The sequence below is a fragment of the Staurois parvus genome, unplaced genomic scaffold, assembly GCF_062004578.1.
Source record: "Staurois parvus isolate SC_StPar_1 unplaced genomic scaffold, SC_StPar_1.0 ptg000218l, whole genome shotgun sequence".
NCBI lineage: Eukaryota > Metazoa > Chordata > Amphibia > Anura > Ranidae > Staurois > Staurois parvus.
Window position 1 is genome coordinate 8,699,313 of NW_028318014.1, and position 144,179 is coordinate 8,843,491.

Below are 144,179 nucleotides of genomic sequence, written 5' to 3' on the forward strand. Positions count from 1 at the left end.
CCAGAGTGATATCATTAGAACCGACATCCCCAAGTGAAACAAAGTAAGGGAAAGGGACAACAGCCAACTAGTTTTGTCCATATCCTTATGGACTTTCTCAAGGCAATGCATCAGGGACATGTTTGGTATCTACACTCACCAGCCACTTTATTAGGTACACCTGTTCAATTGCTTGGTAACACAAATTGCTAATCAGCCAATCACATGGCAGCAACTCAATGCATTTAGGCATCTAAACATGGTGAAGACGACTTGCTGAAGTTCAAACCGATCATCAAAATGGGGAAGAAAGGGGATTTAAGTGACTTTGAATGTGGCACGATTGTTGGTGCCAAACTGGCTGGTCTGAGTATTTAAAAAATACCGATCTACTGGGACTTTCATGCACAACCATCTCTAGGGTTTACAGAGAATGATCCGAAAAAGAGAAACTATCCAGTGAGCAAAAGTTGTGTGGACGAAAATGCCTTGTTGATGTCTGAGGTCAAAGGAGAATGGGCAAAGGAGAATGGGCAGACTGGTTCCAGATGATGGAAAGGCAACAGTAACTCATATCAATATGGACCAAAATCTCTGAGGAATATTTCCTTTAACACCTTTTTGAATCTATGCGACGAAGAATTAAGGCAGTTCCAAAGGCAAAGGGGGGTCGTTCCTGGTACTAGGAAGGTGTACCTAATAAAGTGGCCTGTGGAACCTCACCTTTTATATTTTACCAAGTAATATATTGAATTTTTTGTGCCTCAAAACTCTAATTTTAGTATATTTTGTACTGAAATCTTGGTCTTGATAAACCATTGCACTAATATCATGTCACAAAAAAAAAAACTACCACAATTTTATTCTCCAGGGTCCAGTGGGCATAGCTTACTGTAGGGGAGAATTATTCCCCTTTCGATGCAACATTGCAAAGCACACAAGAAAAATAAATAGTTTGTGTAAACTGTTAGCATGGCATTAAGATAAGATCAGATCAGGTTGTAGAAGGCACAAATTAGTATTTGTTGTAGGTATGTGAAAGATAATACATATATCATTTATCAACATGCATATATGGTATTAAAACATTTATAAAGAAAGGATGTAGATTATGTATTGTTCAGACCAATATATTTTATTGTAGTATATCTCCTCTATTGGTTTGGGGGCTATACTGGAGCAATACTGTTGAGATCATTATATTCGCAGAAACACATTTCTATATCCCCTACGCTCTTGAGATGTCACTAATATCTAAACAGTGCTAACAGGTAGGAAATCTTTATGAACTAGGTATGACTTCTCCAGTATTAATGACTGAAAGAATGACAGATAACTTAACTCTGAACGAATCCAAAAAGGATTTATCAAGGAGGAAAAAAGAGGGGGAACCACTTCCAGATCGTTTTTCCAAAGGCAGTGTAATGCTATGTGCACAAGCCTGCATCAGACGTCTTTCCAGTTCTTTCCACACAGCACCATCTCGTTTGCATCTGTGTGCGGACCAATGCGGGTTTGCCATTGATATGTTTTGGGCGATGCCCCTCCCGGAGATGTCTTGGGCAGTCTCTCTCACTTCTTTTTCCTTGCACTGCACTATCATCTATGCCAAGAGAGGCCTGTGAATGCTCTTTATTGCATCATGAGAGTCAACATTTTTTAAACTTTTGGTGGTTTACGTGTACTTTTCCTGCCCCCACATTGGGGCCATATGTCATGCCTCTTTGAGCACCTCTGAGGAAGACACGACGCTCAGTCTCGAAACGCCTCAGCTGCAATATTTGCATAACCGAGCTTTTAGTATTAACATTAAGTTACATATCTACTGATAGTTACCACCATAATTTTTGTATTTCTATTTGTCCTGTCAAAAATTGTATAACATAAAATTTTGAGTGTCATGTCTTAACTGTTGATTCATTAGTTCATTTATAAACCTGTGCTTTCAAAGTCCCACCCAGCAGAGGACCTTTTACCTTCTTGTCTAACAAGTACAGAAGGTTGACGCATTCCGGCTTACCAAGCCTTAGTCATAACCTATACAGTAACATGAAACATAGAAAATGTATGTATATATATATATATATATATATATATATATATATATATACATATATATAGTGGCAGGGACAAGATTCCGCCCGTCAACTGGCCAATTAAGCAAGTAATGATGGAAAATGCCAACAGCTGAAATGCACAGACCATGTCCAAACCACCATTGTAAACAAAAACTTAAACAAATCCATACATATTAATACACTAAAAAAATTCTATATATGTCACAATATAGGTGCTCTGCCAGCCCCAATTATTAATTTCTTCCTTTTCTGCTGCGCAGCCATTGAGGGAGCCCAGCTGCGGCAGGACCCGCGTGATTAAACTCTGCCTGAGACCCCAGCCAGAGGGGAAACAGCACGCCAGCCCTGCCTTAGACCCCAGCCAAGGGGGAGACCACACGCTAGCCCTGCCTGAGACCCCAGCCAAGGGGGAGACCGCAAGCTAGCCCTGCCTGAGACCCCAGCCAGAGGGGAGACTGCACGCCATTCCTGCCTGAGACCCCAGCCAGAGGGGAGACCAAACGCTAGCCCTGCCTGAGACCCCAGCCAGAGGGGAGACCGCACGCCAGCCCTGCCTGAGACCCCAGCCAAGGGGAAGACCGCACGCTGGCCCTGCCTGAGACCCTAGCCAGAGGGGAGACTCCGGTAGGTACCCGTGTCATCTTATCTTGTCCCCTGGGAGACCAGGCACCCTGTTGGATCCGTGAGTACATGCTTCCTCTGTTTTGCCTGAACTGTTCTTGAACTGTTCCTCTGCCTCACTGTTGGATTACAAAATGTCTGCAGAGACCTTAACTTGCCCTTGGGACTGGACTACAAGTGTTTTGGCCCTCTCCTTACTATTCCCCTCCTGGCGAGGTCACCCTCCCTGCAATCCCTCCATTGAGTGACTGTCATTTTGTCTCAATAAAGCTTTGTGTGTTTGCCATCCGCTTTGTGTGTTCTGTCCTGCCTACCCTCCATCACATACTGGTAATATATAACACACACAGGGCAAAAAAGAGAGAGGAAAAGAAAGAGGTTATCTTAAGGTATAAACAAAATATGTAGATCTACAAAATGTCAGAGAAAACTCTAATGCAGATGTAGATCCAAGTCCCATCTCCCATTTAATCCCTGAGGGGATCTACTCTGTAATTTAAAAATCCACCAAGCCTCTCTATTAAGAATTTTCCTCTGCCTGTAGCCCCCTCTAGATGAATGAGACACCCTCCCTATACTCCTGAACCTGAAATCTGAAAGATCACCTCCGTGACAATCCCTAAAATAACGGGATACTTTCAAAATTTCTTTAGCATTAGGATTAGAGATGAGCGAATCGAACCAGGCGAAGTGGAATTCGTTTCGAATTTCAGGAAAAATTCGATTCGCGTCGAATCCGAATATTTGCATACTTCGGGTGCGCGAATCGGATTTTTCCCGATCAGCCGGCAAAAGTGTCCCTGCAGAGAGCTCCGCTATTTCTGACAGTTCTCTGACAGTTCCTTCACATGTACAGCGGTTGAAACATTGTATCTATTTGTTTCCATTTCGGATACAGATGTTTTTATTCGGAAATAAATAGATACAATGTTTCAACCGCTGTCAACCGCTGGAACTGTCAGAGAACTGTCAGAAATAGCGGAGATCTCTGCAGATACACTTTTTGCTGTACTGGAATACTTCTTCTTTTCATTCTTCTTTTCATTCTTCTCATTCTTCTTTTCATTCTTCTTCTCATTCTTCTTTTCATTCTTCTTCTTCTTTTCATTCTTCTTTTCATTCTTCTCATTCTTCTTTTCTTCTTCATGAAAAGAAGAATGAGAAGAAGAATGAAAAGAAGAATGAAAAGAAGAATGAGAAGAATGAAAAGAAGAATGAGAAGAATGAAAAGAAGAATGAGAAGAAGAATGAGAAGAATGAAAAGAAGAATGAGAAGAATGAAAAGAAGAATGAAAAGAAGAAGAAGAAGAATGAAAAGAAGAAGAAGAATGAAAAGAAGAATGAAAAGAAGAAGAAGAATCTTTTCATTCTTCTCATTCTTCTTTTCATTCTTCTTTTCATTCTTCTTCTTCTTCTTTTCATTCTTCTTCTTCTTTTCATTCTTCTTTTCATTCTTCTTCTTCTTCTTTTCATTCTTCTCATTCTTCTTTTCATTCTTCTTTTCATTCTTCTTATTCTTTTCATTCTTCTTTTCATTCTTCTTCTTTTCATTCTTCTTCTTCTTCTTCTTTTCATTCTTTTTTTCATTCTTCTCATTCTTCTTTTCATTCTTCTCATTCTTCTTTTCATTCTTCTCCTTTTCATTCTTCTTCTCATTCTTCTTTTCATTCTTCTCCTTTTCATTCTTCTTTTCATTCTTCTCATTCTTCTTTTCTTCTTCATGAAAAGAAGAATGAGAAGAAGAATGAAAAGAAGAATGAAAAGAAGAAGAAGAAGAATGAAAAGAAGAATGAAAAAAAGAATGAGAAGAATGAAAAGAAGAATGAGAATGAAAAGAAGAACGAGAAGAAGAATGAAAAGAAGAATGAGAAGAAGAATGAGAAGAAGAATGAGAAGAATGAAAAGAAGAATGAAAATAAGAAGAAGAAGAATGAAAAGAAGAAGAAGAATGAAAAGAAGAATGAAAAGAAGAAGAAGAAGAATCTTTTCATTCTTCTCATTCTTCTTTTCATTCTTCTTTTCATTCTTCTTCTTCTTTTCATTCTTCTTCTTCTTCTTTTCATTCTTCTTTTCATTCTTCTTCTTCTTCTTTTCATTCTTCTTTTCATTCTTCTTCTTCTTTTCATTCTTCTTCTTCTTCTTTTCATTCTTCTTTTCATTCTTCTTCTTCTTTTCATTCTTCTTCTTCTTTTCATTCTTCTTTTCATTCTTCTCATTCTTCTTTTCATTCTTATTCTCATTCTTCTTTTCATTCTTCTTCTTCTTCTTTTCATTCTTCTTTTCATTCTTCTCATTCTTCTTTTCTTCTTCATGAAAAGAAGAATGAGAAGAAGAATGAAAAGAAGAATGAAAAGAAGAAGAAGAATGAGAAGAAGAATGAAAAGAAGAATGAGAAGAATGAAAAGAAGAATGAAAAGAAGAAGAAGAATGAAAAGAAGAATGAGAAGAAGAATGAAAAGAAGAATGAGAAGAAGAATGAGAAGAATGAAAAGAAGAATGAGAATAATGAAAAGAAGAATGAAAAGAAGAAGAAGAATGAAAAGAAGAAGAAGAATGAATGAAAAGAAGAATGAAAAGAAGAAGAATGAAAAGAAAAATGAGAAGAAGAATGAAAAGAAGAATAAAAAGAAGAATTAGAAGAATGAAAAAAAGATTGAAAAGAAGAAGAATGAAAAGAAGAATGAGAAGAAGAATGAAAAGAAGAATGAGAAGAAGAATGAGAAGAATGAAAAGAAGAATGAGAAGAATGAAAAGAAGAATGAAAAGAAGAATGAAAAGAAGAAGAAGAAGAATGAAAAGAAGAAGAGAATGAAAAGAAGAATGAAAAGAAGAAGAAGAAGAATCTTTTCATTCTTCTCATTCTTCTTTTCATTCTTCTTCTTCTTCTTTTCATTCTTCTTCTTTTCATTCTTCTTTTCATCCTACTTCTTCTTCTTCATCCTCATCCTCATCCTCTTCTTCTTCTGAGGATGAGGATGAGGATGAAGAAGAAGTAGGATGAAAATAAGAAGAATTCCAAGCCGGCAAAAAGTGTATCTGCAGAGCTCCTCTATTCTGCAGATACACTTAGAGGAGCTCTGCAGATACACTTTTTGCCGGTTTGGAATTCTTCTTATTTTCATCCTACTTCTTCTTCTTCTTCTTCTTCATCCTCATCCTCATCCTCTTCTTCTTCTTCTGAGGATGAGGATGAGGATGAAGAAGAAGAAGAAGAAGAAGTAGGATGAAAATAAGAAGAATTCCAAGCCGGCAAAAAGTGTATCTGCAGAGCTCCTCTAAGTGTATCTGCAGAATAGAGGAGCTCTGCAGATACACTTTTTGCCGGCTTGGAATTCTTCTTATTTTCATCCTACTTCTTCTTCTTCCTCTTCCTCCTCATCCTCATCCTCTTCTTCTTCTTCTTCTGAGGATGAGGATGAAGAAGAAGAAGAAGAAGAAGAAGTAGGATGAAAATAAGAAGAATTACAAGCCGGCAAAAAGTGTATCTGCAGAGCTCCGCTAAGTGTATCTGCAGAGCTCCGCTAAGTGTATCTGCAGAGCTCAGCGGTTGAAACATTGTATCTATTTGTTTCCATTTATGGAAACAAATAGATACAATGTTTCAACCGCTGTATGGAGTGAATGTCAGAGAACTGTCAGAAATAGGCTATTTCTGACAGTTCTCTGACATTCACTCCATACAGCGGTTGAGGAGTGAATGTCAGAGAACTGTCAGAAATAGGCTATTTCTGACAGTTCTCTGACATTCACTCCATACAGCGGTTGAAACATTGTATCTATTTGTTTCCATAAATGGAAACAAATAGATACAATGTTTCAACCGCTGAGCTCTGCAGATACACTTAGCGGAGCTCTGCAGATACACTTTTTGCCGGCTTGGAATTCTTCTTATTTTCATCCTACTTCTTCTTCTTCTTCATCCTCATCCTCTTCTTCTTCTGAGGATGAGGATGAGGATGAAGAAGAAGAAGAAGTAGGATGAAAATAAGAAGAATTCCAAGCCGGCAAAAAGTGTATCTGCAGAGCTCCTCTAAGTGTATCTGCAGAATAGAGGAGCTCTGCAGATACACTTTTTGCCGGCTTGGAATTCTTCTTATTTTCATCCTACTTCTTCTTCTTCTTCCTCTTCATCCTCATCCTCATCCTCTTCTTCTTCTTCTGAGGATGAGGATGAGGATTAAGAAGAAGAAGAAGAAGAAGTAGGATGAAAATAAGAAGAATTCCAAGCCGGCAAAAAGTGTATCTGCAGAGCTCCGCTAAGTGTATCTGCAGAGCTCCGCTAAGTGTATCTGCAGAGCTCAGCGGTTGAAACATTGTATCTATTTGTTTCCATTTATGGAAACAAATAGATACAATGTTTCAACCGCTGTATGGAGTGAATGTCAGAGAACTGTCAGAAATAGGCTATTTCTGACAGTTCTCTGACATTCACTCCATACAGCGGTTGAAACATTGTATCTATTTGTTTCCATAAATGGAAACAAATAGATACAATGGCGGAGCTCCGCTATTTCTGACAGTTCTCTGACATTCACTCCATACAGCGGTTGAAACATTGTATCTATTTGTTTCCATTTATGGAAACAAATAGATACAATGTTTCAACCGCTGTATGGAGTGAATGTCAGAGAACTGTCAGAAATAGGCTATTTCTGACAGTTCTCTGACATTCAATACTCCATACAGCGGTTGAGGAGTGAATGTCAGAGAACTGTCAGAAATAGCCTATTTCTGACAGTTCTCTGACATTCACTCCATACAGCGGTTGAAACATTGTATCTATTTGTTTCCATAAGTGGAAACAAATAGATACAATGGCGGAGCTCCGCTATTTCTGACAGTTCTCTGACATTCACTCCATACAGCGGTTGAAACATTGTATCTATTTGTTTCCATTTATGGAAACAAATAGATACAATGTTTCAACCGCTGTATGGAGTGAATGTCAGAGAACTGTCAGAAATAGCGGAGCTCTGCAGATACACTTAGCGGAGCTCTGCAGATACACTTTTTGCCGGCTTGGAATTCTTCTTATTTTCATCCTACTTCTTCTTCTTCTTCTTCATCCTCATCCTCTTCTTCTTCTTCTGAGGATGAGGATGAGGATGAAGAAGAAGAAGAAGTAGGATGAAAATAAGAAGAATTCCAAGCCGGCAAAAAGTGTATCTGCAGAGCTCCTCTAAGTGTATCTGCAGAATAGAGGAGCTCTGCAGATACACTTTTTGCCGGCTTGGAATTCTTCTTATTTTCATCCTACTTCTTCTTCTTCTTCTTCTTCCTCTTCATCCTCATCCTCATCCTCTTCTTCTTCTTCTTCTGAGGATGAGGATGAAGAAGAAGAAGTAGGATGAAAATAAGAAGAATTCCAAGCCGGCAAAAAGTGTATCTGCAGAGCTCCGCTAAGTGTATCTGCAGAGCTCCGCTAAGTGTATCTGCAGAGCTCCGCTAAGTGTATCTGCAGAGCTCCGCTAAGAAATAGCGGAGCTCTGCAGATACACTTTTTGCCGGCTTGGAATTCTCCTTCTTCTCATCCTTCTTCTTCTTCTCATCCTTCTCCTTCTTCTCATCCTTCTTCTTCTTCTCATCCTTCTTCTTCTTCTCATCCTTCTCCTTCTTCTCATCCTTCTTCTTCTTCTCATCCTTCTCCTTCTTCTCATCCTTCTTCTTCTTCTCATCCTTCTCCTTCTTCTCATCCTTCTCCTTCTTCTCATCCTTCTCCTTCTTCTCATCCTTCTTCTTCTTCTCATCCTTCTTCTTCTTCTCATCCTTCTCCTTCTTCTCATCCTTCTTCTTCTTCTCATCCTTCTTCTTCTCATCCTTCTCCTTCTTCTCATCCTTCTTCTCATCCTTCTCCTTCTTCTCATCCTTCTTCTCATCCTTCTCCTTCTTCTCATCTTTCTCCTTCTTCTCATCCTTCTCCTTCTTCTCATCCTTCTCCTTCTTCTCATCCTTCTCCTTCTTCTCATCCTTCTCCTTCTCCTTCTTCTCATCCTTCTCCTTCTCCTTCTTCTCATCCTTCTCCTTCTCCTTCTTCTCATCCTTCTCCTTCTTCTCATCCTTCTCCTTCTCCTTCTCCTTCTTCTCATCCTTCTCCTTCTTCTCATCCTTCTCCTTCTTCTCATCCTTCTCTTTCTTCTCATCCTTCTTCTTCTCCTTCTTCTCATCCTTCTCCTTCTCCTTCCTCATCTCCAAGGGCATTTAAATTAAAGGTACAGTGTTCTGCACTAATTTAAAGGCTCTCTGAAGCCTAGAAACCCTTTTTATAAGTTAAATTCGTAGCGAATAAATTTGCATCGAATCGAATTTCTTCCTCAAATTCGGCGAATCAGCCGAATCGAATTTTTGAATAATTCGCTCATCTCTAATTAGGATTATTATTGTCACAGAAGTGCTCCCGAATTCTAGTTCATAGAAAACGTGTGGTACAACCCACATATTGAAAGTACAGGTGATTAAATAGATCACAAAACTCGTACCACAGTTTATATATTAATGTATGGGAAACTCTTCCCAGATGACAAGGAAGAGAAGGATTTCCCTGTTATACCTAAATTTCAATATTTACAAGTTTTTTTTTTGCAAGGATAATTGCCTGTACAGGATGGCCAGGTTGGCTGATGCCTCTTAGAGGAATATAGAAAAAGACTAGGTGACAGATAAGTATCTAAAGTACTTTCTATTCCTTAATCTGGCACTGCTCAAGCCTCGTTGTATGACATGCCTGTGATGCCATGCCATGCCCCTATCAGATAAACATGATATGATGTTACTACACTCTCTCTTAAAGCTTGCTCTGTAGAACAGTCATGCCTGGCTTGAATAAATTCACCATAGGAAATGGCATTGATGGTGTGGGATGGATGACAGCTGGTAGCATACAATGTAGTATTACCTGAGCACGGCTTTCTGTATGGATGGTAACAATACCTGGAATCGGATCCCCACATAAGGTAACATCCAAAAAGTCTATGCTCGTATTTCTCGCTTGCATAGACAATGTAAATTCAAATGATTCATATTGAATCTACAAATTCATTCAATCCAAAAATATTACCATCCCACACCATCAACAGATCGTTTCTGTAGTGACCATATCATATAACATGGGAAGCAAACTGGTTTTCCATGGAGAGGAGAAACAACTCCTCCCACCATCCCATGTAAAGGTTCGCCATGGAGGGAGAGAATCTGGCTCCCATTGATGCACCACAGCGCTTGACATAGAAACTGCCATCAAACAAGAAGTAATTGTGTGAGTAGGAATTCTACACTCAACACAATATACTCTTGAAGCTCAGTGGAATATGAGGTATGCCGTTGAAGATGATATTTGTCAGCCTATAGTCCTGCGCCATGGGGAATTGAGGACTAAAGAGCCTTCACATCCAAAGAAGCCCATAGATATGTGGATGACCATTTGATTAGTTGATATTTAGATAAAACTGCATAAGTACCCTGAATATAACCTGGAAATCTAAGGACTAATGGCTGAAGGTGTCTGTTTACCCACTCCCCCAATATTTCCATAAGGGTACCAATCCCAACTACAATCAGATGGCCCTGTATGGGAACATCCGATTTGTGGATCTTGGGAAGGTGGTGAAAAACCGGTATCACCGGAATGTCTACATACAGGTATTCAGCTATTTTGGGAGACAACACTCTCATAACTTTTCCTATCTGGAGGTGTTTAATAGGAGCAGATTTAAACCTAGGATTACTAGGTAAGGGGCGAGAAGTTGCGGTATCATTAAATTGTCAGATTGCTTCCAATTTGTATAATTTCTCAGTCAATACCACAACAGCTCCCCCTTTGTCAGTCAAAACATACCAAATATTTAGATTTTTTTACATTTTTGTAAAGCTAACATTTCATCTTTGGAAATGTTATTAACTCGTGAGGTGGAACAACTGTGTTTTAACTCAATTAATTCCTTCTCTATAACAGCCTGAAAGGTGTTCACAGCTGAGCTCCTGGCCTGTATCGGATAGAAGGATTTATCACCCCAATATAATGACCTCTGGGTAATCCCACTGCAGCCAGTATGAGACTTCAAATAAAGATGTTCTAGGGTAAGCTGTGCACACAAATCAGAAAAATGCAAAGGTAGGAGTAGAAAAGGCACTGGAAGTTGACAAAGATAATTGTGTATCACTTAGAATCCCTGCCATTAACGGGGTCTCCGCTGATCCATCTTCAACTTTCTCAAAATATTTCCATAAGAGTAAATTTCGAATAAACCTGTTGGTTCAAAATGATAGGTGGCTGCAAACAAAAGACTCAAGAGACAAAAGTGATAGCTCATGATCTGTTAAAGTAATATCCATTAGATTAACAACTGAAACTTTATCTGGGGTACAGAAATCTACTTCTTCTTTCTCTGGGGATACCGATGCTCTCTTCTTCCTTTTCTTGTATGTTCTTATTTCTTGATTGATTTCTTTCTCTTTGGAAGCTGGTAATAGGAAGGGGGAGTAGTGTTTTTTGTGTCTCCATTATATTGAGAAAAACATCTGCAGATGGAGTGCGAGAGGTAGATGATTTTGGAATGACCGTAACACCTGTGTCTGTTCCATCTGATGTCTCCGAAAGAGAATCCAATGCTTCCGGGGAACTAAAATGTACCCTCTTAACAACTTTTTTAGAATTGTTTTTCCTTTTAAGAATGGAACGAGGTTTATGATTTCGATCCACCTCTCTCCTGCTCCACTCATACACAGTATTACTCTGATAATCATCCACATCTCGTAAATACTTAGACCTCTTGTTCTGAGTGATCTGTGGTTCCAGCTCCTCAATTGTTTGGGACAATTTATTTTGTAAGTTCGTTTGTATGGTCAAATGAGCAAATCCCTAAAAAGCTTCTTTATATTATAACAAAGTGGAAGCAACTGGGAACAACAGCAACTCAGTCATGAAGTTGCAGGCCATGTAAAATGGCAGAGTGGGGTCAGCGCATGCTGAAGCGCACAGTGAGCAGAACCCGCTAACTGTCTGCAGAGTATTGACTCTAAAGACATCCAAACTGTGTGTGGCCTTCAGTTTAGCACAACAACAGTGCGTAAAGAGCTTCATGGAATGGGTTTCCATGGTAGAGCAGCTGCATCCAAGTCTTACATCACTAAGTGCAATGGAAAGCATTGGATGCAGTGGTGTAAAGCACACCACCACTGGACTCTAGAACAGTGGAGACGTGTTCTCTGGAGTGACGAATCACGGTCCTCTGTCTGGCAATTTGATAGACGTGTCTGGGTTTGGCAGTTGCCAGGAAAACAGTGCTTGCCTGATTGCATTGTGCCAAATGTAAAGTTTGATGGAGGGGGCATTATGGTGTGGGGTTGTTTTTCAGGGGTTGGGCTTGGTCCCTTAGTTCCAGTTAAGGGAAATCTTAAGGCGTCAGCATACCAAGATATTTTGGACAATTTAATGCTCCCAACTTTGTGGGAGCAGCTTGGGGATGGCCCCTTCCTGTTCCAGTCCCAGTGTTGAGTCCTGACCTCAACCCGATAGAACACCTATGGGATGATGTGGAGCGGAGTCTGTGAGGCAGGCCTTCTCGTCTGACATCAGTACCTGATCTCACAAATGCACTTAGACACACTCCTAAACCTTGTGGACAGCCTTCCCAGAAGAGTTGAAGCTGTCAAGGGTGGGCCAACTCAATATTCAATCCTACGGACTAAAATTGGGATGCCATTAAAGTTTATGTGCATGTAAAGGCAGGCGTCCGAATACTTTTGGCAAGTATACAGTGGATGTAAAGTCTACACACCCCTGTTAAAATGTCAGGTTTCTGTGATGTAAAAAAATGAGACAAAGATAAATCATTTCAGAACTTTTTCCACCTTTAATTTAACCTATAAACTGTATAATTCAGTTGAATAACAAACTGAAATCTTTTCGGTGGAGGGGAGTAAAAATAAAAAACTAAAATAGTATGGTTGCACAGTGTGCACACCCTTAAACTAATACTTTTGATTTTATTACAGCACTCAGTCTTTTTGGGTATGAGTCTACCAGCAAGGCACATCTTGACTTGGCAATATTTGCCCATTCTTCCTTGCAAAAACGTTCCAAACCTGTAAGATTGCGTGGGCATCTCCTGTGCACAGCCCTCTTAAGATCACCCCACATATTTTTGATCAGATTCAGGTCTGGGCTCTGGCTGGGCCATTCCAAAACTTTAAATTTCTTCTGGTGAAGCCATTCCTTTGTTGATTTGGATGTATGCATTGGGTCGTTGTCATGCTGGAAAATGAAGTTCCTCTTCATGTTCAGCTTTTTAGCAGAAGCCTGAAGGTTTTGTGCCAATATTGACTGGTATTTGTTAATAATTCCCTCTTCCTTGACTAAGGACTCAGTTCCAGCTGAAGAAAAACAGCCCCAAATCATGATGCTGCCACCACTGTGATTCACTGCGGGTATGGTGTTCTCCCCACCTAGCCTCCCTCCCACTATAACCCCATCTACTCTCCCCTCCTCTGACCTCGCAACCACCCTGCCCCCCACCGCACCCAACATTCCGCACACTATAACCTCCCCAACACTCTGCTCCTTTAGCCTTGCTACCACTGAGGGGGTCACTAAGGTCTTCTCAGAAGCCCACCTCACCACTTGCCCCCAGGACCCTGTCCCCACACAACTCCTCCGGTCACCCTCCTCCTCCATCCTATGCTTCCTCACCCACATCTTCAATCTCTCCCTCTCAACTGGTGCATTCACCTCCCCCCTAAAGCACGCGCACATCACCCCATACTCAAAAAACCCTCCCTGGACCCCACCGACCTGAAAAACCTTAGACCCATCTCCCTGCTGCCATTCACATCCAAGCTCCTTGAGCGCTTAGTCTACAATCGCCTAAGCTCCCACCTCACTGACAACAACCTCCTCGATCCACTACAGTTTGGCTTCCGTCCTCTACACTCCACCGAAACCACCCTACTCAAAATCACTAATGACCTGCTAACCGCCAAAGCTAATGGCCACTACTTAGTCCTCCTACTCCTCGACCTTTCCGCGGCCTTCGACACAGTTGACCACCCCCTCCTCCTTAATAAACTACACTCCCTTGGCATCAGAGACTCCACTCTCTCCTGGCTCTCCTCCTATCTATCCCAACGCTCCTTCAGTGTTACCAATAACGCTGCCACCTCCCCCTCTCTCCCCCTCTCTGTTGGGGTCCCCCAAGGCTCTGTCCTCGGGCCCCTTCTCTTCTCCATCTACACCTCCTCCCTTGGCAAACTGATACACTCCCAGGGCTTCAACTATCACCTCTACGCCGATGACACGAAAATTTACCTCTCCACCCCTCACCTCACCCCTTCAGTCTCCGCCCGTATCACCCACCTACTGAACGACATATCACACTGGATGTCGCTCCATTTCCTCAAATTGAACATTTCCAAAACCGAGCTCCTAATTTTCCCCCCAGCCCGCGCCCCCCCATCCTCTCCATCACGACCAACAAGGCCACCATCAGTCCCACCCTGCAAGCCAAAGTCCTAGGTGTCACTCTAGAGTCAAACCTGTCCTTCCAACCCCATGTCCAATCACTGGCAAACTCATGCAGGCTCCACCTCCGCAACATCTCCAAGATATGTACGTTCCTAACCCCAGACACTACTAAACAACTCGTTGACTCCCTTATTATCTCATGCCTGGACTACTGCAACTCCCTTCTCACCGCTCTACCCCAACACAGGCTATCCCCGCTTCAGTCTTTCCTGAACTCAGCGGCCAGACTCATCCACCTTACCAACTGCTCCGCTTCTACCACCCCCCTCTGTCATTCCCTCCACTGGCTTCTGATTGCCCAACGTATAAAATTCAAACTACTAACATTGACATACAAAGCCATTTATAACGCTGGTCCAAACTACCTCACCGACCTGATACCCAAATACCACCCAACCCGTACTCTTCGCTCCTCACAAGACCTCCTACTTTCTAGCTCCCTGGTCTCCTCCTCCCACACCCGACTGCAGGACTTCTCCAGGGCTTCCCCCATCCTCTGGAACTAACTACCCCAATCCATCAGACTGTCACCCACCCTCCTCACCTTTAGGCGCACCCTGAAAACCCATCTCTTCAGGAAAGCCTACCGCACCCTCACCTAACAGCTGATCTCCTCCACTCCTCCTACCACTCCATCCCCCACAGCCACTTCCTCCTGTACCACTATCCCCTCCCTCCTAGATTGTAAGCTCAAAAGAGCAGGGCCCTTGAACCCCTCGTGTATTTTTTTGTTACTGTATTGTCTCATGTTCTGTCCCCCACTATAATGTACAGCGCTGAGCAAACCTTTTGGTGCTATATAAATACATTTTGAGCCAGACATATCTCTTGGAAATATGGCCAAAAAGTTCATCCTTGGTTCCATCAGACCATAACACATTTTCCCACATGCTTTTGGGAGACTTTGGATGTGTTTTTTCTCCACTTGATAATGACTGTCTTCACTGTGTTCCATGGTATATCTAATGCCTTGGAAATTCTTTTGTACCCTTCTCCTGACTGGTACCTTTTAACAATGAGATCCCAATGATGCTTTGGAAACTCTCTGCGGACCATGGCTTTTACTGTAGGATGCGACTAAGAAAATGTCAGGAAAGACCTACTAGAACAGCTGAACTTTATTTGAGATTATTCAGACGCACTTTAAATGATGGCAGGTATGCACTGACTCCTATTTAACATGATTTTGAATGTGATTGCTTAATTCTAAACACAGCTACATCCCCCAGTTACAAGAGGGTGTGCACACTTATGCAACCACATTATTTTAGTTTTTTATGTTTACTCCCCCCCTCCCCCCAAAGGATTTCAGTTTATTTTTCAATTGAGTTGTACAGTTTATACGTCACATTAAATGTGGAAAAAGTTCTGAAATTATTTATCTTTGTCTAATTTTTTTACATCACAGAAACCTGACATTTTAACAGGTGTGTGTAGACGTTTTATATCCACTGTAATATATATTTCTAGTCTTGTTGCTAGCTAGTAGTAGTTAGCCACATTCAACTGGACCATTTCATGCCTTTTCAAAGCCATGTTCCAATGATTATCAGAAAAATTATGATAAAAAAGAATACAGTGACCTGAATGTCTATAATTTGAGAATGTAAGGGTGAAACAAATCCTGTGCTAGGCCTAGGCACCTGCATCTGGTGAGCACAATATGAGTGGAGCAATAAAAAAATTGGGAGCATTCTGTATATATTGTATACCTATATCCAAAATGTACAGTGTATTAGTTTTGGTTAGAATTAGAGATGAGCGAATTATTCAAAAATTCGATTCGGCTGATTCGCCGAATTTGAGGAAGAAATTCGATTCGATGCGAATTTATTCGCTACGAATTCAACTTATAAAAAGGGTTTCTAGGCTTCAGAGAGCCTTTAAATTAGTGCAGAACACTGTACCTTTAATTTAATTGCCCTTGGAGATGAGGAAGGAGAAGGAGAAGGAGAAGGATGAGAAGAAGGAGAAGGAGAAGGATGAGAAGAAGGAGAAGGATGAGAAGAAGGAGAAGGATGAGAAGAAGGAGAAGGATGAGAAGAAGGAGAAGGAGAAGGATGAGAAGAAGGAGAAGGATGAAAAGAAGGAGAAGGATGAGAAGAAGGAGAAGGATGAGAAGAAGGAGAAGGAGAAGGATGAGAAGAAGGAGAAGGATGAGAAGAAGGAGAAGGATGAGAAGAAGGAGAAGGATGAGAAGAAGGATGAGAAGAAGGAGAAGGATGAAAAGAAGGAGAAGGATGAGAAGAAGAAGGATGAGAAGAAGAAGGATGAGAAGAAGGAGAAGGATGAGAAGAAGAAGAAGGATGAGAAGAAGAAGAAGGATGAGAAGAAGGAGAAGGATGAGAAGAAGAAGAAGGATGAGAAGAAGGAGAAGGATGAGAAGAAGAAGAAGGATGAGAAGAAGAAGAAGGGTGAGAAGAAGGAGAAGGATGAGAAGAAGAAGAAGGATGAGAAGAAGAAGAAGGATGAGAAGAAGGAGAATTCCAATCCGGCAAAAAGTGTATCTGCAGAGCTCCGCTATTTCTTAGCGGAGCTCTGCAGATACACTTAGTGGAGCTCTGCAGATACACTTTTTGCCGGCTTGGAATTCTTCTTATTTTCATCCTACTTCTTCTTCTTCTTCTTCTTCTTCTTCATCCTCATCCTCATCCTCTTCTTCTTCTGAGGATGAGGATGAGGATGAAGAAGAAGAAGAAGAAGTAGGATGAAAATAAGAAGAATTCCAAACCGGCAAAAAGTGTATCTGCAGAGCTCCGCTAAGTGTATCTGCAGAGCTCCTCTATTTCTGACAGTTCTCTGACATTCACATTTACAGCGGTTGAAACATTGTATCTATTTGTTTCCATAAATGGAAACAAATAGATACAATGTTTCAACCGCTGAGCTCTGCAGATACACTTAGCGGAGCTCTGCAGATACACTTAGCGGAGCTCTGCAGATACACTTTTTGCCGGCTTGGAATTCTTCTTATTTTCATCCTACTTCTTCTTCTACATCCTCATCCTCATCCTCAGAAGAAGAAGAAGAGGATGAGGATGAAGAGGAAGAAGAAGAAGAAGAAGTAGGATGAAAATAAGAAGAATTCCAAGCCGGCAAAAAGTGTATCTGCAGAGCTCCTCTATTCTGCAGATACACTTAGAGGAGCTCTGCAGATACACTTTTTGCCGGCTTGGAATTCTTCTTATTTTCATCCTACTTCTTCTTCTTCTTCTTCTTCTTCTTCATCCTCATCCTCAGAAGAAGAAGAAGAGGATGAGGATGAGGATGAAGAGGAAGAAGAAGAAGAAGTAGGATGAAAATAAGAAGAATTCCAAGCCGGCAAAAAGTGTATCTGCAGAGCTCCTCTATTCTGCAGATACACTTAGCGGAGCTCTGCAGATACACTTTTTGCCGGCTTGGAATTCTTCTTATTTTCATCCTACTTCTTCTTCTTCTTCTTCTTCTTCTTCTTCATCCTCATCCTCAGAAGAAGAAGAAGAGGATGAGGATGAGGATGAAGAAGAAGAAGAAGAAGAAGGATGAAAATAAGAAGAATTCCAAGCCGGCAAAAAGTGTATCTGCAGAGCTCCTCTATTTCTGACAGTTCTCTGACATTCACATTTACAGCGGTTGAAACATTGTATCTATTTGTTTCCATAAATGGAAACAAATAGATACAATGTTTCAACCGCTGAGCTCTGCAGATACACTTAGCGGAGCTCTGCAGATACACTTTTTGCCGGCTTGGAATTCTTCTTATTTTCATCCTACTTCTTCTTCTTCATCCTCATCCTCATCCTCATCCTCAGAAGAAGAAGAAGAGGATGAGGATGAAGAGGAAGAAGAAGAAGAAGAAGAAGTAGGATGAAAATAAGAAGAATTCCAAGCCGGCAAAAAGTGTATCTGCAGAGCTCCTCTATTCTGCAGATACACTTAGAGGAGCTCTGCAGATACACTTTTTGCCGGCTTGGAATTCTTCTTATTTTCATCCTACTTCTTCTTCTTCTTCTTCTTCTTCTTCTTCATCCTCATCCTCATCCTCAGAAGAAGAAGAAGAAGAGGATGAGGATGAAGAGGAAGAAGAAGAAGAAGTAGGATGAAAATAAGAAGAATTCCAAGCCGGCAAAAAGTGTATCTGCAGAGCTCCTCTATTCTGCAGATACACTTAGCGGAGCTCTGCAGATACACTTTTTGCCGGCTTGGAATTCTTCTTATTTTCATACTACTTCTTCTTCTTCTTCTTCTTCTTCTTCATCCTCATCCTCAGAAGAAGAAGAAGAGGATGAGGATGAGGATGAAGAAGAAAAAGAAGAAGAAGAAGGATGAAAATAAGAAGAATTCCAAGCCGGCAAAAAGTGTATCTGCAGAGCTCCTCTATTTCTGACAGTTCTATGTCAGAGAACTGTCAGAAATAGAGGAGCTCTGCAGATACACTTTTTGCCGGCTTGGAATTCTTCTTATTTTCATCCTACTTCTGCTTCTTCATCCTCATCCTCATCCTCTTCTTCTTCTTCTGAGGATGAGGATGAGGATGATGAAGAAGAAGAAGAAGTAGGATGAAAATAAGAAGAATTCCAAACCGGCAAAAAGTGTATCTGCAGAGCTCCGCTAAGTGTATCTGCAGAGCTCCTCTATTTCTGACAGTTCTCTGACATTCACATTTACAGCGGTTGAAACACTGTATCTATTTGTTTCCATAAATGGAAACAAATAGATACAATGTTTCAACCGCTGAGCTCTGCAGATACACTTAGCGGAGCTCTGCAGATACACTTAGCGGAGCTCTGCAGATACACTTTTTGCCGGCTTGGAATTCTTCTTATTTTCATCCTACTTCTTCTTCTTCTTCTTCATCCTCATCCTCATCCTCAGAAGAAGAAGAATGAAAAGAAGAAGAAGAATGAAAAGAAGAAGAAGAATGAAAAGAAGAAGAAGAAGAATGAAAAGAAGAATGAGAAGAATGAAAAGATTCTTCTTCTTCTTCTTTTCATTCTTCTTCTTCTTCTTTTTTTCATTCCTCTTCTTCTTCTTTTCATTCTTCTTTTCATTCTTCTTTTCATTCTTCTCATTCTTCTTCTCATTCTTCTTTTCATTCTTCTTCTCATTCTTCTTTTCATTCTTCTTCTTCTTTTCATTCTTCTTTTCATTCTTCTCATTCTTCTTTTCATTCTTCTTTTCATTCTTCTTCTCATTCTTCTTTTCATTCTTCTTCTTTTCATTCTTCTTCTTCTTCTTTTTATTCTTCTTTTCATTCTTCTCATTCTTCTTTTCATTCTTCTCATTCTTCTTCTCATTCTTCTTTTCATTCTTCTTCTCATTCTTCTTTTCATTCTTCTTCTTCTTTTCATTCTTCTTTTCATTCTTCTCATTCTTCTTCTCATTCTTCTTTTCATTCTTCTTCTTCTTTTCATTCTTCTTTTCATTCTTCTCATTCTTCTTTTCATTCTTCTTTTCATTCTTCTTCTCATTCTTCTTTTCATGAAGAAGAAAAGAAGAATGAGAAGAATGAAAAGAAGAGTGAAAAGAAGAAGAAGAAGAATGAAAAGAAGAATGAGAAGAAGAATGAAAAGAAGAATGAAAAGAAGAATGAGAAGAATGAAAAGAAGAATGAGAAGAATGAAAAGAAGAATGAAAAGAAGAAGAAGAAGAATGAAAAGAAGAATGAGAAGAATGAAAAGAAGAAGAAGAAGAATGAAAAGAAGAATGAAAAGAAGAAGAAGAATGAAAAGAAGAATGAAAAGAAGAAGAAGAATGAAAAGAAGAAGAAGAAGAATGAAAAGAAGAATGAAAAGAAGTATGAGAAGAATGAAAAGATTCTTCTTCTTCTTCTTTTCATTCTTCTTTTCATTCTTCTTCTTCTTTTCATTCTTCTTCTTTTCATTCTTCTTTTCATTCTTCTCATTCTTCTTCTCATTCTTCTTTTCATTCTTCTTCTCATTCTTCTTTTCATTCTTCTTCTTCTTTTCATTCTTCTTTTCATTCTTCTCATTCTTCTTTTCATTCTTCTTTTCATTCTTCTTCTCAATCTTCTTTTCATGAAGAAGAAAAGAAGAATGAGAAGAATGAAAAGAAGAAGAAGAATGAAAAGAAGAATGAGAAGAAGAATGAAAAGAAGAATGAAAAGAAGAATGAGAAGAATGAAAAGAAGAATGAAAAGAAGAAGTATTCCAGTACAGCAAAAAGTGTATCTGCAGAGAGCTCCGCTATTTCTGACAGTTCTCTGACAGTTCCTTCACATTTACAGCGGTTGAAACATTGTATCTATTTATTTCCGAATAAAAACATCTGTATCCTAAATGGAAACAAATAGATACAATGTTTCAACCGCTGTACATGTGAAGGAACTGTCAGAGAACTGTCAGAAATAGCGGAGCTCTCTGCAGTGACACTTTTGCCGGCTGATCGGGAAAAATCTGATTCGCGCACCCGAAGTACAGTTGCAGGAAAAAGTATGTGAACCCCTTGGGATTACGTGGAGTTTTGCATGAATTGGGCATAAAATGTGCTCTGAACGTCATCTAAGTCACAACAATAGAAGAACACAGTCTTCTGAACATAATACTACACAAACATTAGATGTTGCCATGGTTTAAGTGCACATAACATGTAAACATTCACAGTGCAGGGAGGAAAAAGTATGTGAGGCCCTAGCTTAATGACTTCTCCCAGAGCTAATTGGAGCCAGGAGTGAGCCAACCTTGACTCCAATCAGTGTGATGATATTGGATGTGTTGCTGACAGCTGTCCTGCCCTTAAAAAACACACACCTGTTTTGGGTTTACTGGTTTCAAGAAGCACTGTCTGATGTGAACCATGCCTCGCAGAAAAGAGCTCTCAGAAGACCTACGATCAAGAATTGTTGACTTGCATGAAGCTGGAAAGGGTTACAAAAGTATCTCCAAAAGCCTTGATGTTCATGTGTCCACGGTAAGACAGACTGTCTACAAATGGAGAAAGTTTAGCACTGTTGCTACTCTCCCTTGGCGTGGTCGTCCTGTAAAAATGACTGCAAGAGCACAGCGCAGAATGCTGCATGAGGTAAAGAAGAATCCCAGAGTGTCAGCTAAAGACCTACAGAAATCTCTGGCACATGCTAACATTTTTGTTGACACATCTACAATAAGGAAAACATTAAACAAGAATGGAGTACATGGGAGGACACCATGGAGGAAGCCATTGCTGTCCAAAAAGAATATTGCAGCACGTTTGAAGTTTGCAAAAGAGCACCTGGATGTTCCACAGCACTACTGGCAAAATATACTGTGGACAGATGAAACCAAGATTGAGTTGTTTGGGAAGAACACACAACACTATGTGTGGAGAAAAAAAGGCACAGCACACCAACATCAAAACCTCATCCCCACTGTAAAACATGGCAGAGGAAACATCATGGTTTGGGGCTGCTTTGCTGCCTCAGGGCCTGGACGGATTGTTGTCATTGATGGGAAAATGAATTCCAGAGTTTATCAAGACATTTTGCAGGAAAACGTACGACCATCTGTCTGCCAACTGAAGCTCCGCAGAGGATGGGTGATGCAACAAGACAATGACCCAAAGCATACAAGTAATTCAACAAAACAATGGCTGCAACAGCACAGAATACGCCTTCTGGAGTGGCCTAGTCAGAGTCCTGACCTCAACCCGATTGAAATGCTGTGGCATGACCTTAAGAGAGCGATTCACACCAGACATCCCAAGAATATTGCTACACTGAAACAGTTTTGTGAAGAGGAGTGGTCCAGAATTACTCCAGATTGTTGTGCAGGTCTGATCTGCAACTACAGGAAACGTTTGGTTGAGGTTATTGCTGCCAAAGGAGGGTCAACCAGTTATTAAGTCCAAAGGTTCACATACTTTTTCCTCCCTGCAATGTGAATGTTTACATGTTATGTGCAATTAAACCATGGCAACATCTAATGTTTGTGTAGTATTATGTTCAGCAGACTGTGTTCTTCTATTGTTGTGACTTAGATGACGTTCAGAGCACATTTTATGCCCAATTCATGCAAAACTCCACGTAATCCCAAGGGGTTCACATACTTTTTCTTGCAACTGTATGCAAATATTCGGATTCGACGCGAATCGAATTTTTCCTGAAATTCGAAACGAATTCCACTTCGCCTGGTTCGATTCGCTCATCTCTAGTTAGAATAATGAAGGGTTAGATCCTGATGACCACTGGCACCATGACAGAAAGTGAAAGTGGAACTTCACTCTCTCAATCACATTGACTATTTTGAATCCTTATGCTGCTGGTATTAGTGAATAGAGAGGGAATCATATCATATTTACCTGTATTAAACTATTTATTTTTTATTTATTTCCTAGTTTTCATGCCTAAACAAATGATGTCATACATCCCAGGAGTCTTCAAGAGGGGAGGAGGGGTTTTCTCAGCCAAGCACACCTTCCTGCCTGTATGCTTGAGCTAAGGGTAGATGGATTCCAGGAAGTAAATGCTACATGAATCATCTGTCCTTACTCAAGATAGCCATGGCCAGGAATCACTTTTTCTAAGTGATTTCTCAGCAAAATAAAGCATGGAGACATGGACGGGTGATTTACTTTGAATATGAAAAATATATTAACCACTTTAGTATCGTGCTATAGCCCAAAGACTGCTACAGCATGGCTCTCTTGTTCTAGGAGGGCATCCGTGGACATCCTCCCAGAATGCGCCTTCCGTGCATCCCCTGGGGCATGAATAGGACACGCTCTGTAACCACTGTGTCCTTTGGACACAACTGATCATAGATTATGGTAAAGGCACAATGATACTGGCACTTTACCATGTGAACAGGTGTGTCCAATCACAGCTGATCACATGTAAACAGACTTGCGAGTTATCGGCAGTCTTTTCCTCCCACGTGTCTGTGTGAAGAAAAGAACAGCCAATACCCAGGCTGTCAGTACTTTGTTTACATTGATAATCAGGGCACTGATCATCAATGCCCTAATTATCAGTGCCTATCACTGCAGCTTATAAGTGCTCATCAGCATATCAGTGTCAACCAGTGTCACCTATCAGTGCCCATCAGTGTCACCTATCAGTGCCCATCAGTGCAGCCTATCAGTTCCCAACAGTGCAGCCTCACCAGTGCCCATCAGTGTAGCTTACCAGTGTCATACGTGCCCATCAGTGCCGCATTACAGTGCCCATCAGTGCAGCTTCATCAGCGCACATCAGTGAAGAAAAAAAAATACTTATTTGCAAAATGTTATATCAGAAACAAAGAAAAATGTTTTTTTTTTCAAAAAATCATGTTTTCATTTGTTTAGGAAAAAATAAACAACAAATAATTTGTTTAGGAAAAAATAAACAAATAAAAATGCTGTTTTTTTATCTTTCGATGCACATGATTGGGTAATCTTTGCAAAGTGAACATTCAACACATTCACTAAGCTACAGGGAAAATTACCTTGAAAAGTGCATCTCCTAGATTGTAAGCTCTAACGAGCAGGGCCCTCTGTTTCCTCTTGTACCAAATTGTATTGTAACTGTACCAAATTGTACCTCTGGTACCAAATTGTATTGCAATGTCTACCTTCATTTTGTAAAGCGCTGTGCAAACTGTTGGCGCTATACAAATCCTGTATAATAATAACTTCACTTACAAAGTAAATAACCTATTTGCCTTTAGGAATTTAGGAGTTTCATCCTAATTCTGTTCTCCTGATACAGGATGGTAAGCATTTTCATCCCAAAACTGGAAGTGTGTTGGTGGCAGGATCACTGGGTGAAAATAAAAAAAAAGCCTTAAAAAAGAAAACTAATGCAGCCACCACATCTAAGGACTGGAAATCTGCAATATATTCACATTTGTGGGGGGTTTAGATACACTTTAGGGTTTGTGGATAATGCAATTTATTTTGTCCATGAGCTCTGTATTTAGTTTTATTCTGAAATCAAAGAAAATAAAATATTGAAAGCTGGTTTCTTATTTGGCTGGCACTGTACATAGATTCTGTTTAAACTGTTACCAAATAACTTGTTTTTCACAAAAATAATAAGTGGGGTTTTTAACAAGTAGCTTTGCAGACTTGTGTCTACAGACCAAAACAGCTATAAGCTTTAAAAGGCACTGAAACCCCTTTACCTACTGTAATTAGAGCTAGCTGTAAAACAGAAGGCACAGTAAGGTTATGGCGCATAAAAACAACAGTAAATTAATTCTATTTACTTAAGACAAAAACAATCAAAAGGGCATTTGTGTTTATTACGTCTGCATTTTAGATCCTTGTGTTTTCTTTACAAGTTGTTTAATGAAGCTGAGGCAAACTTAAAGCAGCTATATGTCTTTGGAATGGATGGAGAATAAAAAGTGACATATAACGATCTCCTGCTGTGCAGACTTTGCTAGAATGAAAATAAAGTGCATCTTCTGTGAAAACTTAAAAATACAAAATCAACATTAAAGAGGTTCAGTCTTGTCTCGTATGACACATAGTATACCTATAGTATATTCAATGTCTGTCTATATTTATATGGATATTTGTTTCCATAGCACCACTTGAGCTCCGCCCCATAGCAGAAATACTGCTACAGGGCGGCAGCTGTGTGCAAAATCACGTATATATAGGTGATTTTGCATCTCCGGGTAGGGGGCGTGCGCTCCCTACCCGTGCTGTCATTAGCAGCCATTTATTTATTTCAGGTACTTATACAGTGCTGTCAATTTACACATATATATTGTACATTCACATCAGTCCCTAACCCTCAAGGGGCATACAATCTAAGGTCCCTAACTCACATTCATTTACAAGGGCCAGTTTAGACAGGACCCAATTAATCTACCAGCATGACTTTGGAATGTTGGAGGAAAGCCACAGAGGCACAGGGAGAACATGGAAACTCCAGGCAGGAGGTGCCGTGGCTGGGATTCAAACCAACGACCCTAGCACTGCCAGGTTTGGCCACTGTGCAATCATGGCTGTCAGTCACCAGGTTCTGGCCATTGATTAATCGCTGGCGCCCAGTGATTGCTGTGGATCATCGACGGGGGGGGGGGGAATGTTAGTAAACAAAACAGTTCTCCTTCCTGTCAGCTCTTGCAGACTGCTTTGAATGATTGTGCAAAGCAGTGTGCTTACAGTGAAGCACACAGACACAGCCCCATAGTAAATCAGACCCAGCACACAGTTAACCCTTTGATCACCCCATATGTTAACCCCTTCCTGCCCAGTACCATTAGTATAGTGTCAGTGCTTTTTATTAGCACTGATCACTATATTGGTGTCACTGGGGATGTCAGTGACACCAAGTCAGTTCCTCCCAATGTCAGAAAGCCCTCCACAGTCCTGCAGTCCCTCTATTATTATTATTATTATTATACAGTATTTATAAAGCTCCAACAGTTTGCTCAGCACTGTACATTACAATGGGAGACAGAACAGGTGACAGTACAATAACAATACAATGCGATACACGAGGGGTTCGAGGGCCCTGCTCCTTGGAGCTTACAATCTAGGAGGGAGGGGATAGTGGTACAGGAGGAAATAGCTGTGGAGGATGGAGTGATAGGAAGAGTGGAGGAGGTCGGGAATTACCAGGGGGTGGGATAGGCTTCCCTGAAGAGGTGGGTTTTTAGGGTGCACCTAAAGGAGAGGAGAGTAGGTGATAGTCTGATGGATTGGGGTAGGGAGTTCCAGAGGATGGGTGACGCCCTGGAGAAGTCCTGGAGGCGGGCATGGGAGGAGGAACTCTACAAGGAGTGACTCTATAAGTCACTGATTGCCGCCATTACTAGTAAAAATAATTAAAAAGAAAAGCCCAGTATATATACCGTCATTTGCAAACGCTATAACTTTCATGTAAACTAATTAATTTACATGTACTTGGATTTGTTATAGCAAAGACATGTGGCAGAATACATTTTTGGCCTAAATTTATGACGAAATTAGATTTTTTTTATTTTTTTTACTGGACATGTTTAATAGCAAAAAGTCAAAAAGATTGTTTTTTTTCTCAAAATTGTCAGGTTGTTTTTATAGCGCAAAAAATAAAAAACGCACAGGCAATTAAATACCACCAAAAGCAATCTCTTTTCATGGGAAAATGCATGACCGCGCAATTGTCACTTAAAGTAACGCAGCGCTGAAACGCAAAAAATGGCCTGGTCAGGAAGGGGGGTAAATCCTCAGGAGGGCAAGTGGTTAAAGCAGCGTTGCAACCTCTGAAATAAATATATGGCTATCTTTGCTAGCCAGAAAGTAGCCACAATTAGTATGCCTTTCCATTTAGTAAACTTACTCCTGTTATTTAGTGCCTGACTGTGGCTGAGCATGAAATCTCAACAGAAATTTAATTTATTAGTTTTACAGCTAAGTGTGTATGAGAACACTGTTATGTAAATATCTTTCTTTTATCTTTTTTTGCTTTTAACAGCGCCAGTGGCAGTGGAAAATCAATATTCCGAAATTTGGCTGCAGAGCAGGACCACTTTTTTCTGTGTGGAAGCAGTAGTCTCTGTGCAGCAGTCCAATATGTCCCCAGATGAGTCATAAGTACATCTCTGCATAGAGTAGGGAGTGTGAGCTTTGCTGATTGCAGAGTTTTATGTCTAACTCAGGAGGGGAGGTGTTGGATCACTGCAGGGAGACCGCTGTTCCAAAGTGCATATAGTAAGCAGTCGCTGTTCCCTTAGCAAATCAGCTCCAATGTATAATTTCAGCAGTGGCAAATCTCTTAAATGGATTAGTAGGTGGTTTAAATCACACAAACAAAGCAACCTTCATATGTTGTGCTCTCTTTAGCTGACCAATAGTGCTCTGGGTTTCCTTGGTAATGAACTAAATGTTTATTTGCAAAAAAAAAAGATTTTATAAACAAGGTATAATAAAAAACCCACTGGTTCCAAAACCTATAAAAAAAACAAACATACAAAAAGAAAAACAAAATAAAACCCAGCTTTAACATCCATATCAGACCCTCATCAAGGATAAGTGCCTGCAATAGATGAAAGGGGGTCTCTCTGAACATTTGCATACAAGCAGAAGAAAAGCAACTGAAGCTGTCAGTTCCTGGCATTTTTAATGTTACCCTTAAAGTAGGGGTGTCAAACTCCATTTCATCAAAAGGGCCAGTTGTATCTATAAGACTAGATGTCCAGAGCACTCCACCCCCCACTACATCAGATGTCAAGAATCCCACACCCTGCCTAACATCACTGTGCACCCCCTTTGGGGGCAGAGCTGGACAGAAGAAATTGTAGGGTCTGGAGGAGAACCAGAGGAGGAATGGAATCAGTTACCAGAGTCTGCTGAATGCTGAGACCAGGGGAGGCAGAGATGAGGGGGTGCTGTAGCTGCACTGCAACAGTTCTCCTTTAATTCCCCAAAATATTCCAGCACGTGTTTAGTGTATTCTTGAAAAAGAGTAAGGCTCTGTTCACATCACTGCGACTCCAAGGTCTTGCAACTTGTTTGTGACTTTGCCTGCAATTTTCCTGTGACTTGCTTGTGAGTTTTTTTATTTTTACATTACCATCTATGGCACTCAAGTCACACCAAAGTTGCAGAAAAGCAGTGGAAGAACCCTTTTTTGTTTCTGCGACTTAAGTTGCATTGATTAAGACGGCACCCAATGAAATGAATTTTTTTGACTTGTCATGTAACTTTTTGTGTCACAATTTGCATGATAGCAGTGCTAAAGGCTCACCAGAATATATTGACCTCATACAAAATTTGATCATATAATGTTTTCCCCAAAGGGTTAATTATACACCTCTCCTTCCAGGTCAGAATAAACTCTATATCAAGTTCCCACTTCAGTTCCTCTTCGCCTATCTCAGTCTTTGGCTCAAACTCTACATTAAAAAGAGAAAAACGCCTCCACACTGCAGTATCTCTCAGAAACATCAACTCTAAAAATCCTTTATAGTATCACACTAAAATTTCATCATTAAACAATCACCATATAGTAAAACCCTATACACTATTATACTGTATACACCATTACAATAAAAAACTCACCCTTTACTCAATGTAAAGAGCATTCCTTATAAGCCAATCTGCATTTGTATAAGAACCTTATCGCTCTCTGCTCCAGATCTCGTCTGTTTTCCAATATGCTCTATATGGTATTAAAACAGAAAAACTCTCATTGGTTTAGTAAATCATATATTCCAAAGTTATATATTTGGAATTTACTCACATAATATTGTATATTATAAATCCTCAAATCACATAATATACTGAGGCTCACCAAATATACTGTAAATGACATGCTTAATGAATAAATGAGTCAGTAGAAGCCTTCCACGTCAAAATATGCAATCTCTTTACGTAAACCACAAACGGTGCACAAAAGGGAGAATCACCAGAAAAGATTGACCCCTTTTTTCCAAAAGTGAGTTAAATATCTTAGATTGTACGCCCCTTGAGGGTTAGGGACTGATGTGAATGTACAATATATATGTAAAGCGCTGCGTAAATTGATGGCGCTATATAAGTACCTGAAATAAATAAATAAAGAGCTTTCTATAAATTAATCCTCAGATCCCTCCTATTTCACCAGTACAGGATAGGAATAGGAACCTTTCAAATATTCCTTTCTTGATTCACAGTCCAGTTCAGCTCAAATTAAAAAATAAAGTAACTCCATAGTGTAAGCCAATACAAACAAAACACTTTACTAAGTTAATACTATTAACATAATATTTAAAAACATTTACCCTTAAAACTACTAAATTAATTCATCACATCTGGGTGCGCTTGCCGGATGACGTCATCCCCAGTTGATGTATTTTGTCATGTGACTTACTCAATATCTTGATGATCTTGGCTCTCTTCTTCCTGAAGCTCCAGTCTGTGGGTGGTCCCTCGTTGTCATCATGTGAATTATAGGGTTGAGAGCCCTGCTTAGAGAGGAGGCTGCAGGGGGCTAGTTGTACCCCAGGAGTGCGGAATAGATTTATATGGCTAATTGAAATGATTATATCTACTGTGGTGGACAGCTAAAGAGGAACACTTAGAAGGTTCCTTTGATAAAGTCAGAAAAAAAATTAAGATGCCCATTGTCCTGTATCTTGAAAACATTAGTACAGGTCAGAATTTTCCTCCATACATCTGCTATATCTGGCACATCAGTTTGAGTTTTAGATTTTAAACTGCATAGTATATGCTTTCAAGTTTTGAAGTTATCACACTATCGAGTTTATTCTTTGTCATATTCTGATGGTTACTGTAGAGACTGAGAAGCTCTTTGGCTGATCTGGGGCAAGTTTGATTTGAGGAGACTTTTTGGATCCAAAGTGCTAGCTGCCTATTTTTAATTAGAGAGTCATGGCATTTTGGTGAGTGTCTAAATTTTGGTGGAAGCATCTCGAGCATTAAGTGAACACTGGCATGAAGATTCTGTTGAATAAGAAGATATTTCTTTGGACTTACAGTTTTTATATTTTTACACTACACTGGGTGTTATTGTTAATGTTTTCTTGAAGGATCTGACTGACATCTTATAATGTGATTCACATGGTGGAACTGAAAGTGAAGATGGCTTCACAATTATAAATAGATGGCAACAAACACAGACCCCTGCACTATCTGAAGTTATTAACAGAGTACACTCACATTGCTCCTATGAGTACTACTTTGCAGTATGCAATCGAAGAGTACCATTCTTTAGAAAAGAATAGGAGCCTTGGTTGTCAATATACAATCTTAAGAATATGCCAAATTGAGTGAACTGTAACTTAGGTGTATTTGCCATGGTTTACCTTGCTGAACATTCTCAATATGCTTTTTTGTTTACTTTGTATCTTCTTTTATTTCCTTTCCTGAAGTGTTTTGTGTATCAGGTCAGAGGGCCTGTCTGCTTTATGGGTTTGAATAAGAATGATAATTAAAGAATGCATAACAACAATTTATATTATACTACAACTTCAATGCAATTTATTGAGATTTGTGCTAGACTACTTGATTTTCCAGTACCGATGCGCTAGGCTCTCTAGGTCTACAGTATTGAACTCATGTACTCTTTCTTTCTTAAATTGTTTATTTACTTGTTATTTGTTATTGATCCTTAAAACTAATAAAAACTATTTGAAAGAAAGTGAAGATGGCTGCTTACCAGAGATTATTGGCTTTCAAACGAATGAAAAGCCAGGAACGCTTTAGGGAATAAACCCCAAATAAATCCGCACTGAATGATAAAACAGTTCTCTGACTCCTGGCTCCACTCCAACAGAATCACAAGTAGCAAGGGTTTGTTCCTCTCCAATGCCTCCTCTCTCTGCATGACTTGCTAGAAATTGATGAAGGTGACACTTCAGCCTCCTGGCAGATTGTCCACCTTCCTTCCTTGGTGCTAGAAGGGATGTGGACAATCTACCTGGAGGCTGAGGTGTCAGCTTCTTCAATTCCTAGTGAGTCAGGAGAGAGAGGAGGCATTGGAGAGGAACAAACCCTTGCTACTTGTGATTCTGTTGGAGTGAAGCCGAGAGTCAGAGGGTTGTTTCACCATCTATTACAGATTCATTTGGGGTTTATTCCCTAAAGCACTCTTGGCTTTTCATTCATTTGAAAGCCAATAATCTCTGGTGAGCAGTTATCTTCATTTTCATTTCCACTAGACTCCTGGGGTGTCTTCCTGTTTTTGTCCCCCCTCTCTGGAGTTTGCCTTTCTGGATTTGTGATCATGGGAAGCATTTCTTGCACATTTGTGGATTCTTTTTTTTCTTTTTATAACACTTATGTATGAACTTTTTCTTGGAAAGGACTGATTCTTTTTATGTGTGTTTTGCAATGCATTATTATTTATATTTTGCAATTTATTATTATTCATTTTTGTTGTGATAAGTTCTGCACTTTGTGTGAAATATTTGTAGAGTGTTTATATCTGTTGACCTGTACCAACACTTCTTTTTTCTTACATTTTTTCTATTCCTTTTCACTTTTTATTTATTTACCTTTAAATCTAGCCTGGGTTTTCACATGTTTCTATAGATTCACATGGTGCACTATATTTATATTTTTGCATATATTTATATTTGTGAGACTTGATTTTTACTAAACAGCACTGCTTATTGATTTAGTGATTACTAAATTGATTGTTATAATTTGTGTGTGGGATTTATTGCAGCAGCAGTGTAGTTTTTACATGTCCCCATTCTCATAACATATTTAAAAATTGCTATTTAAAAATTGCAAATTACTTAGGAATAATCCTAGGTAGTTCCCTTTGTTTAAGAGGAAACTTGGCAGCTGCATTTGCATTAATTATCTTGTCTGTACAGTGCTGGCAGCTCTTCATTATCAATTGCAACTGGATTTGAACATTGTCTGTCTTAACAAAGGAATAAAGGTGTAGCTGTTGTCTTTGTGCATTGTATGTTAATGGAGACAGGTTTGGGACAAGCTCACTCTAACTTTTCTCAAAAAACCTTGCAGGCATCCATGACAAGTCCTCATGAAAAACATCTAAAAGGTAACAAATATTTTTAAAAAAATGAGGCATGATGTGTGAATGGGAACATATAACAAATATAAAGAACCTAGACTGCACCCCAGAGTGCAACGGCACACTGGTTGAAAGAATCTTCTATAGAGAGTCACTTGATTGACAGCTCTGAATTGACTGGGGCTTCTGACTTCACATCTATGTTATTGTTGTCCAGAAACAGTTTCAGGGTATTTGGATTCCTACACATGTAAATAACATGCATAAAATAAAATAGGTGCACATACAATCTTATGGGAGAATTGTTACCTAAATGAATAGTCTAGCAGCAGCATTTCCTAATTGTTAAAGAGTCACTTCAACAACTACTAAAATAATATATCAGCCACCTAGGGATTACATTGTTTTCAATGACACAACCAATTATAAGACTAGCCATTCAGTTGATCCCTCCATCCATACTGAATTACCCCTGTTGGCTATTGTATTCAGGCAGCTGCAGCACCTTTGGCTGCCTGAATATCTGTATACAGTGACATCTCATAAGATGCATTTCCTGTTGCGCCAACATTTTTCCACCCAACTCAGTCAATTTTTAAATCAACTTTTGTTGAGGCAGGTTGTGCTGACAGGGCTACCCATGGCTCTTATTTTTGCCTCTTCAACAGGAATCAGTCACAGCTCAAACTGTCTGTGGCTAGCTTAAAGGCTGGCCATACACTATACAATTTTCTGTTCAATTTCTGCCCAATTTCCTTTAGCTATACCTTCAACTACTGTATGTAGTGTAAGGGCCTGCTTAATTGGATACAATTGAAGGTGTTGTATGGCTGGCCATACATTCTACAAATTTCTCAAGAATTTTGCTTTAGATTTACCAAAAACCATATAAAATGAGGTCAAACCTAAACAACACTTTCAATTGTATCCAATTAGGCAGGCCCTTGCACTACTTAGTTGAAATTGTGAGAAAATAGTAAGAAAATTGTATAGTGTATGTCCAGCCTTTGACTTAGACTGTGAGAAAGAGCAAAGTAAAGCACAACCATATCAAAGCATTGCAAAGCAGAAAGAGCCTGTGAATGTTATTAACAAATATATGCTCCCTTAAGTGCACATTATGGCAAGGTACGTACTTGGTTTTAAAACAATGAACACACATTGATTTTTTTTCACATAAATCTGATCATTTTGACACGCTAATATAAAAACGTGAAAATGCTATAAATTCCCTTTAAATTAATCAGAGCTATCGCTCCAACTTTGCATGGTTGCAGTGCCGTCTTGTAACATATGCAGATAATACATAATTTTATTTTTTCTAATTAAATACATTGCAGTTGAAATTCAAAATTAAACAGAGCATATTAAATACCATTTTTAGCTTTTGTCTAGAAAAAGTGTACCAGGCCATGACCCAGCAGCACTCTGCTTTCTGACAAGGTCAAAGACAGCAGTTTGTCAAAACTGAAGTTAATCTGTCATGATGAATTACAATTTTGATTCAGCTATACATGAAATGCTACCTGAAAGGAAAAATAGTACAGCTGGTTTGTTTCAATACAATCTGTTGTTTCTACTGTGTATTTATCTGCTTCAGTAGATGAATGGTAAACCACATGCAATATACATTCAGCCTTTTGCAGCTGTGCTTTATTGATCAATTAGCAGACATGGACAGAGCTAGCTTAGCCTAGGTTCCCTCCTATGCAGTTTGCGTTTGATCCGTTTCTGCAGTGCTTTTTGTGGTGCGATTTGCATTTTTGCACATGTGTTTTTGCCACTTTTTGATGCGTTTTGCAGTTTTTTAAATTTATAATTTTTTTTTTGTTGCTAGGCAGATTAAAATGCAAAATGCATAAAAAAATGCATAAAAAACACAGCAAACACGCACTACATGCTTTTCTGCAGTGCCTCCATTGAAGTCTATAGAACCAAAAATGCAACTTTTTGCATTTAAACGCTTTCCAAAAAATGCACCGGGTGAAAACGCAGAGATGTGAACATGTCTCATAGGAAATTGTGTTAAATGGACTGTAGTGTAGTGAACCTAGACTTACAGTTATTCAAAGATCTAGGCCACTTTGGTGATAATTTTCCTATAGGCAGTCTTTGTGACTCAGCAGTTAGCAACACTTTCTGTAAAATAAAAAAAAATAAAACTATTGTGAAATAAATAAATCTTAGTTTTATGTTTAGTTTCTTACAAAAAGTAAAGTGTATCTAAAGTCAAAACTTTTTTCTTTTTAGGTGGAGTAAATAATGGCAAAAACCCCTGTCATGTTCCATTGGGATTTCCCTTCAAATCCTCTCCTGTAGACCCAAAAGGAAGTAAAAGGAAATCTTTTGAAAGTGAGGGAAAGCCCATCTTAGCTTAGGTTTACCCTAGTGCTGCTGCATAATCATACATTTTTCAGTGCATGTTTATGTTTTTACACTTTTTTTAATGCATTTTCATGCTTCATGTGTAGAGGAAACTGGACTGGTAGTTAACTACAAAACCCTTAAAAAATGCTCCAAAAATGCATAAAAAAAACACGTGTGTGTGTTTTTCATGTGCTCCTTTTGATGTTTATGGGGCCAAAAATGGACTATACTACAGCAAAAGAAGAACCTGTACCAGTTTATTACCCTTGCAGGAACTCCTTGGTAAATTGGGTTCTCTTTTCTTCTCCCTCGACTCTGAGAACAACCTCAGCCACAATGACACACCAGGTTAAGCAAATGGATATTGCACTGCTACTGGGAGCACACATGTAGATACCCTGCAAACAACTAAAGTCCAGTATCAAAAAGCAAACATCACACTAGTTAGTGGTAAATTAACCCAATATATTGTCTCAGGCTGCAGTAAATAGCGGTGTGAGCAGAAATTAGTAAGTAAATATAAGTACCTATATAAGTACCTGAAATAAATAAATAAATAAGTAAAGGATAAGGCCAATCAGACAGGCTCAATTAGGTTCAATAGACAATATGTTCAATAGGCAATAGGCAATAGTAGCATATGCAACTAAATTATAGTAAACCTGGTAATCCACAAAATCAGCAACAAGTAGTGGCATTAAAAAACAGTAGCAGCAATAATAATCAATACTGTGATAATGCCTTTGTAAACAGTAAGCTATGACCACTGTACAGTGCACCCAAAAAAGAATGGCAGCAATGAAATTTAAACAATCGTCAAAGTTCTTGTGTAGCAGCTATATAACTGAGCAGTCTTTAGCCCTAGTTCTTCATTCGGCTAATGTTGGGGCCCAGTGTTTATAGTGGTGCATATAAGTATCATCCCATTAAAGACTGCAATCAGTAAATAATACTGATAGTTAGATAGCTAGTCCCTATGTGATCATTCTCTGCTAGCAGCAACAGGTTAAAGGCAGCAGAGTCCTCTCTCAAGTCCCAGTGATACAGCAACAGGGGTCTCACTGTTCAGATGTCAGCTTGCTTCTGGATCTGCCTGGAGTAACTCTGATCCTCAGCACACAGCCACCGGTTAAAGGCAGGTTGATGTGCACACAGGAGCAGTGATATGCACAACTCAGTCTCTTCCAGCAAAGAGAAAGTTCTTTGGTATTCAGCCTTAGAAAATACAACTCTCTCTCCCCTAATACCCAACTCACATTGAGAATTGTAGTCCAATGGTCAATTACCTGCCATGGTAAAGTTTATTTCCTGAACTTCATCTTCCATGATTCAGTGCTGCCAGCCATCAAATATCTTGAGGTCCTTCTGCTTGCTGCTCCCTCTGGTGAATTGTCCATTGGGAGCACAGAGAGCACTGTAGCACAGTGTCCTAAATCGTTCTCTGTCTCTAGCCAAGCACCTGGCTACACAGGTGGTTAAGGTCACCAGGGCAAACAGAAAGGGTGAATCTCTCCAGTAGGGATACAGACAGCAATACAATCTGACAGAGATTCTAACCCACTATATTTTACCCAACACTAAAACAAATGTTTTTGCTTTAGATACACTTTAATATAATTAATCAAGATGCAATCAGTCACCATTTTGAAACCTTGCTGTATTTGGCACTGAATTTCACTTTGTGGAGATAACATCAACAGACAGCTTAGACAAATTAGAATATCTGTCAGGTTTTTATTGCTGTCTGTATCCCCCTATTATGGAGATTCACCCTCTCTATATATTTTTCTGTTTGCTGTTCTCTTCAAAAGTGAAAGTAAAATAAAATCCCAAATTTTGAGTTGTCCCCAGAACAGTAATGAAAGAGAAATTTTCCATTTTCCATAGTGGGGACACTAGTTTTGGTGAACCCGGTGACAACCTTGGATTCCTTTACCTTGGAGGGATTTCCTCTAACTTCCTGTATTAGCTATGGGACAGGAAGTGAAGGGAAATCTCCCCAATGACCATAATGTTAAAGCTGAATTCTAGACAGATATGAAAGACACAAGCATTAGGTGTTACTTAACTGCTACAGCAAAAGATCTGGTCTTCTGACCTGTCAGATAGAGCTGTGCTGTATGGCAGAGCTGTGCTTCAAGCAATTGCAATATACAGTATGCATTTCATCTGTGTATTCTATCTGTCTGCCTAGAGTTCAGCAATCACTACACGTTTCAGGTTTCCGAGGTTGGTTAGTCATTTGCCACTTGAAGTTGCCTTGCACCTTGAAAAGCTTGTAATGATTTTTGTAATAATTCCATAATAATTTACTACTATTAGCATGACCATAGCCCTTTTTTGTTATTTTGGGTTGTAAAGCTTCTTTTGTTTCTCTCTACAGCTACAGATTATATTCAGAAACAAAATATTTAACCTTGGGTCCTATCATGTTTCATAATAGTCATTTTTAATAGAGTGAGTATTCTCTTCCAATGATCCTTCAAAAGCTCAAACAGCTGACAAGAAAGAAAAGTAAAAGAGCCCTATTACCACTTAAGGCCTGGAAGGTTTTACCATCTTCATGACCAGGACGTTTTTTGCTATTCGGCACTGCGTTACTTTAACTGGTAATTGTGAGGTCATGCAACACTGTACCCAAATGAAATTTCTGTAATTGTTTTTCACACAAATAGAGGTTTGTTTTGGTGGTATTTGATCACCACTGGGTTTTTTATTTTTTATTATAGAATTGAAAAACCGAAAATTTTGAAAATAAAAGGCAATATGTTTTACTTTCTGATATAAAACATATCAAATAACAAATAAAAAAATCTAATTTCTTCATACATTTAGGCCAAAATGTATTCTGCTACATGTACATGATAAAAACAAAATCCTAATAAGTGTATATTAATTGGTTTGCATGAAATTTATACCATGTACAAACGATGGTATATATACTGGAATTTTTTTGGTTACAGTTGCAAGAAAAAGTATGTGAACCCCTTGGGATTACCTGGAGTTTTGCATGAATTGGGCATAAAATGTGCTCTGAACGTCATCTAAGTCACAACAATAGAAGAACACAGTCTGCTGAACATAATTCTACACAAACATTAGATGTTGCCATGGTTTAATTGTACATAACATGTAAACATTCACAGTGCAGGGAGGAAAAAGTATGTGAGGCCCTAGCTTAATGACTTCTCCCAGAGCTAATTGGAGCCAGGAGTGAGCCAACCTTGACTCCAATCAGTGTGGTGATATTGGATGTGTTGCTGACAGCTGTCCTGCCCTTATAAAACACACACCTGTTTTGGGTTTACTGGTTTCAAGAAGCACTGTCTGATGTGAACCATGCCTCGCAGAAAAGAGCTCTCAGAAGACCTACGATCAAGAATTGTTGACTTGCATGAAGCTGGAAATGGTTACAAAAGTATCTCCAAAAGCCCTGATGTTCATGTGTCCACGGTAAGACAGACTGTCTACAAATGGAGAAAGTTTAGCACTGTAGCTACTCTCCCTAGGCGTGGTCGTCCTGTAAAAATGACTGCAAGAGCACAGCGCAAAATGCTGCATGAGGTAAAGAAGAATCCCAGAGTGTCAGCTAAAGACCTACAGAAATCTCTGGCACATGCTAACATTTTTGTTGACACATCTACAATAAGGAAAACATTAAACAAGAATGGAGTACATGGGAGGACACCACAGAGGAAGCCATTGCTGTCCAAAAAGAATATTGCAGCACGTTTGAAGTTTGCAAAAGAGCACCTGGATGTTCCACAGCACTACTGGCAAAATATACTGTGGACAGATGAAACCAAGATTGAGTTGTTTGGGAAGAACACACAACACTATGTGTGGAGAAAAAAAGGCACAGCACACCAACATCAAAACCTCATCCCCACTGTAAAACATGGCAGAGGAAACATCATGGTTTGGGGCTGCTTTGCTGCCTCAGGGCCTGGACGGATTGTTGTCATTGATGGGAAAATGAATTCCAGAGTTTATCAAGACATTTTGCAGGAAAACGTACGACCATCTGTCCGCCAACTGAAGCTCCGCAGAGGATGGGTGATGCAACAGGACAATGACCCAAAGCATACAAGTAATTCAACAAAACAATGGCTGCAACAGCACAGAATACGCCTTCTGGAGTGGCCCAGTCAGAGTCCTGACCTTAACCCGATTGAAATGCTGTGGCATGACCTTAAGAGATCGATTCACACCAGACATCCCAAGAATATTGCTACACTGAAACAGTTTTGTGAAGAGGAGTGGTCCAAAATGACTCCAGATCGTTGTGCAGGTCTGATCTGCAGCTACAGGAAACGTTTGGTTTAGGTTATTGATGCCGTAGGAGGGTCAACCAGTTATTAAGTCCAAAGGTTCACATACTTCTTCCTCCCTGCACTGTGAATGTTTACATGTTATGTGCAATTAAACCATGGCAACATCTAATGTTTGTGTAGTATTATGTTCAGCAGACTGTGTTCTTCTATTGTGACTTAGATGACGTTCAGAGCACATTTTATGCCCAATTCATGCAAAACTCCACGTAATCCCAAGGGGCTCACATACTTTTTCTTGCAACTGTAATAAAATACAGAACAGGACACAGGAGTATATTCTTAGACAATGGGTTATATAGCGCTACCTTCAGATAATTGGATACTGACAAAAACTTTGCTGGGAAGTAACCCCAGTGTGTCCATATAACCTTGTTCACTCTGTGAGACTCCAGTTTTTTAGCAAGCAATAAGGAGCTCACAGAGAAAGAGGAGCAGGACTTATATCCTGGACTGTACTCCAAAATATGATATATAAATTAAAATTCCTATTACCTTAATTGTACACTACAAGACACAGCAGTTGATTCTTAGAACATGGGATGTCTCCAAGCAAGAACTCGAAGACTGACCAACACAAAAGGCAAAATTTGCAGCAACAAGTCAACAGAATGAGTAAGATGAGTCAAAAGACCCTAAAGCATAAGCATGGCGCAGGAGATGCTCGAACAACCAACTGTCAAAAAGGATTAAAAAATATGAACACAGAGCAGGCAATGGCCCTGTGACCCTCGAGAATGATTGTAATGGAACCGGTACACGACCACTCTTGGGTATATTCCGTTATACCGCAGCTTCCCCTGTCCGAACACCATCCACGGACCACACCCTTGAAATCCCTCAGGAAATTAGACCCAGCTCTTCTTAAAACAGGAAGCCAACTCTTTATTTTACCCCAAAACACAGGATATATACAGAGGGCAGGGAAACACAACCAGGAACAGAAAACGCATCATCAACCCGCCCCATCAGTGGGGAGGGCTACAGTGAATACATCATCAGCCACTCCCATCAGTGGGAAGAGCTACAGGGAACCACCCCAACCAACCCAAGACACAGAACAATGGGATGAAGCACATGGCAAACAAACAATGGACAGACATGTGGCCGAGAACAAAGGAATAGCCACATGGCAGTAGACAATGGGCAAGCACATGGCGGAGAACAAAGGAATACACACTATACACAAGACTGGGACATTCACACCCTGTACCCCTTAACAGGCACAGGGTCACTTAAACATAATGGGGAGAACATGAATTGACACAGAGGTCCCCCCACCCCCAAAAGTCACTCCCGTCCCAATGATCAATACTAGATACTTTAAACAAGAGAAACCCTATCTCCAGGGGTAGTAGGTTCAGGTAGGGTAAGAGGGACTAAGGAGTTAGGGTAGAAGCCCTAACCACCCAGTCTGGGTAGGAAGGGAAGATTTCCCTAAAGGAAACGAAAACGAGAAACAGAAGAGGGGTTAGTTGGCAAGGTAATACATGACAGTTGTGACCCTATCCATAAGACGTATGCCAAGTGTTTGACATGTTCTCAAGGCAGGACAGAGGGAGGGAAAATGACATTCCCACAAAAGGAGATAAAAATAGCACCAAAGAAGCAAGGATTGGCTTCTAGGAAAGATAATTTCTTTGTAGTGTAAGAAAAGGAAGGGGCCCCCAGGTAGAATGTAGGGGGAGCCAAAACAAAAGTATTGCTGATACAGTAAACAAAGAGGAGAATGTTCAATTATTACAAAAGTGCCTTAATACCAGAGAACAGCTCTTTATGGAGAATAGCACCTTAGGAGGGCCCCAGAGCAGCACAGAAAGTTGCAAGAGTGACAAAAAAGAGCGAGATCTTGCAAAACGGAATGCACAAGGAGTACAGAGCCAAAGTGTTATGAACAGGATATACAACCTCTAGTCAAGACCTACCAGATAGCAAGGACTAAAGAGACAAATAAAAGAGAGATAAGTGGGAAAGAGATAAATACCCCTTCTGGATGTAAGCTGCAAGGAGGTGTAAGAAAAGACAGTTTGCCTTCTAAAGCAGCAAGTAAGACTACTTAGCAGCAAGTAAGAATAAGTAGCAAAAAAACAGGTGAGAAGGGACAAAAATAGTGCTTCTTTGTGTACTTCTCTGAAGGACAAAATTAAACAAAATGTCAGGATGTCTTTGTCTAATGAGGGCTTTTTTAACGGTGGGATGCTAGGGATCTATTTTACTGCTTTTCTTTAGAAATAGTACTGTCCATCATACTTTTTTATTCGCGCCAATCCAAATTTTCAGGACAAGCTTTCATGGTGTACCCCCTTCTTCAAACAGTACCTATACACAAAGCTATATTAGAATGTTAATAAGAAAATCTCTGAGGCAAAAAATTTTAAAAGAAGTTTACACTGCAATGGTAATTAAACTTGGATAGTTAGTGAGATAACACAGGGAGAGAGTTATGGACTGGGAGGGGGAAAAAGTCACTGAAGTGATACCAGTCATAAAAACTGTTGGCTAGTGATTTAGAAAACTGAGGTCCACATTTAGTCCATTAACTTTTGTGTCAAAAAGAATTATCACTCTTAGTTCAGCAGAACTAAGTAGAGCAGAAGTAGATGGATTTATTCAGTGACTAGAATGTGATTCTTCAAGCAATGGGGTTGATTTACAAAAACTGGAGAGTGCAAAGTGTGGTGCAGGTGTGCTTGGTAGCCAATCAGCTTCTAACTTAAGATTGTCCAATTAAGTTTTGACTTAAAAAGAAAAACAGAAGCTGTACACCTGCATTAAATTTTGCATTCTGCAGTTTTAGTAATTCAACCACAAATATTCCACAGTGGTCAGCATGTGATAGGAAGCTGTACTGGGCACTTCAGGTTGTGGCAGCAAAAGATAATCAAATGATGGAGAGGTAGAAAAGTTTTTTCAGGTGTTAGTACCTAGGAATTCAAAAAGTGCTGACTGTCTCTGCAGTACATCAGACATACTGTAGTGGCAGAAAATTCTGCTTTAGTTGTGAGTGTGTGATGAAGCCTGAATTAGGGGTCTGGAGTGGTATCAGTGTAAACCTTGCTTGTGATCACTGCTATCAGCCTGAGAGGTAATTGGAGGTTACCTTAGGACTTGCAGCTGTTATTTATCCCATGTGCTTCTGAGCTCCTATAATCTATGACTTCTAAGTAAGAAATGTCCCCAGGGTATTCATGGAATGGATCTGGCCTGAGGGGATTGAACATGAACAGTATGAAGAAATCACAATCAGATCTCCAAGATGTCATAACACTGCCCCAAACTACCTCACCGACCTGATATCCAAATACCACCCAACCCGTACTCTTCACTCCTCACAAGACCTCCTACTTTCTAGCTCCCTGGTCTCCTCCTCCCAGGCCCGACTACAGGACTTCTCCAGGACTTCCCTCATCCTCTGGAACTCACTACCCCAATCCATCAGACTGTCACCTACCCTCCTCAGCTTTAGGCGCACCCTAAAAACCCATCTCTTCAGGGAAGCCTACCCCACCCTCACCTAACAGCTGACCTCCTTCACTCCTCCTACCACTTCATCCCCCCACAGCCACTTCCTTCTGTACCACTATCCCCTAACTCCTAGATTGTAAGCTCGAAAGAGCAGGGCCCTCGAACCCCTTGTGTATTGTTTTGTTACTGTATTGTATCATGTATTGTCCCCCACTATATTGTACAGCGCTGAGCAAACTTTTTGGCACTATATAAATAATGTATAATAATAATATAATAATAATGTCGAACATAAGGAAACCCGATTAAAAGTAGAAAAAAAGGTTCATCACCTAAGGACACTAGCAAAAACTGAAGGGGAGCGGGTGGGGTTGTTTAGATACATTGGGGAAGGGGTTCGCAGCAAAGCTACACTATATTGCCAAAAGTATTAGGACACCCCTCCAAATAACTGAATTCAGGTGTTCCAATCACCTCCATCGCCACAGGTGTATAAAATCAAGCACCTAGGCATGCAGACTGCTTCTACATACATTTGTGAAACAATGAATTGCTCTCAGGAGCTCAGTGAATTCAAGCGTGGTACCATGATAGGTTGCCACCTGTGCAATAAGTCCATCCATGAAATTTCCTTACTACTAAATGAACTGTTAGTGGTATTATAACAAAGTGGAAGCAACTGGGAACAACAGAAACTCAGCCACGAAGTGGTATGCCATGTAAAATGATAGAGCGGGGTCATTCCATCCTGAAGGACAGTGCGCAGAGTCAATAGCTAAAGACCTCCAAACTTCATGTGGCCTTCAGATTAGCACAACAACAGTGTGTAGGGAGCTTCATGGCCAAACAGCTGCATCCAAGCCTTATATCACCAAAGCAATGGATCCAGTGGTGTAAAGTACGCCGCCACCGGACTCTAAAGCAGTGTAGACGTGTTCTCTGGAGTGACGAATCTTGCTTTTCTGTCTGGCAATCCGATAAATGTGTCTGGGTTTGGTGGTTGCCAGGTGAACAGTACTTGCCTGGCTGCATTGTTCCAAGTGTAAAGTTTGGTGGAGGGGGATTATGATGTGGAGTTGTTTTTCAGGGGTTGGGCTTGGCCCCTTATTTCCAGTGAAGGGAACTCTTACGGCATCAGCATACCAAGACATTTTGGACAATTTCATGCTCCCAACTTTGTGAGAACAGATTGGGGATGGCCCCTTCCTGTTCCAACATGAATAAGCACCAGTACACAAAGCAAGGTCCATAAAGACATGGATGAGTGAGTTTGGGGTGCTGGAACTTGACAGGCCTGCACAGAGTTCTAACCTCAACCCAATAGAACACCTTTGGTATGAATTAGAGAAGAGACTGCGAGCCAGGCCTTCTCCTCCGACAGCAGTGCCTGACCTCACAAATGCATATCTGGAAGAATGGTCAAACATTCCCATAGACACACTCCTAAACCTTGTGGACAGCCTTCCCAGAAGAGTTGAAGCTGTTATAGTCTAAGACTGGGATGCCATTAAAGTTCATGTGCGTGTAAAGGCAGGCGTCTCCATACTTTTGGCAATATAGTGTATTTCCCTTTAGTCCTGGTGACCGAAAATAGAATAGGAGAAGAGAAGGGGAGGCAAGTACAAGCAGCTGATGCAGATGGTTTTAAACTGAACCTTGATTTGCCCTGCACGGAGAAAGCACAAGGACACTTTAGCACGTAGACTATTGTGCCTATATTTTATTTCTTAATAGCAAAAAAAATAATTTTTAGTTTAACTTGTGGATCAAAATTACAATAATTTTTAAAATTTTGATTGTTCATAGAATGTCACATAATGTGTAGATAAATCAGTCAGTTGGTTTGTTTATTGATGAGTGACACCGGTAGTTTTGATATTAAAGACATGCGGAAATGTATAAATGTATGTGGAATAACTGCATTAACTCATGTGAACTCTTCTAAGGAGCTAACTGATCATCTGACAAGAAAACTCAAGAGACAAGCATATCACCCTCTGAAATATTCTTTTGACTTATTATTTGCTTTCACCAACTGAAAACAAGATATTTCTTTATATGTAATGGAAACCCTAAATTATCTGTGAAGCTGTCCTTTTTCTGAGTGGGAGCTTCTACCTCATTCCATCATACTTTCACTTCACTTTAATAACAGTAAGCAAAGCATCAATCAATCACAGTGTCCCATAAAGCATGATACATTATATTCGTGCAGAGAAAATGTTTTGTTCATTGTTAAAGAAAATATGTGTGCATATGTCAATGTATATATTCATACATTTACAAGAGAGATGATAGTTGATGGACGTTATGACTAGACGAAAGTGTAAAAGATCAGTATTTCAGAAGAAGCTGTTCTGTTGAGTTATGAAGATGGCTTGTTATAATTCATGTCCGTGATGTCACAGGTAAAAGTGTTTCTGGACTTGTACAACGTGCTTTTTTATTTAAACTGTCAAGAGCGTCATACAGTCAAAATGTCACTCTCATAGATTATAATGTCAGAGTTCCTAGGCTAGAATTATTTCCTAGTATTTTACGGCAATTCATCTATTATTCCGTACATTTATCATGAGATGATGAAGCCTTCAGAGAAAATACATTTTTCAGCAGTTTAATTTAATAATACAATGCCAATAGGGTGGCAGACTTCATGTGTCTCTGTCAAAGAGATTGCCCTGTTCCAACTTATGGCTCAGGCACTCCCATTTTATCCTTTATTACACACAGGGTGAAGTATCATAATAGCTTGGGGTCTGAATATGTTATTTTGATAAACTAGTTGGTAAATGCAATGTTGTACATCATTTATGTAGTTAGTATGTAGCCTAGGCATCACACCAGTAGAATTTGAAAGATGCACAACTAGCAATACATTAAAAGGAACATATATTTCAGCTGTTGAAAATTTCCATGACCTATTTTGTATATTCAGATTTTTTACAAAGAATTTTGCTTATAGTTGCAAGCTTTCAAAAAGAATTTCAAAGGGCACCTTTCTGTTGAATCAGCGGAGTTAAAGTGTAACTGCACTTTGTGTGCACTATTATTTGTGTAACTCCTCCATACCTCCCCCTAGTATTTTACTCACCTGTTTACAATCCGCCAAGATCTCAGCTGTGCAGCCCTCTTTGGCACCACACAACCACCTGTCAGAATTTCTGTTGGAAGGTCTATGTTTGGAGAACTCTCTATTTTATCCAATGTAGAATGAGTATTCTGAGTATAGTTCCACACATAATAAGGGCAGAGGGGTGACCCAACTGTGCTTGCACTAAAGATAGAGTAAACATGTAACATACTAATTTCCATGAATTATCGACTTCTGAATACTCAACAAAGTTCTTCCTGCATCTTCACACCCATTTGGTTGCTAGTAAGTACTCTGACGGAGCCCCTCCCCCCTCCTGATACAGTGCTGTCTTAGATTTATTTTATTATAGTGTGCTCTGGTTTTCTCCCACACTCCAAAGACATGCTGGTAGGTTAATTGGATCCTGTCTAAACTGGCTCTAGTATGTGTATGCCCCTTAAAGGTTAGGGACTGATGAGAATGTACAATATATTTGTAAAGCACTGCGTAAATAGACAGCGCTATATAGGTACCTGAAATAAATAAATTATACGTACTTATATAGCGCCATCAATTTACGCAGCGCTTTACGTATACATTTGCATCAGTCCCTAACCCTCAAGGAGCGTACCATCTCTCTCTCTCTCTCCCTCTCTTTTTCTCTCTCTCTCCCCCTCTTTTCTCTTTTTATCTCTCTCTCTCACTCATTAAGGCACTCAAACTGTGCTTATAGTTTCTAATTGATGAACATATCCCCGACAGTAGAGCTGCATTGGTAGATGCATCAGATTAACAGAACAAATAATCAGCCAAATGATCTGACAGGGAGCAACTGTAATTTGTTTCCTAAACAGGTGAAAAGTTAGAAACAATATTGCGAAACAGAATATGGATGGCAAAAAACATGCATACACTGCAGGATAATGAAAAACTGATTCAGGATGGCAAGGAATACGCATAAATATGGACTCTTTATGGCAAGGTCAATCAGAAGAATGTGGCTGCATAGCATATTCTCTATAGGGCTTTGCAACTTCAGTAAAACACTGCTACAGTGCTGTAAAAAAGTATTTGCCCCATTCCTGACTTTTTTTACAAAAAGTTTTATTATTTTGCATATTTGTAACACTTAAATGATTCAGATCATTAAACAAATTTTAATATTACACAAAAATAACCAGAGTAAATGCAAAATGCAGTTTTTAAATGATTGCATTTATTAAGAGGAAAAAGCTGTCTGAACCTGCCTGGCCCTGTGAAAAAGCAACTGCCCCTGAAAAGTAATAACTGGTTGTGCTACCCTTGGTGGTAACAACTGCAGTCAAGCATTTGTGATAGCTGTCAATGAGTCTTTCACATTGCTGTGGAAGTATTTTGGCCAACCCTTCTTTGCAGATTCTTTTAATTAAGCCACATTGCAGGGTTTTTAAGCATGAACAGGCTGTTTAAGGTAATGCCACAGCATCTCAATTGAATTCAAGTCCAGACTTTGACAAGGCCATTCCAAAGCCTTAATTTTATTTTTTTAAGCCATTTAGAGCTGGACTTGCTGTTATGTGTTGAATCATTGTCCTGCTACATAACCCAAGTGTGCTTGAGCTTGAGGTCACAAAACTAATGGCTGGACATTCTCCTTCAGGGTTTTTTGGTAGAGAGCAGAATTCATGATTCCATCAATTATGGCAAGTCATCCAGATCCTGCAGCTGCAAGGTAGCACCAGACCCTCACACTACCATCGCCCTGTTTGACTGTTGGTATCATGGTCTTTTTAAGAAATGTTGTGCTAGTTTTACGCCAGATGTAACAGAATGGAATGTCTTCCAAAAAGTTCAACTTGTGTCTTGATAGTCCATAGAATATTTGGTCAAAAGTCTTGGGGGTAATCAAGATGTGCTTGTTGTTCTCTTGGAGTAATTTTGGTAGGCTTGCCACTCATGGGAAGATTCACCACTGTTCCAAGTTTTCTCCATTTGTGGATAATGGCTCTCACCATGGTTCGCTGGAGTCTCAAAGCCTTAGAAATGGCTTAGTAATGCTTTCCAGACTCATACACGTCAGTTACTTTGTTTCTGATCTGTTCTTAAATTTCTTTAGATCACGGCATGATGTGTTGCTTTTTGAAATCTTTTGGCGTGCTTCAATCTGTCACACAGTTTCTATTAAAGTAATTTCTTGATTCAACAGGTCTTGCATTAATCAGGCTATAGGTATGGCAAGTGAAATTTAATTCAGCTTTCCAAAAAATCTAGTTAATCACACTTCATGATTTAGCAAGGGGGGTGGGGGGGGGACAAATACTTTTTCACATAGGGCCAAGCAGGTTTGGACAGCTGTTTTTTTTCCTTAATAAATTAAATAATCACTTATAAACTATATTTTGTATTTACTCAGGTTATCTTTGTGTAATTTGTAAACTTTGTTGGATGATCTTCATTTATGTGTGCCAAATAAGCAAAAAAAAAAAAAGCAGTAAGGGGGCAAATACTTTTTCACAGCACTGTATGGTAATAAGCGGGAGTGGCTCCCAACAGCTGTGTATCATGAAGAAGCTGGGTGTTATTAGGTCCTGATGCAACTGCCCACACATTGGTTCCCGAGTGTGAAGGGTGAGCAGGAGAATTAAGTGTAATGCAACATTGTTCAGTTTTTAGGATCTCAACTTTGTAAAGTTACTAACAAAATACAGGAAATGTAAGTAAACCCGTGATTTCACCTCTCCAGGTCCATGTAACAGGCACCACTAGGTGCCAGTTTGCATGCTTACTTTAATTTCATAGTATTTTGATATCCCCAACACCATGAGGGGAAGGAAGAGGTAGGCCAATATAAATTAGAAATTGTGATCAAAATGTGTATAATATACCCTCCAGGATTGTGAATATGCAGTCTGAGTGATGGTAATGCAAGAAGGCAACTGGATGTGAATGCATTATGAAACTCAGGTGATATTTAAAAGGTAAAGTGAGCCCAAATTGTTGCTTCTAAAGAAGTACAAAGTAAAATTAACAAACCTTCCTTTTTATATGTGTACTGCACATCAGTTCCCAATGGTTAGGCAATCTTGTTTCAAGCCTTAAAACACTGCTGTTTCTTGGCTATGTAAAGGCAATTTGTAAAAGTGGTAGGGCTTTATCAACTTTTCCAGTTAGTGGAGATTCTCATTTTGTCTTCAAAAGCTGGGCATTAAATATATCCTTTTTAAAATGTGGTTAAAATATTTTAATATTTTAGAAAGTAAGTAAAGCCATAGAACAAGGTAGTCTGGAAAAAGAATTATTGGAAATATTATTTTACTGACATGAACAGTAACACAAATCCTTTGGCAGGCAAAACTACTCTCATTTACAGTACAGTATGTGATTCATCTGTGTATTTAGCTGTTTATATGAAGGTTCATCTTTCTATAATTTTACTCTGCCTAGCTAACATTTGATTAAAAAACAAATATTTCTGAGACTAAAAACTTCATCACATTGGAGTCACCCAGAATGCTATGGAAATGTCTATATTTGAGCCTATGGACACTGAATATGTTAATATCTCTCAACAGTTAAAGTGGAAATAAACCCTCCTATCCTTTTCAGACAAAGAAGCTGCCATCTCAAGAAAAGGTGTCAGCATTCATGGCATGTCAGGAAGGTAACTGTTTTTTGAAACAGTTAAATTGATGGCTTTACTTCTGCTTTAAAAAAAGGGAATCAAAAGTTTAACTCTTAGTATAACCCTTTCATGAAATTGAAATGCATTAAAGTAATAAAAAGGCAAAACGTTTTTCTGGTCAATAAACACTAAGATTTGCGAGGTATCAGATTGTCTGTTGTACTTCTACTGGATAAGTTATACCAAAATAAGCAGAAATGTTTAAAATGCATGTAAGCCATAATAATAATCTTCTATATTTGCTCCCTTATATTTTGTTAAATATACCATTGAAAGTACCTGTTGATGCTACCAGAGTCCTATCAGCTTCCTGTGCTCCCTGCCTGTGACACACTTTTATCAGTTATATTGTTTGCAGCTCTCTCTCTCTGGGCCACAGTACATATCTCTATGTTTTAGAAAAGAGAAGGTGGAGATGTTCTGTAGTACTAAATACTTCCTATCCTAGGATGACAATTCTGCTCCTCAATAGATACAGTAGAGTGAGTGTGCATTGTTACTCTAGAACAGGAGAAAATAAAGAAAAAAAAATGGGAATTCAATTCTTACAGTTTACATATACTTTGTTTATTCAAACATAGCTGAAGAAAAATCAATTTGCCATATATTGCATAGTTATTTTCTGGATACCATTGGTTTATGCAAATGTTGCTGATAAAAAATCCCCTAACTTCAAAATGGAAAAATAACTTAGATATAATTGCCCTTGTACTTTAATTTGAAGCACATGATTAAATTATATTATCATCTACTATTACTGTAGGTCACTCACTCTCCTGTCCTGTCACACAGTGTGTTATTTATTACCAATGATTCATGTTTCTTTATGGTGATTGTCAATGACAAATGAACATATGTGACCTTTAGGAAAGCTCTTTGTTTACTTATACACAATCTATAAAGCTGTTAGCACAACACATTGTACACTGTACTATTTATGTCTAGCTGGAAAGGAAACAGGAATGTAAAGTAATTTTCCTATTTGTTGCTATGTCCTTGATACTTTATATGAGAAAGAGGGCACATTGTGATTCAACAGCCCATGGATATAATAACACGTTAGCTTGTAAATAATGCCATCAAATATATGTATACCATTATTTGTTTATTTTATTTGTTTTGTTAGTTTTGGGGAGAATATGAAATTATTAGAGCCCCTGCTAGGTTTTTACTGCTCTCTGTCCCTGCTGAGATGATCCACCCTCTCTGTTTGCCCTGGTGACCACTTATGGTGTGACAGTAAATTTTGGAAAATCCAAAATTACACAGTTGTCACCAGAACAAAAGCTGATGGTAAATCATCCAATGGAGACACCTGTTTCAGTATCAAATATCTAAGAGGGGATTTCATTATACTTTTCATTGTGCATTTGGTATAGGAAGTGAAGGGAAATATTCCCTACAAAACACTGACATCATAATAAAAATAAACTTACATGGGGGCTTAACAATTTCCTAATCTAAAACAAAAACAAATATGGGATAATGTTAAGTGGAGGCAAACAGCTTAACAAAGGGTTGATATAGAGGAAGGATGCTAGTCGGTAAAAAGGCTTTTTCAAATAGTTTTGTCTTTGACATTGGTAACAGGCCTGAATTGATCTGTGGAAGTAGCAGTGACAACAGATCTAAAAGCTACAACAAAGTTTAGTCTAACAAGCAAAAAAACAACCCCCCCCCCCCACAAAAACAAAAACAAAAAAAAACCTGAACGCCTTCAACTTTGTACAGACTGACCAGTGGCATGACAGTTTAATAATATAGTTTGTGAGCAACTTTTTTATTCACTACCACAGTGCCACACTTCAATATAAATGTGAGTACAAAAAAAAACACTTCAAAAGAACAACCACGCATTTATCAAACACCCTCACATCATTATATCCCCAGTTTTACTGCAAATATTCCAAATATAAAGTTCAGGAATGTGTTTGGTAGACATTGGCTAGTCAGGACAGTAAGGGAGCACTTTCCTCTTTTTCCTCAAGGTGGATATCAGCTGCTTTGTCAGTTGCTGCTGTTATACCCCTTTCCTTCTTACAAGCATACATTTCAGCTATTTCTTAGCAGTATGGCTTTTTTTTTTCTCTTGTTCACCTATTACGACATACCTCCTATTCTCTGGCAACTGGCTGTGAAGAGTCAGTAGAAATTTCAAGATGCTATCCTCAGGACCTGGCCACAGACCTCCATAGATCTCTGGTGAGGAGGAGTATTGGTGTGCTGACAGTGAGAAGGGTTTGGTCCTGGCGGTGAGGAGGGATGATGGTGCTGTCAGTGAGTAGTGGAAGGAAATTTGGGGTGAAGTCAAGGGAGATGTTTTAACCCTCCCAGATAAAAGGGTAAAATTGGAGAATCTACTGCCACCTTGCCAAAAGGAGACCAAAGTACAACACTTTAAGAAGGTAGTGCAAAGTGTTTGCTGCATTTCTTGATAGTGTAAAAAAATATTAAGGTAATACTGTAAATACAACAGTCCCCTAAAAATGGGAAAAGGAGCAGAGTTCAAGTCCCCATTGCACCATATAGGGTGTGGATCACTGTACCCAAAGCATAGGACAGTAAATTAATTTTAGGGAAGGAACCCTAATGAAAGAAGGTAACTTGCTTGAACCAAATAGTTTGACTAATGTAACATTAAAGAACCATGAAATAGTATAAACATTGTGAAAAATTCACCATAAAAAAATATTATGCCATCACCATTAAACCTTTGACAACGTTGTCAATTTAAAACCAAGTAGACTGGACTAAGGGTCTCTTGAAAGTGATGTATAACCATTAGAAGTCCTATGTCTTAGACTTCATAAACCTTTGCTCAATCCTGAACATATAGAGTTTAACAACGTATTCGTCAGAAAGGAGCAAAATAACAATACATAGGGGTTGATTTATTAAAGGCAAATAGACTGTGCACTTTGCAAAGTGCAGTTGCACTCTGCAAGAGCAGATTCTCCAGAGTTTAGTAAATGAGCAGAAACTCTGCTGACCTCCATCATCCAATCATGTACAAGTAAAAGTGTTTTTTTTTTTAATTTTCTTTGCACATGATTGGGTATTCATTACAAAGTGAATCTTTATCTCATTTACAAAGCTCTGGAGCAATTGCACTTGCAGAGTGCAACACAGTTTATTTGCCTTTAGTAAATCAACCCCATAGTGCTGAGGGTGGCAACTACCTTGTAACATTGAAATGGACTGAATCTAATTGGTGCAAAAAGACAAATATAATGTATCAAAACAACAACGATAATACAAAGGACAAGTTTAAAAATGGTAGGAGCAGGATTGAGAGCTGAGTAGATGCAATTAGCAGATTATTGCAGGCAAATTGAAAAGCATCAAGGCAGCACAGGTAGGACCGCAGTCAATTTTACTCAAATGCAACACAGTGGATAGCTTTTGGGTTTTAAACAAACACCATGTATGTCTCTTGAAATGAAAATAAGGCAGCTCTAAGAGCTGTGGAGTATACCGATCTTAGCAGTGTAGACCCAAGCTGACTAATGGAGAGACCTTTAGAGGTAGTTATCACATAGAAAACACCCTGGCTGCAGACAAAGCAGGTTTCATCAAAGCAATAACAGTAAACATGTATTATATCACAAAAAATGCAGACATATTGTACAGTTGATATACAGTATTTAAGAAGTTTTATTAGGCTGCAATTTCAGAGGGAGAGACGAGAACAGAAATAAAAATTAGAATGTATTATTTCACAAACAACAGCCAGACAGCAAAAAATATTGTGAAGTTGATTCACAGTATATAAGCAGCTTTATTAGGTTGCAATTTAAGAAGGAAAGACAAGGCAGGACTTATCAAGCAATACCAAAAAGCATGTATTATATCATAGAACATTGCCAGATATATTGTACAGTCAATACACAGTATTAAAGAAACTTTATTAGGCTGCATTTGCATATATGAAAGAAGCGATTTCCCTAATCATTTCTAGATAAAATGTCTTAATCGTTTGATTTCAATCTATAGCAAATCTAATAAATAAATGTATTAATTAACCAAGTTGTGGGGTATGGCATGGGGTTGATGTGGAACAAAACTGAAGAAGGTTTTCAAATTTCCAGACTTTTGTTTTCATTTTCAGCATTTATTCTTCTTAATGTCTTCGAGTCTTAATGTCTTGTCAGTTAAGCAGTGGAGGGGTTAAGGGGGCACCATTTTTGGTCTGTTATTATGGCATCAATTTTCCAAATCCAGCCCTGCTTCTATCACTGCTTATTCCCTGGTAATGAGGAAAACATTGTCAGCATTTCCGAGTTATTATGACAAGTTTTGTCCTTCCCAAATGTTAGCTCCTTTTTTGTAACAAAGGCCACACAAAGTTCCAGAGGGTTGATGGATGCCTCAGCAGAGGCATCACTAGGTGTGAACCGAAGAGTGATGTAGCCAAGACCTGACACTGGACACCCACACATGCAGGTCCATCATGAGAAATTATGAGGTCCTGTACAGCCTTTGGCCCTTGCCAATTCAGCCTACCTTAGAAGGTCACCTTATACAGCATACCTCTCAGGATCACTAACCCCATGACAAAAGATTGCACAAAAATGTAGAAAAAAACTTCAGGAAAAAATCTGCAAAATATATTGACCTCACCCCAGCATATTACAATTCCTTTGGAGAGGTCCTGGGAATGATGAGGATCAGTGAGATTTGCTGATTATGACTTAACTGAATTTCAGAAGGCAGCCATAAACAGATCATTATTTCTGGCCTTAAAGCTTGCTTTACAAGCTACAACATGGAAAATCTGACCCTAGACAGGCAATTTGAGCAGAAGTGGGAAATATTGTGAGTATATTTACTAACTATGCAAAATTGTTGTCCTTTTATTCAGTTTGCGTTTTATGATGGTTGGAGTCCAGATGGTGGGAAGTGGACACTTGTGATAATTAGTAAGAACGAAATGTCCAGGCTGTATGTAAGGGCAAGCAAAAAAATCAACACTTAAACGACAAGTGTGGGATTGCTTTTTTTTTTCCCAATTACGCTTACCTAGGTGGATGCAGCATCAGATCTGCCCGCTGGCTCTAAGTGTGAAAACTCAGTGGTCACACGACCGCTGATCGCTGAGTTCTCACAGCTGCTGTGAGCAGAGAGTGGTGACTGTTGCTGAGAGGCTGAGCCAGGTGCCGCTCCAGACTCTGGGGTGGATCCCAGCTTTAAAGTTGGGATCTTTTCACAGCCTGGACCGCTGAGTGATGTCAGCTAAAAAAGGGTCACAAGAGTGCAGGACAAACTGCACTCCTGTGATCTTTGGCTGTACTTCTCCTTTAACATTCAGTTTTGGTTGGATAAAAAGAAAATGAATTACCCAAAGGTATCAAGGTATATGGTGTACATGATTATCTTTATGAAATGTAATGTAGACTTAAACCATTACTGTAAGACATTTGGCTAGCTAAAGCACTGTTTATCTTACATAATTTTTTTTCCATAAAACCCAGTTTTTTGGCTTTTTTATCCCTTCTTCTAATTCTGTACTGCTGATTTCCTCTGCCTTTTTTCAGTCATATCCCATTTAGAAATATTTGCTGCTATGTTGGCTGCACATAATTACTCTTGACCAGCTTCCTGATGCTGAAAACAGTTGACCACACCTGTACAATGTGTATCAGCAACACCACTTCTAATCTTAACTAGAGGTGCATGAGCACAATTGGAAGACATTTGTCACCCTTTATAGGGAAGTGCCTGAACAAAAAAAAAAATAACAGCAGTGTCACATGCATTATTTTAAGGAAGCTGTAAGTTTTAAAATATTGAAAACAACTTTTAAAATTACATTACAATGAAATTACAGTATTCCTTAGGAATAAATAAATATGTTGGCCTATCCAAAACTTGGAGATGACAAAATGTTTAAGTGATACTAAAGTCTTGTTTTTTTTTTAATAAAAATGTACAATTTATAACAATAACATGTCATACTTATCTGCTCTGTGCAGTGGTTTTGCACAGAGCAGCCCAGATCCTCTTCTTCTTGGGTCCCCCGCCAGTGCTCCTGACCCCTCCCGCATGCGCGCTCCCGAGTTGTGTCCATTCACACACACAGAGCCATGCTCAGCCCCGCCCCCTTCTCCTGATTTGCTCACTGACTGTGATTGACAGCAGCAGGAGACAATGGCTCCCGCTGCTGCCTCAGCCAATCAAGAGCGAGAGTCCCCGGAGAACCGAGGCTCTCGTGGACATTGCTGGATTAATATGGGCCTTAGGTAAATGTTAGGAGGGACTACAACACACAGAAGGTTTTTTACCTTCATGCATACAATGCATGTAAGTAAAAAACCTTGAGCCTTTACAACCACTTCAAGTATGCAAAATCCACATGCTTTATACAATATTTCTCCCTCTAGTATACTTTTTTGAGCTTCACATGCTTAAGAACCACATTCTTAATTTTTAATTTAACATATTATTGGAGTTAAATTTTACAACCAAGTATTTTACTTACTAAATAATTTTATAGGTATCAGCCCAGCAGCAACAACATATATTATTTTATGTGCAAAATGTCAGAATGCATTCCAAATGATTAGCAAGAAGCCACTTGCATATATGAAACACTATAAATAGTGCCAGGAAACTTAAATCAGCTTTATTATATTATATAAGTTATATACTTTAAAAGCTTTGTGCAGTATATAGAGTTATGGTTAGACAGAATCAGCTGCCGAAATGTTGTCTTCCATTCTGTAGACAAAAAAAGATGAATAGTGCATGTTGTTTAATTAGTTTAGTGTTTTAACTTCAGCATGGAATAGATTTATTGCCACTAGAAGTAAGTAAGGTCAGGAATAACCACATGTGACTTTTCAAATATATAAGCAAGGGAACATAAACCTGTGCTATAACAGCAAAAAAGGCATTAACATGAGCCACATGTGGGAATAGAGAGATATACACTTTAAAACAGCACTAGTTTTTAAAAATTGGCTCTGGGATTACGAGGAGCCGATGCCTTTTTTCTTTGATGTGATTTCATTGTGTGCGGCATTATCTTGTAATTTATAATCCTGGTAAAAGCCAGAAACAGGAGACATAAACACTCTCACATTGTATTTTCCCTATCCCAAAGTAGATCTCTCTACTGCCTCCGGTTTTAGACTTTCTCAAGCTTTTTATAATAATTTATGAATGAATGCCCTTGATGGATGGTGTGCAATAACATTGTAACTTCAAATATTTTCTCTCCTATTTTTTCTGTCCCAAGTGAAAAGTAAATATACAAGATATTTTGTATACACAGACGTGTGTTTCGTGCACAAAAGTAATCTTTAATTGCTTACAAAAATGGCTTATTTCTAAAATAGCAGATTATATTTTAAACATAAAACCAGGTTATTACAGTTATCTCAGTAAAAGTTTTATTTTTTTTTTTTCATTTTTATAGAATTAATTTTTTATAGCAATAGTCATTGAGACATTCTTAAAGGCACAAAACATCTAATTGTATACATACTGCACATGTACCCTTTAACTAACTTGGTGGCAGAGCTACATTGAAAATTGAACCTAAGGCCTTCTGGAAAGCAGATGACTACAATTATAAAAGATCACTGAAAGAAGACTGTTGGCCTTTATGTGTAGGGATCGATTTTCTAGTTTACTGATACTTCCATCTTTAGAGTCAGAAGGGCCGCCTTAGTAAAGGAGTAGCATAATCATTTTGAAAAGTGAATTTTCATTTAGCTAAGGGAGTAAGGTGAAAATAAGTGAAATTTCACTAGAATACCTAATCATCTTAGATTGTAAGCTCCAAGGAGCAGGGCCCTCCTAACCCTCTTGTACTGAACTGTGTTGTTGCTGTATTGTCTCCCTTTATTTTGTAAAGCGTTGAGCAAACTGTTGGCGCTATATAAATCCTGTATAATAATAATAATAAAGTGCAAAAAAAATTATTAAAGAGACCTTTCACCTACCTTTCACTAAAATACTAATTACATGCCCTTGAACCTCCAGTACAGCCAAATTTATTTTAGGGAGTTTTCCCTCACTCTCTATTTGTTGAGTATCAGACAGTATAAGAGGTGAAAGGAAAATCCATTAATGGGGACTCAGGCAACATTTAACATCTATGAGAAGTTCTAAACCTTATCCATTATGTAAAACAAAAAAAAAAAGGTTTACCTGGACAAGCTCTTTATTAGTGCCAAAATACTAAATCAAAGTGGAAGATAAGGCTAATAATTATCCTTAAACTAGCTGCCTCCTACCTATCCAGTATATTTTGTAGAAAAGAATGGCAGTGTAAATACCTTTTTTAAATCCGGTCTGGACCAGTCACATGATTCAGCAGCTCCCGCTCCCCGGTTTCAGGGGTGAATTGGTATCCCCTCTATCTACTTCCACAGTTTCTGCTGTAACACATAGTAGAAAAACTCTCTGGAGATATTCTTTGAATGAGTTGGAGTGAATAATGTTCAAAAACCTTGGTTGGAGTAGGGAATATGTGACAGGCGTGTGCCAGGTCACAAGACAACATGGCAATTGATGAATGAAATTTTGCCAGTGTAAAGAGTATTTGGGATGTTTGTTTTGAGCAAAAACCCAGCTTGCCAGTTTTCTCCATGTTTAGTAAAACCTAGTTAGTGTCATGGAATTCAGAATCTTTTCAGAGTATTAAGTGGGTGCAACTTCCAAGCTTGGGTCAATGTTTTAGTGATGACCAGCATCCATTAATTTAGCAGCTCCCTCCGGAGGAGTCCTAGTAGCTGCAATCGAGCAGAGTATGTGTGCACAGGGCTTGAGAAGTATGTGTAAAGATAGGCAGAGGCCCTAACCCTGAGAACCAGAGCAGAGCCTATCAGGAGGCTGAAAGAAGCATTTTGAATTATTTGGTAGAATTGGAAGAGAAATGCTAAAAAACCCTGCAAGGGTAACCAGTTTTGTATCGAAACTGAACTTTCTTTGAATATAGCAGGTAAATATGTCCTAAAAAAGACAGTTTGTATATATAATTTTTTTTTTTACACATTATAACGTCAAAAGTATTGGGATGCCTACCTTTACACATACATGAACTTGGCATCCCAGTCTTAGTTCATAGGGTTCAATATTGAGTTGGCCCACCCTTTGCAGCTATTGCAGCTTCTGGGAATGCTGTCCACAAGGTTTAGGAGTGTGTCTATGGGAATGTTTGACCATTCTTCCAGAAGCTCATTTGTGAGGTCAGGCACTGATGTCAGCCAAAATGGCCTGGCTCCCAATCTCCGCTCGAATTCATACCAAAGGTGTTCGGGTTGAGGTCAGGACTCTGTCCAGGCCAGTTCAGTTCCTCCACCCCAAACTCACTCATTCATGTCTTTATGGACCTTGCTTTGTGTACTGGTGTGAAGTCATGTTGGAACAGGAAGGGGCCATCCCCAAACTTTTCCCACAGATTCGGGAGCATGAAATCGTCTAAAATGTCTTGGTGTGCTGATGCCCTAAAAGTTCCCTTCACTAGAACTAGGGGGCCAAGCCCAACCCCTGAAAAACAACCCCACATCATAATCTCCCTCCACCAAACTTTACACTTGGCACAATGCAGTCAGGCAAGTACCGTTCTCCTGGCAACTGCGATACCCAGACACGTCCATTGGATTGCCAGACAGAGAAGCGTGATTTGACACTCCAGAGAACACGTCTCCACTGCTCTAGAGTGCAGTGGCAGTGTGCTTTACACCACTGCACTGCACTGTTGTTTCGCTAATATGAAGGCCGCACGAAGTTTGAGGTCTTTAGCTATTGACTCTACAGACAGTTGACGACTTCTGCACACTGTGCGTTTCAGCATGTGCTGACCCTGCTTTGTCATTTTACGTGGCTACCACTTCATGGCTGAGTTTCTGATTTTCCTAGTTGCTTCCACTTTGTTATAATACCACTAACAGTTGAGCGTGGAATATTTAGTAGCAAGGAAATTTCACGGATGGACTTATTGCACAGGTGGCAACCTATCACAGAACCACTCTTGAATCCAGTGAGTTCCTGAGAGCAACCCATTCTTTCACAAATGTTTGTAGAAGCAGCCTGCATGCCTAGGTGCTTGATTTTATACACCTGTGGCCATGGAGGTGATTGGAACACCTGAATCCAATGATTTGAAGGAGTGTCCCAATACTTTTGGCAATATAGTGTAAATATATATATATATATATATATAGTATATTACTGTGCAAACATTTTAGGCATGTGTGAAAAAATGCTGTATATTAAGAATGCTTTGTGTGTGTGTGCATTTACAGTAAAAAGAATGCTGGCAACCTTGCAGGTCACGGCTCATGCGCAGATTTTTTATTGGTAAAACGATCAGCCGATTTGCCCATCATTGCCGGGAAAATTAGCTGATCTTCCAAATCGGCTGCAAATTTTCCAACATGACCGATAAAAAAACTGCAAAAAACCCGAAAAATGGTCGACCAATTAACCCACTAACAGTGCAAAAATTTTTTGACCCGTCTATGGCTAGCATTACTTGCATTTTCATGCGCATATTTAAACTCATATTCTGTTTAGCTGCTTTTTTCTGTGAGTTTTCTAACTATTTCCTGTGTCATCATTTCCTTTTCATAAAAAATACACTAAAATCCTTATTAGCGAACACAAACACAACATAGCAAAATGCCTGCTTAAGCTAAAACTGAATTGATTTAAGAAATAAAGCTCTGTATGTGAATGAGGTCTTGGGGCTCATTCACATGGGTGCTGTTGCCTGAACATTGTGAATGAGATTATTTTTTATGTGGCTGGAGCTGTGTGCAGGCAGCGCCTGCTATGCTGTGGGGACTTAGCAACTGTATGAACAGTCGTAGGTTCTAATATGACAGGCGTGTATGCCCCAAACACAGACTGTTTGAATTCAGGGCACACCCGCACTTGGACACCTGTCAAATTAAAACCTGCAGCGGTGTTCATACAGCTGCTGCATCCTTAGAGAGTAACAGGCAACTCCAACCACATAAACAAACCACTCATTTACACGGTATGTGCCAGAGAATCCAAGTGAATGAGCCCTTCACTTTTTATTATTTTTATTTTGAATTATTTTGAATTTTTTCACAATGTTTGTGGGGTGGGGGCAATAGATGGTGTCAGTGTTTTTTTTTTTTATTATTTAGTTTAATTGCTTTTACAATTGTATTCTTTAGTAACAAAATAATCACGTATGTACGCCATGATGTCAGCCAGGCAGTGGCACAAGCGCATTGGCGCCAATGATGTCTGCACCTTGCCGGTGATTGAGATCAGATGCAGGCAAGGTGGGGGAGATATTTAAGGGTCCTGTCAGCCGCACTTGCTGTGATTGCGGCACATGCTCTTTGTGGAAATCTGAGATCATTGATGCCCTTATTGGTAAGACCTTAATGAGTGAATACTATTGGGAAGTTTAATACTGCTTTAAGGCCTCATTTCTATCAAATTTTAAATCCTGCCTCTTTTCTTTTTCCATTCATGCAGTGGGTGGATTTATTGTCCCTCTAATGTTCTGAGGCAGAGGAAGGGTAACGCTTCTTTTAAGAAAAAATGGTGTTTATACATCAACTAACCAATCCAGGGTTGGATAAGGTGTGCGGGATTATCGTTTTCATCCCTTAAAAGGTAATCTATGAACAAAGGGCCTGGTTTGGTCCATTTTCATTAATATATACAGTACAGATATTACTTACATGAATTATAATTAGAATATTACCTATGTTTGCAGGAAGAAATTTGGGATAACTTGTCCCCCCTATTGCCAGTAATATCGCCCCAGTCTGGTCCCCTGCATTGCTACGGAAGCTTTTAAAACATGATAAAGTGTGCAATGTGATCCCCTGGACTCTTAGGTATGGCACCCTATAAAGAAATCATTATGATACTAAATACGTGTTTAACATTTATTTATTGTTGTATATGACACTTGATATACTGTGTGATGTTTTCTGCTTATACTTTTGTTTAAAAGTGACATCAAGTGAAGTGCTCATTAAACTCCTGAAGAAGCCAGATTAAAGTGAAACATCTTGAGCAGAAGCTACTGTAAAAATGCTCAGAGTCATCTCAATTGAGTGATGATTTTATTATCAATACCATATCTTTGGTGTTTGTTTTTATATGTTGTCATTCCATAAAATTGTTATATTGTTTATAACATTGTGGTATTGGATTATATGTTGGCACCGTTAAAAATCCCTTTTTCTTGTTAATATTTGTAATAATTGTATTTTTTACTTTCTTTTTTTCACAATGCTTTTGTGGGGAGGAAAGGTGTAGTGGATGGTGTCAATGGGGCAGTGGATGTTGTCAGTAATTTTTATTTTATTTAAAAAAAATTTTTACAATTTTATTTTTTTACTGCCCTGTTGGGGGCCTTTGGTGACATATCAGGGGTCTAAACAGACCCTTAAAATCTCGCTTTTGTGGCAGAGAAAGGGACTGAAGAAACATTCCTCAGTCCCTTTCTCTGTAGCCTCAGCTGCACTGCAAATGAATGAGCAGGAGGCTTTATACAGAGGCTCCTGTTCATTCATAAACTCAAACATAGAAAACACACTTTTAGGCATGTTTAATAATAATCCTGTAAATTCAGAATGCTTTCAGAAATAGAAGTGTTAATAGTTTATTTTTACAGTTTTTAAATTTAAAAAAAATGTGTTTACTGTGCTTCAGTTATGAATGAATGAAGTCAGTGATGGGTACAGATCACTGATGCTGTTTATTCAGAAGTTACATAATTTATAGAGAAATTTTATATTTACCGACCCCTCCCCTGCTCTCCATCCTGACACATGCCCGCAGTAGCCAATCTGATTAACAGTTGGAGGTGATTGGTGCGGCAGTTACAAGCACCATCTCACTATATGGCTTTCTTTGAAAGCAGCTGAAAGTCTCAGAAGGGAGACTTTCATCTGCTTCATGAAGAGCCATACATGGAGATTGGTGTTTTTAATTTGCACCCCCCCCCACGCACTGATTGCCCCTGGCTGTCAGCTTCCTCCCCTTCGGGTGTTTTGGCACAGCTCACCTGCGGAGCAGAGTGGAATTCTGCAGCAATGTTGCAGATTTCACCAGCTGTATGCACCACAATTGATAGCTGTAGGGAAGTGTGAACAGGGCACATAGGAAAGTATTTTTTTCTGTGTGCCCTTGCAGAGAGCTGCCTTTCTCTTATACAGAAAAACACAGCTCTCTGCTATAGTGTAAACTGGCCCTTAGTGATATTGAATGTATGTTTGTGGTTGTTGTCCTGTTGCAGAATAAATTTGGGGCCAATCAAACACTTCCCTGATGGTATGGCATGATGGATAAATATTCACCTGTATTTCTCAGCACTGAGGATGCCGTTGATCCTGAGCAAATTTCTAACTCCATTTGGAGAAATACAGCCCAAAACCTGCAAGGAACCTCCACCATGCTTCACCATTGCCTGAAAAATGTATTATTGTATACAGCTCCCCAGACCTTCAGCGATCAAGCTGCCTCCTGCTACAGCCAAATATTTCAAATTTTAGCTCATTAGTCCAGAGCACCTTCTGCCATTTTTCTGCACCTCAGTTCCTATGTTTTTGTACATAGTTGAGTCTCTTAGCCTTGTTTCCACATCAGAGGAATAGCTTTTTGGCTGTAATTCTTCCATAAAGACCATTACTGGCCAGACTTCTCCAGACAGTGGATGGGCGTACCTGGGTCCCACTGGTTTTCACCAGTTCTGTGCTGATGGCATTGCTGGACATCTTCCAATGTCAAAGGGAAAACAGCATGATGTGTCTTTCATCTGCTGTACTAAATTTTCTTGGCCAACCACTGCATCTGTGGTCCTCGACATTGCCCGTTTCCTTGTGCTTCTTCAAAGAGCTTGAACAGCACATCTTGAAACCTTAGTCCTCTTTAAAATCTTTGCCTGGGAGAGACCTTGCTGATGCAGTATACCTACCTTGTTTCTTGTTGCTGTGCTCAGTCTCGCCATGGTGTAGGACCTGTGACATGAAACTGTGTTCCACAACCACACCTTAGTAGCAGAGTTTGGTTGTTTCTCACCCAGATTTAAGCCTCCTACACAGCTGTTTCTGTTTCAGTTAACGACTGTATTTCAACCTACAAATGAAATTGAGGATCATTAGCACCTGCTTGGTATAGTTGGTTAATCATACACCTGACTCTAATCTTACAACATCCCTGACATTGTGCAAGTGTACAAAGTATGCAAGTATGAAAATTGATGCTGGTTTAAAGCCAAAGAGTAATCACATCAAATATCGATTTGATTCAGATTTTCTTCTGTTCCCTCGTTTTGTATTTTGTAAAGGGCTAAATATAAACATAAAGTATAAATTTTGAAAGCATTCTTACTTTACAGCATTTCTTCATACCTGCCTATAACTTTTGCACAGTACTGTATATAGACTGTATATATGCATCTTGATAGTTTGGACTGCTGTACTAATTAGGGACAACTCCTTGGGTGTACATAGCAATTAGATACCAAGTTTGCACATTCTTTCTTTGCAGCAAGATTTTAGGTGCATCATGGGTTTTTTTTTGTGTATACAGTATAAGGGAGCAATTAAGCCATTAATAATATTAACAATAGCTTCCCCACTCTTTCAGAGAGTTAAGAAATTATGGGTCCCAGCTTATCATCATTAAAAGTGGACCTGGACTGGGCCCCATCTTCACTGCCATTTCCCCACATCCTTACAGTATAACCATGATGGAGGCTCTCAGTCTAGAATGCCACACCCTCAAAACGTCTGTTTCTTTGTCAGCATTCTTCCCACAGTCGAAGATACAAAATTAGTTAGCTCTTGTGAAAAAAATACTTAGGGAGGCGGCTAGCAAACTTGAAGGTTGGTAGACAAACCTCGACAATAATATACTCTAAATAGCAAAATGTCCAAATGTTAAAGTAGTAATAATATCAGTACAAAATGTTTATCACAGTCAAAAAGTATCTACTACCACATCCAATCGGAGATCAATCTTCCAGTATGTGACCTCACCATACCCTACAGTGAATTTCAAATTCTCAAAAATATAGGCTGCAAAATATGCAGCATAAACAGCTAGATTCATCAACTGCAGCACATTCTGCTTGGCATCCCTATCGTATCCAGAAAGGGCACTTCTCCTCACTTCCAAGCAGCCAAGGGAAATAGCAGACCGGCAGAGGCACTTTACAAAATAAAGCTCACCCCAAGAGCAAATGGAATAACCTCTTAGTGTAGTAGATTTATTCAGATAAAAACAATTTGTTGCAAACTCACTTAGAAAGCCGTTGCTTGGTATTGGAGATAGCGACATGACGTCAGTGCTCAAGACTCAATATTCTGCATTTCATACATTTGGTTAGGACAGATCACTGCTTTTCTATTTTGCTAATGTAGATGATTATTATATCACATTTTATATTACTTTAGTTAATATTTGTTTTTTGGCACTACACATTTCTTTATGTTTACCCTTCCTACATCTACTGACTGAAAAGACAGCTTACATAGAGGAGAGAAGGGGAAACTATTGAATAGGACCCAACTTTTTTTTAGTTTTTTGTTCCCACCTACTAAGCTGTGTCTTGATTGCCATGGAGGAATGGCCACACCAAGAAAAAAGGTTCAAATCCCTACAAATGATGATGAAAGTGATAACTGGGGGAACAGAAAGGATTGTATTAGTTATGTAGTTAGATGGTCATTTTAGAAGCAATTTGGGGGTAGTTGAGTTATTTTTAATAAAAATAATTATTAGTAAACTATAAATCATATCTATCATCTTAGGACAATCAGTATCACATACTAAAGCACTGCAAAAAAAGCAATGCGTATTTAAAGATGATTGATGTGTTATTTACAAGCACCTTTTTCTGATGCTTTTCTTTATTACCTTTCCTCTAATTGTAATTGAAGGCTACAGTGAAGGCTGTGTGAAAATGTATTTATAAGGCATCTATAAATAGCATGTTATCATGTCTGGATTGTAAAGAATATTTGCATCATTGTACTTTTTGTAGTAATCTCATTGGCTTTTCTTTAATGCTCAAATAATGAAATATTACATACCGTATGATAATCAGTACATAAGAATTACATTTTATTTATTTTGATTGCATTGCATGATAACAGTTTATTACCATAACACTAAATGAGATCAAGAAGAAAAGTATTTTTTTCACCTATTATACTCTATCAGCATTTCACATTCTGTATAGTAAATGCCAGCTTGCTTGCAATAGAAATACTGACACAAAAAAAATCAAATAGCTGAAATCATGCAATACCTCCTGAGCATAAGTGTGGTTTACCAGGGTTAGTTCACATATGTCTCCTTGTAGAGCCACTTCCAGAGAAGTAGCAGGCTTAGCTGCCCTCTAACTACTAGGGACGTCCAATATCAACTGCAAAAGCCCAAACAAAAAGGAGGTGCACCAGCCTAGTGTATTATCCTCGGGGTTTTTTATTTTCGTAAAAAAAGAAAAACATACTCACAAACAATGAATGTGTACAGAATATCAAGCCACCACCTCATGGCACAGTGAATAGTAGAACCCAAAGTGATCTAACACCAGGATGGCACTGCCCTGGATCCAGAAGCAGCTTACACGTTTTGAGGGGAAGTAGGACCTATCCCTCAGACTTAAATACACTACTCACAAAGTCATGTGGACCACAGAGTCCTCCCATCGGGTAGCTGTAACAAGGTCATAAGGCCACACCTAAGTATAGCCAACCATGGTAAAATTATGGGTCCTTATAACTGCAATTAGCACTTGTGGAACCACAAAAAAAAAAAAAAAGATAAATCATAATATTTTAATAAAAAAGATCCTCGGTATAGTAATTTCAGATGGTGGCCCACTTGTACCCCAAAATACTGGCCACAGGGTGATAGATGAAAATCCAAAATGGTGCAAAGAACACCAACAGTATGCACGTGGAAAACATGCCACTGCTGAACCCTGGAAGTATTGGGCTAGACTTGTGCTCCAGCTGTCACTTCCATTGCATTCCAGTTCAGTACATCTTCTCTTGTACCCCATTTTCATGGACACCATTCTTTAGCTATCCTGGGGTTCTGGTATTAGGATTTCCCCACTTCAACATTATATATCGCTTTCAATTTGAACAAAAAATCTTCTCATTAATCTTTTATATTTGGTTTGTTTTTTGTTTACAACAACCGACTGGGAACAGTAATAACATTATTATCATAGACAGGCATTTTATATTTATATATTTTTAATAATTTCAATCATTTTTATAATGAATATCTATAAGCACATAATACCGATTTTGGCACTTTTGTTCTATAAAGCCGCTATAGCACTAGCCCCTCAGTGTCACAGTTATGGAGAGAAGGATCCTAGTACAAATATTCTCAGTCCAGCATCCTCAGAACTTTACTAACTGTTGTAGGCTCATGCAGCAATGCTTAGCCTACACACCCTCCCAAGTGTCACATAACTTAGGAAATGGGACGTGTAAGGAAACCCTCCTGAACCCTCTGTGTTATTTCTCTGTGTAGTTGTGCCATCAAGGTTGTCTACTTTACATGACCTGCATTCTAACAAGTATGTTAAAAACTGTGGGGATGTAAAGTTGGCAAAGTTGCCCCATTTGGATCTTGGACTGTAGTCCTGGCTTAGACTGCTTCATTCTATTAGGGCCCCATTCACATTAGGGGAATTGCATTCAATACTGCCCATGAGTCGAAATCATGACAAAGTGTGCAACACATGTTTGGGTGTCATTATTCCTAAAGTAATCTTATATTGGAAGATGTGAAAAGTGTGTCCCAATAAACAGTGTACTTTAGGAACACCCGGATTACACCATGCCCACCAATCAATACTGCAACCTGGCACACTTTGAATGGTACATTTTGTTTAGCATACAGAATTCTATCTTATATTTGAAAGGGCTCGTTGGTTGCCAGTTACCCGTGCTCCCTGAGTTCACTCTAATATAATAATAATATAATACAATAATAGTGTAGGCAATGTATTTCAAATCTTATAGTACTCTGTAGAAAAAATATAGAATGCTAATTTTATAAATGTGTAATTTTTATATTTTCAATTGGCTCTAATCTTTTACATACATGACTGTTAATAACAACACTTTTACATGAAAATGTATATCTTCCGTTAGGCCATAAAGACAAAGACTTACTTATTAACCATGTAATACATGATTTTGCATTTTCAGGAAGGGGGCGCATGTGAGCTGCCCTACCCGTGCTGTCATTGGCTGCAGAAGATGTCAATCACCAGGTCCTAGCCAGTGATTCATGGCTAGGACTTGGTGATCAGCAGAGAAGCTGACAGGGGAGAGATCTGTGTGTAAACAACACAGATCTCTCTCCTGTCAGCAGCACGTCCCTTAGTAATACACAACAGAGTAAGCACAAAGCAGCACACAGTTAACACTTTGATCGCCCCAGATGTCAACCCCTTTCTGCCCAGTGTCATCTCCTAGATTGTAAGCTCCAAGGAGCAGGGCCCTCCTATCCCTCTTGTATTGAACTGTATTGTTGCTGTATTGTCTCCCGTTATATTGTAAAGCGCTAAGCAAACTGTTGGCGCTTTATAAATCCTGTATAATAATAATAATAATAGTATAGTGCCAATGCTTTTTATTAGCACTGATCACTGTGTTAGTGTAACTGAAGATGTCAGTAGCAGTTAGTTCCCACCCAGTGTCAATTAGTGTCAGAATGCCTGCCGAAATTCAAAGAGGGATTGTTAAAAGGTATTTCACGATATCACTTAAATGCACTAAGCAACTCATTCACTCCCTTATTATATCACGCCTTGACTACTGTAACTCCCTCCTCACTGGCGTTCCTCCCCTCAGGCTATCCCCACTCCAGTCCATCATGAATGCTGCTGCCAGACTCATCCACCTTACTAACCGCTCTGTCTCTGCCACCGCTCTCTGCCAATCCCTCCACTAGCTTTCAATTGCCCAGCGGATAAAATTCAAAACACTAACACTGACGTATAAAGCCGTTCATAACACTTCCCCTAATTACATCACCGATCTTGTCTCTAAATACCACCCAAACCGTACTCTCCGCTCCTCACAAGACCTCCTACTCTCTAGCTCTCTTGTCTCCCCCTCCCATGCTCATCTCCAAGACTTCTCCAGGGCGTCACCTATCCTCTGGAACTCCCTACCCCAAGCTATCAGGCTATTGCCTACTCTGCTCACTTTTAGGCGCACTCTGAAAACTCATGTCTTCAGGGAAGCCTACCCCGACCCCAGCTAATACTGGAATCCCCTACTCCTCCTACCACTCCATCCCCCACAGCTAATTACCTCTTGTACCACTATCTGGATTGTAAGCTCCAAGGAGCAGGGCCCTCTAATCCCTCTTGTATTGAACTGTATTGTTACTGTACTGTCTCCCTACATAATGTAAAGGGCTGAGCAAACTCTCGGCGCTATATAAGTCCTGTATAATAATAATATTAATAATAAATCCAAAAGACCAGTTCCAGAACAATAAGATGATTGTACAAGGTTAGAGCCAATTGTTCCAGAGGTCCCACACATACAGAGAGCAGTATACGGCGTGCCACAGGAGGAGCACACATGCAGGAACTTATTAAATATTAGTATACATAGTCACTGAACTTTGCACTACAATATTAAATAATCCTAAACATGTCCTTTCCGTCACTTACCTCATACTGTAGCATTTTTCATCTTTTCAGTCCTACGTGTTGCTGTGGTAATCATTTGTCGTGGTACAGCTGAAGAGCCCTGCTCCTGATAGGGAGCATTATAACATACATTGTCTATCCCTGTTGAAGGTTATTTGTTACAAGAACACTGGTTGTGTAATCTGTACAAAAATCTACTCAACCTTTCACACCAACCTTGAGCTTTAGATTGTTTATGATGCCCTAGCAGAGACATGAATTTAACCCACTGGCTAGTCCCCTTCCGTTTAACTCTGATTAATGAGTCAAACTCTGAGGCATAAAAAAGTCTTTAAAGAAAAGCTTGACCTTTTAGTGCTCCCTGGCAGTGAACCAATCAGCATTCTTGTAATCCAAACACAGATGCCTGGAGCTAAACAAATCTTGTAGTTGTGAGCAAGAATTTAGTATGCTGTCAGACTACACAGATGACAACTGGCACAGAAAATGCCTTGGAAAACAACATAAAGGAAATATTCAAGAAACTTCACTTAAAGTACGGTAACAGAAAGCCCTGAACGAATGAGCATAGCCATTGCATAACTTTTAATGTATTTACATGTCTTTATTCAGGATGTATATTTTTTCCTAGGTCTCTCTTCCAGTGTGCTGGAGGTCTCCCTGATCTCTTTTGCTGGGTGGACTCCAGTATCTTCCGAAAGCAAGGAAGCAGAATAAGATATGTAGCTCAAGATATAAAGCTACAACGTAAACCATGGAGCTATCCAAATGAAGGTAAAACATACAGACATTGATATCAACAAACATTTCCAAGAGCATACAAGAGTAGATAAATAATAATAAACAAAGTTTGTTTCTACTGGAAATCATCTCTCCAAGCCTAATTATATACCCAATCATAACCCAAATCAAACAAATGGTAAACCTGTTGGAGTTTGGTAATAAATGGATAAATATGTAGGGCGTACTTTAATTTACCTTTCTGAGGTACGGAATGCATTTGTTCACAAGGTGAGCATAGGAGTCACTACTTTTGCAGATTGCTGGATTCATCTTAAAAAGGACCTTTCCACCACCCCCTTTATAGAAACAAGCAAGGATAACACTTAAAACCTTAATAAGTATGCTTATGTAACTCCATGCTGCCTCTGCTTCTCCTTTAGTCCTTTTTAAGGAGCCTGTCTGCTGCCTGTGCCCCCACTCCTGCACCATTATTTTGAAAATTTCCTCCTGGGTTCAGCTCATGATATATGCGTACTGTACATGCACAAGATGGAGTGCATTCTATTACATTCATCTGTTAAAAAGAAGCCTTTCCTCAAGATCTCATGATTAAATGTACTTGCATGGCAAACGTGCGAGGTAAACAACATGACATTGTGGTCCATCTCTTGCATGCGCAGTATGACAATATTGCAGATATTCATGTTGATGTGAATTTTAGTAAAAGTGGGGAGATGGCTACTTTAAGTATTTCTTCTGTTGAGATTGACAGTGCTATGGCTTCCTCCCGAATGTTGTGCAGGTCTGACCCAAAGCTACCGACAGCGCTTGGTTGAAGTCATGACTGCCAAAGGAAGTTTGACTGGCTATTATCTCCAAAGGTTCACTTACCTTTTCTTCCAGCACTGTGAATGTTTAATAGGTGTGTTCAATAAAGACACAAAAATAGAATTGTTTGTGTCCCGCAATAGAAATTGCAACTGCACTTTGAACCGAGGTTCCTGTGCGGGCTGTGGTTTCCAAAGAAGTGCATGGACTTCTTCCCTGCATGTCCATTCAAATGAATGGCCTCTCGTTCCGCACAAAACGTGACCCGCACGGCCGCATATATGTTAACCAGGGCTAAATGAGCAAATGAGTGTAGGCTCAGGAAGTGGCTACCTTTGCTCTCCTTTGTTACTTCATCACTTTCACCATTATTATTATTATTATACAGGATTTATATAGCACCAACAGTTTGCACAGCGCTTTACAAAATGAAGGTAGAAATTACAGTTACAATACAATTTGGTGCAAGAGGAAACAGAGGGCCCTGCTCGTTACCATTACAAGGATAATAATACTATTGATTCAATAGGATTACAGTAACATTGGATAGATTATACAGACTGAGCACTGAGGGTTCCTTGCTCCCTATGTGGAAAAAGTGGTCTCTCTTCTGAGGTCCCTTGTAAAGACAACCAAGTAGTTCTGTAATTAGAAAAGCTCATGCATCCTGCTGGTTGGAGAAATATACCACTTACTTAAAGCGGAACTAACCCCATTAATTTAACAGTTTAAAATAACATCTAAATTCCTGACAAGTGCCTGAAATGTAACTGTCACATTGGTTGTGCTCTCAACCAAACTGTCAAACCGTCAAATGGCTGAATTCATAACTAATCACATGTGCAGAATCATGGCAGTTGAATTTCAAATAGAGGCTAAGATGGTATCCTCCTTGGCTGAAAAGGATAGGAGTGTTTTTTGCTGCTTTAATAAGAGGTATATCAGATATCTACAGAGAGAACTTTTTTTCTCAGAGAGCATAGTTCCTTCTCTACAACAACCTGGCCGGGGACAGGCTTTTCTTCCCAGGATGTGTCTGGTAGGATGTGTCTGGTGTCTATAGAAAACAAACTGTAAGATTTTCCACACATTTCACACATTTTGTTTCAATGAACCTGGAATGTACACAGCTCAAAAAAATTAAAGAACACTTTGAAAACACATCAGATCTCAATGGGGAAAAATATAATTCTGGATTTCTATACTGACATAGACTGGGTAATGTGTTAGGAATGTAAGGATGCCCTATCGTTTGATGGAAATTAAAATGATCAACCTACAGAGGACTGAATTCAAAGACACACTAGAAATCAAAGTGAAAAAATGATGCAGCAGGCTAGTCCATTTTGCTGAACACGCTGCTGGTGATGAAGACGGTGAGCAGTGGGAAGGTGAGAGACAGTTTTGTATCATCCATGGGTGCAGGGTGTTCACTGCACACACCCAGTACCCATGGATGACATATATCAGGACTCAGGGATGATCAGTGCAGCAGTGGAACAGTGACAAGCACCGATCTCCCTGTACGGCTTTCAATGAAGCAGCTGAAAGCCGTGGAAGGGAGGGGAGGAGATGTGGCTTTCAGCTGCTTCATTGAAAGCCATACAGGGAGATTGGTGCTTGTCACTGGCCCCGCCGCCTCACAGATCATCTCTGACTGTGCAACGGATTTCCCTTCTGGGCCCCCCCATGTGCTTCTCAGGCTTCCCCTGCAAGTCTCTGATGCCCCGTCTTCTCTGACGGTGCCCAGCCCCTCCCCTATCCTCCACAACTATGGCTGAACAGAGGAGAGAGCCCGAATCTGCTCTGCCTCCATTGTCCTTGCCCACACTCCAGTCTATGCAGCTTTTGAGAAGAGGATGTGAGGGGAAATTGTGTCCAAATCACCCAGCAGCTCTGTGATGCTTCTAAATGTGCCAGAAAGCCTGGAACCATCCATGTCCTTCCTTCCTTTCTTCCTTCATCCATCCATTCCCTCCCTCCCTCCCTTTTCTTACTTCCCTTCCTCCATCCCCTCCCTTTCTTCTTTCCTCCCTCAGCTCCTTTCCTTCCTTCCCTTCCTTCCCTCCTTCCTTCCCTTCTTCCTTCCTTCCTCCCTTTCCTCTCCTTCCTTCCTCCATCCATTCCTTCCCTTCCTCCCTCTTTTTTTCCTTTCTTTCTTTCCTTCCTTTCTTTCTTTCTTTCTTTTTCTTTCTTTCTTTCTTTCTTTCTTTCTTTCTTTCTTTCTTTCTTTCTTTCTTTCTTTCTTTCTTTCTTTCTTTCTTTCTTTCTTTCTTTCTGTCTTTCTTTCTTTCCTTCCTTCCTTCCTTCCTTCCTTCCCTCCCTCCTTCCCTCCTTCCCCTTCCTACCTTCATTCCTTCCTCCATCCATTCCCTCCCTCCCTCCCTCCCTCCCTCACCCCCTTCCTTCCCTCCCCTTCCTTCATTTCTTCCTCCATCCATTCCCTCCCTCCCTTTTCCTCCTTCCTCCCTCCCCTCCTTCCTTCCTTCCCCTTCCTTCATTCATTCCTCCATACATTTCCTTCCTTCCTTCCTTCTCTCCCTCCCTTTTATTCCTTCCCTTCCTTCCTCCATCCCCTCCCTTCATTCTTTCCTCCCTCCGCTCCTTTCATTTCCTTCCTTCCTTCCTTCCTTCCTTCCTTCCTTCCTTCCTTCCTATCCTCCCCTTCCTTCATTCCTTGCTTCCTCCCTCCTTTTCCTTCCTTCCTTCCTCTATCCATTCCCTCCCTCCCTCCCTCCCTTTTCTTTCTTCCTTCTTCTCTCCCTCCTTCCTTCCCTCCCCTTCCTTCATTCCGTCCTCCATCCATTTCCTTCCTTCCTTTCTCCATTCCCTGCATCCCTCCCTTTTTTTTCTTCCCTTCCTTCCTCCATCCCCTCCTTTCATTCTGTCCTCCATCCCCTCCTTTAATTTCCCTCCTTCCTGCCCTCCCCTTCCTTCCTTATTCCCTCCCTCCCTCCCCTTCCTTCTTTCCTTCTTCCCGCCCTCCCCTTCCTTCGTTCCTTCCTTTCGCCATGAATTCCCTCCCCTCCTTCCCTCCCCTTCCTTCATTCCTTCCTCCATCCATTTCCTTCCTTCCTTCCTTCCTTCCTTCCTTCCTTCCTTCCTTCCTTCCTTCCTCCATTCCCTTCATTTGTTTCCTTCCCTTCCTTCCTCCATTACCTCCCTTCATTCTTTCCTTCCTCCCCTCCTTTCATTTCCTTCCATCCTTCCTTCCTTCCCTCCCTCCCCTTCCTTCATCCATCCATTCCCTCCCTCCATTTCCTTCCTTCCTTCCTTCCTTCCTTCCTTCCTTCCTTCTCTCCCTCCCTCCCTTCCCTTCCTTCATTCCTTCCTTCCTTCCTTCCTTCCTTCCTCCATCCATTCCCTCCCTCCCTCCCTCCCTCCCTTTTCTTCCTTCTTTCCTTCCTCCCCTCCTTCCTTCCTTCCCTTCCTCCATCCATTCCCTCCCTCCCTCCCTCCCTCCCTTCCTCCTGATATAAGTGGGTACAGGTTCTGTTTATTCATCCAAATCTAATGACAGCCCAACATATACTATTGCTCCCTGTTCACTCCCTACTGACACTGTCCACTGCCCCCACAAAATGATTTTGAAAAAAATAATACAATAATAAATTGTAAAAAAATTATTAAAAATTAAATATTAAAAATAAATAATTTATGACATCCACACCATTGCTCTACTGACACCATCGATTGGCCACCCAAAATCATTTTGCAAAAAATGATAAAAATAATAAAAGATTAAATTGCAAAAAAAATCATAAAATTGTAAAAAAAATAAAAAAAATAAAAATAAAGACCTATTGACACCATCCACTGCCCTACTGACACCATCCTGTACATACCACCCACTGCCATACACTCCACACTCCTCTCCCTGTACATACTACCTACTGTCATACACTCCACACTGTACATTCCCTATTTAATGTTACCACATTTTGCACTATGTAAGTCATCTCAGACACTATTTAACCACACCCCTTTTAAGAGTTTGAGAGTTTTGGTGTGATCAGTCTGCCAGGGATGAAGCGGTCGGGGTCTGATGCTTCTTGTGGTTAAAGGTGCTAGCGGGTCTAGAGCGGTTGACAGCGAGTTGTTATAGGCAGTTGTGGCCAGTTCGGGGCAGGACAGGGGAAGGATGCTGTCATAAAGTTGATCAGCTGTAGAGTGGAAGGGGGCAGGGTTCAGGTTGCGGAGGTTTCGGCTGGTAATAGTTTGAAATTTGGAGGGGTAGGTGTGTGAGGACAAGGAGACAGAAAAGGTAATAAGGTTGTGGTCAGAGAGAGGGAAGGGGGTGTTTGTGAGGTTGTGGGGAGTGCAGAGATGGGAGAAGACAAAGTCCAGGATGTTCCCGTCGGAGTGGGTGGTGGATTGTATGTACTGTGCGAGTGCAAAAGAGGAGGTTAAGTGGAGGAGTTGGGATGTAGCCGGGTTATTGATGTTGACAGGGATGTTGAAGTCTCCAAGGATGATGGTGGGTAGCTCGGAAGAGAGAAAGAAGGGTAGCCAGGTGGAGAAATCATCAAGGAAGCGGGATACGGGTCCAGGAGGCCGGTAAATTACAGCAATCCTCAGGGGGGTTGGAGAGAATAGTCAGATGCAGTGGGCCTCAAAGGAGGAGAAGGATAGAGAGGGGGGGTTTGGGAGGACTCAGAAGGTGCTCAGCGATGACAGGAGCAAACCAACCCCACCACCTTTTCGATCTAGCCTGTAGAGGTCTGTGCCTCTCTCCATGGATATGCCTCCCCAGACCATCACTGACCCACCACCAAAACAGTCAAGCTGAACGATGTTACAGGCAGCATAACATTCTCCACGGCTTCTCCAGACCCGTTTACGTCTGTCACATGTGCTCAGGATGAACCTGCTCTCATCTGTGAAACACACAGGGCACCAGTGGCAGACCTGCCAATTCTGGTGTTCAATAGCAAATGCCAATCAAGCTCTATGGTGCCAGGCAGTGAGCACAGGGCCCAATAGAGGACATCGGGCCCTCAGGCCACCCTCATGAAGTCTGTTTCTGATTGTTTAGTCAGAGACACTCACACCAGTGGCCTGCTGGAGGTCATTTTATATAGATCTGGCAGTGCTCATCCTGTTTCTCCTTGCACAAAGTGTTAAGGACCTTCTATGGCCCTGTCCAGCTCTCCTAGAGTAACATCCTGTCTCCTGGAATCTCCTCCATGCTCTTAAGTCTGTGCTGGGAGACACAGCAAACCTTCTGGCAATGGCACGTATTGATGTGCCATCCTAGAGGAGTTGGACTGCCTGTGCAACCTCTGTAGGGTCCAGGTATCGCCTCATGCTACCAGTAGTAACACTGAACCTAGCCAAATGCAAATCTACTGAAAAACAGTCAGAAAAGATGAGCAGGGAAAAAAATGTTAGTGGCCTCCACCTGTAAAACCATTCCTGTTTTGGGGTCATCTCATTGTCGCCCATCTAGTACACCTGTTGTTAATTTCATTAACACCACAGCAGCTTAAACTGATTAACAACCCCCTCTGCTACTTAACTGACCAGATCAATATCCCAGGAGTTTAATTGACTTGATGCTATACTCTGATTAAAAAGCGTTCCTTTAATTTTTTTGTGCAGTGTATTTAGAAAATTGTTCGATTCCCCCATCAGCACAGTCAGTGTTGATGGGGGAATGACGCCTGTGAAGTTATTGTGTTTTATGGGCAGGGAAGGTTTGGGATCAAAGAGGGGGGAGCCATCCCTGCCAGGAGAACATAGTGACTATTGCTAGCTGCTATAACCGATGGTGGCAAAAATCGCATGAAAAATCCGACTGGCTGGTTGAACACTCTTAACACCCAAATATATGCAAATGTAACCTATTTTGTGGAGTCCAGTGTAGTGTGGAATGCAGAGACCTGTACAAAGTGAAAAAAAACAAGCAATCAACCAACAAATAACCCAACAAAGAAGGAACACTGTAGGCCAAATTTGTGACCACTAGGTGAAACTTAGTAACAATTGAGGGTTTTATGTAATACCAGCACTAAAATGAATTGTCTGCTGATCTACATAAACACATCTCTATTCATTTGAAACATATGTTTAAATAATAAGTTTGTGATTTTATATAGTCAGTCAATACAGGGTGAGACATTGTTCAGTGCTATACCTTATGACAATTAATGTTCATATATTTGTTTCCCAGAAGGGGGATTTGTTATGAAGGAGAAAACATTCCATGCTTAACAGATAGGAATTAAACTTATGAGTCTATAATTACAGGTTAGCCTCTGAAAATAAAATCCCATATAACACTGAAATGAGAGCTGGAAAGCTAACCTATTAGCATAGTCACAAATCTCTTTTATGGATTTTTACCAGTGGTAAGCCTGTGCTAAGTCTCTGAAAATAAAATACCTTACAAAATCTCTAAATTGTAGGTATGTGAAATTAGCTGATTTCCATAACCACAAATCTGTTTTACTCAGTTTACTACTTATCAGTTTCAAAGTGACACAGTAGAAATCTACTGTAGAGACTTTTTAGCAAGGAGAATATTGTAATTACTTTAAAACACACATATACACATAAACAAATATTGAGTTTTTTTCTGTTTGTTGGGTTTCTTTTTAGTGTTCTTTGGTTCCTCCCACAATCAAAGGGGATTATTTATCAATGTTTTCATCCAAGACTCACATACTGTGAGCATTTTACATTTTACCCAAGATTTACACAATTTTCATTTGGAGAAATATGTAAATCATGAGTGAACACATTGATAGATAGCACCCTTATCCTATCCTTATCATATCCTTAGTTGTAGGGTAACTGTCCTCCATTCAATTTTTTATCATTTGTATGCATCTGTAAAATCGTGATATGGACATTAGACTGTAAAGCCTGGTACACACATTCAGAATTTTTTTGTTCGACCAAGAGTGCTGAATGAAAAAAAAATTCAGAGAGATCGCTATACTAACCAAGCGATGTTAGTACAGCGATCTTTCCCACTGTGCCTTTGTGTTCTTAGTAGGGGATTCCTCCTTCACAAGACCACACTAATCAGTGCTTGCAGCCAATTGGCAGTGAGTGCTGATTGGATGCTGTTTTTCCAGCATGTCCCTTCGACAAAAGCCAATCCTTAGACTGCCTTCTGCCAGGACAGCTGTACACAGTCCGAAACGGGCTGATAGTCAGTGTGTTCCCAGCTTAAGGCATTATTTAAATTTGTACAATGAAAAAACTGCTAAGATTATTATGTCTCTGAAGGTTCTCAGGTCATGGCTGAACTTGTAGTCATCAGTTACATTCAACTGGACTTCTGGAATGTTGAAGACATTTTGACGCTTATCCAAGTCCTTGCTTTATTTCCAAGTGTTCATAACAACTATAAATGCTAGGGTATGTTCTGACACTCCTTGGAGCTGAAGAAGCTGCTTGGATAAGCGTGGAAACACCTTCAATGTTACAGAACATGTCCGATTCAATGTGAGGGGTGTGTGGCACCCCACCTGTCACTTGTTAAAGCAATACAGCAGCTACTTAGCCACTAGGATTGCTTTTACCTTACAGAGGATCTCCTGCTGAAAAAAACAAAGATACCAAGATGATACCTGTAGTTGCAGGCATCATGCCATTATCTCTACTTCTTGTCCAGGATGGCATATTACATCCTATTGGAAGTAGTTAAATAGCTTCTTCCCTCTTAAAAGAAGCTACCATATTTTAAACTCTGTTACATTCTTGTCTGGGTGTGGCAATGAGTTTTACAGATGAGGTGCCAATTGTGTGTGTATGTGTGTGTGTGTAAAAGGTTAGAATGGGATCTGATATCCTCTATAAGCTTTTTATTGCTTTATTACAGCTTAACAGATTCCCCCTACCCTTTCAGTCCCAGTGACATGGTTGCATAGGGATAGGAAGTAATATGGGATCTCTCCTATGGATACAGAAACAGTGAATAAAAAATAGTAAAGAGGGAAAGTATTTTTTTGTTATTGCAGTCTGTGTTTCCATTCCCTGATGATACTATAATTCCGTCAATTTCTTCTCCTAGCGCTATGAGACAGAAATAAGGGAAAAGAACAATAATGGGAAAACAGCAATACAAATCTGTCAAAAGTTCTAATCACTCCCTAATCTTTTAAAAAATATAAAGTTTTAGATAGAGTTGGACTTTAAAATGCTGGAATGAGTTTTGTGTTCTCTCATGAACTTAGAAGTTTTCCATATTTAGGCTGTTTTCTTCTTAGTATTGCAACACAGGAATTGCCTTTATGCCTCTTCTTATTGTTATGCAGTGTTATTAACTGAAAACAGTATACTATCTATGCATCTCTCATGTAACTAATGTTAATTCGACAGTTGTTGCCTTCTGGAAGATTTACCCCCCTTCATGACCAATTAAATTTTTGCCATATGGTGCTGTGCTACTTTAATTGACAATTGCACGGTCATGCAATACTGTACACAAATTTATTTTTTTTCCACAAAAATATAGCTTTCTTTTGGTGGTATTTGATTACCACTGTTTTTTTTATTTTTTTGTGCTATAAATGAAAAAAAAAGAATATAAATTAAATAAAAACAAAAACATTTTTTTTTACTTTTTTCTATAAAACATATCCAATACAAAATAAGTTAGCAGTAAGATGCAGCAATCAGCAACTGGACTGTGGTAATGCGGTGGCAATCTGATGCTAACTGAAATTGGGTGGGAACTGACTAACTGAAAATTCCAGTGACACTAATACAGTGATCAGTGCTAATAAAAAGCACTGACGCTGTACTAATGACACTGGACAGGAAGGGGTTAACAACTTGGTGCTGTTTTACTTACTGTGTACTGTGTACTGCATGCTGTTTTACTAAGGGATATGCTGTTTTTTATTCCCTGCTTTGCAGGGAGATAATAACCAGCACCCCCCACTGACAGGAGAGAGAACTGTGTTGTTTACATAAACAGAACTCTCTCCTGTCACTTGCTCCTCCGATTGCCGGGTCCCAGGCCATGAATTTCTGGACAGAACCCAATGATTGGCATGTAAGGGAGTGAATGACAGTGTGGCCAGGTGGTCAGGCACGCACAAGCCCCCTACCCGGAAAGCAGAATCACGTATATATACATGATTCTGAGTAGCTGTCCTGCACTGTAGCAATAAAGCTACAGTGCACAGTCGTAAAGTAGTTAAAGTAGATCTAAAGTCTGCATTGTGGTGGGTGGTGGTTTATCATAATATCCAAGTATGCACAATATATTCGGATATTATGGCACACTTACCACTTAAAGAGCCCTTCAGTGATGCAGTGTTTGAAGTCCCCCTTGTTGCTCCATTGTTGCTGAAATCTTCTCCTTTGGTGTTCAATGTCTTCAGTCATCTTGATTTGCCAGGCTGGATTGACATAATTTAGGTGACATTCACACTGAGCTGAGTAATTTCAGGTGTTTTTTCAAGAATTTTTTTCAGGTGTTTTGGAGCATTTTGTTGAGCAGATTTGCAAATATTATAAACATTTTTTCAGGTGTTTTTCATTCAAGTTTTTTTGCTGTGGCCTATAGAAACCTGTGTAGATGTGTCCTAGGCACATACAACAGGAAAACCAGAATCAAGCGCATGGCTACTGTTCACAGAAGTACTGTACCTTTCTCCATGATCTGGGGAGTAGTGTAGCTGTTTCACCGGGGCAGCATGTTATGTCCCTCTTCCTCCCAGACCCTGGTGGTTCTTGCCCAGCTCTTATAATGGGGATCCCTGAGATGATAGATGCAGAGATCGCCATAAATGAGGGCAATGAATGTCTCAGCTTCCAGAAGCAGACTCTCCTCCATTTTGATTACAGGATATGTGCTCATAAGGTGTGGAGTAATGCTAGAAAAGGTGAACTGTTGTTTGAACTGAAAGTGCCTGAATAAACATTTGAAAAACAACTCAAAAAAGCTAATTTCTTGCTGTTCAGGCATTTTCCATTTAAGTCTATGGGGACAACAATGCTTAAATCTGCCTGAAAAGTCGAGCATATACTTTTTTGAGCATTTTGCTAAAGGTGACATAACTCTCAAATGTGAACAGGGGCTATTGAAATGAATGGGATTTTCCTTGTTGAGCATTGAGTTAAAAAACGCTAAAGTGTGAACTTCATCCCAACATGCAAGGCATGCAAGAATGCACACTGAGCAGTGCATCATGACTTGCCCACTCCAGCCATCCAGAGCAGTGTGCCAGAGCTGACAGGGAGGAGAACTGTTAGTAAACAAAACAGTCCTCCTCCCCATTGGAGATCTTGGGAAATCACTGGGCGTCAGCGAGTAACTACTGCCCGGGACCCGGTGCTTGACAGCCGCGGCAGCTAATGGTGGCATGGGTACGGTGCGCGCCCTCTACCCGGAAATGCTAAATCATGTATATGTAAGTGATTTTGCGCACACGTGCTGCCCTGTAGCAGTGTTTCTGCTATAGGGCAGACGGGAAGCGGTTAATAGATCATACATCTGGTGTATCATTAAGGATTATATAATTTGTGGAATTATTTTTTGATATATTTTAGATTTATTTTACATGAGGTTGGTGTAATAAAGTACAAGAGATTAAGGACTGGGTTAGAGCAGCTCTTCTCTATCAATGTACAGTATATATGCAGGGCTGCTGCAAGAAACCACGGGGCCCCATACAGCCAAACAGACAGCCCCCCCCAAAAAAAAGTTTACTGTGCTTCAGTTATGTACGAACACAGTGAGAGATCAGGATTGCTCATTTATTGTGTTCATTCAGGAAAGAAATGAACTGGTAAATAAGACATGTTTATCTGACCCTTCCCCCACCCTGAAGGATCCTATTGTGCGCTTGCAGCTCCCGGTAAGCATGAGAGGAGGGAAGTCGGTATCACTGTGGGAGCACACGGGGGGGGGGGGGCTGGGCAGCAGGGGAAAATGTATTGTGCACAGGGAGAGTGATGGGTGTGGTGGGGAACTGATCCCCTGTATGGCTCTCTCTGTAGCAGCTGAAAGCCAGTGGTAGGAAGAGAAGATGAAGCCAGATTTCAGCTGATGCAGAAATAACCATACAGGGTTCTAGTAATCGCCGCCCCCCAGCCATGCCGGTCACCCTCCCTGCCCCCCCTGATGACCTTGGCCCGTAAAGGAGGGCTGGTGGTACCTCCTTATCCACAGCACTGCCTGCTTGGGTGGCCCCTCAGCAGAGGGAAGCACCTGCAGAAAAGGAGAATGGGACAGTGCTGATGGGGACTCCAGAATAGGAGAAAAGAGACTGCACTGTGTAATACCATTGCACAGAGCAGGTAAGTATCTTTTTTATTTTATTTAAAAGATTACCTTTACATTCAATGTAATGTATAACTAAACACAAGAACAAAAATGTAATAGATTGCAGCTTACTAATCCTTAGCTTTGGTGAAAAATTTAAGAACGTACAGAAAATACCTGTTCCTCCCAGAAATGCTCTTGTCACTGCATGTGAGCTGAACTAATATATCAAACAATGTTATCTTGCTTCTGCAACCCTCAAATCCCTCCAGCCTTTGTGTAAAAGGGATGAAGAGAGAAAGACCTGTTTGAAGTCCAGCCAGGGCGGCAACCATGACTCCATTCGGAGATACAGTAGAGGAATGAGCATAGCCATTATATAAAAGGAGGTAAGTTATTTGCAGTATCACCAGGGGAAAAGAAAGGGAAAAAAATAAAAAAAATAAAAACAAATTAAAATGCCTTACCAAAAGACTGGTAAGCTGCAATTTATTACATTTTTATAGGGAAGTGGGTGGATTGGGATGATTAAAATGGTATAAAAACAATTTACCAATGGACTCTGAGAGACTTGGCTGGATCATATTGCTTTTGAGTTAGAAAACCATTTTATTGTATTTATTAGCTTTTCGGCCAGTTTTGTAAGTTGTGAAAACTGAGAATGTTGGTTGTTGAATGGTGTAGTTAGTAATGGTGGGCAAACCTTTATTGCTAATTGCAATTGAAAATGTTGCCGTTGATTCTGTCCTTATAGTTAGTATGTACACCTGTTTAAATAGTACTTAAAACAAGTTTTGTCCCTGATCAGTTTCACTTCTAAAATCTATTTTCTCTTTTAAATAATATTGTTAGCTAGCAGATTTATAGCAAGTGACAGTGCATTTTTGAAATGTTCATGGCCACTGCATTAGAGGAGGCACAAGTAAAGGCGTCAGCCGAGCGTGCATTATTTAAGTGCTTAGTGTCTGGCGACTATCTAGAAGCTGTAATTATTGCAGTAGCTCGTAAGAAAACTCGCACTTTCTGAGAGAAATTCTTTCACCTTTGTGAGCCCACAGCATGGATCTCTCCTCATGGCAGATGTAGGATACACAGGAACTCTTTGACCTGGAAAATGTGGGACAACTGACACAAGGTGACCCTTGAATGCTAGGGTAGGCCCAATTAATTTAAAATTTTGCTTGGCCTTGTCTCTTTCAATTTTCTAAATCCTCTGGAAAAATGATTAATGCGTACACTGCCAATGTGAAAATATTTTTGACCCTATTAAAGTCGACCAAGGGTAAACCTAGTGTAGGCTGGCATTGTATCAAACTAGCTTTATTAAATTTGATTGGAGGTTTGTGTGGGGAAGGGACAGACAAGGACATTATTTTGCTCCGTGACTCCTTTTGCACTAGGAACATCAGAAGGAATACAAAGTACTTATATACTTTTGCTGGGAAGTGTTTGTAATCTTGTGGAATTAAAACATGCAAAGGACTGCCAGGGAGATATATTACCTAATAAATTGATTGTGTCATTTTCCCTGTCAGCATAAACTGATTTTCTTGAGAGTTTATTTAGCCTTGCTATTAGCATAATAACAATGGTAAGAAAACAACAATAAACCCGATACATTTCCTTGAAGAATACTGTATGGTGCTGTGCCTTGTTAATGGGCTCTTGCTGACAAGTACCTGACGTGTAAACACACAATGTAATATTCTTCTATCTTTGAAGGAACATTTCGTTGAGTCACAAGTGACTGTTGTTTTTATGATTGATAAGTTCCTTTGCAAGGCAGATTGTACATGTTGGGGACTGAAGTGGCTTTAAGTTTGTCTCAAATAACTTAGGCAATCAGGTTCAAGTTATTATTTATTTTCAGTGTTCGTGTTCAGGGTTTTAGTATCCCACTTCAGTTGAGCATTGTTTCTCTAAGGACACTTTCAGAAATTTCTGCTGTCTGCCACCACCAGTCTGAAGAGACCCTTGCTGATTTCATCCATCTTTCTACCAAATATTATTTGCATACTGTCATCTTACCCCTGCAAGTACGCATATGTCCCAACTGTCATCATTTAACAACTTGCCCTCCAGAGGATTTACCCCCCGTCCTGACCAGGCCATTTCTTGCGATACGGCGCTGCATTATTTTAACTGACAATTGCATGGTCATGCAACACTGCACCCAAATGAAATTTACATTCTTTTTTTCCCCACAAATAGAGCTTTCTTTTGGTGGTATTTGATCACCTGTGCATTTTTTATTTTTTGCGCTATAAACAAAAAAAGACCGTCAATTTAAAAGAAAAACCCTATACTTTTGACTTTTTGCTATTAAACATGTCCAGGGAAAAAATTAAAAAAAATAAGATTTTGTCATAAATTTAGGCCAAAATGTATTCTGCTACATGTCTTTGCTGAAAAAACCCCAAATACATGTAAATTAATTGGTTTAGGTGAAAGTTATAGCGTTTACAAATTGCAGTATATATACTGGAATTAAAAAAATAAAAATGTTTCTACTAGTAATGGTGGCGATCAGCGACTCATAGGAGGACTGCTGTGGGCATTTTGACACTGGGGGGAACTGACTTGGTGTCACTGACATCCCCAGTGACATGTTTAATAGCAAAAAGTAAAAAATATTGTTTTTTTCTCCAATTTGGCAGCCTTTTTTTTTCTAGCGCAAAAAATACATAACGCACAGGCAAGTGGTTAAAAAAAACCCGCCGACCCGTCCGCACCCGCTGAGCACTCGCCGCAATATGACAGGTCTGACATTTGCTGGTCAGATTTAAACAATTAAACAATCATGGTGACACTGTACTGCTAGGGTGACAGTATATAAAAAAAAAAAAACACAAATAATAATATTATATCATATAATATTATACATATTATTATATCATTATTATATCATGCCTTGACTACTGCAACTCCCTCCTCACTGGCCTACCTCATCGCAGGCTATCCCCGCTCCAGTCCATCATGAATGCTGCTGCCAGACTCATTCACCTTACTAACCGCTCTGTATCTGCCACCCCTCTCTGCCAATCCCTCCACTAGCTTCCAATTGCCCAGTGGATAAAATTCAAAACACTAACACTGACGTATAAAGCCATTCATAACACTGCCCCTAATTACATCACCGACCTTGTCTCTAAATATCACCCAAACCGTACTCTCCGCTCCTCGCAAGACCTCCTACTCTCTAGCTCCCTTGTCTCCTCCTCCCATGCTCATCTCCAGGACTTCTCAAGGGCTGCACCCATCCTCTGGAACTCCCTACCCCAAAAAAACACGGTATAATTCACCTGGATGTACAAAGTAGTTGTGATGATATGGACGCTTTTACCAACACATGTTAACGTTGCAAAATTGTGCTTAGGCATTAAGATTTGTTTTAACCTTAGACGTGAAGGGGTTAATAATCGAAATACAATTCTATTCATTAAAAAAAGTATCTCAGGGCTGGCAATTGATGCAAACGATTGATAATATTCTGCCCTTGCTAGTCAACTTAGTTTGATCAAGTTCTTTTATATGCATTCTTTTGTATTTTTTATATCTGTCAGCGTTAACATATTTGACCACGCACCAGGAATTTTGTTGTATCAAGCAAATAAATTTTCTTTTAACAAGCTTTAGTGTGCTTTTTTGTAGTTTCCTTCTTTCTTACATTCTAATACGAGGGACACCTTTTAGCATCAAGTACAGCATGGAGTCAAAGGACACACCCCTGCCATGCCCCCAAAAAGTAAAATAAAATAAATACACAAACAGATTGGTTAAATCTACCATTTATTTCCTTTAACCACTTGCCCTCCAGAGGATTTACTCCCCTCCCTGATCAGGCCATTTTTTGCAATACGGCACTGCATTACTTTAACTGACAATTGCATGGTCATGCAATGCTGTACATAAATGACATTTATGTCATTGTTTCCCAAAAATAGAGCTTTCTTTTGGTGGTATTTTATCACCTCTGCATTTTGTATTTTTTGCGCTATAAACAAAAAAAGATTGACAGTTTTGCAAAAAAACCCAATATTTTTGACTTTTTGCTAAAAACATATCCAATAAAAAAATTTCAAAATCTAATTTCATCATAAATGTTGGCCAAAATGTATTCTGCTACATGTCTTGGCTAAAAAAATTCCTAATAAGTGTGTATTAATTAATTTACGTGAAAGTTATAGTGTCTACAAATGGCAGTATATATACTGCATGTGCGTGCGTCCCCTACCTGATAATGAAAATCAAGTATATATATGTGATTTTGCGCAGCCGTGCCATCCTGTAGCAATACTTCTACTGTAGGGTGGATGGCAATTGGTTAATTTCAGTAACTCAGCATCGTCCTGACAATGCTGGATTCCGTGATTGAAGATGGATTACAACGATCGAACCATTTTTTTGGCTTTTTTTAATTAAAAGACTTGTCAAAAACTGTTGTTTTGTTTTTTGTTCAATTAACCGCTTGCTGACCAGCCACAGTACATATACTGCGGCAGTGCAGCACCGCTGCATAAAAACACGTATATAAACATGATTTTGCATACCAGGTAGGGGGGCACACGCGAGGCGCGCGTCTGCCCTACCCGCGCCGCCAATCATGGCCGCGGGTGTCAATCACCGTGTCCCAGCCAGTCATTACCCGCCGGGTCCTGGCGATTGCTGCCAAACAGTGACACAGAGCACAGCTGCATTGTTTTCAATGCAGCCCTGCTCCCTATCAGTTCCCAGCACACTTGTTCGGAGAGCAGAGTCTAGCTCTCGGGATCAGTGTGTTCCTGTGAAGTACACACCCCCCCGCCGTAAAACACTCCCCTCACACAGTTAACCCTTTGATTGCCTAAAAAAGTTAACCCCTTCCTCCCCAGTGCCATTAGTACAGTGAACTGTATTGTTGCTGTATTGTCTCCTGTTATATTGTAAAGTACTGAGCAAACTGTTGACGCTATATAAATCCTCTATAATAATAATAATACCAGCACTGCAGTATGACTTGGTGACGTGGCGAGTCCCATAAGTGTAGTACAAGCTGGTGCGGTGGTGAGCACAAGTATTGTTTGGAATTACAAGGGAAAAGATAGTCACGTGGAGCCCCCCAGATGCCAAGACTACATGGGGAGCAGTGGCAAGATAGTTTGGGACTTGGTGTCATCCTTTTTCCATATGGGGTACCACTTATACGTGGACAATTTTTATTCAAGCATGCCACTATTTAGACATTTGTACAATCTTGGAACTGGCGCATGTGACAAAGTGTGACCTAATGTGTGCCCACCATTAGAAGTGGGTGGATGCATGGCGGTATATTCCAATGGTGGGCATACCACACACTTTTTCTGGCAGAGATTTCTTCTCTTTTTTTCATTCAGTCCACAGGCTGCATACAAAAAAAAAGAACATAGCATATACAGTAATACCTCGGTTTACGAATGTCTCTGTTAATGTAATTTTTGGTTTACGAATGAAAATCCATTGAAAATAATGCCTCGGTTTACAAATTTTTTACTATTTTTACTAAGTGTATGTCAGTGCTGATTTTTAACTGCAATTGCCATCTTTTTTTTTCCTTCCATATAGCTCACAACATTAGCTGTCAGTTTCCTGGAGCTAAAGGATACTTTGTATATTTTAAGAAACTGAAAGGAAACATTGTATCTTTTAAGAAACTGAAAGGAAACATTGTATCTTTTAACTTGGGGACGTAAACTAAAAGAAACTTTCTCTCTTTCAGCTGGAGGGGGAAAGTGATTGCTGAATTTCTGAACTACTGTATACTGAAGGGAAAAAAAATGGTAATTACATTTAAAAACTGGCACCTGACAGCTGCGTGAATTGCCTGCAATTAAAATTTTTTTTTTAATTACCAGCAATTCTTTTACACTCATCTGTCAGTAGGAAAACCCGCTGACAGCTGAAACATTAACACATGATTGTCACTACTAAAATGCCGCATGAGTTAATAAAATAACTCATGCTGTATTTTAGTAGCATTTACTGTTTTTATGACCTTCTGTATGGATTAATTAGTTTTCAGTGCATTCCTATGGGAAACAGTTTCGGTTTTCGCTATATGAAATGTCCTGCAGAACGAATTAAATTTGTAAACCAAGGTACTGGTACATCACTGGACTTTGAATGGTTATACCAGAATGATGCCTACAGCTGCAGGCATCATCCTGGTATCGGTTTTTTTTTCAGCCAGTGATCAGCTTTCATGTAAAAGCAATCCTAGTGGTTAATTAGCTGAAGGATTGCTTTTACAAGCAGCAGAAGACGATGCCTCCCTCCCTCCCCCACTGCCTTCCACGGCCTTCTCAGGCAGTCCCGTGCCATCGGGGCAACCTGATAATGCAGCCGGTGTTTCTGCTAGCTGACCATAGAGCTGATTGTAGACCAGAATGGTGCCAATCATCTCTATAGCCTAAGAAATTGGAAGCTATGAGCATTTCATCACTTCAGTTTCACAGGATATAAACAGCAACATTTGTAAATTGGGAAAGCATCTGATCACACCGATCTTGGTTTGATTAGATAATGTAAGGGCAGAGGAGAGATCTAGAGTCTGATAGAACCCATATTTCTTAAAAAAGAATATATGACAATGCCCAATGAAGTTATAGGGGATATTTGCATTCCCTGTGATAGCATTAAAAGTGATAAAAAAAATGAAGGGGACAGTGTAAAAATAATTTAAAAAAATCAAAATAACTTAAAAAAAAGTACCCTCACTTCGCATCTGCGTTCGTGAGCATTGACCCTGTGCCAGTATGGAAACAGCGGTTGCACCATGCATGTGAGGTATCGCCACGAACATCAGATCAAAGGCAGTAATATTAACACTAGACCTCCTCTGTAAATCTAAAATGGTAGCTTGTAAAGGCTTTTAAAATGTTGCCTATGGATATTAAAAATGTATGCAGTTTGTCGCCATTGCACGGGGTATACACAGTTTTAAAGCATGTCATGTTTGGTATCTATTTATTCGGCACACCATCATATTTTATATTTTACCAGATAATTGGCCAATATTTAGTGTTTTTGTGCATTAAAAGTAAAAAAAGTGTATTTTTTTAAAATAAATTGCATTTGAAAAATCGCTGCGCGAGTACTATGTTGCATAAAAAATTGCAGCACCCAGTTTTTTATTCACTAGGGTGTTTGCTTTAAATATATCATGTTTAGGGTTTAAATTAATTTCCTTGCAAAAAATACAGATTTTTTTTCACGTGAACAAAAAGTGTCAGAAAAGGCTTGGTCTTCAGGTGGTTAGAAGAGTGAGTGATGTGTGGCATAAACTTCTAATGCTGGGCATAAAATGCCCCCACCCACCAAAACGGCCCCATTTTGGAAAGTAGACACCCCAAACTATTTGCTGAGATGCATGTTGAATCAATAGAAGAATTAATTTTTTTACCACAATTTTTTGGAAAATGACAAACAAAAAATGTTTTTTTTTTTTTACACAAAATTGTCACTTAAAAGATTTATTGCTCACATATGCCATGGGTATATTTGGAATTACTCCCCAAAATAAATTCTGCTACTTCTCCCGAGTTCGGGGGGTACCATATGCGAGAGACGTTTTGGCAGTCTAGCCAAGTACAGGACCCCAAAATCCAATAAACACCATCAGGCTTTTAAAGAGCTTTATTTCCTCATTACACTTCCTGACTACCTATCACAGTTTTGGAGATCCTGAAATGCCAGGATAGCACCAAACCCCCCCAAATGACCACTTTTTGGAAAGTAGACACCCCAAGGAATTTGATCAAAAGCATTGGGAGTATTTTTCAGATCTTGTTTGTTGCCACAAGTTTTTGAAAATTGAAGAAAAAAAACAAAACATATATTTTTTCTTTTTATTTCAAAACCTTGTGAGAAAAAATGAGATCTGAAAAATACTCATTATGCCTCTTTTTAAATTCCTTGGGGTGTCTACTTTCCAAAAAGGGGTAATTTGGGGGGGTTTTGTGCTATCCTGACATTTTATGGCCTCCGAAACTGTGATAGGTAGTGAGGAAGTGAAATGAAGAAGTTACGCACCTTCAGGCTTTCAAAGTGGTCATTGGATTTCAGGCTCCTGCATGTGGCTAGGCTCCCCAAAAGTCTCACACATGTGGTATCCCCATACTTGGTAGAAGTAGCAGAAAGTATTTTGGGGTGTATTTCCTCATATACCCATGGTTTGTGTGAGAATATTTAATTTAATTTACAACTTTGTGTAAAAAAAACAAAAACGTTTTTGTCATATTCCAGAAACTTGTGGAAAAAAAATAAATCTTCCATGGACTCAATATGCCTCTCAGCAGATAGCTTAGGGTGTCTACTTTCCGAAAAGGGGTCATTTGGGGGTATTTGTACTATCATGGTATTTTAGCACCTCAAGGAATGTGATGGGCAGTTAGAAAGTAAAAGCTGTGTAAATTCCATTATCTATACCATAGTGTGTAGATGCTATAACTTTCACACAAAGCAATTAATATACACTTTTTGGGATTTTGTTAACCAAAAACATGTAGCAAAATACATTTTGGCCTAAGTTTATGACGAAATTTTAGTTTTTTTGGATATTTTATATGACAGAAATGAGAAAATATTGTTTTTTTCAATTAATTTTTTTTTCTTAAAATTTTTTTTAATTATAGCGCCAAAAATAAAAAGCGCACAGGTGAAAAATACCACCAAAAGAAAGCTCTATTTGTGTGAAAAAAAGGACATAAATTGATTTTATGTACCGTATTGCATGACCGCACAATTGTCAGTTAAACTAGTGCAGTGCTGTATAGCAAAAAAATGGCGTAAATTGCAGTATCTATACCATAGTTTGTAGACGCTATAACTTTCACACAAAGCAATCAATATACACTTATTGGGATTTTTTTTACCAAAGACATGTAGCAGAATAAATTTTGGCCTAAATTCATAACTAACTTTGAGTTTACTATATATTTTTTATAGCCGAAAGTAAAAAATATTGTTTTTCTTCAAAATGTTTGGTCTTTTTTTGTTTATAGCGCGAAAAATAAAAAGTGCACAGGTGATCAAATACCACCAAAAGAAAGCTCTATTTGTGTGAAAAAAGGACCTAAATTTCATTTGGGTACAGCATTGCATGACCGCACAATTATCAGTTGAATTAGTGCAGCGCTGAGTAGCAAAAAGAGACCTGGTCATTAAGGCGGTTAAATCCTCAGGAGGGCAAGTGGTTAAAGGATTTTTAAAAAAGACTGGTCTCTTTATTTTTTTAAATGTAACCCTTTAGTGAATGGGTAGGGATACAACTTATTCATTTACAAGGGGGGCAGCATCAGGGTGCCCTCTAATTTAAAGGGGTACCCTGATGCTAATGAGCTCCCCTGACTGCAGACCCCCACAACCACCAGGCCAGGGTTTTGGGGAAGAGGCCCTTGTCTCCATCGGCATGGGTAGACTGTCTTTTAGGGGGAACCCCACGCACTTTAAAAAATAAATTACTGTAAGGTCCTCCTAACCTTCCTACCAGATCAAAAGGGTCTGGTATGGATTAGGGGAGTGGGGGGCCCACACTGTTTTGTTTTTTGTTTTTTAAATGTCCGTCCTGCTGCAGCAAGTTCTATACATTGTACAGATGTGCAACTTTGCAGGTAGTTTAAGGGGACCCATGATATTTAAAGCATGATATTTAAAGGAATTTTTCATTTTTTTAACTTTAAGCAATGAAAAATGACTGCCCCTTTAAAAATGGTACTTTTTGAAAAAAAAAATTTCACTGATTCATGTCCCTCTGGGCAGTACCCGAGTCCCCATACCCCTTTTAATAGCCTTCAAAATGGGTACTTTTGAATTTACAAGTTTGAGTCCTATAGACTTGCATTGAGTTTGAAGTTCGAGGTCGAACGTTCATTAGGTTCAAACGTTCGACTGCGAACCAAACACGGGGGTGTTTGGTCCATCACTGAGCAGGAATCAGCTTAAATTGTAGCTCTGTATGGACATCTTTAGTGTTTCTGACCTGCAGCAGAAAATTTTTTTTTTGTCATGCCAAACATGGCTATGCAGCATGGCATAGCTGTGTAACTCTCAGAAATGGATGGACATAGTTACAAATAGTTTAGCAGGTGAAACAACTTCCTTGTATATATTTCATCTGTATATTTGGATGTTTGCCTTGTGTACAGTTTAATAAGAATTCAAGAAGAACCACACCTTAATTCCATGCCTATGACAGTAACGCTCCAACTTTACCACCTTTATGCTAAGCCATAAATAATTTAGTTTCCCTTCTATTTGGGTTCATAGTACAAAATGGTCCTATGAGGCCCTCTGAGGCATTATTCCCTAACGGAGTTTATCAAGACATTCCATTTTCAGCTTTTTGTCTGGCTTCCACAGGCTAAGCGTTATCTCCTTTCCTAAAACCAGGTGAACTGAAAGAAGCCTCTAGAGCTAAAATAATAGTAATTAAAGTGTTACTAAACCCATGACCCTGCATTCACTATATCTGATCTCCCACAGTACACAGAACATGAAAATGCAATTGTTTTAGTAAATACGAACTGCTAAATAACTTTTCTAATCAGCAGTTAGAACAGTCTTGTGACTTCTATCAGTGTCCTGCAGAGCACTGGTTAAAGCCTATACAAGGAGTTTTCATTCTCCCTTGATTGTCCTATGAGGCTGCAATGACCCCTGACAGTGCTGATTGGCCCCTGTGCTGATCACATGCACTCTACCAAGAAAAAAAGAACTCTCTAGCAATTCACACCAAATTGAGCATGTGCAGCTTGCCCCCCCCCCCCCCCCCAGGCTCTGTTCTATCAACAGATGGATTGAGGATTGTGGAAGAAAGGTAGGATCAGAGAAGACAGCATTAAACATCCTTTTTACACAATGCAGAGGATTAACCCCTTAGGTTCCACAGTGAGTATAACAAGCATGCTTTACTGCATATACAAACTGATTTTACTGTTGTGGGTTTGGTAACACTTTAAAGCTGATACGCAACAAATAACACTCAGTACTAAATAGGAATAAAGTATTTCACCTCCATCAGGTTGTTTGAACACAACCCATCACCAAGGTAAAAGTGAAAAACAAAGGCCATATCAACTAGCTTTAAAGGTGTGGGAGAACTATAGGCACTGATGGTCCAAAAAATATAATACAAGACATTTTCAATATAAATTGTGCCAATCAGCCTCTCACTATATAAAAAAAACTGAACCCAACAGTTATTAGATGCTCAGTTTCTGCTTTGCAATGCAATATGAAGAGTGCTTTACTGCAACATCAAAGGAGAAATTATCCTTACGTACATGTCAACATATGACAAACACGGCCTTTGATGGTGCACAAATTCAGGTGTTTCCTAATCTGTCATCAATAACTCTTCTGCAGGGAAGAGCTGTAAAACCCTCATTAATTGTGCTTCAGGATCATAATGTGCCCTAAAGATGAACATTTCCAAACAACTTCTGGGTAAAACAGACGATAACACAATTTTGATAAAAGACCAGAATAACACTTATATAATTTCTCTTCTTTGGTGGTTTATAACATTTACCAATGAAAGCATTTTGTTTTATCAGTTGGATAAGTGTAAAAACATAACTGTTGAGCTTGCCAGAACTCTAGTAATCTCTTAAATTCCTGTGCACTTTATAGTTTTGTCCCAGGCAGTGTTTTCGGCTCTGTCCAGTTCACCTCCAATGGTGATACTAGTTATGATGACATAGAGCTCCCACAGGAATTCCCTTGGCCACTTCAGCCCTGGAAGGTTTTCCCCCTTCCTGACCAGGCCATTTTTTGCTATTCGGCAATGCGCTATTTCAACTGGTAATTGCATGGTAATGCAACGCTGTACCCAAACAAAATGTATGTCCTTTTTTCACATAAATAGAGGTTTCTCTTGGTGGCATTTGATCACCACTTGGTTTTTTATTGTTTGTGATATAAATAAAAAAAAGACCAAAAAGTTTTAAAAAAAAATATTTTCTACTTTCTGTTATAAAAATTTCCAATAAACTCATATTTAGTCCTACATTTAGGCCAAAATGTACTCTGCTACATGTCTTTAGTAAAAAAAAAAAAATCCCAATACATGTATATTAATTGGTTTGTGTGAAAGTTATAGCACCTACAAACTATGTTATATACTGTATTTGGAATTTATGCAGCTTTTACTTTCACATTTCACGGGTGCTAAAATGCCAGAGCTGTATAAAATACACCCAAATGACCCGTTTTTTCAAAGCTGACACCGCAAAGGAATTTGCTGAGAGGCATGTTGAGTCCATGGAAGATTTTAATTTTTGCCATAAACTTTTGAAAAATGTATTTATATATTTTTTTTAAAATTGAGTTGCCACTTACAGAAGTATCCTGACTTCTCCCAGAGCTAATTGGAGCCAGGAGTGAGCCAACCTTGACTCCAATCAGTGTGATGATATTGGATGTGTTGCTGACAGCTGTCCTGCTCTTAAAAAACACACACCTGTTTTGGGTTTACTGGTTTCAAGAAGCACTGTCTGATGTGAACCATGCCTTGCAGAAAAGAGCTCTCAGAGGACCTACGATCAAGAATTGTTGACTTGCATGAAGCTGGAAAGGGTTACAAAAGTATCTCCAAAAGCCTTGATGTTCATGTGTCCACGGTAAGACAGACTGTCTACAAATGGAGAAAGTTTAGCACTGTTGCTACTCTCCCTAGGGGGTGGTCGTCCTGTAAAAATGACTGCAAGAGCACAGCGCAGAATGCTGCAGGAGGTAAAGAAGAATCCCAGAGTGTCAGCTAAAGACCTACAGAAATCTCTGGCACATGCTAACATTTTTGTTGACACATCTACAATAAGGAAAACATTAAACAAGAATGGAGTACATGGGAGGACACCATGGAGGAAGCCATTGCTGTCCAAAAAGAATATTGCAGCACGTTTGAAGTTTGCAAAAGAGCACCTGGATGTTCCACAGCACTACTATACTGTGGACAGATGAAACCAAGATTGAGTTCTTTGGGAAGAACACACAACACTATGTGTGGAGAAAAAAAGGCACAGCACACCAACATCAAAACCTCATCCCCACTGTAAAACATGGCGGAGGGAGCATCATGGTTTGGGGCTGCTTTGCTGCCTCAGGGCCTGGACGGATTGTTGTCATTGATGGGAAAATGAATACCAGAGTTTATCAAGACATTTTGCAGGAAAACGTACGACCATCTATCCGCCAACTGAAGCTCCGCAGAGGATGGGTGATGCAACAGGACAATGACCCAAAGCATACAAGTAATTCAACAAAACAATGGCTGCAACAGCACAGAATACGCCTTCTGGAGTGGCCCAGTCAGAGTCCTGACCTCAACCCGATTGAAATGCTGTGGCATGACCTTAAGAGAGCGATTCACACCAGACAATCCAAGAATATTGCTACACTGAAACAGTTTTGTGAAGAGGAGTGGTCCAAAATGACTCCAGATCGTTGTGCAGGTCTGATCTGCAACTACAGGAAACGTTTGGTTGAGGTTATTGCTGCCAAAGGAGGGTCAACCAGTTATTAAGTCCAAAGTTTCACATACGTTTTCCTCCCTGCACTGTGAATGTTTACATGTTATGTGCAATTAAACCATGGCAACATCTAATGTTTGTGTAGTATTATGTTCAGCAGACTGTGTTCTTCTATTGTTGTGACTTAGATGACGTTCAGAGCACATTTTATGCCCAATTCATGCAAAACTTCACGTAATCCCAAGGGGTTCACATACTTTTTCTTGCAACTGTAAATTATATATTGCTCACACATGCCATGGGGATATATGGAATAACACCCCAAAACACATTCTGCTACTTCTTCCGAGTATGGGGATTCCACAGTTTAGAGATTTTTTGGCAGCCTATCCACATATACGGTCCCAAAATGCAATGACTACCTTTAGGCTTTCAAAGGGCATATTTCCTTATGTCACTTCATCACTACTTATCAGAGTTTTGGAGGCCCTGAAATGCCAGGATAGTACAAACACCCCCCCAAATGACCCCTTTTTGGAAAGTAGACACCCCAAGGAATTTAATAAGAGGCATGATGAGTATTTTGCAGAGATCATTTTTGTCACAGGGTTTTGAAAAAGAAAAAAAGAGAAGAAAAATAAATTTTCATTTTCTTTCTTCATTTTCCAAAAACTTGTGGCAATAAATGAGATCAGCAAAATATTCTCTTCTAAATTGCAGGGATTTCCTCTCACTTCCGGTTTGGCTATGGGACAGAAAGTAAAGGGAAATGTCCACAATGGGACACAGATGGTGAAAAAGAATCTGACAGGGTTATAACCCTCCTTTACTCTATCCAAAATAAAAAAAAATGTTTTGCCTGTAGTTCTACTTTAATGTTGTTAATGACTTCTTTGCTTTTGGTTTACTTTCCCCCCTAAGTATGTACTCTTGTTACCATATCTCTTTATCTGTAGCTGCATTTCTTTTTGCTGTGTACCCTTAAACCCTGAATTTAGCAAAAAAAAAAAAAAATTAGCACATTCTTTACAATTAATACAATGTGTCACTTGTGATGCTGGCTGTATGATAACTTGCAGTCTTTCCACCCCCTACCCAGTTGCAATATTTTTCAGGTGTTGTAGGGTTCAACAGTGCTGAGGGACCTGTGACAGGTACTCATCAAGAGTGACCGAATATGTCCGCCCTTTCCACCAACCTCCTCATTCATAGAAGCTGTACTGTACTGTTATTATTGAAGCTGCACTGAATTGCTATCAATGAAACATAATATCTGAATAGAGGAGGTGGACCTTTCATTTATCCACCTTTTCTTCAATCACACTTTGTGTTTCATTTAAAAAAAGCGATAAAAGCGATAGTATGGATTCTTTGCATGGAGGTCAGCTGAAATGCTTGATCAATGCCTGTCCCAGGTCTTACAGCTCTCTTAAACCTCACTGCTTTAGAGATTATGGTGGTGGGGATGAGGGACAAGAGGAGGAAATGTTCAAGTAATCCTGCAGGCAGTGGTACAAGGGACCAGGGGCGGACTGACCATTTGGAAACTCGGGCACTGCCGAGGGCTCGGGGTCAGTAGGAGGCTCCATGAGATGCCCCTGGAACCTTTTTCATAGGTTTTTTGAGTTTGGGCAAGGACACAGGAGCCCCATGATCCCCTATTGCCCGGGAGCCCCATAAGTTGTCAGTCCGCCCCTGCAAGGGACATATTGGGCTTACAGCAAGAACCATCCCTTGTGTTGATTTTTTGGGGGCTAAACTTAGGCTTTTTTATAACAATCATTTTTATTGAAATTATAATAGGATATTACAAGGATTACGCACAAGTAACATTGTGGAAAGACAAAATGACAAAGACAGTTACAACATCTGCATTTGCAGGACCCAGAGCAATAAGAACAAAACAAAGACAGATTAAAGTGAAAGGTAATGCATAACTCTTAGTAATACAAGTGGGTACACTGGTGCCAAATCCTACAAGCACTTCAGGTATGGTGTTGACCACATAGCTATTCTACAACATCTCTGTGACACCTATGAAAAACAGGAATTTGGAAATAAGGATGTATGTGAAGGAAAACCTATATGCTTGCTGTGCAGTCCAGGTGGCTCAGCCAGAAATGCCATTGTCATGCTCTCTTACCATTTTTAATTGTGAACATTAGTTCAAACTGTGTTTATGTATTACAGTGTTGGATGAAGAGTGACCAGTCAGGAGAGATTGGTTGTTTCCAGACAGAGGCTATAGCTCTCCTGGCTGCTATAATTCCATGTACTATAAATGAGGTTTGCAAGGATGCCCAAGATTCAGGGTGTAGAAGGAGTATTGCTGTGCCTGGATTACAGATTATGGTGAGTTGGGAAATACTTGATAAGAATGATAAGAATTTCCAGAATGTAAAGACCAAAGGGCAAGACCACAAGATGTGTAGGAGTGAGCCAAGGTTGCCACAGTCTCTCCACCAGTTAGGGGAGGTAGACAAGAACATTTTCGAAAATCTTACTGGGGTGTAATACCATTTGTGTAAGAGTTTTATGGATGTTTCCCAGTGGGTAATGCAGTTTGAGGAAGTCAAAATGCAAATTTGATCCTTTTTGCCATTGGGCCATTGTAAACTTTTGTGAGAGATCTGCTTCCCAGGTTTCCATGGATGAAGGTGGTAAAAAAAAGAAATTCCTTTGCTCCTCTGGGTACCAGCATTAAAGTAAGTTAATATATCTGAAGGAATCCAATTTTCTTTTTTGATGAGGATTTCAAGGATGGACTGGAGTTGAAGGTATTGATAAAACTCAGTTTTAGGAAGGTTGTACCTGTTTTGTAATGCTGCAAATGAGCCTATTGTAAAAGACTCCACTAGAAGACTGCCTGTGGATATACAAGCAGTCACCCAATTGGAGAGAGACAGATTGTACATTAGCATTTCTAAGGAAGTTAACAGGAGATTCAAGATATCCGTTGCATATGATTTCAAGAAAGTATGCTGTAAATTTTTGCCAGATGGAAAGAGCCACTCTGATAGTTAAGTAAGAAGACCAGGGGGGTCATGAACCCAGTAGGATAGTGCCTAAAGTGCCTTGAAATGATGATCCCAAAAGGGAGCGCTCATTAGTAGCCCAAACATGGTCTGGAGTAGAGGACCACCAGAATTTGAGTTGATCTAGGATTGTTGCTTGGTGATATGTTCTAAGGTTTGGGATTCCCATTCATCTGGCTGATTTAGACTAAAAAAGGATTGAAGATTTAAGTCTTGGTTTCCTACTGTTCCAAATAAAATGGTTTAAGGTAGACTGGAGCTTTTGTAGATAGGTTGTGAAGGGAAATGTATGTTCCTCGCCCTACATTCTGTTTATTTATATATTCCATTTTGTTTCTCTATTTTATATTTTGTCTAGATAATCAAATGTATAGTTGTGTTTGTCAGTTACGTGCTATAGAACTGCAGCCACTCATCCTTTAAATTTAGCTTTGCTCAAGGCATGAAAAGTAACCAAATATTTCTTTGTACTAACAGCACCTGCTTCTGCTATGATATAGTTAAAAGTTAACCACTTCTGCTTTAAGGGAAAATACCATTGGTTTCTTGTAATTGATTCAAGATCTGTGCGATATGAATTGTTACAGATGTCACGTACATAGCCTTAACAAATTACTCAGTGAAATTCCATTCTATGTTCTCCTGTTACAACTTACCATATATAAGGAGGAAATTGTGAATAAAGAATCAGATTGCTCTCTGGAAGACCTGGCGTGCATGTGTATTTTTCTTCCTCCCAGAGAGCAGCCTCTTGGATCCAACGGGGACCTAAACCTGCCATTGGTCATTAAAGAAAAATTTCTTTCAGGTTGTTGAAAGGGGGATCAGAAGCATCCTGAAAAGGTAGAGTATGGTAGGGAGAAGAGACATTTTAGTAACAGCAGCTCTACCCACCCAAGTTAAATAAAGCTGTCCAGAAGGTGTCACTTTGCTGTTTCATGGAAGGAAGTAGAGCACCATAGTTTATTCAGTATATGGAAGAGCATGGCTTAATACCCAAGTATTTTATAGCTGAATGAAGATCCAAAAGAGAAACCAGAGGATGCAGAGATGGATTTTTTAAGGCTCTCAGAGAGTGCAATTGGTAACATATAGGACTTAAATTTAGGCTTTAACTGTTACATAAAATTATTCATCTATCCCAGTGCAAATCAGTTGTATACCCTGTCCCTTTACCGTATCCTGTTGACCTATTCTACCTAGTGATTACCTACCTCACATAGTAGTCTGCATTTCTGTTTTCCTCAGTTTTCTTCTGAAATCGATACTAGCTACTGTAGCAATTGTGCACACCGAGATGGATGCGGTCATCCATCTTGTTAAGAATCTTCCATTTTGTATCATTTCTACTTCCAAATCAGCTTTCCTCATCCCCCCTCCCTCTCTGTTGAGTGACATGTGGTCTGTTTGATGGAGATCACAGGCAGCAAACTTATTGGGAGGGTGTCATGGCTATAAAACCCCCAACTGAGCTGGGGCGTAGATGTCTGTTAACTTCTCAATCTGGGATATCGTAAAGCCATAAACCAAGTCCTTCACTGAGCTCAAAGGCATTCCAGGTAGTCGTAAAAACAGACTTACATTTAAAAACTCGCTTTTCCATATAATTTTATATCTTCAAATAGGGCATAATTACCTATACAGGGAGCACATATTCGGATGGCTCACTTTAAGACAAGTCACCTGGCACATTACACCCCCTAGCTGGCATATACAGGAGTGCAGAAAATTATATCTCCTGAACCATTAAAGCAGATATGTCAAATTTCATATCTAATCATTCAGCAGATGCGTCTGCATATTAATCTACTAGTGGCAAGGCTACTAGAATAAGTTATGAACCATGACATCAACTGTGAGAGTTTTTGGTCATAGCCTGAGCTCTTCGCCTACACAACCAACTCCCCAAATGAGGCGATTGGTTCTCTGCTTCAGGGAGACACCCTGTGGAGTTCCTAGAAAAAGCTATGCTGAGCTGAGTTGAGCAGAGTTGAAGAATCTCCCTTTTCAACATCGGAACTAACTTTGTGAGATAAAGCATCCTTTTGGCTCATGAAACCTGATCTGCTTAAACCAGGACATTTGGCAAGTACTTTACCTCCCTAAATTCCTTTCTGTTATCTCTTTGCTGTGCTATAGTTCTCTGTATATTTATATATATTGGCAACATCTTTTACTGTAAATATTTTTATTGCACCCTTTTGGCCATTTAGTAATAAATCTTACTTTCTGAAAGTGTTGAACTGTTTCTAAAGCTCTTTAATGCAAACTAAGAATCCCTGCCTCTGAAAAGCGCTACTGTGTGTGTTTTAAACTTCGGTATATCTCTGTCTGTGGTGACAGTGGTATACCGACGATTATTCAAACATCATAGTGTTATTGCTGATATTGCCAAGTTTCCTCTTTCTCTGTAAAAAAAAGGAGGTGGTGGCAGTGTGTAGGGTTAATTGCGTAATTAACCTGACCCAGTAACAATCGCTCCCAGGCTGCCAGCACACAGGTTGTGGTCCATTAGCTGGAAAATCTTTGTGCAGGGTGCAAGTGGGCGTGGCATTGTTACGCACGTGACAGTGCAGTTTTAGATTGGCTAGTCTTTCGGTCACGAGTTTGGTCATGAGTTTGGTGAGAAGGGCTGGGGTCTGATGCCGCGATCATCACAGCTACAGAAGCAGAGCCCTTAAAGTGCTACTAAACCCAAGATCCTGCATTAACTATACCTGATCTCCCACAGTACATAGAACATGGAAAGGCAATTATTTTAGTAAATATAAACTGCTAAATACCCTTTTAGCAGTCTTGTGACTTCTATTTGTGTCCTATGAGTACATTTTTCTGCAAGTACAGAAATATGCCTACTGATCCCACTGGAAATCCAGTATTTTAGAATTTTCTGTATACCTAACTGAAATCTCAAACAATGGTATTAGTTTTCCCAACTATCTTGTGTGAATTACAAAATCACTCTTTACCTTGTAATGAAAATAGGGATAGGGGGTGATGGTTGTAGCCTAAATTAGGACAATGCTGCTCCTCTAAAGATACATTACAGTAAGTGAGTGTTGTTGGACAGGACATAACATATGTTACTGGGAGGTTTACCTGATGAAAATATATTGGCACAATTTATAATGAAAATGTCTTGTATTATGGTTTTTTGACCATCTGTGCCTGTAGTTCTGCTACATCTTTAAATCTAGTTGTTATAGTCTTTGTTACCTTTATCTTGGTGAATGGTTGTATTCAAACAATCTGATGGAGGTGAAATACTTTATTCCTATTTAGTACTGAGTGTTATTTGTTGCATATCAGCTTTAATTACTATTAATTTAGCTCCAGAGGCTTCTTTCAGTTCACCTAGTTTTGGGAAAGGGGATAAAACTAAAATTGGAAAATTGGAATGTCTTTATAAGCATTGTTAGGGACTAATGCCTTAGAGGGCCATATAGGACCAATCTGTACTATGGATCCAAAATGGAAGGCAAACTAATGTATTTATGGCTTAGCATAAAGGTGGTAAGGTTGGAGCACCACTTTCACAGGCATGGAATTATGGTGTGGTTCCTATTGAATTTTTATTAAACTGTATACAAGGCAAACACTCAAATATATGAACATATGAAATACATGTAAGGAAGTTGTTTTACCTGCTAGACTTTGTATTTTTTTATTGTCTCATAATGTCTCTGCATAATGGTCTCTCTCAGCCATGGTTACATACTTCTGATATACTGTATATCACAAGTCACTAAAATCCTAAGTTAACTTAAAGGCTAATGTTCACCTTTTTGAAAAAAATGATATATGCAAATATTTTTGTAGGAAAAAAATGTACATTCATTATTTTTCCAACAGGAGCCTGCAGAGGATTGCACCTGCGATCACTGAATTGAGGATGCAATGCCAGGCTCCTGCACACAAAATCTTGCAGCTCTGTTACGTGTGATTCTGTATGGGCTTTCTAGTACAGAGCTGTAGGCAGTGTGAATGGAAAATGAGCGTGTTGATCAGCATTGAGAACTACAAGCCATCTGCTGTGGTGGCAAACAGGACTTGAAGTTTTCTCATTCACAGATTCCCATGAATAAATAACATGGTTGTGGAGCCCTTCACAGCTGCACCAATTTTAAAATTTAACAACAGGTGTGGGGAGAGGGTCACCCATCCACTGTCACAGGGAGGGGGGATCAGGGGTGCGGGGGAAGGTCTGAAGAATGTTACACGTTACACCTTAAACATGGTTGTAATGTGTAACATGCTCCAAAAAGCGAAGTTTTATCCTTTAAAGATCAGTCATTTTCAAACTCTTTTGGCTGAAATGCCAAAACAGATTGAAAACTGCTGATCTGTAATATTGATTAGGATGTCAGTGACCAGTGATGTTCATATATCTCTTATGTACTGTATATACTGAATGTATATGATTGGTACAGCCTTCATAAACCTTAAAAAAAGGAAAGCATTTACAAGACTCATGTCCATTATAAATCCTAAAATAATGTTTTTCTTCCTTCAAATTGAGATAGTGGGCAGGGTAATAAAAATCCTATGTTTTTTCGCAAGCCAGTTGTGCTTCCAGAACTGCTGTTGTATAGTACATATCCACTTTATGACCAATGACATACCCGTACGTCGCTGAACTTCAAGTGGTTATACCAGGATGATGACTGCACCTGCAGGAATCCTCCCAGTACTGTTTTTTAGAGCCAATGTGTTTGGCTCTCTTGTAATAGAAATCCAAGCAGCTAGCTAGCTGCTGGATTGCTATTACAAGCAGTGGTAGGGGCCATTCTCGCCACCTTCCATGGGTATAACAGGCTGTCCTGTCCCACCGGGACATCCGACCGATCAGATGGTGCTTCTGAACAATGAGCAGAATTGCTCCCTTTGGCTCTATGATATAGGGAGGAGGATATAGAGTTTACCTGGAGGTAAATGCCACCATTAGTATAATCCTATGGGTATAGGATTATAACTTTTTTATTTTTATGGTTGAACTGGATGGACTTTTGTCTTTTTTCATCCAGACTAACTAGGTAACTATGTAAATGCTTTTAAGCGTAGAGCAGGGATTTGGGGTCTTATTATAGATCTCTCCATAAAGAGTACCTGGCACATGCCTATTGCTGTCACAGTGGATGTTTACATTCTGTGTGATAGCAATTAAAGTGATCCAAAAAAAAAAATTTTAAGTGACAGTGTAAAAAAAATTTATAGTGCCCCCGTCCCTCTGTGCTCACGAGCAAAGGCGAATACATGCATCAGTCCTGCATGCATGTAAGCAGAGATTGTCCCACACATGTGAGGTATCACCATGAACATCAGGTCTTGGGCAGTAATTCTAGCCCCAGATCTCCACACATGTATTGTGTTTTTTTAATCCATTAAAATTCAATTGTACATTTCCCAAAAAACTGCACAAACGCTATGAGACATAAAAAATTGCAAAACACACCAATTTATTCTCTAGGTCCTCTGCAATAAAAAAATATATAACGTGTAGGGGTTCTAAGACATTTTCTAGCAAAAAATCCTGATTGTTACATGTTAATAAAAAGTGACAGAAAAGGCTTAGTCTTCAAGTGGATCTATAATCTAATTTTGTAGAGGGATGTATTCCAATCTGTATTAAACAGGTTCTGGTTTATTTGGCCATCATCAATCAACACTGCATTGAAACAATGGCATCTGTTGAGTAGGGCTTGAGGAGCATTGAGAATGAGAGGTAATGGTGAAATGTGCTAAAATCTTACTTCCTTCACAAACTCTGAAAACAAGGGGGTCATTCCTCATTTTAGGATAGTGGGCAATGCCATGCAAATTATTCCTTTATGCCCCTGGTCCAAATGTGTATCCAGAACTGTTTGTTCATAGACCACTATCCTTACAGCTGTGTGGAGAAAATAACAGGTTCACATTACTATCAACCTGGATCCTCTACATATATTTACTTTTTCTTCACTTTCCTATTGTTCTGTTTATCTGCCTGGATCTCAGAGAAACATTCAGTTCCTTTGGGTTTAGAGAGCATAGTATGTTCTTCCCCTCCTCCCTCAATTCAGTGCTGGGTATATGAACCGCCAATTGACCAAAACCAGTGCTATTACATGAGGGTGTAAAAGAGTTCTTATCCATTTGTAAGCTTTGGGGGTGGGGGGTGGTGGGAATAGTAGGTTTGACCAGTGACAACGTTCAATTGAACTTGTTACTTTTCTCTGCATGGACAAAGCACAGGTTCACTTTAAGTTTTGTCAGTATTTCTTAATATCATTCATAACTTTCCCATAACGTAATATGGAAGATGTGTAATGCTTTTTCTCATTTTATATCTTTGTCTTGATGATATAAATACAATATAAGGAGTACAGTTACAACTGGAAGCAGGTTGGCTGGGGACAAGTAATGTTCTGTCCTTTGATGTTAGCCACATAACCCTAAGGAGTCTCCCCATCGTCTTCCTCCTTATTGGAACATTATCTCCTAAGGGATCGAGAAGCTCACAGCAATTACTATCTTCATAAACCTCTTAGGCTTACTTACATTTAATTGCTATAGTAAAATTTCTTCTAGTGTTCTTTTTTTAATGTGTATATATATAATATAATATCATATAATATCATATAACATATCATTTAGTTTTTTATGTGTTTCCGTTTTCATTCTTCTTAACAGCTAAAAAAACAGAATAAAGAATGCACAACTCAGGCTTTACTGAGTAATAAATACTCCTGGACAGTCTCCACTAAATTCACAACTCATAGTAAGTGTTAATGGTCCAGAACACTGCTGTACTGTATTTTAACAAAATATTTAGAAATTACTTGGCTAATAAGCTTGATTGTGAAAGTTTCTCTGACAGCAAAAACAGCTAAAAGCTGATATTTCTTTCATTCAGAAAATGGACATATTTAAAGTGTATGTAAACCCTTACATACATACCATAACAACTCTTATTTGATACTCCATTGTCTGAAGGGGTGGAGGTGCACCTATTCATTTTCACCAAATACTTCACTGTGGTTCTTTTAGACTTTTCTTTTTGGATTGGCCTTTATTATTATTTATTGGCTTATAATTTGGAATTAATAATTCTATATTTGTTGTATACACATATATGATATATGTGGTGAAGGGGGATGGAATACTGTTGCGCTGCATATATATATATAAATATATATATATATATATATATATATATATATATATGTTATAACATTCTTATGTTGTTTAATAACACTGTTCAACAGGTAAAAAGTTTTGGGCATAAAATTAGCTAATCTTACATAATTTTGGGGTGCTGAAAACGATAATGACCCTAAAAAATGTTGATTGGCTCTAGTTTCCATGATATATTCACCCATCTAATGACGTAAGCCATTCAAAATTATGATGCAACTTCAGCTGCATATTGCGCAATTGATACTGGTGACCAATAGAAAATTGCATGTATACTGAGATGATGCAATATTAGCCTTTAATTGCATCACTTCACTGCATAAAAGCTGCAGTATCTGTAGCTGATTGTAGTTCGACAGCGTCTTTACATTTCGTTTTATGCTTATATAGGCTACTCAGTAATGCCTCGAACTTGTGTGAATAAAGCAGATAATTTCTGCTATATCTGCGGTGAAATAACTTTTATCTCACAAAAAAGGAGGATAACAGGAATGATTAAGAAAGCCTACAACTTGTATTTTGGCTGCAAGATAGGAGACCAGGACAAGAGCTGGGCACCACATATATGCTGCAATTCTTGTGGGACGGCACTGGAGCAATGGTTGAATGGAAAAAAGGCATCTATGCCTTTCGCTGTGCCAATGATTTGGAGAGAGCCAACAGATCATGTTAGTAATTGTTACTTTTGTATGGTGCCTCCAACAAAAGGGCTAAATAAGAAGAAAAAGTTATCTGTGCACTATCCAAATATTCCATCGGCAATACGTCCAGTTCCTCATGGAGAGGGGCTACCAATTCCTAAAGCACCAGAATCCTTCGTGGTTGAGTCAAGTGAGGAAGAACCTGAAGCGTGTAGTCATCAACCGTCAACCTCACATGACCCAGACTTTCTTCCATCCACACCCACTGAACCACACCTCATTACACAAGTGGAATTGAGCAATCTTATCAGAGACCTGGATCTTCCGAAGAACAAGGCAGAGCTTTTGGGGTCAAGACTACAACAGTGGAATCTCCTAGCAAGTGATGTTCGTACGTCTTTCTACCGTCATCGTCAGAAAGATCTGATCCCATTCTTCGTCCAGGAAGGTGATATTGCTGTATGTAACAATGTTCATGGTTTAATCTCAGCCATCGGCGTATGCTATGATCCCGATGAGTGGAGGCTGTTCATTGATGCTTCAAAGGCGAGTCTTAAAGCTGTTTTGCTCCATAATGGCAATCAGCTGCCGTCAGTTCCAGTTGCTTACGCAGTTTCAATGAAAGAAACGTATGAAAACTTGAAAGAGCTTTTAAGGTGCATCAACTATGATGAACATCAATGGTCGATTTGTGGTGACCTAAAGGTGATTGCTATCCTACTTGGACTTCAAGGTGGATATACTAAGTACTGCTGCTTCCTCTGTGAGTGGGACAGTCGTGCGAGAGAAATGCACTATGCCAAAAGAGACTGGCCATTACGCCAGTCATTGCAGCCTGGAGAAAAAAATGTTAACTATCCAGCACTTGTAGACAGCAATAAGATCTTATTACCTCCATTACACATCAAGTTGGGATTAATGAAAAACTTTGTTAAGGCAATGGACAAGAATAAAACAGGTTTCAAGTACCTGATTAGCAAATTTCCAGCACTTAGTGCTGCAAAAATAAATGAAGGAGTCTTTGTTGGGCCACAGATTCGTAAACTTATTCATGATGATGAGTTTCTTTCTCTGTTGCGTGGAAAGGAAAAGGCTGCCTGGACAGCATTTGTATCAGTGACATCAAATTTTCTTGGAAACAATAAAACACCAGACTACAAGAAAGTGGTAGAAAAACTCATCCAGACTTACAGAAATCTGGGTTGCAACATGTCTCTAAAAATTCATTTTCTACATTCGCATCTGGATTTTTTCCCACCAAACTGTGGAGCAGTGAGTGATGAACACGGAGAGCGCTTCCATCAAGACATTGCAGCTATGGAAAGAAGATATCAAGGTAAATGGAGCCCATCAATGCTTGCTGACTATTGCTGGACAGTTGTAAGAGATAGCCCTTTCCTCGAATACAAGAGAAAAGCCAAGAGAAGCAAAACCGACACAAACTGAAGACAAAACTAGTGAGAATCCTAAGTATTAAAATGATTCAACTTAGCTTATGGCTATAATTTTTCTTGGTAATCCTATGCAATATATTATGCCATTTAGGCTTTGTTATGTAGTCAATATCACTTGCTTTATATTTGTGGAAAGACATCTATCTATATAATTATTGTGCATTATGTAGTCATTACGCTTATAGTAGAAAACTTTCCGTTTACAGAAAAACTAGAGCCAATTGACAAATTTCATTGTTATATTTGAACTCAGAATGTGAAATTCATTAAGAAATGGATCCTTTTGTTTCCAAAACTGGCAAAAAATAAAAATTTGTTGAACAGTGTATTTAACCCATTAGGTTTTAACAAATTTAATTCATATATCCAAAATGTTTCTCTTTTAGAGGTCTCATTGATCATATCTGAGCCTCTCCAATGTTGCAAAAATGAAAAAATAAAACATCACATCATAAAAAATGGTGTCCAAATTAAATGTGTATATAATAAGTCCAAAAAAAATCAGTGAAAATAAAAAATCTGAAAATCCGTGTTCAAACAATTTCACCGTGATTGAATCCACCACCAAATAAATTGAATAAACTCACCAGAGCTATATGCTGATCAAATTATAAATCAGCATAAGCGCTATTGCTCTGGGAACGATGATCTGTAGAAAATTCCAAGGTCTGTGAGCAATACTCTGCAGCAAGGCACTCAGCACAAATTTGATATTATTTAAGCACATTACTTTGTTAATTTTACAATGCACCTTTTTTGGGTTAGGTTTTCAGCTTTTTTGAGTATTTGCTTGTGATATTTATTTTGGCGCTTTTCTTACAATATTTCTATCGTTTAAACATTACAAAGAATATAACAGAATATGCAAAAAGGAAATGAAGGCCACAAAAATTGAAAACGAACGACAGATTGCAAAAGATAGCAGGACCAACCCCCAAAAATTCTTCAAATATATTAATAGTAAAAAGGTCCGGTCCAAGCATGTAGACCCTTTACAAAATAATCTAGAGTGGATGACTGGGGACAAGTAATTACCAAGTAATTACAGACCTGTTAGTTTACCTCCTATAGTTGGGAAGATACTAGAGAGTTTAATAAAATACCACATAGATCAGTTCATGCTGGAAAAAAAATTTAAGCAACAGACAGCATGAATTCATGAAAGGCAGAAGTTGTCAAACAAATCTGATTTCTTTTTATGAGGAGATAAGCAAAACCTTGAACAGAGGGGTGGCGGTGGACGTGGTATACTTGGATTTTTTAAAAGTGTTTCACACAGTTCCCCATACACAGCTTAAAAATCCCATTTCAGTCTTTGCAGATGACAACAAGCTGTGCAGTGGAATAATGTCCTTACAGGATGTCTCCAACTTACAAGCCGACCTCAATGCACTGTTTAATTGGGCAACTATGTGGCAAATGAGGTTTAATATTGATAAATGTAAGGTTATGCACTTGGGGGCTAAGAATATGCATGCATCATACATACTAAGGGGAGTACAACTGGGGGAATCAATGGTGGAGAAGGATCTGGGAGTTCTGGTAGATCACAAGCTTAATAATAGCATGCAATGCCAAGCTGCGGTTTCTAAAGCGAGCAAAATCATCTCTTGTATTAAAAGAGGTTTAGACTGCAGAGAGAGAGAGAGATATCATTTTACCCCTGTACAAATCATTAGTAACACCTCATCTGGAATATGCAGTTCAATTTTGGGCACCAATTCACAAAAAGAACATTGGGGAACTTGAGAAAGTACAGAGCAGGGCAACTAAACTGATAAGAGGCATGGAGGAGCTCAGCTATAAGGAAAGATTAGAGGAACTGAATTTATTCTCTCTTGAGAAGAGGAGATTAAGGGGGATATGATCAACATTATTATTATTATTATACAGGATTTATATAGCGCCAACACTTTGCTCAGCGCTGTACATAATAATGGGAGACAGTACATGAGACAGTACAGTAACAATACGATTCAATACACGAGGGGTTCAAGGGCCCTGCTCCTTGGAGCTTACAATCTAGGAGGGAGGGGATAGTAGTACAGGAGGAAATAGCTGTGGGGGATGGAGTGGTAAGAAGATTGGAGGAGTTCAGTAATTAGCTGAGGGCGGGATAGGCTTCCCTGAAGAGATAGGTTTTCAGAGGGTGCCTAAAGGTGTAAATCAACATGTATAAATACATCAGTGGTTCATATAGTGAATTCGGTGTAGAGTTATTCACCCTGAGGTCATCACAGAGGACAAGGGGGCACTCTTTACGTCTGGAGGAAAAGAAATGTAATCTCTAAACATGGCAAGATTTCTTCACAGTAAGAAATGGATACATGTGGAACAGAATCCCTCAAGAGTTGGTTCTGGCCAGCTCCGTGGATTTCAACATAACTACCATACCTAGGCATGAATTAGACATTTAGGGCTAGTGCCCTACATGCATTTCAGTGTGCTTTTTTTCTGCATCCAAAATGTACAGAAAGTAGGTTATATAGTTGTCAATGTCATAGTTCACACCAGTGCTTGCAGTTCCAGTGTGTTCCAGTTGCAGAAAAAAAGTAGGACAGGCTGCATTTTTCCTGCACAGAACTGTACTAGAACTTGGTAAAACGCATCAAAAACTCACCAAAACTCATCAATAAACGGACTGGAATGCACATGTCCATATTTACAAGAAAAAGAAAAAGAGAGGGAAAAAATGGACCAGAAAGCATCAAAAATGCACCAGAATGTGCCAAAAATGCGCATGCAGAAACACATCTGTGTGACGGGCGCGGCGTCAGACCCCAGCCCTTCTCACCAACTTGTAACAATGCCATTCTCAGCTGCACCCTGAACAAAAATTTTCCAGCTCACTGGACCCTAATCTAGGTACCAGCAGCCTGAGAGCGATTATTACTGGGTCAGGTTAATTACACAATTAACCCTTCACATTGCCACCAGATATTGCACTCTTCAGTTTTAGCAAATAACCCCATCTCTAAAAAAGCTAATTGCCCAGAGAAAAAAATGTCCCAAACCATACCAGCCACATGGGAAAGACAGCAAAACAGGTAAAAATATGCTCACAAAATAAAGCAGGGACTCTTATCTCTAATTCAGCAGTCAGATGAAAAGCACTTTGATCTATCAACAGTATCAGAGGGTTTTCCAACAGAATGCATGAGTATGGATATTTTTAGCTGACCAATTTTAGGAAACATTGTACTCATCTATGTTGGATATTTTCAATTGATTTCCCAATGATAGATATGCTTTACTGTAGTCCTTCCCACCTGAACTGACATAAGCATGCATTTTTGGGTAATCCAAGTGCACATACTTGTAGTATGTCAGTATCTGGCTGAAATAAAAATGATTCGGGCAGTTATATCTTGCATATGCACCTCATATCCCTCTTGTGTCTCATGCCAGCTTTAAAGCAACTTCTGATTTTTTTAGCTAGCTCTTCTACACCATGGTCTAAATTCACATGTGTCTTATTTAATACTACATAGAAGCCTTACATTTGAAGTAAAGCAATGACATAACAGAAATTGAAACACAGAATAGTGATGGCAGAAAAAGACCAAGTGGTCTAGCAAGCCTGCCTACTTTTTTAACCATATCATATGAGTAGAGGTAAGTCTGTCCCAAGCGTGTTTAATGTTGGACATCAAAGTTTGGACTTCACATTTAAGTTTTGTTTTTCTTGCAGTAGTTTGGATTGTTTTTTTTATTCAGAATGCTGTGATTGTAATATACATTAACATTTGCAGATACCAGAAAACCCTGATTCACAATGGTGAGTAAAGTCTATTGAAAGTCTTGGTATGCAGAGAACTCAGAGCTCCTGCATAGGATAACCAGTCTCATGGAGTGTAAGAGCAATGCAGAGCCCTTGTAATCTTGACACAGTAAAAATACTATTCACAAGCAACAGTCCAGTTGTCATTCAACATTGTGTTAAGAAAATGTAAGTGAACATTATATAGACCATTCAACATTACTTTTCAAACACACTGTACAACTTCAGGCCACAGTAATGCACATTGTATTATTCACTTTTGATAATTTGTGGCCTACTTTTTCCTCTTTCTGGCGATGCAGATTAGCTTCTCTTCATATATTCATAAAATGATGTCAACAATCGAGAACATGCAACCTTTTATCCGATTGGGACGGAAAAACCACCAATGAGGGCACAGGACCTCTACTACCTGACCACAGTGGAAGAGACTTAATGTTCCCCTATATACTCAATTATCAAACCCAAGTAGCACCAGTTCTATACAAAAAGTTCAATTTTTCAAAGCTTTTTTTAATATACTGTATATACAGTACCTCACATTGGTACAATTTTCTGTATACTGTATATACAGTACCTCGCATTGGTACAATTTTCCTTGTGTTATTATTTTACAAACTAGCAAAAAATCAACATGTAAAAATATGAAAAGTTCTAATAATACTCACTAATGTTGAATACTGTATGTTGTCTATGAAGCAGCTTCTGTGCATATAGAATACCTCATTAAAGGGTCTGAATCTATAAGGAATCATGGAACTGAGCATTAAAATTCATATAACAAAGTTAACCAAAGATAACTAGAAACACTAAGTTACTGAGAGGGGCCACTATGAATATGCAATGTATCAAAATTATTAAAATGTCATATGCAACATTTAATGCAGGTAATGTATGCAAACAAAGTATACAAATTTTAAGGATATAATAATAGACTATCAGCCTCGTTTGAAGTTAATAACTTTTATACTGTTCCGGTAGAACAGTGTTCTCATTTTTATAATATGCCACTGCAATGAAGAGTCCTAAAGAGCAGATTTTCTTTTAAATAATAGAGGACTTGTCAAAGACCGTCTACTGTCATATTTTACACTACACTTTCTTTGTGAATGAGTAGCGGTATTATGTACCCCATACTCATTCCAATGAGGGGGGGGCAGGATCTGGGGGCTTCTTTATTTAAGGGGGCTTCTATATTCTGATGTCTCCCCCAGCATACCTCCACAACCACAGGCCAGGGTTGTGGGGAAGAGACCCTTGTCCCCATCAACATGGGGACAAGGGCCTTTGGGGAGGGAGCCCCCCTGCCCAAAAGCACCCCCCCTTGTTGAGGGCATGTGGCCTGGTATGGTCCAGGAGGGGGTGCTTGCTTGTCCCCCCCCTTTTCCTAACCTTCCGAAATGCTTTCCCAGATAAGGGTCTGGTATGGATTTTTTTGGGGGGGCTCACACCATTTTAAAAATAAATTGGCATGGGGGTTCCCCTCAAAATTCATACCAGATCCATAGGGCTTAGCATGGATGGGGGGGACCCCAAGCTGTTTTTTTGCTAAATTTTTAATTGCTGGCAATTATTTTTACGTTCCGCATGTTTTCACTACTAAAATATCACATGACTTAAATCATGTGGTATTTTGGTTGCATTTTTTAGTGAATGACAATGTTATTTTGGAAAATTTGCTGTGCGGTATCTTACTGCATACTCGGATGCGGTAAGATATCGCTTAGTGAATTGTCCACTGGATTCTCAGTTCGCGGTTCAACTTTCGTCAGATTCAAATGTGCGACTGTGAACCAAACAGGGGGGTGTTCGGACCATCACTATTACCTAGTGTGGATTAATGCAACAAGGCCATCTGGAGCATGCTAAGGTAACATTTAGTTGACTGGGAGTTGGTAAATTTTCCTACTGGGTCTCCTGCTACATCTTCTGTCAATTTCCTTGTGGCCTCGTCTGGTTTCCACTGTCTGCTTGCTGTTTCTACTTCAGTTGCCTTCATTCCTACACCTTTCCATGGCCTTCCCTGATCCAGCATGTTGTCTGCATGCATCTCCTACATCTGAAGTCCACCTGTTCTCCACTCCCTCTTATTGTGTCTTGTCTGTGCATTTGGATGGTTGAATGTGTACCTGTTGATGTGTACATTGACATTAGTCATGAGAAAACTCTGTAATATTTGGTCTACTGGAGGTTTGACAAACGCATTTGACAAACTTTTATTAAAGTGATATTATAGGCTATTTTCTTTAGTTCAGATAAAAAACATGTTATACTTACCTGCTCTGTTCAACAATATTGCACAGACAGATCCCTTACCTCTGTTTTGGCAGTCCCCTGCCAGTGCTGTCCATCCATTCTTCCTGCGGGTGCTCCCTCAGCAAGCTGTGTACTGAGGGGGCAGTCATGCGGGTGCACTTCCAAGCCAGGAGTTCATAGACACAGTCTATGACACCCACTGCTCACAGTGTCCTGTAAGACCAGGAAGAGAAAGCAGCAGTGATGCAGCCGGGACAGCTCTGGGCTGATGGTTGAGTCAGGTAAGTGTTGGGGGGGCACAACAAGTAGTATGACTTTTTTACCTTAATGCTGGGAATGAAAAAAGGACATGAGCACTGGGCACTGCCATGGGTACGTACATCAATATAAAAGAAAAAAATAGCTTTTAATCAGCTTAAATGGCAATATTAAAAATACACAAATCCTTTAAATAATATTCTTTGGGAATGCTATAAACCTGCATGTGACGTTGTGGAGGAGTACCATGGACTACTTTAAAGGTAACATTGTTTACAAACAGTGGTCGGGGTTCTGTCAGTTAGCAGCAGTAGCACTACATATCTCCACCAGCATCTTGGCAAGCACCTTGATTAGTCCATGATATTTTAAAAGTCTCCAGTCTACACTGTAGCTGCCTGCTGTATCATTTGATGGCTTATGGCTTATAAGTGAAACTGCTTATGGGTGAATGTTTGCTGTCCTTGAATTGACCTTGTTGCTGACCTTGCTTATCTGACCATATCTGAACTCTACTTGTCCTGATGCTGCTTTGACTCTTTGATTACCCTCTATGTTTTATCAGAGTTTCTGGATCTACTAGCAGCTATCTGTATTGTTATGTCTGACAACAATTCTCATTCATAGTCACTGTATATGCCTGACGTCTTTCAACTTTTTGTTGTTTTTTAACTATTCCGTTAAACCCTCTGCTTACTCTGGTTTGACTTTGGCCTGTTTGAACATCTGCCAGTCCTCGCCTGACCCCTGTTGTGTTAATGCTGCCCTGCCCTAGATCTATAATCCATTGTTCAATGTTCTGGGGACAATGTAGTGCTGGATCATCTTGCAAAGCATACCAGAAGGATTAATGCTTGTTCTAATCCTGTCATGGGTACTGAGCCTGTGCTAGCATCCACATCTTAGAGTTATCAAGTCCTTCCAATGCCATTACAAAGGCATCCCATTCTGCATGTTAGATCTCTTATCTATTTACTGATACAAAAGAAGTAAGACTATATGAGGCAGGACAGGGATGGATACTTCTACAAGGTGATCTAATTAATGATGTCACTTGGAAAAGCAAGTGGGTGAATCAACTCTTCAGTTTCCAGTCATAACCAAAATTGCAGTTTTTGGCTGACATGAAATTTATAGCAAATGCAAGATAATTATTCATAGTTCTATGAAACAATTAATACACAAAACTCAGTAATACAAAAAGTATGAAAACACTCAGCAATTCATTGAGGATTCAATAACCAGTTCAAGAGCTGGTCTTAAAAAGAAAATCCCCATCCAATAATAGGTCTCTTGTATATAGGTTTGCTACTATATTTTTGCTTTGATTTGGTTTTTCCTTAAAATATTTGAGTACTGCTAACATCTCTTACTATTGAATAAATATTTTATTTGGACAACTTTGACTATTGCCATTAGATAGAACATCTGTCATACACAAGTATGATATGTATCTGTAAATCAATCTTGTGCCTTGGTTTTTTACAGTCTTAAGAAAAATAAAATCAGAAATTGCTATGATAAAATTGCATTTGAATGAAATATCATTATATAGAATGTCAGCTTAACTTTACTATACTGCCTATATTCCTGAACTATATATTAAAAAAATGTAAGGGGAAAGCTAATGAACCAATGTGTGGTAAAGACAAACCCTCTGCAAGGATAAATCTGCTGCCTTCTGTTTTCATCCAATGCTCTTGAATATGTACATGCATAATTGTTCAGTCCAAAGCATGCATTTTATACTTGTAGGCAGTCAGTATCCACAAATTACTTAATTATAAGGGCATAGTGTGAATCAGTATGCGCTCACTATGTATTAAGCACCTAGAGAAGATACATAGAAGAATAATGGCAAAAAAGTACCAGGTAGTTTCTTGAAGCTGATTTTTCTTTTCCATAACATTTTTGTTTGAGGATAGACCTTATACAAAATATATTCCCTGAATAGGCAAAATCCAGTTCAAGTATGCTCTTTGTGATGTTGGTGACAGTGGCCCTTGTATAAGTAAATAAACAAATTTTGCCTATACATTCAGATTTATACTAGTAGGCTCAATTCAAGCATCCCCAGAGTTGCTAGTCGATAACTTTCTAAATGCCCCATATGAGGAGCCAGCAGATGGGCAGATCAGATCACTGAAGCAGTTAGAGAACCACAGGAGAAGAAATTCAGCATGTTCCAATAATCTTTGAGCAGGCTGAATTTCTAATCTTGCATCACTGTGGCATAATGGTTAACGCCTACAAATTTACTTATTTTAGGTACTTATATTGCACTGTCAATGTATGCAGCACTTTACATATATATATTGTACATTCACATCAGTCCCTAACCCTCAAGGGGCATACAATCTAAGGTCCCAAACTTGCATTCATATACAAGGGCCAATTTAGACAGGATCCAATTAACCTACCAGCCTGTCTTTGGAGTGTGGGAGGAAACCCACGCAGGTACAGGAAGAACATGCAAACTCCAGGCAGGAGGTGCCATGGCTGGGATTCGAACCAATGACCCTAGTACTGCCAGGCGGAAGTGCTAACCATTTAGCCACTGTGCTGCCCACAATGAGTCCTTGTATGGAAGATACTCTTTAGAGAGTGAAAAAGTATAAGGAATTGAACAAAATGTTGCTATTCAGTGGAGGATCACAATCTTTACTTACACTGACTTTGGTATTGTATCTACCAACCAAATTGCCTATTGATCAATATATAAAATTAGATTAATAAAATTGTAATTTCCTTCATACACTGAAAAGTGTGGTTTCTGACTAGAATAACACCCAAAGTAATTCAAAGTATATTAAAAAAAAAGTTTTCTATATGTTTATGTAAGAGTTTGCGTGTTACTAAGATATTTCATGGCACTTTTTCTTTTATTGGAAAGTCTATAAGAAATCTGCAATGGTGCAAGAATTAGAAAGAATTAACATTTGAGCAATAATTTTTATCTATTTCATTTAGATAGAAAATATTGATTGAATATGCTTTTATTTATCAAGGAATAATTGTTAAGGCTAGGTTCACACTAGCTCACATGCTGTGGGTGCAAGAATCAATGCGATTCCCACACCCACAACCAGCCGTCGCCAAATTGCGCCGCCACATCACTCTCTTGTGAGATGTGCAGAGGTGCCCACACATCTCATCCCACAACTTGATCGCTATGCAATCATGAGTGTGGGAACCGCACGGTCAAAAAGACCATGTAGTGTCCATGCGGATGCATTTTGGAAAAGATGCATGCTCCTTATTCTTGCGTGAAACAGGACGCTGTGTCCATGCAAACTTGGGCTGTACAGCCTGCACTAGTGGGAACCAGGGATAAATATTCCTAACATTGTCTCACCTATGAAGTGCCTCAATGAATACATCTGATAGTGTACTTTTGCTGCTGCTTGCTTATTACCTTTAGATTAGCAAAACAGAGCACCATTGGTACACTATCAACATCATCTGATCAGGAGGCATTGGTATGTAGGTACACTGCTCAAAAAATTAAAGGAACACTTTGCAAACACATCAGATCTCAATGGGGAAAAATATCATGCTGGATATCTATACTGATATGGACTCAGTAATATGTTAGGAACATAATGATGCCCCATCGTTTGATGGAAATGAAAATTATCAACCTACAGAGGACACCCTGAAAATCAAAGTGAAAAAATTATGCAGCAGGCTAGTTCATTTTGCTGAAATCTAATTGCAGCAACTCAAAATGGTACTCAGTAGTTTGTATGGCCCCCATGTGCTTGTATGCATACCTGACAACATCGGGGCATACTCCTAATGAGATGACGGATGGTGTCCTGGGGTATTTCCACTCAGATCTGGACCAGGTCATCACTGAGCTCCTGGACAGTCTGAGGTGCAACCTGGCGGCGTCGGCTAGACCGAAACATGATGTCCCATAGGTGTTTTCAATTGGATTTAGGTCAGGTAAGCATGGGGAACATTCAATAGTATCAATTCTTTCATCCTCCAAGAACTGCCTGCATACTCTCACCACATTGTCATGCACCTAGGACCCACTGCACCAGTGTAGGGTCTGACAATGGGTCCAAGGATTTCATCCAAATACCTAATGGCAGTCAGGGTGCCATTGTCTAGCCTGGAGAGGTCAGTGCATCCCTCCATGGATATGCCTCCCCAGATCATCACTGACTCACCACCAAAACAGTCACTCTGAATGAAGTTACAGGCAGCATAACATTATCCACGCCTTCTCCAGATCATTTCACGTCTGTCACATGTACTCAGGGTGAGCGTGCTCTCATTTATGAAAAGCACAGGGTGCCAGTGGTTGACCTGCCAATTCTGGTGTTCAATGGCAAATACCAATCAAGCTTTAAGGTGCCAGGCAGTGAGCACAGGGCCCACTTGAGGACATCAGGCCCTCAGGCCACCCTCATGAAGTCTGTTTCTGATTGTGTGGTCAGAAACATTGACACCAGTGGCCTGCTGGAAGTCATCTTGAAGGGCTCTGGCAGTGCTCATCCTGTTCCTCCTTGCACAAAGGAGAATATACTGATTCTGCTGATGGGTTAAGGACCTTCTACAACTAAATGCAAAATTAGTGAAAAACTGTCAGAAAATATGAGTAGGGAAAAAAATGTCACTGGCCTCCACCTGTACAACCATTCCTGTTTTGGGGGTCATCTCATTATTGCCCATCTAGTGCACCTGTTGTTAATTTCATTAACACCAAAGCAGCTGAAACTGATTAACAACCCCCTCTGCTACTTAACTGACCAGATCAATAGCCCAGGAGTTTAATTGACTTGATGCTATACTCTGATTAAAAAGTGTTCCTTTAACTTTTTTGAGCAGTGTATATGGAAAAGTGTAAATCCCTTAGACAATTTCCCTAGTATTTTCATATCACAATTGGATTGTGAAAGGAATGATTTTCCTTTCCCCTCAGAGACCCCCGGTCTGTGGAGAGATTCCTGGTTTATCAGCAGAATTCTGGGAACACCCCTTGAACACGGGAATAGCGGCAGCTTATGTTCAGAGATGTTCAAAGTTTATTAGACATTAAAAAGATTATATAGACTACAGATAAAATAAAGGAAGGGGGAGCGAGTTTCAAAACTGTAACTTGTAAATTTCCATCATGAGCTAACTACATGAAACATAACATATACATTTCTTGGTACAAATTGTTTTGGCTAACTTTCTGAAAAACAGCCAGACAAAGACATTGTCAGGGTCATGTTAGCTTCTGTTGATACATCCTTGAACAACCAAAAACAGTTTCATTAAACTTCTAATATATCTGCAAAAAGCTAACTTAATACTTAAAATGGCGTACATATTACAAAATGGAAGTTATCTAGATCCTTTCAATCCCCTCTGTGATCATGAACATGATCTCAATTCTTTACTTCATTCATCTTTTTGTACATAGCCAGATAACCTTCATTTGTATTTTGCGGCTTAGTATCTCTAGCAATGCAATATAATGAGCATTTAAAACATAGATATAAAGATAAAACAAAAAACAATATCATGACTATGCTTACAGCGATACCCTTCATCCATGAAAAGATGGAACCAAATCCTGATCCTAACCAATCAAAAGGAGTCCATCCATCTTTTCCTATAGCTCTAGCTTCTTCCATCAAACCATCTACCTGTTCCCTGTGTTGCTTTATTATTTCATAATAATCTGGAACAGTCATTGTGGTATTATATATCCAAGTACAACATTCATAATCCTCTGTCATCTCACACAGACCTGTCAGAGCAGCACTCATACTTTCAATAGCTAATTCTTGCATCTCCAGCTGTTTTCTAATAGCTCTGGTCTCAGAGTTAGTTGGTATTTTGGGTATGTACTGGCTTTTACCTGATGTTCCTTTTGGTCTATAGCTGCCATAATTGGCACTAATTGGGCTACATAGCACCAGCCCTGGACATTACTCGGTATCCAAGGGTAACAGATCTTACCACAACAGATATAGGTATTGTTTCCCAAGGAGATCGGCAATTTTTGTATTGCAGAATGAAATTCAGGGGTGACAAGTGTAAAATAAAAAAGAAGTTTTCCAAACATAGTTTTCCCCACATTATCTTGTATCCCTTCTAAACTTTCATTCAGGGTTTTACCATTTACTTGCCAGAGTTTCACAGAAGAAGTTCCATCCCTCCTTCCAGGATCAGATATGTTTAATATGGACTGAGAGCACATTCCCTTTCCCTTGTGGGAAGTATTCCCCAGTCTAAAACACCAATCTGGGAGTTGAGTGACTCCCAGAGTTGGAAAAAATATGGTGGCATTAGAAGTAATATTGGTCAAACCAATACTTACATTCCCTTTTATTAACAAAAATATTTTGACTGGAGCGGCCAGAAGAGGAATTTCATATGTGCTAGGATGTAACTTACTACATATCCAACATTTATCAGAACCTGACTTTTGAGCATAACCATATTTAAACTGCATCATCAACATTTTTCCTGAAAAAGGATTGTTCTCTTCAAAACTTCTTTTTGACTTTCTTTCACTTTTGGTTATCTGGGTCTCATTTAAAACTAGTCCTTGACCACAGATACCTTTTATTAGGCCCAAGTCCTCAGGGTGATAAATACAGTTAGTTAGGATCCATACTGGCAGGAAAAAGAGCACAGTCAGTGTGCCCAATAGGGCCCAGAGCTTTAAAGCACCATGAGGGGCAGTAAGGAATGTCATCTTCAGGGTCTTTCTCACTTACTTCACCCGCTCTTCGAGGATTTTCCTCTCATACTTCACCTCCTTTTTCCATCTCGTGTTTCTCAGGTGTTTGGTTCACCTTCTTCACTCGACTAGCATGGATCCAGGACTGGGAATTCTCCACCAGAACAGCCGTTCTGGTAACCACTATCACCGTAGTAGGTGGTCCAAAGGGGTAGCCTTGCTTCTTGTCTTTAGCGAGTTGGCGGACCACTACGACATCTCCCACTTGGAAAAGGTGTGTTGGTTCCTGAAAAGATAAAGAAAAAGTGCGAGCAACATTTCTTTCAACTTTATCTAAACTCTGAATCAATTTTCTCACATATTCTTGTTGTACCAGGTCAAGGTCCCCTCTTTCTAACATAAGTGGCTGTCTAGCCCAAGGAGTGGGGAATGGTCTTCCCGTTAATATTTCAAAAGAAGATAACCCTGTAGTCTTATTAGGTGTCATTCTTACCTCTGCTAGAATTGCAGGTAACATCTTCTTCCAGTGGGTATAGGTTCCTCCAGTGGCCTTCCTCAACTTATCCTTAATTGTCCTGTTCATCCTTTCTACTATACCCAAACTTTGTGGATGATAGGGAATATGAAACTTCCAATCTATCTTAAGTACTTTTACCAGATCTTGACATACCTTGGCCACAAAAGCTGGTCCGTTATCAGAATTTATCTGCAGCGGACATCCCCATCTGGGTATTATCTCCTGTGTAAGAATTCTGACTACAGTTTGTGCGTCTTCTTTATTAGTGACAAATACTTCCACCCATCTGCTGAACATATCCACCATTACCAACAAAAACTCTTGCCTCTGTCCTGTTTTTGGCATGTGGGTAAAATCTATCTGTAAATGGGTGAAAGGTGTAGTTGGGTACACTAGATGCTGGTGTTGTGATTTCTTTGGGTTCTGTGGATTGTTCCTTATACATGTAATGCACCTAGAAACATATTCTTTCACCAACCTAGATAAGCCTGTAATGTAAAAATCCTGCAATAATGTTTCACATGTCGTTTTCCATCCTCTATGTCCTAGACCGTGGTACTGTGCAATGAACAGTGGGGCACTTGACATGGGAATGCATGGTTTCCCCTCTAAGCACACTAGACCAGAAGCTGGATCTAGTTGTGCTCTAGAACCATTCCAGTCTGCTAAATCGACTTTTGTAGCAAATTTTTGTAAATCTGCATACATCTGGTCATGTGGGGTAGTTGTGACGCCTGAAGTGAGCAAAGGCATCTGCTCATTGGCCACCTGTTGTAATGCGGCTTCCTTTGCTACCTTATCTGCTAATGCATTTCCTTTGGCAATATGATCTCTGCGATTTGTATGTGCCCAGCAATGTAGAATGGCTAATGTTTTTGGTAACTGTATGGCTTTGAGTAGATCAGATATCAAGAAAGAGTGAGATATGGTTTTGCCATCAGCAGCAATAAATCCTCTTCTCTCCCAAATGACCCCAAAATCATGTACAGCACCATGGGCGTACTTGGAGTCTGTGTAAATGTTGACATCCTGTCCTGCAAATAATTGACATGCTCTTGTAAGGGCAATCAGTTCAGCTGCTTGGGCTGACTGATATGGAATTGGCTTTGCCTCGAGTATTTTGTCAGGAAGTTGCACAATGCCGTATCCTGCATGGTAAGTACTATCATTTGGCCTAGAGCATGAGCCATCTACAAGCACATCTGGGGCCCCATCAAGAGCTACCGCTGACATGTCGGACCTAGGGGAAGTGTCTTGCTGTATGTGGGTTATACAATTGTGTTCTGGTGCCACTTCATCCTGTTCCCCTTTAGCCCCAGTAGGGCATTCAAAATTGGAGTAGGACCTGAATTTGCTGAAGAATATTTAATAATCAAGTTGGGATCAGATAGAAGAATCACTTCATATCCGCTCAACCTTTGTGCTGACATGTGTTGAGTGTGTATGTTTTTCAGTAGTAAGGACACTTGATGTGTGGTGTGTAGGGTAGTTTCATGTCCCAATGTGAAAGAAATAGCCATCTCCACCAGAATCGCGCAGGATGCAACAGCTCTCAGACAAGCAGGCATGCCCTGAACCTGAGTTGGCACTACTTCGGAAAAAAAAGCTACAGGGCGGAGCTTGCCTCCATGTTCCTGAGCCAGGACCCCCGCCATGGTTGCACAATTTTCCCTAGCATACAGATGAAACATTTTCTTATAATCAGGTAGTCCAAGACCAGGGGCCGTTACCATAGCATTCTTCAGGTACACAAAGGCATCAACCATTTCATTTGACCATGTGAGAATGTCAGGTGATTCTGAAAGTGTGGCAGACCTCAGAGTGTGATCATAGAATGAACAATCAGGTATCCATTGGCGGCAGTAACCAATCATACCAAAAAAAGTTAGCATGTCCTTTTTTGTTTGTGGGCGGGGCAGACCCACGAGAGCCGCAGCTCTTTTGTGACTGACATTCCTCTCACCATGACTTAGAATAAAACCAAGGTACTCAACCTGTTTTTGGCACCATTGCAATTTCTTTTTAGATGCTTTGTGACCATTCCCTGACAACCATTCTAACAGAGACCAACTATCCTCCTGACTGGCCTCCTGACTTGAACTACAAATCAATAGGTCATCCACATATATAATGAGGACCGAACCATTGGGAGGGGTCCAGGACCTCAGTGTGGTCTGGAGGGCAAGTGAGTAGACTGCAAACGAATCTACATAGCCCTAGGCATTCTACACCAGCTCATCTGGCAATTTTTGTAATATAAATACAAATAGCGCCCTTGTCTGGTGGTCCACAGGAACCGAAAAAAATGCATTTGTTAAATCAATCACTGTAAAATATTCTGCATCGGACGGAATGGAGGTGAGGAGTGATGGCACGTCAGGCACTATTGGGGCTAATGGAACCACCAAATTATTTATGGCCCTCAGATCTTGTACAAACCTGTAAGAGCCATCCGGCTTCTTAACAGAATTGATAGGTGTGTTGTAAGGAGAAACAGTTTCTCCTGCCTTCTGTTTACATGCTGTAGCAATAGGGAGGGAAGCCTTATTCTTGAAAACCCCTTTTAATTCTGTGTCAAGCTCCTCCCACATAGTTTCTCTCCCTTCTGTGGTATTCAGTTTATAGGCAGTAGCCTGTGTATTACTTGGTTCTATGTGACTAATGCTTTTTACATTTATCCAATCCCAAGCTGGATTATTTCCCAGAATGCCATCAATGATCAATCTCATATCTTCCTGTGTGTAATTTCTTCCTAAACATGCCTTTTTTAAATAAGCAAGAGTACCTCCAGGAGATACTGTAGACTTGGGACAATGTTTAACAATCTTATTAATATCTTCTAATTCTATGGGTTTTTTTAGAATTAGTTCTCCCGCTGTGAGAAAAGGTAGTGTCAATATAGCCAACTCCTTTCCTCCTACGGCCCCCTCATCTTTTCTTTTTCCCTCTTGTTTCTTATCCATGGATCTAAGCTGCATTCTAAATTCCTCCACATCTCTGCCCTTTCTACGACTGGTGTCACTTCTTCTCCATTGACCATCCTTTTTCTGTAATTTTATTATATTTACCTGTCCCTGTTCTTCGTATTCCAACTCTCCTTCGTTGTCATTATGTTCCGTAAGGATGCCTTGAACTTGACTACCCTCTTCTGGTGATTTTATACTAATAATCTGTTTGGGTCTAGTGGAGGGGCCTGGCTGTATTGGTTGTAGATCCGGGACGGGAAGTGGCGCGGGGACAGGGGCAGGGACTGGAGGGGCATTAGGCTGGGGAGTAGTCATCCCCAAACTGATCAAAAAATCAGCAGCAGCAGCATTTTTAAAACAACTTAATGAAGGATATATATTATACGGAGGGGGTGGGATTGGTGTCTGAACTGTTTTCAGTCCAATCTTGGGTCTGCATGTCTTTTCAGATTGATGCTTTTCCTGGCATATTTTTAATGTATCCAATTTCAACTTCCTCTTTTGTTTTAAAGAGAAAATCAAATTGAACTTTCCCTTGCTATTATATAATATAATAGATAATTATCAACCCAATACGGTGACCATTTCAACCAGTTTTCTCCCCCTTTCTTCATATAAACTTGGTCCCATTGTGGGTCCCCCTCATACCAAGAAAAGGCTTGTTTGTCCCCCAAACATAATCCCTTAACCATGTCTGTATGAAAAGGATCATTTGCCCCCTTTCTTGGGAATGGGTCTGTACTCCCCATAGCTTCTGTCCAGCCTGCCATACAATCCACCCAGGGATTTATTAAATAATAATCCGTTCCACAAACTCTAGCAACATAATCCTTACAATTCTCTCCCTTTTCTGGGGGACCCGGTGGGTAACTACCTCCTTGACCCATATTTAGACAGTGGATAAAACAATTTTACCTTAAAATCTTATTTTGTTGTACACAACAAATTATCTTATACTTCTACGCAACAGAAAGAAAAAGCAAAAGACAGATAAACCAGAATCTGCTCCACAGACTTATTAACCTCTTGATAACTTCCCAAAAGTTATCTCTTCACTGTTTTACCAAAAAACAGTGTGTTCTACCAGAGAACAATCTGTGTTTACCAAAAACACCTTTTTTATAGTGCACTATTTTGTAACTCTACCAAAGAGTTAAGTCTGCTTACCAAAAGCAGCTACAGGTTATCACGGGTCTATATAGACAATACAGAATGATTCAAGACCTTCCCTCAACACAGGGCAAGAAAGAGCTTTTAGTCATAAAAAGACAAAAGGTTTACTTACCAAGTGAGGTGGGTGGTCATCCCGGGCTGAGCCCCCAGCTGAAAGGAATGATTTTCTTTTCCCCTCAGAGACCCCCGGTCTGTTGAGAGATTCCTGGTTTATCAGCAGAATTCTGGGAACACCCCTTGAACACGGGAATAACGGCAGCTTATGTTCAGAGATGTTCAAAGTTTATTAGACATTAAAAAGATTATATAGACTACAGATAAAATAAAGGAGGGGGGAGCGAGTTTCAAAACTGTAACTTGTAAATTTCCATCATGAGCTAACTACATGAAACATAACATATACATTTCTTGGTACAAATTGTTTTGGCTAACTTTCTGAAAAACAGCCAGACAAAGACATTGTCAGGGTCATGTTAGCTTCTGTTGATACATCCTTGAACAACTAAAACAGTTTCATTAAACTTCTAATATATCTGCAAAAAGCTAACTTAATACTTAAAATGGCGTACATAATACAAAATGGAAGTTATCTAGATCCTTTCAGATTGTATGAGGCATAATTTTTACAATAAACCAGATCGATCAAGTAGTCAAATGTGCCGTCTATGAAAACTTTGAACAATTTAGTTTTATTCAGGGGGCTATGTAAAATCTTACAAATATGTTTATATGGTGTCATTGTAGTGGGATCTTCAAACTAACTGCCCAATAAACCAGTGAAAGTGAGCTAATTGGGTGTATTATGATAAGTCTGTTTAGAACACTACTGGACTTCAAGAGCTCCCATATAATGACCCCTTGATTAGTAATTAGATCAGCTATACTAATGCCCCATACACACGATAAGAAAATCGTATGAAAAATTTCACAGAACCACTGATTTTCTCTTCGTTGATGAGCAGGATGTTTTAACAAATAACCATATTGTGAACGAAAAAATCCAGTTGAACAACAGTGAAAAATTTTTTCATTTCGCATACAAACGACCGATTTTCTATGTGGTGGTATGACAGTCGTCCGAAAAAAATCTATCAAGCGCTATCACACATGAGCGGAAACAGAAGATGACCCGGGTGTTTAACGAGAAATCCAAATGTTAAAAGTAGCTTGGCCTAATGAGATAATGAAACCATAATTCTGCATATTATATTTTTATGTATCACTATTTATGAATATAGTTAATGTAATAAACTATATTACACTCATTGCTGGTAATTGTTGTGTATATCGCTCGTTCTGGATGGAAGGGCGTGGCTACAAGGTCACACACACACTGCATCACTTCCACTTGTATGGAAGACGTCAACGCTACGTATTGCCCAATGAACGTTTTTTTTAGATTGGTTAATGTGGGCCACGATTTCGATCAACGAACGAACGAACGGTCGTCGGATGTCATCAGATGTTGATTTTCTAATTGTGTATTCCCACCTTAAGGAATCCCTATTTGTGCACCACATGAAGGTACCTACATATAGACATTTGCAAATGCACTGTGTTTAGAGTAATGGTGCTAAATGGATGTGTAATGGTTTAACCTCCTTAGCGGTATTCCCGAGTGTAGCTCGGGGTAAAATTTCAATTCCAAGAGCGGTAACCCCGAGCTACACTCGGGCTTACCCTGTGGCGTTGCTCAGGGGGTCCCTGCAGCACTTACCTTCGCTCCCGCGATGTGCCCCCTGCAGCGTCCCCGACCATCTCCTCCGGCCGATGCCGGCATCCAGCTTCCGTGTTCTGGTCCCTGTGACGTTGGGACGTACGGGCGCCGGAACCGGCGGGAAATTTGAAATTTTTTAAAAATGTCATTTTTGCTGTCATTGCTGTTTCAATGCATTTCACATATATTTTGTCCCTACTGCTTTGTCCTGTGCCCTGCCTGCATTTTGACTGTTCTTTATACCTGGAAACTTAGAAAAGTCCATGGCATCCAAAAAGCGTCCCTTTACGCCAAAAGCGGTTTTAGAACAGCGATAGTAAATCAGAACCACTTGCAGAATTGAGTGATAATGATTTGTGGGGAAATTCGTCATCAGACACTGAAAACGATTTTGCGACTTTGCTCAGCGATGTGTGAATTTGCCTCTGTATTTCAAATTTCAGTGTTTTTGGTTTGATTATATTATTGAATCAAATTTATTATTATTATATTATTATTTTTTATGATTATTTATTAAATTATAATTTATGATTTCGTGTTTCAAGTTTTATCATATCCGGAATGTTTACTAGACTCTTGTTCGTACAGATTTCAGTGAGTTATTCCTAAAAATTACAGGCCTACAATAAAAAACTACATATTTCCATGCAAAAAAATGGTACCGCTTTCAGCACAAAAAATCAGAAAGAATCAGACCGCCAGGGAGGTTAATGGAGTATTTACATTGTAAACAATCACACATGTCCAGAGACCAGGAAAGTTAGGAAATAGTATTGGTACATCTTTTCACTTTTAACATTTATAAATTAGCAGAAAAAAAAGTGCAGGGAGATGAAAATAGTTTTTTTTTTCTTTTTTTATACATTCCTGTCTATGTAATATAACATTTTGTATACAAGACCTAGTGACAGAGTTATCTTGTTTTCTAAAAGAATAATCACAGTATGTGTTGATTATAAGTTGCTGGCGGTGCATGCCAAACAATTAACAATTATTTAGTTTACTAAACCCAAATAGAAATACCTTAATGATTTTTATGCTTCTCAGAATAACCTGTTTTGTGAATTCATGCATAAATCTAATGACTTCTTATTACTAGAGCAATTTTCGCATGTAATGCAAAAAATGCAAACCCTCTTTTGGCATCTAATGATCTTTAAATGTGAAGGGAGACCCAAGGTGAAATGTTATTAGAAAAATTATATATGCAAAAATATTCATAATATAAGCATTATAAATGCAAACATGTGCATTGATTATGACAGATTGAAGTCAGTGAGCAAACTAATTTCCACATGTGCTCTTTATCTTCATTTGTCTTTGAAACTCTTTGTGGTCATACAAAATAACTACAAAATAACTGTTTTGGTTAGAAAGACTAACTACACGTTTGACTACATGGATGAAAAATGTTAACAGACAGTTATTTCCTAGACACTTGGTACTTCAACTTTTTATGTCTGACCTAAACCTCATAAAGATCTTTACAAGCCTCCTGGATGACCTAAAGTCTTAAGCATTGGCTGCCTAGCAGAAAATGTGAGTCTTCTAGTGGATGGCTATCTTAGGCCTCATATTAATGATCTCCTATAAAGGACAACTGGGATTTAATTTATATACCTGGTAAAAGGTAGTCCAAAATATCAGTTCACCAGTGGCTTTGTGCAGTCCCACCCAAATGTGTAACATAACCATAAGCCATTCACTAGAATCCAGTAATGGCCCTGCTGGGGATTATGGATATTCATGTCCTGTGATGCTTGTGGCTTGGCAAGGATGTAGTATATACACATACACACAATACCTAAGTTACAGGGATTGGAATACATTTACATGTATTATGGCTTTATAAAATAAGATTCCTTAGTTCCAAGTGCGCTATGCAATGCAGCATATATATAAAGGCATCTGTTCCAAGCCCTGTTTTACCATGGCTACTACATAGCAGTAACAACAAATAAAAGGTTGAAAGCGGTGATATTTGGATTATAGCTATATTGAGAAAGGTCCCTTATTGAGCTAGGGAGTCCATAGCATGAAGTGTTGTTTGTGTACTACAGCAGCAAAGCCAAGTTGCAACATGCAAGCAACATGGCTGCTCTAAGTCAGTTAAGATGGATTGGTGGAACCAACAGAAAACTATCACCTGGATTTACATATCTCTTAAAATATTGTTATGCACAATCAAGGTGACAATATATTATCACATAAGAGCAAAGAGAACACCACAGAAAGCACAAAGCTAAAAGGTAATTTGGATTAGATGAGCTTGACCTCCTGTCTTTAGGCATGATCAGAAGATAAGAATATGTGTGGAAGATCGGTGGCAATTCCCTCCTAGTGTTTTTAGAGCTCTAATCAGGTAATAGGCACATCTTTGGCAATCTTCTATCTTGGACACTTCACCTGTGTCATACCAGGCTAATGTGAATGGATGTGGAAGAGGGCTCATCACTGATCAAAAGGGGAAAATACGTAGGGAAATTACAGATGACTGTTGCTAATCACCACATTCGTCATTTTGTAACATCATCAGGCATTTTAGATCTGACATCCATTTTGTTTAATAAAATGTTGCTCTTTTTTAAAAACTTAGTAAATAAGTTTTTAAGCATGTTAACATGAGTCCTATTACATGCATACAGTTGCAAGAAAAAGTATGTGAACCCCTTGGGATTACGTGGAGTTTTGCATGAATTGGGCATAAAATGTGCTCTGAACGTCATCTAAGTCACAACAATAGAAGAACACAGTCTGCTGAACATAATACTACACAAACATTAGATGTTGCCATGGTTTAACTGCACATAACATGTAAACATTCACAGTGCAGGGAGGAAAAAGTATGTGAACCTTTGGACTTAATAACTGGTTGACCCTCCTTTGGCAGCAATAACCTCAACCAAACGTTTCCTGTAGTTGCAGATCAGACCTGCACAACGATCTGGAGTAATTTTGGTCCACTCTTTTCACAAAACTGTTTCAGTGTAGCAATATTCTTGGGATGTCTGGTGTGAATCGCTCTCTTAAGGTCATGCCACAGCATTTCAATCGGGTTGAGGTCAGGACTCTGACTGGGCCACTCCAGAAGGCGTATTCTGTGCTGTTGCAGCCATTGTTTTGTTGAATTACTTGTATGCTTTGGATCATTGTCCTGTTACATCACCCATCCTCTGCGGAGCTTCAGTTGGCGGACAGATGGTCGTACGTTTTCCTGCAGAATGTCTTGATAAACTCTGGAATTCATTTTCCCTCAATGACAACAATCCATCCAGGCCATGAGGCAGCAAAGCAGCCCCAAACCATGATGCTCCCTCCGCCATGTTTTACAGTGGGGATGAGGTTTTGATGTTGGTGTGCTGTGCCTTTTTTTCTCCACACATAGTGTTGTGTGTTCTTCTCAAACAACTCAATCTTCGTTTCATCTGTCCACAGTATATTTTGCCAGTAGTGCTGTGGAACATCCAGGTGCTCTTTTGCAAACTTCAAACATGCTGCAATATTCTTTTTGGACAGCAATGGCTTCCTCCGTGGTGTCCTCTCATGTACTCCATTCTTGTTTAATGTTTTCCTTATTGTAGATGTGTCAACAAAAATGTTAGCATGTGCCAGAGATTTCTGTAGGTCTTTAGCTGACACTCTGGGATTCTTCTTTACCTCATGCAGCATTCTGCGCTGTGCTCTTGCAGTCATTTGTACAGGACGACCGCGCCTAGGGAGAGTAGCAACAGTGCTAAACTTTCTCCATTTGTAGACAGTCTGTCTTACCGTGGACACCTGAACATCAAGGCTTTTGGAGATACTTTTGTAACCCTTTCCAGCTTCATGCAAGTCAACTATTCTTGATCGTAGGTCTTCTGAGAGCTCTTTTCTGCGAGGCATGGTTCACATCAGACAGTGCTTCTTGAAACCAATAAACCCAAAACAGGTGTGTGTTTTTTAAGGGCAGGACAGCTGTCAGCAACACATCCAATATCATCACACTGATTGGAGTCAAGGTTGGCTCACTCCTGGCTCCAATTAGCTCTGGGAGAAGTCATTAAGCTAGGGCTTCACATACTTTTTCCTCCCTGCACTGTGAATGTTTACATGTTATGTGCAATTAAACCATGGCAACATCTTATGTTTGTGTAGTATTATGTTCAGCAGACTGTGTTCTTCTATTGTTGTGACTTAGATGACGTTCAGAGCACATTTTATGCCCAATTCATGCACAACTCCACGTAATCCCAAGGGGTTCACATACTTTTTCTTGCAACTGTACAATAAAAACTATTATAGATTGGAGTGGTTTAATGTAGGTTCAGACCTAGAAGAGTCTACCTTTGCTTGGTGGGCAGAGTTGTAATGTTTTGGCTAAAATATCAGAAAGGGATAAAGAATAAATTCTCTCTAGAAAGATTTGATTTCCACCATTTGATTAAACTAAAAGACTCTACAGGTGTAATCCATATACAGATTATAGTAACATCTTGTAGAGTCTCCCATCTTGTGCACTTCGCCTGTATTTTTCCAGGTTAATGTGGGTGGATCTATGTGAAAGAGTGCTCAGTGTTTATCAAAGTTGGGGTAAATGTGTAGAGAAATTACAGAGGATCATTGTTCATTTGGATAACATCACCTAATAATTTGGGCCCATGGAGAAATTAATAAAATGTTCAGATGTGTTCGATAATTTGATTTCAAGTAACGAATAGATCCAAATTTCATTTCATTCATTAATTCAGATGCATATGCTGCCAGTTGATATTGTCCAGTCAGCTCATACCATTTCTCTTGGTGGGCTGGACTAGCATCTGAAAATATCAGATCCTTCCGATTCGAATCTGTCTCATCCAATAATATATTGGATATATAGCAATCTTCCGAAAAAACTGCATAATTATTCTAATCCTCCCAGGCCAACAAATAAAAAAAACAAATGCTGAAGATAGGAAACAAATTTTGAAAATGAAACAGTTCAACATAGAGTATAGAGAACAAAATTCTGCACAGAACAAATGCATCCAAAATTAAACAAACATTTCCTGCTGTACATGTCTACCTGGCATATTATAAGAGCATTAGACATTTTATATCTGATGTCTATTTTATGTAAAGTTTAGATTGTAAGCTCTCATGGGCCTTCCAAACCCTTTAGTCTCAAACTGTATGACTATCTCCTTTTATTTTGAAAACCACTGCAGAAAGTGTGGGCACTATGAAAATCTATTATAAGAATAATATTGTATAGTCTAGAAGGGAAAAGGGTGGAATTTGTCTAGGGCATATCCAGTGTGTGAATAGTGTAGCTTGCAGGCCTTGCCACAACTCTGGATATTTCTCTACTGGTAATAAAAACTTTGAGGAGAATGCTATATTAATCTTTGGGTTCGATTGCTGTTTCAGGTGAGGAGTGGGAGAGTCAGTCTCCTGCTTCTTGAGCTGGATGAAGGTTTACAACTGGAATTTTCCTGGATTATGGGGAGTGATCAGCATTAATCAAAGACATTGATTACTGTATCACCCACCATTTTGAAACAGTATCACCAATTTTAAACATGATTTTGTTTAGTTTGTAAGCTTTCAAGAGCAGGGCCCCCCAGGCCCTCTTGTTTTGAACTGTATTTTATTTTTCAAAGCACTGCACTGTTGATGCTTTATAAATCCAGTATTCAAACAACATAGAGGGATTTATGTAAAACGATGCTAAACTACAGAAAGACCAGGAGATGGTCCCATAGAAGTCTATTGGGAATAGCTCAAGAGTGATGAGCAGAAAGGAAGATTTTGGCTGTGGGACATGAAGATGGCAGCAAGCCCTTGGTTTTCGATAATTATGCCTATTGGGATAGGAGGGTGGGCTGCTTTTTTTCAGGGTGCTAGGAAGTTAAGAAAATTTTTCTTTCGGTGAAAGTCCAGTTATCTTTTAAGGCTAGGTTCATATCTTTGCATTGCTCTTTGGCCGTGTTTTTGAGCAAGCACAGCAGCCCATTCACTTGAATGGGCTGCTGAAACACAGAAAAAAAAGTCTCTGCATCTTTTCAAAAATGTAGCCACAGGGCAATTGCATGGTACTTCGGCAGCCTGCATTTCTGTGTGCATGAAACCACACTGCTTTTTCCAGTGCATGGGGGTGCCATTAGGGGTTAAAGGCTAAAAGCAGCACATTTTTAATGGGTGCAGGGAAGGTGTGCAATTTATACACCTTTCTGCACCTCTAAAAGTGCAAAAACCTAGCTTTAGCACTAATTACTTTTTGCTAGTACTGAGAAACACTGTAACTTAGTTAAAACAGGAAAACATGGAACGAGAAAACATCTTGCAACATTCCTAATAATACTAATAAAGGTTCATTATCAATATCAAAATGCAACCTTTGTTTAGAGTTCCAAGAAATATATAGAATAAATAATCATTTAGAAATCTGTACTTTCTCACTGTCTGCTTTCTACTGTTTACAAGGTGGGTGGGAAGGGTAAGTTTGACTGCTAAAAAATTATAAATAAAAGTCAAAGAGAAGACACAGAAAACTCTGACATTCCCTTGAAACCATTATTTTAAAGCACCATTGAAAAAAATCACATGAACAACACAGGAGGTCTTTTAACTATGAAGAAATAATCCAGATGCTTATTTCACACTGGGACTCAGGCACAACAATTACTGACCACCTTCAGTGACTTAAATCCAGATACAGAAAACAGTATTGGATTACCAGTATGACCAATTTGTTCAGTGAAAAGTATCATGAGTTTTGCTAAATACCATGCATGTGCTGCTAAATCGTTAACTGTACATGCCTATTACCATCTATGTCAGTTATAAGCACAGAAAAGGTATTGTTTTCCTCACCACGGTCTCCAGTGCACAGTTGTATTTGGTTATGTGTGCTTTTTATGTTTGTTTTGTTGCCTGCAAAAAATGTTAGACACACAAGTTTAACTTGCTAAATAAAATTGTATGAGAATGAGCTAATATATCATCTTGTTTTTGTGAATAATTATGGATAAAATTTGTAGGGTATCAAGTTCCCTCTTTTAGAATCCTGATACAGTTGATTTGGAAGTCTTAGCACTTCAAGAAATGACAAAATGTATATCGGCTGATTTGACTAGAGGTTTTATTTTAGTCAATCTTAGTTTGTTTTTCACACCATTTACTCATTTCAGTTACTTATTTGAACAAATGTGGTTGTTTTGGCTTATTCCCTTTAGAATGCATTAGCAATATCAACTAGGACTTCTGCAGGTTGAGCTCCACCTGAATAATAATTAAAGCAACCTAGCATTGTATATTTTTTACAGCTAAAATGAATGCATGCCAAGAATTGTGTAAATGTAATATCTACTCCACCCAAAATAAATCCAGTATGGGTTTAGTTTCTACTACGGCCTGTCAACACTTGTCTATTTTTCTACCATAAAACACATACATTTTATTGTAAGAAAATTAATTCCAAACAGAAATTCCATTTTTTTCTATGTGACTGGTTCACAGTGAAGCACTGCAGTTTAACGTGTTTCTAAATGGAAATTAGAAGGCCTAATATACACCTATGCATTTGTGTTGCTTGTTTATAGGTGTCAATGGGCCCTTAAAGCAGTATTAAACCCAAATGCAAACAATTATTTTATTACAGCTTACTGATTCTTAGATTTGATGGCTGTATTAGTTTCCATTTGTTTAGACTTTCTTTTATTTTCACCTGGTGATTCAGTCAGTAAGTCTGCTGTTTTTCAGAAGCTCAAGCTCTCCAGCAGAATGTATCAGTTTACATGGATGAGACAATCCATTTACCACGGACAGGAGTGTTTAAAATGATCAGCTTTTATTTATTTGTGTAAAACCTTTAACCCAAAAGTAAATGAAACTGTTGGCTGTAACAGAGTACAAAGCGTTAGCTGGAATTTGACTTCAATGTGTTATTGTATTCAAATCAAACACATTTAACACTCCTATCATCCCTTCCTCCCCACCAATGCTGCTGTCTGCTCTGTTCTGTGCTCATTCCTCCAGAGTGGTGTCTCACTAATACCGGAGGTGTATTACTGGCCAGATCACTAGTGGAAAACAGAGGGGAAAAATCCAAAGAAAAGAAAACGAATGCAGCCACCATATCTAATGATTGGCGAGCTGCAGTATAATACATTTTTAGTTTAGGGTTTAATACCACTTTAAATTCTTCTTTATAAGATTTAAAAAATTGATCAATAGTTTTTTTTTTTGCTACACATCAAGACGTACAATTAATGTACAATGTAGATACGTTTTTTTTACATACAACTTTCACTCCAAGTTTCATTACCCATTTTCCCCACCCTCCTGAGCTATAGTAGCACAACCCCCACCTTCCCCAAAGGCTCTATAGTTCTCAACATGAAGGCCCACCACAACATTTACATCCTTCAGGCCTTACCTCTTCACCCTGATGTCCATGCACATGCACAGTAGAGCCCCACAGACATCCATGGGCTAAGTATGAAGCTTTGGTGGGGAGGGTGGGCTACTGTATCTCAAGGTGGTGGAGGCAAAAGGGTTACACAACTTTAAAAGTTTGTTTACCCTTTAAAAGTACGCTTGTGCACCTTTTCAGAATCATGATCTAAGGCCTATGTCATAGCTTTCCATGGTTGCGTAGGTGTTGCATCAATGAAAATTAAATTGTTAAATGCAAATAGAGAGGTCTTTATGACCTATACAGAATTGTAGTGTTTCTTGGATTGTATTACCAGTCCCAGGATTGATTTTACTTGTTGAATGGAATTTCTATTTAACTATGAGTGTGAAGAACAGGATTATAGATTGAAGGTAGCGATTATAGAAGATTCAAACAGGTTGGTATAATTAGCAAATCTCACAGATAATTTAACATCTCATAGGGTGTGATAGGTAGTAGTAGTCATTTGTCAAAAAATGGATTTTGTAAGTATAATAATTACTCATGAAGTCATTTGTACATAACAAAGGTGTTATTAAAGTGCCTTATTTTTACAGTCATGTTTTGTTGCATTTTACATGACTATATCACAACATACCCTACTACGTATTATGCATTCCACATCCAGTATTACAGTTTAATTTCCAACAAAAAGGCTGTGCAGATTTCAAAGCCGATCCAGCACAAGAAGATATTGTTATGTCCTACGAACAAATATACTACAATCTTACCTTGTGTGGTGTGCAAATAATTGTGAGATTAGCATCTGCATTGCAATGGCATCCTATTATCTATTCATCTCTCATGCAGGCATATAAAGCAGAGGTGAAAAGCGATAAACCAGCATCACAAAGTAAGGCCTTTAGGCTGTAATGCAAAGTCTCCAAAGTCTGCATAGTTCACGAGAGATAAATAGAGAATTATGCATTGATGTGCTCATTTTATTTTGAACAATTAGATCCAGGATTGCTTTAAAACATATAGGGCAAAAATCTATCTAATAATCTTATATTTATTCCTTCTTTATAATATTTTATTTATTTTAATTTCAATAATGAATTAATGTGGCATTAAACTTAAAACCAAAAATGTTGTATATTGCAGCTTACCAATCATTAGATGTGGTGGCTGTATCGGTTTTCTTTACATTGGCTTTTTTCCTTCTGTTTTCACCTGGGGATCTGGTTAGTAACACACCTCCTGTATTAGTGGCACACAGGGGCGGACTGACAACTCATAGGGCCCCCGGGCAATAGGGGATCATGGGGCCCCTGTGTCCTTGCCCAAACTCAAAAAAGCCTATGAAAAAGGTACCAGGGGCATCTCATGGGGCCCCCTACTGACCCCGGGCCCTCGGGCAGTGCCCGAGTTTCCAAATGGTCAGTCCGCCCCTGGTGGCACACAACTCTTGAGGAATGAGCACAGGAAGCACAGCAGGCAGCAGCATGGTCAGTCTGCAGGAAATGGAGTGTTAAATGTACCAGCAGATTTAATTACAATAACAAATTGATGCCAAACTCCAGCTAATACTTTATAATCAGTTACAGCAAACTGTTTTTCCCTTTTGGGATAAAAGTTTTACATGAATAAATAAAAGATGATTATTTTAATCACCCCGTCAGTGTTAAACAGTCTGTCTCGTCCGTGTAACTTGATACATTCTGCTGGATAGTTTGTGCTCCTTAAAAACAACAGACTTGCTGGCTGAATCACCAGATGAAAATAGAAGAGAGAAAGCCTAAAAAAAGGAAACTAACACAGCCATCACATCTGAGAATTGGTAAGCTGCACTATAATAAATGTTTGCTTTTGGGTTTAATACTGCTTTAAATATTTTGCCTTTTTATTATTATTCACCCTCTCCTGTTGAGTGAACTGATTAAAGGGTACACTCTTTTCTCTCTGAAGCTCGCACTTCAACATCTGAAAAGTACCCTACTGTATCCTCACACTCTGACTTGCTACAGAGGGTAGGTAGAACTACAGTGTGTAGAACACAGACCTTTGTAGATCAGGATTTAGAGAAAGGAAGACCTAAGGAACATATGTGCATTCTGCTTTCACCAAAGTGGCTGACTAATGTCTGAAACTCTGGCTATGTTGTACGAAAAGCCTTATTTTCTAAAGGAATAGAGAAATTTCAAAGTGAAAATTAAATTTACAATAAATACCCCATCATGTGATAGAAAAAAAGAAAACATTTGCAAGAATAAAAATATTTGCTTGCACATGATTGGATGAATGAAGTCAGCACAACTTTACCTCATTCACTAAGCTAAGTATAAATTCACTTTGAAAGTGTACGCCTTTAGTAAATATACCCAAGAGCTTCAATAACATTTTTAGGGGTTGATTTACAGAAGTAAAGGCTGTTCACTTTGGAAAATGAATGTTCTGTGTGCTTAGTGAATAAGAAGCTGTGTTCACTTCAATCAGCCAAATATGTGCTAGTAAAATTTTGAATACTCACTGTCTGCATTCTGGACCACATACCTGTCCTTGCGTGACCATCAAACTCAGATGTGTGAGTGAGTACCTACAGCAGCAGCAGCTCTACTGTCTAGCCAAAGCTGCCTGCACACAACTCCATGGTGTGCTTAAAAAACTAGGCCATTACATAGTAAAGATGCTTTTTTCCCATAGTTTGTAGTAGTAATGCTGACTGCAGACAAGTTGAATGTAAACAATGCAATGTTTAGGCCCCTTTCATACTAGGTGGGCTCCACTGGAGTCCCCTTGCTCAGCAGGGAATCGGTCCGCTGATCTCTGCTGAGCAATTGGATTGTTGGACCGTGCCCGCTCTGCTTATGAAAATCGTTCCACTAGTGTGAAATGGTCCTTACACAAGCATTAACCTGGACATACATTATATAATTTTCGTAATCAATTTCCTTTGAATTTACCTTCAACTATGTAGTGCAAGGGCCTGTCTGCATACAAATTGAAAGTGTTTAGGTTTGACCTCATATTATATGATTTTGGTAAATATAAAGGAAAATTGGACACGAAAATTGTATAGTGTATGGATAGTCTTAACCTGTGAGGCTAGGCCTCAAAGCATAAAAAAAAAAGGCAAAGATAAAAGTTCATAGTTACAAAGTTGACTAGTATGCCTAGATATATTAAAAGAGTTAAGGGCTGGTTATCTATGAGCATGATGGGAGTATGTTATTTTTTATGTGTGCCTTTATTTATTTATTGCAGGTACATATATATTGCTGTAAATTTTATGCAGTGCTTTACATATTTATTATACATTCACATCAGTCCCTGCCCTCGAGGAGCTTACAATCTAAGGTCCCTAACTTACATTCATACATACACATACTAGGCCAATTTAGACAGGAGGTAATTAACCTACGAGTATATCTTTTGAGTGTGGGAGAAACCCATGCAGGCACAGGGAGAACATGCAAACTCCATGCAGGTTATGCCGTGGTTGGGATTCAAACCAAAGACCCTGGTGCTGCTAGGTGGAAGTGTTAACATACTGTACATTAATGTTCTTCTTCAACATGTTACTATGCACTTTATTTGGTCCTCTCTTTGTTCATTCATAAATGTTGCAACAATAGTCAGAAATAAATACATAGTTCAACATTTCCTTTGCATTATGATGCAACATAGCACACTGATCTGAATATTCCACACACCAATTCATCAACAATTCTATGAGAAACATACCTTTGTATTCCTGCAGTAAATACAATTTAGGAAAGGGACACCTACAGCTATGGAGAGGCTCTAGAATGACGATCTCTGTGTAGATTACAGTATTTCACAATTCTACTCTTACAACATTTGTAGCACTGATCAAACTTCTAAGGTGTGGATAAAACCACATTTAAGTAGTTAAAACCAGATGTAAGTATAGAAAAAAAACACAAAACATAAACCTTTTGTTTCCTATAAACCTCATAAATTTATAATGAAACTGCCGAGTGTAAACTCCTAATAGAGATAAAACAGTGTAGAAAATAAGCAAATGACCTATTTGTTTCATTTTCTATTATTACAATTTGAAAGCATCATCAACATCAGTGATTATTTAGGGTGACATTATTGGTCTAGGGATTATGCTAACTGTATGTGTTGTATCTTTGTATTTTCTTCATAGGTTAAATGAAATTCAAATATATTTATGATATGTAATAAATCAGTGTAGGATTGAGGACACTTAAAAAGTGCACTGAATAAAAAAAAAAAGCGCTGGCCACATTAGGGTTGTTCAAACTGATAATAGAAAGATTATGTTTTAATGTTCTTGTTTTTTTTAAAAGCTTATATACAAATTCACCCACATATTGTGCATTTGACTTAAAAGCTAGAGTACAGATACACCATATGAATGATAGATAAGCATCAGTGCCTGGTAAGCCTGGTCACATAGTAGTACCATTAAAAAAGGGTAACACTCTTGCCAGATTGTTCATCAAGGCAATGAAGTACTCATGTATTACTATGATTTATTAAAACTAAACCCACAAAAAACCTTATGAAAAATAAACATATATGTGGCTTTGGACTATGCATTCATGTCACGTTCACACCCGTTGGGCCTCATACTAAAATGGGACACTGGAGCCTACCAGAGGAAATGATCCTCAGGGTTCATATCATATCAGTGCACATAGCCCTCCTGAGACTGGTTGTGGAAATATTGCTGTTTTTGGGAGCATTGTTTAATGGTGATAGGCTTATATATTATACAATGCCCCAATAGTGCATTATATTATGATTCTATAACAGACAGTGCTATAACATATTAAACATATACTTAGGAACTTTTCATAGTTGGTGAGCCTGAGATTACTCAGACCAGTGACCCTTCCTGGACCAGGAGGAGGGCTCTGTTGGCTGCTGGCACTGTCCGGGAAGCTGCCTGCATCTTTTGAGTACTAACAGCAGCTTCAATTACAGTGTGTATGGCAGACTGGCAGCAGTAGTATTTTAATGATGGGCAGGAACTTCAGAAAATCATAATGTACTTCAGATTTTTCAATCTACTGAGTACTGGAATCATGACAAAGATTTTCTTGGCTCCTTTGCTTCAGCAGGAGGATAGTCTCATGTTTTGTATAAAAATTAAAACTAATAAGTGTGTACTTTTGTTTTGTGAGTCTTTACTTAGGTGCACTGCAACATTGTGATGGATATGTTGTCCACCACTTTTGAAGGTAAATATATCACAAAATTGTAGCTCATATATATATATACATACATAGATTGTAAGCTCGAAAGAGCAGGGCCCTTGAATCCCTCGTGTTTTGTTTTGTTACTGTATTGTCTCATGTTCTGTCCCCCACTATAATGTACAGCACTGAGCAAACCTTTTAGCGCTATATAAACACTGTATGATAATAATAATAATAATATATATACAGGTGAAACTCAAAAAATTAGAATATCGTGCAAAAGGTCATTTATTTCAGTAATGCAACTTAAAAGGTGAAACTAATATATGAGGTAGACTCATTACATGCAAAGCAAGATAGTTCAAGCCGTGATTTGTCATAATTGTGATGATTATGGTTTACAGCTCATGAAAACCCCAAATCCACAATCTCAGAAAATTAGAATATTACATGCAATCAATAAAACAAGGATTGTACATAGAACAATATCGGTCCTCTGGAAAGTATAACCATGCATATGTACTCAGTACTTGGTTTGGGCTCCTTTTGCAGCAATTACTGCCTGAATGCGGCGTGGCATGGAAGCTATCAGCCTGTGGCACTGCTGAGGTGTTATGGAAGACTAGGATTCTTCAATAGCGGCCTTCAGCTCTTCTGCATTGTTTGGTCTCATTTCTCTCATCTTTCTCTTGGCAATGCCCCATAGATTCTATATGGAGTTCAGGTCAGAAGAGTTTGCTGGCCAATCAAGCACAGTAATCCCACGATCATTGAACCAGGTTTTGGTGCTTTTGGCAGTGTGGGCAGGTGCCAAGTCCTGCTGGAAAATGAAGTCAGCATCCCCATAAAGCTGGTCTGCGGAAGGAAGCATGAAGTGCTCCAAAATCTCTTGGTAGACGGCTGCGTTGACCTTGGACTTAATGAAACACAGTGGACCAACACCAGCAGATGACATGGCTCCCTAAATCAACACAGACTGTGGAAACTTCACACTGGACTTCAAGCATCTTGCATTGTGTGCCTCTCTATTCTTCCTCCATACTCTGGGTCCTTGGTTTCCAAATGACATGCAAAAGTTGCTCTCATCAGAAAAGAGGACTTTGGACCACTGAGCAACAGACCAGGTCTGTTTTTCTTTAGCCCAGGTAAGACGCTTCTGACATTGTTTGTTGTTCAGGAGCGGCTTGACAAGAGGAATACGACATTTGAAGCCCATGTCCAGGATCCATCTGTGTGTGGTGGCTCTTGATGCACTGACTCCAGCCTCAGTCCACTCCTTGTAAAAGTCCCCAACACTTTTGAATGGCCTTTTCCTAACAATCCTCTCCAGGCTGCGGTCATCCCTGCTGCTTGTGCACCTTTTTCTTCCACACTTTTCCCTTCCACATAACTCTCTATTAATGTACTTTGATACAGCACTTTGGGAACATCCAACTTCTTTTGCAATTACCTTTTGAGGCTTTCCCTCCTTATGGAGGGTGTCAGTGATGGTTTTCTGCACAACTGTCAGGTCAGCAGTCTTTCCCATGATTGAGATTCCTACTGAACCAGACTGAGAGACCATTTAAAGGCTCAGGAACCCTTTGCAGGTGTTATGGCTTAATTAGCTGATTAGAGTGGAACACTGTGAGCCTAGAATATTGCACCTTTTCACAATATTCACATTTTCTGAGATTGTGGATTTGGGGTTTTCATGAGCTGTAAGCCATGATCATCACAATTATGACAAATCACAGCTTGGACTATCTTGCTTTGCATGTAATGAGTCTATCTCATATATTAGTTTCACCTTTTAAGTTGCATTACTGAAATTAATGAACTTTTGCACGATATTCTAATTTTTCGAGTTTCACTTGTGTATATATATATATATATATATATATATATATATGTATATATACTGTATATGCACAGATCTTTATACATTCATACATTTCCAATATGACAACATGCATGTCTCAGGGTGCGTTTATTGATGGTGACAATAGAAGACCATATCTGCATAATATGTGTTCAAACAGCCACTTATAATTTCCATCAAAAGGCCGTGTGAATGCAGGAGAGCAATTGAGAAACAGGAAATGCCTGAAGAAAGACCTTCATGGCAGAATCAACAGGTATTATTTTATTGAAATCTGTAGATTAAAAATGATTGAAAATTACTTTTACATCACATTAACATGCTGAAGCTTATATGAGACATTAGTGAGTGGGTTAATATATACTTATAAGCTCTAACATCGCATATAAAGTTACAAATATTTTCTAAAATAAAATGTTAATCATAAAAAACATTCTTTCTTGGTGAAAGACGCTTATTTTAACCCCATAGTATTAGAAGGCACTATGATAAAAATGTTAGCAACATATCAGGGAATCTCATTAAAATGAACAAATGGAGGTGATAAGTCATTTGGTAAAGATGTAACATTAAAAAGTATACATTGATCCACTTTTAATGACAAATCGTTTTTACATGTGCAAAATGGAAGCTCAAAATTTTGCCGTACCTTTGCCTTAAATATGTGCACCCTAGAACAAATTAATTACTGGCATTAAAATGTTCCTGTATACAAATAAATATGACTGTAACTTACTTTAATATTTTTTGGAAGGTGTTATATTTGTAGTTCAAGTTGAATAATCTGGACAATGCAGCACAAACTTATAGCATTAAATTAAAACTGTTCTGAAGGTAATACTTTTTTAAAAATGTATTTACATTTTTTAAATTTATTTTGGATACTTTTATAGCACTGTCAATTTACACAGTGCTTTACATGTATATATTTTACATTCTCATCAGTCCCTAACCCTCAAGGGGCATACAATCTAAAGTTCCTAACTTACATTTATGCAGACACATACTAGGGCCAATTTGGACAGTATCCAATTAACCTACCAGCATGTCTTTGAGTGGGAGGAAAGTGGTGTACCCGGAGGAAACCCACACAGGGGGAACATGCAAACTCCTGGCAGGTGGTACAGTGGTTCGGATTTGAACCAATGACCCTAGTACTGCTAGGCAGAAGTGCTAACCATTTAGCCACTGTGTTGCTATAATAGAAATTTGGATTTGTATCCCATTTTATACATTATATTCTTAAGTTGGTAGGTAATGTAGGATAACCCTGCTTATCGTAGTTCCTGACAAAGGTCTTAGCTAACTACATCAAAGGCCACCAATCATCTTTTAGGAACATTCTTTTCCCTGTTACAGCTCTAACTGGATTGCAGTCTGGTATTTCAGCATGCAATGAATGTACAACAGCCTAGGTTGCATGGAAAAATATTGGTGCACAACTTATGTGAGCAGGCTTTGCTTTGACTTTGATTTGTAGTCAAATTTTTGGTCTTGGAGGGTATTGAGTGTTGGCAGGTGTAGTTTCTACTCCAAAAAGCAGGTGGAGTCTGGCCACCTTGGGGATGTATTGGAGTCATAATGGGGAATGATATTCTCCTGCAGCCTCCGTAGGTGTCACAAGGGGAATCAGTAGTCCGATTGAACACTGCTGCTCCTCAGTGACCTCCTGTGGCCATCTTACTTGGGGCACTGCTAACAAATAATCCTGCTGTATTTGCTGGACATTTGAGGGAGACTAGTCTTGTGAGAGGAACCCCTCTGGCAGGGACAGAAAAATAAAATGGTTCCAGTGCAAGGAGAGACAGAATAAGGGATGCCACTGAATGCTGTATTGAGCACCGATCTTCAGGATCGCTGTCATCACTTGCTTCAGACCTGATTGTAAAGCGCTGTGCAAATTATTGGCGCTATATAAATCCTGTATAATAATAATAATGATAATTAAGTCCTGAATCAGCCCCCTGCCAATCTGTCACCCCAACAGCAGATGCTGTCCCCGTTGGACCAATTTAGTATGTGCTGTAACTGACTTTGCCTGAGGATATTGCTCTATACATCTTACACCTGACTACAACCTCCCAGCATGAGCCACCCTAGTTATACTTCTCCTGTGCCTTAAGGAATTTATTAGCATTTGGGTGGGACTCATGTGCCTGTTTGTAGTGGTCATCTTACCAGTTCATGACAGTGTTACTGAACCTGTTACTGAATTATTACTGAGCCTAATATAGCGAGAGATACTGCATCTGTATAACACAATACTGCTAGTGCTGATATCTGTGCTCTGCAAGTGATCAAGTTATTTTTTGATTTGCGCTCAACCAAATACAATTACAAAGGTTGGGTACCATATAGATGTGGATGGGAAAAGCAGTTGAGCGATTGTGGCCCAGAAATTCCACTGGGTTTGCTACAGGTGCAGATTTTAAGCCTTTAGTGATGTAGGCTGGGTGTTATCCTGATGGTTGGATGGTTTATAATTATTTTTTTAAAGGAAATAAATACATTAAGCTAATGACATTTATTCACTGGTAACCTGCCTACCCCCCCCCCCCCCATAGCTTTCCAATAATGAGATTAAAGTAACTAATATATTCAACAAAGTTTGCACTGAAAATTAGATGTCTAACTTACAGTGACTGTGAGAATATAAGAATAATAACATTTCGCTTTGCAGCCTCAATTGGAAAACACTTTAATGTTGTATTAGAAGAACAAAAAG